The sequence below is a fragment of the Epinephelus fuscoguttatus genome, linkage group LG24 (genome assembly GCF_011397635.1).
Source record: "Epinephelus fuscoguttatus linkage group LG24, E.fuscoguttatus.final_Chr_v1".
Taxonomy (NCBI): domain Eukaryota; kingdom Metazoa; phylum Chordata; class Actinopteri; order Perciformes; family Serranidae; genus Epinephelus; species Epinephelus fuscoguttatus.
In genome coordinates, this window is record NC_064775.1 from 17518413 (window position 1) to 17661997 (window position 143585).

Sequence of the window (143585 nt, forward strand, 5' to 3'; positions counted from 1 at the left end):
TCTTACTTGCAGTCATGGAAACATTTTTATGTGTGACTCTTCCCTGAGAGGTCTGTAAACACTAAAACGACTTTCCTCTCCCCTTAAAAAGTAACTACTAAATCCAGCAGTGTGCTTTGGAAGCACGTTGGCTGTCATTCAAACGACCTCAGCAGACATTTGAATGTAGTTCCCAGAATATTTTTTTGTTTAAGTGATCTCTAAAGAAGCAACCTGCCTTGTTCTTAAGCACAAAAAACTAAAACAATATTAAAATGTTGACTTGGAGGGCCTGGAAATACTAAATGGCCACTGTGCAGCGACAGAGACAAGGTCTTATTCAGTCGCCTTCAGGAGCATCGTCTCCTATCCGGCAGATCTGGAGGCATGCCAGCACCCGCCCTGTGAAATCAGCATCGCAGCGCACGGAGTTGACAAGTGCGCCTCCCCCTCCAAACGTTGTTTGACATACCCATCGTTGTAGGCTTTGCCTCTGGCTGTTTCTTTTTTAAAAGGCAAGCTCAAAGCCACAGATTATACATTTTGCTCACAAGCCGTGCGGGTAAAATAACCTACAGAGACAGCGGCAGCGGGAATCAGGCTCTTTCTTTCTGATTTGGAGACGAACAGCTTGCGCGTAAACGGCACCGGGCATCACTGAAGGGAGAGATACGTGGTGTCTGGATATTTTCTTTTTTTAATTTATTGGTGACAAGGTTGAAGGAGATTGCAGGGGGAGCAGAGTGACTCTTTGTGGATTGCGAGCATCGGATGACATTTGGGAGTTGAGCGCGCAAAGCACCTGTGGATGCAACACCCCCCACTGATGTTTGGACTCAAATCTTTTGCCAAGAAAGGATTCACCACGAGATTTAGTTGATAATCGTTGCGGTTTCGATCAAACAGCCTGCAGTTTAGACAAGAAGCGCGCCATGCTGCTGAGCGTTTCCTTCCTGGTGGTTCCCCTGCTGAGCATAACTGGCTGCGGCTCCTCGTACGTGCCGTGCCAGCCGTGCGATCAGAAGGCCCTGTCCATGTGTCCGCCGGTGCCGGTGGGCTGTCAGCTGGTGAAGGAGCCCGGCTGCGGCTGCTGCCTAACGTGCGCGCTCGAAGAAGGCCAGCCGTGCGGCGTGTACACCGGGCCGTGCACGCGCGGGCTCCGCTGCCTGCCCAAGAACGGCGAGGAGAAGCCGCTGCACGCGCTTCTGCACGGCCGGGGGGTGTGCAGGAACGAGAAGTTGTACAAACTGCTGCATCCGTCAAAAGGTAGGCCTGTGGAGAGATGACTGATTGAAACCACAGCGGCTGTAATTGCTTAAACAGGTCACTGGAACATTAATTAAGTGAATTAATTCGGCCATTAATTGATGACTGCTTTTGTATTCATTATAGTGAGTGTATACCTTCTCTTATCTTCTTCCTCCTCATTATATTCCATCATAGGAATTTAAAGTCATATTAAAGCACTAAATTTGCAGTGTTTTTATAATTATAACACTATTATAATCTTCCTGTCAGCACTGATGGTGTTATTGCATTTGCATTGCAGGAATTAGACTTCAACCATAAAGGGCTCTGGTGCAAATAAATAGCAAACAGCTGGATAGAGATGTTACTCCTCCCTTGTTAATGCAGGAATTTTAATGAAGACCTCAAGTAACACATTCACAGGGAGTCAGCCAGTGATGCAGTGGTAAATTTTTTAAAAAGATGATCACCACTCCAAAACACACTCATTCACACCCTGTCATAAAACTTAACTCCAACATGTATGAGTCTGTATTTTCTAAATGTGAATGATAAAAAAAAAGAGGTCAGGTGCCCTCCTGTGTCTCTCTGGGAGCCGGCGAGGCTGATGGGAGTCAACTCACCCTCCTTAAGACGGGCTGACACCTGTCATTACCAAGGCACACGACTCAAAGGCCCCCGTTGTGCCTTGACCCTGTGAACTCTGTCAACAATTGGTGCTGAGCGTCGATCAACCTGTCATCTCGCTTTGAAAAGTCCTCGTGGGGCCTGCGAGCCGTAAATCAGTAGGTTTCGTGTGAGTGGCCCGTCACCTCTGGGCCCCCAGGCGACATAAAACAAGGGAGAAGATTACAGGTGGTGCTCTGCGAGGCTCCCTTTTGGCTCCTTTGAATGGCAGTTCAGGGACAGTCACTGTGCTGTGTCTGCTGGGGAGCGCTTTGTGGGGAAATGTTGGCTCGTGGCCCTCGCTGTCTTCAAGGTGTGAAATCATATTTTTTCCCTCTACAGTTTCTTTTTGTCTTTTAGCCTTTCTTTTGTCAGTCCCCCTGCACACCTCTCTGCGTCCACCACCTGTGCCTTTTCCCACACCTAACCCACTTTTTGTCTCCGTCTCTCTATTCTCTCTCACCACACTGCCTCTTCTCCTCTTTCCCTGCCTGGCTACTATCCCTCTTCATCTTTTCCACCCTATTCTTCTTCCTCTCCCCCCCAACCATCCCCCAGCTTCACCCTTTCCATTCTGCGTGATGCTTTACTTTCCTGCAGATTGGAGTTTTAGTATAGAAGCACTCTGGAAACATAAATAATCTCGCTGGCTGTGTTAAACCTCAGCGGGCCAAGCTAAGGAACTGCAGTTTTTCTGGCTCAGAGTGAAGTCCATTAAGGGAAGGGAGAAGATAAGAGAGGGGGAAGCTCTGAAACACTGCCATGCAAATGTATCAGTGTCACATTGAAATGAGCCTTATCAAAGATAAGCTTGTTCCCCAGCCATGACATTTACAGTCAGGTTTTTATTGTTTTGCTGTTAGTGAATTTGCACTTCAGAATCTTTGGCTGCACTCACTCGATCAGAGTCAGATCATTCAGAGCAGAAATATAATCAAAAAAAGAAAAACTCCAATCTTCTATTCATCTCCCCTTCCCTTTTCCTCCCTTTCCCACACTATCCTCTGCTCCCTCCCACCACTCTTTGTTAGTCCCACCCTGGTCTCTTCATCTGTCTCCCCACTCCTCCTCTCCCCCCCTCTCCAACTCTCTCTCTCTGTCTCGGCGCTGCAGGCAGGCCCAGGCTGTGCAGTGATTCAGCAGAATGCAGGCTGAGCGTGGGTTACTGATCCCCCATCTGTCTGCCCGTCAGCCAGCTTCTCCATTAACTCCACATCTCCTGCTGGGCACTCTCTCAACACATAAATTAAACAAAATCCATATGCACACTGATAAATACACACCTCTTACACAGATTACGTTTATACACACTTGAGGTGATCTACAGAATGAGCCAAAGGTGCATGCATATGTACTATACATTCATAAAAAGCTTCTTTAACACAAGCTTGAATACATGCTTTAATGCACCACTAAGGGTGCATTTTGCACATTTAACATGTGGCAAAGCATGAAAAGCAATAACACAAGCTGTCATTCAAACCTGAAGCTAAAAACATGAGTATTTAGTTGCCTTTTTGTCATGTCTGCAATTGCATGAAACATAAAACTCAAGTCATGCCTCCGCAACATTATCTGGATAGATTTCACACCGACTTTCCAGATGAAGCATGGATGAAAACTCCTTGTCAAGAGCAAAGCCAGAAAGGAAAGACGCGAGGAAGGAGTTTTCTGTCACTAATATCTGCAAGGATCCGGCTGTCCGGGATCACCACGTCTCACAAGTCAAACACGAGGACAAGGGAGTGGAAGAAAGACGAAATGAAAGACGTGATCAGTCAGCACAGGTCAGATTAGACAAACTCGAGGATTAGCAAGTGAGGACTTGATTGGGTTTACGCTGGCTGCTGATCTGCCTCAGCTTTCTCTGGAGGAAGAAAAAAACTGTGTCAGCAGGAAACTGGAGGATAGGGAATCTCTCTTGCTTTTTCCAAGAACCTGTCATTATGTGGATGGATGACATCATCATGATCGCCATCATCATCACTGGGGGTGGAGGGGTTTTAAGCATCATTTGCAACGTGGCGGTGACCTTGTTTCACTGCCCGGTTAGCTTAGTAGCTTAGCGATCACGTCAGTGCAGAAACGGAGGGGTTTATATGCAGAATTGTGCAATCTGCCAAACTGAAACGGAAACAAGTGCGTGACACAGCAGTGGAAATGGGCCAGCTGTGGCTTAGGACACATACAAGGCTAATGCGTGTTTTAAACTATAAATGAAGAGAAATATCAGTTTAAAGTGCTTTTGGGAAAGAAAGCCACAGCCACTCATTCTGGCCTCGACACAGCCGCTGTGGTCGTATGAATAGAGGGTGGGATGAGGCATGGGAGAGGGGCGAGCACTGAGGTTTGTACGACTCCCCAAAATGTAGCAAAAGAGCTGTATTTTTGAACAGATGAAAGATACATGTACATGAGGGTTTCTGTGGGGGTTGGGACCCAAAATGGGCTGCGGCTGTTTCTGGTGGCTTGCCACATGACAAGTGTAATAGCATGTTTTCATGGGCCTGGGTGCCAGGGTGAGACTAAATATCTCATTTAGGTCACCGGCTATAAAAGTTTTAAAACCCCTGGTCTACATATACCCCAAACTGGCAACCTAACTTGCCATAAATGTAGGCTATGTTGTTCCGTATGTCAACACTTCCAATCTGAATCTGGCCAGTAGCCACTGACTGTGCTAAATAAGTGTTTAGCTGGTGCAGTGAAATCATCACGTCGTGTTGTGACGTTACCAAATTGGACGCTTCTGTCCTGCGCTCTCCTGAGTTTACTTTTTAATTTTAGCCATCACCAGGTGGGAGCCATCACAGTGCTCTTGATTTTGACCCCTCTTCAAACATTCTCCAGGGAGCAGCAGAAAAATGCTTTGAAGCCCTGTTTTGCACAGGGTTAATATTACACCTGTGGACATTAAGTTGTTTGTAATAATTGGTATCGTGGGTTATTTTAATCTTGTCTGTAATTTGTGAAGTTCCGGTGTAAATTACCGACCATAGACAGTTCTCCTCTGATAACAGTAATCCTGTGTGAATCACACTTACTGCAGCAGGAATTCAGGCGCACATTCTTGCTGTTGTAGCTGTGTTTGTATTTTGATCTCATGCTTATATTCATTTATTTTCTCATTTAAAAATGTCATCTCATTGAAACAACAGCAGAAGTGAAATGGAGAGTTTTAAATGTCTTTTTAGGGGAAGCTTTGAATATTTTGGGTAGAAATGTCTTACGCTCGTGGACTGGGAGTGAGACTTAAAGTGTAACATCAGTATTTTTTCAACCTGGATCATATTTTCCCATGTTTTTGTGTCTAAGTGACTAATGGGTACAACAATTTTCAAAGTTCAAAGTTTTGAACTTGAGGGCTGCAGCTGGCAGCAGCAAAAAGGGCTGCAATCTAACCACTCAGTGCACCCTGAATGTACATCCACTAAAGTGCTTGTTTTTGCACTGCCAGGCTCAGATTCATGTTCAAAGTGTCTGGAAACTTTGTGGAAAGAATCCCTACAGAGATAGACCTTTTAATTGAAGAATAAAATCCTTTTTGTTTCATCAGAAACAGCACCGAAATTGCCACTGCAAACCCCCCAAACTCCATTTAAAAAAATGGTAATATTATTATTGTAAAATACACTTCATTTAAAGTCAGCAGACACAAAATAAAACTCACAAAAACATCTTTGTTTGTCTTTCCACTGTTCCAACAATCACTAACTCTGTTTTGCTTCAAATAAACTCTTAATTCACACAGTTAGATGTGAAAACACGCTGGCTCTATACACGCTAAAATCACTATTAATTTAAATGGGGTCTGGTGTGTTTGGCAATAGCGATGTTGGAGCTGTTTCTGGTTAAACAAAGGGGATCTTACTCTCCAACAAAACGGTTTATCTCTGTAAGGATCCTTTGAATAATGCTCTCAGACACTAGAATAACAATCTGAGGCTGTCACTTACAAAAACAACCACTATTAGGGGACATACATTGATGGTGCACGAATGCCCAGAGAGGTTACTTTGCCCAAAACTGGACCAATTTCAAAAAGTGTTCTTCCCATTAGTCACTTTGACACAAAAAATGGGAAGAAAAGGTCCAGGTTTAAAAACACCAAAGTCATTGCATGCAAGCTATATGATGGCCCTCAGTTTGAAACTTATCTACTGGTTGTTGGTGCTAATGTGCCAAGAAATTTAGCAAAGCACCTGAAAAAGGCAGAGAAGACGAAAACTGCTGATGGTTGCAAACGATGCAGTGTTCAACATTAGAGTTCTGAGCATTGCAAATGTTTTATGAGGAAGAAATGCATTCATCACTTTTATTAGGCCTCAAGGATACACACAGTTTATCTTGATGAGAATGTAAATATCACTCAGTGTTTACAAGAAAACCCCACAGGGCACCTTTAATGAACCTCAAACATTCATGATATTAATGAGTGACCTCATCCATCTTTGCCTCCCTATTAGATGGAGAATCTCATGATGACGCCATGCTACCAGTCCCAGAGTCCATGCTACCCCAAACCAAGGTTCCCTTATATGGAAGAGACCACATCAGCAGTCGGAAGGCACAGGCCATGAAACAGGCCAAGGACCGCAAGAAGCAGCTGGCCAGGTTGGGACCTGCCAGCAACCTGGACTTCTCCCCGCTCAGCCTGGATAAACTGGAGCCTGAATTCGTAAGTGAAGTAGAGATTAAACCAGAGTGAAAAACTGACTCAGCTCAGAGGAAAGTAAACATTAAGAAACCAGTTCTGACAAATCAGCCAAGATGCCCTGCAGGGCTGCTTTCACACCAGACCTCATGGTGTGAACAGAGTGAATGCCAAATTACTTAAGCAATGGAGGTATTTCCCAACTCCTTACTTTTTTATTTCTAGGGCACAACTTTCAGGGCATTTTGAACTATCATTTTTAACTCTAATGCACACAACGTGACCATGCAAACACTCACACCTCTGTCCGTGTGTGTGTAGGGCCCCTGCAGGAGAAGACTGGATAATCTCATTCAGAGCATGAAGGACACCTCTAGGGTCTTGGCTCTGTCACTGTACATCCCCAACTGTGACAAGAAGGGCTTCTTCAAGCGCAAACAGGTATGAATACAGCTTTTTATTGACACAAACCTATTCACTGTCCAAGGAAGTATTAAACACAAGCATCTCAACCCTGTTTGTAACTCTATAATTGCAGTGTAAGCCATCTCGTGGTCGGAGGAGGGGGATCTGCTGGTGCGTGGACCGGTTTGGCATGAAAATCCCTGGCATCAACTACGCCGGCGGAGACCTGCAGTGCAAAGATCTCGACAGCAGTAGCAACAGCAACGAATGAGAGCAAACTGGTGGTACTCGCTGAGCCCCCAAAACCTGCCAATCAAGCTAGCACACTTACTGACTGCCAATCAGGAAAATACGGCACAAATGCTTATATATATGGTCAGGTGTGATGGACTGTTTAATTTTTTTCTTTCAGAGAGGAACCGAACTGAAAAGCTTGCTTGGGTGGAAATCTTCACATGTAGGTCTTTGGCTCCCCTGCTGACGGTGTACTATGTTTGAGGTTAGCTAACACCTCACCTCTTTATATCCGTAGATAATAGAGGATTATATATATTTGTATGATATTGATAATATGTTGTGTATTGAGTGTATTGCTAAATTTACTCCACGAAATTCTGAGACAAGACATATTTTAAATGTGGCTACAAATCAACTTTTTTCCTAATTGTTGTCATAGTGGTGATCAAGGAGAAACCATTGAAGAGTAAGTCAGTACTACTCTAAATTAGCAATGTTTTACTAACTGTTAATCATGTGAATGACAGTCTGATGTGAGAGGCATTTTTTAGATATCAAATAATGACTTCTGCCATTCAGTACTGCCCACAACCCACTGTCACTGAACACTTTCAGACTTTTTGGCTACTCTGCCAAGCCAGAAAATGGGGGAAGGGTTTTGAAGGATTCCTGTAGGAGGCTGGGTATATTATATAGTCATCAGATGGGAAAACCATCTGAAGACACACAGAATCAGCTGACAGTCATTCCATATGCCATAGCCATGTCAGCATGATAGCTGTCATTGTTTGTTCAGCATAGAGTCAAGAAAATTCTGTTTTCACTAATTGGATCTGTTACAGCTAACAGAAGCCTACACTTAAAAGAACAGTTTGGCATTATGGGAAACTTTAATGAGAAGATTGACACCACACTCATATTTGTCTGTTAGAATGAAGCTAAAGCCAGCAGCTAGTAAGCTTAGCTTAGCACAAAGACTGGAAACAGCTAGCGTGGCTCTGTCCAAATGTGACAAAACCCATCTACTAGCACCTCTATAACCCCCTTACAACTTGCAGTGAAATGCGTTTCCGTGATCGGATTGCATTTAGGTAGTGCTTGACCACATCAAAAAAGTAAGGGTGTAAATGCGCCCAGAATGCATTGAGAGTAGATTGTGATGTGATCAGCCAAATCACAGGAGGTGGTCAGGGATGCATTGTGATCATTTGAACACAAGTGTAAGCTTAAATGCAATTGCGTTTTTAATTTACAAACAGCAATGTGGACGCAAATACCAGATCTCCAGGAAGTGCACCAGACTTTGAAGCCAATTTTCATAGTGGCCAAACGGTGACATTACATCCATGGCCCAAAAAGCCTTTTCTCATTGACTTACATGGCTAAAGAGACATCTGGAAATCAGCTGATGAATTATTTTGAGCATCACAACCCCTGCAAAATGACTTGTCTCACTCCATTTAGTTTGATAACATTTGGAAAGTACGCTTGCTTTTTCGGCCCAATAATGCAGAGGCAATCCCGATCATCCAGGTATCAGATGGCAGGTGAACATTTTTGGCTTCATGCACCATGAAGGAACTTTCATAGGAATGAACGGGGCACCACCCTCCACAGTGTATCCAGTTCACTTTGTATATATTCATGGGGAATACTTAATTGCGCACAAAACCAGCAAGCTAGCAGCTATTAGCTTGTTAGGTAACCAAGCTATTCGCGAAAAGCAGCAAGAAAGGCTAGAAATTTTCAAGACACTAGTTGATGGAGTCAAGACAAGACCAAGTGAGTTTAATTAGGTCCGGAACTTGACATCTCATATCGCAACCAAGCCATTTACATGTATGAAGCAAGGGCTAAGCAAATGGAGGACAACGGCTCCAACTGATCCTGGACACGGTGGCGATTAGATCTCAAAGGACACATATTTACGTTTGTAACCTGACCAAAGAGAAAATGAAAACAAATTCAAAACAAGAAAATTAGTTTAAAAAAAAAAAGAAGTTAAAAACAAACATACAAACAAACAAGGAAATGACCTGAAAAAGTACTTAAAAATTACAATAATTATGTCTCTATAATAATTTTCTAAATTTAGTTGTTGGGGGTTTTTTTGCAATTTGTGGGACATTTCTTACCAAGTTGCATTTTTCCTCATCATTGCCTTTTTCCTATGTTCTGAAATAAATAGCACCAACTTGCTCCATGTTCAAACGTTTAAATACTTGAAAAAGTGTCTAAGAGCAGCACAAGAAAAGTGATGTCTCTCCAGGTTTCAAAGGGTTAATACCAGGTGTACATGTTATCAGGTAGAATCATAGCTAGATGCAGTCTGGATACAAGCTGCGTTTCAGTGCGAGGTGTAAAGGGGGTCTCAAGCTCCATAATTTACATGTTATATGTTGTTAGTTTAATCCATATAAAAACTTTTAAGTAGAGGTTGTGCGCTGAACTCTTTCTTGGCTGGGACCAATGACTCCCTGGAGTATCCAAGAAACCAAGACATAGAAACTTATGGTCAAAACTCAAGAGAAATTCATAAAAATTCAACTTTAAATTTTAGGAATATCAAAAGAGAAATCAACAATAGTGAGTTTTTAAATCATGTAAATGTGTTTGCCAATTAGAGGTGATTATTTTCTACATCTCAATTTAAGTCAAAATCACAATGTGATGCCGTACGCAGCTCTTGGAAACAAACTGTATTGTACTGTAAAACCTAGAACTCGGTCTCCTTTTTAAAGGCCTTTTTCAAGTCCAGACAACTGCGTCCACTGTTTGTAAATGTATGTACAGTGTGTGTGTGCATGCTCCTGTGTGTCTATGTGTGTGTGTACTGTACTGTACGTGCCATGTCCTTATAGTTCTCAACTACACTACAACTCTGTTTTTAAATTCTCACGAGCCCAGCCTACCCAAGCTACTGTCCGACAAATGTGGTGCCGTGCATTTCCCTTTGGCACACAAATTGTATGCAAAGGCCCTGTGCTGTTTATGTTTCCACGTGTAGGGTCTTCACTGCCACCACCCAGGCAAATCTGTCGGCTTGCTCTCAGGGTTTATTGGGTCCTGCATCCTGCGAAGAGCAAGGCCGCTGAGTTTGCATGTAAATTCAAGTGCCTTCTGCCCCATGCCACTTTGAATTTTCATTTGCATGTGGACCCATAGTGTTGTTGAATGAGGGACACTCTGGCACAAAGGAGGGAAACAATTTCAGGTGTGGATGCGGTCTGAAAGATTTATTGTCAGATTTTGTTTTTCAGTTGGCTGCTGACAAATATTATCATGATCTCTCAGTCAAGTGAACATATGTTCTATAGCTCAAATTTGCTTAAGATCCATTTTTTTGTTGTTATAATCGAGCATTCATTTCATGACTCTTATAATCTCAGACATTCCTAATGCCTAATCACTATAGTGATATTAGGAGATCATTGACAGGGGCTCATCAGCCAATTTGATTCTAGCACACATGTAAACACAACACAGTGACACTTTCTCAGAATCTCTGTTGAAAAAAAACATTAATGTGAACATTATGGTTAAATATTTATCAGGCGTGTAATTGATGTACTCTTTTTTTTTTGTAATGACAAATCATTATTTAAATAAAGTTCATGTACTCACTAAACAGCATATCTGCACTTGTGTCTTAAATGTGTGAACTCTGCCAAGATTGTGAATTGTTGAGTCAGCAGATGTGTTTTTGTGACTGCTATCTCTGTGACCTTTACACTGTTGGACTCTCGTGACACAGGTTGTTTCCATCTGCGGTCAAGGGCGAAACTGCCTGCTGTGACACAAGTCACTCGAGTGTGGCTAAAGGTGAAGCATGTTTTTGAAAGGTTAAACTTGCAGAGGGCAGCGCCACATTTTGTGCAAAATATGATTAACTTTGGCACACAGAATGTGGATTGCCAATATACTTTGTGCAGACATTCATCGTCCACAGATGATGAATCTGACTGACTTTAGTGAGCCCCTGACTTTTCCTCTAGCGCTATCATAAAGCTGACATTTGTTTTTGATGGAAATTTCTCATTAACTAGTGGGTGGATTGTCATGAAATTCATGTCCAGGATAAATTGTACTACATTTGGTGATCCAATGAAATTTCATCAGGTGACATCATAAATTCAAGTTAAAACGTATCCAGTATTTGCTTCACAACCAAATACCTGATATATCATCAGCCTCATCTGTACTTTGTGGTTTGTTCCAGTTGAGTAGGATCATGTTAGTACACTAAACAATGATTGCAACTCTTGTAGACATTCCCCATTAAGCATCAGTATGTTAGCTTTGTCATTAGCTTTAGCATTTAGCTCTAAAAATAGCTGCACCTGAGCCATTAGCATGACCATGACCAGGGATATTGTATTTGCTTATGGGCTACTTTTGCAAAATGACAGAAGGCCAGTGGCCGGTTAATAAACAAACAGTTTGCATTTCTCACTCATTTTCAAAGAGGCAAATCCAGTCACAGCAGCCTGTGTGCACAGAGGTGTTTCTAGGATCTGAGGACATTTGGGGTATAGCAGGGAACTCTGTTGGGGCGTCCAGGGTTTCCTTCACTGTCAGTTTTTTTAATAGAAAAGCTAAATTTTGATGCTTCTAGTAGCACTTTAGCAACTCATTTACATTCAAAGTACAAAAAAAATCCCAGTGTGAATTCATTTATTTTCATTATAAATGCGAAAATGGTCGGCGAGCCACCCGGCACCCTATCATGGGCTAGATTTAGTTTACTATCACTGCTGCAGACTCTTTGTCTTGAGATATATCATGGACTGGATGGTGTAAAAAATCAACATGGCAACACTTGAGGAGTTACATTGTTATCTCGGAGATCACGGCAGAAAAAGCAACAGCAGCGCCATCTTAGACGGACTGTAAGGCCCCTAAATCAAGCACATCGTGACAATGGCGAGTATATTTCTCACAGTACCCTTATGGATCACGTGCTTTTCGATGTTGCAGATGCATAGCTATGATTTCTGAGGACGTACACAACTGACGCTACAACAGAGTTGCAGGATATACAAGGCTGCCATCTTGCACACAAGTTAAAAGAAAGTTCCGATTCAAGTCTTGTTTGGGTAAAATCAAAAGAGTTCATAATGGCAAAGTATATTTATTGTGTGACGGCCCCTCCCTTTACTCTGGAGGTGTGTGGGCTTGCTGGTTGCTGGTTGATCTGCTTTGTCTTTCAGGAGGGACTGTCATCAGCTGATGCGCTGCACCTGGGGCCGGTGAAGCGGTTATATTCTGATACCAGCTGGCTTTCTGGGGTCCGTTTCACAAAGCAGGTTCAACAAACTCTGAGTCTAATCCTGAACTCTAAGTTGATCTACTCTGAGATAGGAAACTCTGAGTTTCCGGTTCCAGAACAGCTGATTTGAATCAGTTTAATCAACTCGGAGTAGTTTCACCTGGAGTTAAGCGCGTGCACCACGACTATAAAAAGCCAGCATCAATGGAGCCCCGATTCGACGAGTCACCATGGCAACGGGGAAGAGGAGGGCTGCGTTTTTCACCCCACTAGAATTAGAAATCTTAATGCGCTCATACGGCGAGTTTGCACATGTTTTCAAAAAGAAGTGCAACACCGCTGCAGCTGCAAAAGAGAGGGAGACGGCGTGGGAGAACATTGCTGCTCAGGTCAATGATTAAGTTTAAATGTAGTCCTTTGCAATCACAGTAATATTACAGGGAAAACTGCCTGAATGGTAGCCTATTAATTTATTTCATTTAGGTGCAATCCCGCGGGGGAGAAGCGCACTTGGCAGCAGTTTAGGATGAAATATAAAAACATTGTTCAAACAGGTAAGACCTCGGCATAATCTCATGGGGGTACCTCATTTTGATCATGTTTTACATTGTAAAGTAAATATTAAGTGGCTGTTTGACTGTGCAGTTGTTTTATCCCCAACATAATGCTGTTTTCACACACATAAATGTCTTCTCATCTGTATCATGTTCTGTTAAATAATTAAGCCTGTTTAAACTAACACAGACTTCTACTCAGCCAACAGAAAGAAGGCAGATGCCCGTAAAACCCACAGTTGCTTTACTCAAGTGCTCAGCGTCTCCGACATTGTACAAAAAACTTCCATTTGCAAAGAAACGCAGCGCAACACACAATATCTGCTGGGATGTGAGAGCATGACTATGATTGGTAATGTTGCAAATGTAATGACGGATTAGGTTGTGTATGTAGATGATGGACTGTGATGTGAAACGGTACAGCTCAAAAAGATAATTGTCTGGAAATGCTAGAACATGTATGCGCGGTCTGATAACCATCTCCCGACGAATATTTAACTATCTGCGCAGTAATGCTGCACCTTCATCCACGGGATCGTTATCAAAAGGACATGCCATGTTAGTGAAAAAAGTCGCCACCTACTGTGCCTAATGGACTTCTAATATACTGACTCTGATTTTTTTTTTTAAATGACAGACGGCAGAACTAGGCAACGCCAAAACTCGCCTGCTGACTGAATGAATGAGGAAATCAAATGGAGTGTGCGGCTCTGAAAGAGGGCGGAGACAGAGAGAAACTCGAGGTTCATTGACAAAAACCTGGTCCCGACCAGGTTAGGTTCATAGAGTCTGTTACTACGGTAACTGACCGAGAGCTTAAGTTACCTCTCTCTCTGAAACAGGCTAGAGTTACCCCTCTTTCTCTGGTTTGAGTTACCTCCCTTTTTGAAACGGAAAACTCAGAGTTTCCCTCATTTCAGGGTTAACAGACTCTGAGTTTTCACTAAACCTGCTTTGTGAAACGGACCCCAGGTCTCTCACTCGATCCACGCCGTACAGGAGGGCACCGTGGTGCGGCCGTGCCTTTTCTGTTGCTTTTGTTTTGGCACGCTCTCACACACACACACACACACACACACACACACACACACATGCATCCACACATGCCTACACTACTGATTACTGACACTGATTCTCACGTATTTCTTAAGTTTATGTTAATAAACACATTGATTAGTTTGAACCTCGTCTTCCCTCCCGTTTTTTGTTGCAGCCTAAGAGCCGGGTTGTAACAATTGTGTTTATGATTGTTGGGTTAATACTTGGTTTTTCTTGATACTTAATTTAATGCATGTGTCTCCTGTTTAGATGCAATGTGTCTGGTTGTTTGCATGATATGTGGTGTTCTCTGGTGGTGGTCAACACATGATCACCCTGCTGCTGATTGGATTCAGTGCAGCTGCAGCCCTGCATCAAGCACCAAATTCAAACTCCCTCTCCAAATTAAAACTCAGGCAGGCACAAGCTGAATTTATTACCATTTTAATAGCATTATCTGTTAATGAGGCGAACAGTAGTCTGCAAGCTAGGACACAAAAACACACCTAAAAACACCAAACATGTTGAAGGCTTTTCATTTTTCAACACATACAGTACAAAACACTGATAACAGAGCAAATCTGAGCAAAGTCACAATTAGTAAAGCAAAGTCACTGACACTCCAGCTGACTACTGAACATCTACAAGGGCAAGGGAGTCTTGTCCTAACATCTCCTAAAAACCTAAAAACAACCACAACAATCTGCAGTTACATCCTACGCAGCAAGCTGGATTCTATCATTTAATCCTTTTTGGTGGTTACGATTTCAAATGTCACTGTCATGAAATGAACTAGAGACACATACACACAGAAAGATAATATATAGCTTACTCAGATGTTCTTTGTTCCCAAGTACTTTACAGTTTTTTTTTCTCTCGCTTCATGCCACATTATATCTGGGCCATGTCAGGAAGCTCCAGCTCCAGCTCTCTGAGGTACTGACTGCAGTTGGGGTCACCCCTCACAGTGGGGGCTGATGGGATGGGTCGGCCAGTGTGAGGGTTGACGCACCAGCACTCGCCCCTCTGACCGTGGAGAGACATCTTGCACTGAAACAAAAAATGATCCGTTTATTTCTGCATGTTTTGACGTCAGTTTAGATCATTGTGACGACCCTGACTATGCATATAATGTGTTGTTTGTGCAAAAATATGCAGGAAAAGTGTTTTTTGTGGAAGATAAAATGATATTAATTCACTTTAGCCTCACAAATGTCGAATAACTTAGCACTTAAAGGGGTAAACTACGACTTAATACAACATATTTTTGTTTAAAATGGAGTTTATGATGCTTTACACACCTTTTCTCCTCTAAACACTTGCATATTATCAGGTGGCTACACCCTCTCCGCTTACCACCCTCTTTCCCCATTTGCCTGGAGTCACCTGTTTGAGATTATACTGCCCCCTCTTGTCGCAGTTGGGGATGTGCAGGGCGTACAGGTCTTCCAAGGGACCTCGGTTATCTCTGAAGGGCATCTTAGATATCCTCTCCAGGATCTGGTCCAGCTCCTGCTGACACTGAGTCTTGAAAACAGCAAAAACAACAACACACGTCACGTTAACACGCCCGTATCGAGGCAGTCGGGTGTGTGAGCGTCACCAGGTTTCTGTGACAGATGGGTTTAATATGTTTAGCCTGCGGCAGAAAATGTTCTGTACAGATTATTCTGTTTATTCTAACTTTTGTGAACAGAAAAAAAGGTTGAAAAAATAGGAATCTGATCTTTTTTACAACTTTTTTGTTTATATATTTAAAAAACACAGAAAATTGTTTCAAAAAATGTTCAAAAGTTGAGTAAAATCCAGGCACGCAGCAGAAAAATACCCATCAACACCAAGATGTGCTTGCAAGGTAATCAGCACATTTTTGACATGCTACATAAAACTCATATAAAAGGTGCACATGCAGATTCACACACACACACACACACACACACACACACACACACACACACACACAAAGTGAAGGGGCTTTCTGTAATGAGCAAATGAATCATGTTTCCTTGCCAGTAATGAATAACAACCCTTGCCAGTGACCTCAGATTTACCTCACAATTCCATGGAGCCAAATGTCTTGTTGAGACAGTTATAAGCTTCTGGTAGAGCAATAACCTTTACATGATTTTTATGGCGGCTGGAAAATACCATGATGCCGGTTAGAAATGCCCGGGGTTCACCAGCTCCGGGACACAGAGCGGCTCAGGTGTGTTTCAGGTCAGTTAATATCTGCCTTTTGATTAAAGGGCAGTGGTTGGTGGGAGTGTGGAACAAAATAACTGCAGGTAAAAAGCTTTTAATTTGTGCTATGACCCCCCTTAAATTATTATTTGTTTTTTACCGTATTTCCCTCTAAGGCTTTGAAATGATTCAAAGTGCACTCATCAACAGGTTCAAGCATCAACTGCACTTTAAATGATCTTAAATATGGCAATAAAACACTTTGATTGCATCTGAACAGCTGCTGCACCAGAGGGAGGCGGCACTGCACTCCTTTTTCTTCCCTCACTGGTCTGAGGTGTTTTTCTGCTCCCGCCAGGATTAAAGCAGCTTGCACTACTTAGACGTTCTTATCTGCAGTCGTTTGTTAGTTGCTGACTGACATGATTATGCCATGCATTGCGGAAAACACACCTGCAAATTGCTTTGTTCATTAAAATATCTTGTGTGTAGTGCATCTTTCTAAAATTACCATGATATAGTTTGGACAGAAATATAATTTTGGTGTAATGTCAGACACAATAATCAAATTTAAGGTTATCCATAAACTTATACAAAATCAAGGTTACACAAACTATACCCTGAGGTATCTCCTAACTGTAATAAATGTAACACATATGAGCAAGGAACACCAAACACTTAATTTCCTGTGTTCTGGTTAATTTTTATGCACCAATCTGTGCCTTTTCTGCATCAGTTTATGGTGTAAATGTCTTTAATTTTGTCAAAATAAAAGTCCTCTGCTACTTTCTGCTACTTCACTGGGGGAGACAAATGCATATGTTCTAAATACTAAAGGCAACATGTCACCTGTGTCCCTCCTGAAATGTACACCTATGAATATCAGGGGACTTTGTTCCATTCTCTATGGTCATGCCCAAAATTCAGCCATTTTGGAAGAATATTTTGAATGTTTATCAGTGAAAATGGCTACACTTGACATGACTCAATGGGTTACACTATTGTATGACGTAATATCTGTGGAACACTCTATTGCCCGGTCAGATAGGGCCATGGTAAATAATATCGAAGCTCTGGCTAAGGCAGTGGAGAAGGTCAGGCAAATTTACCTATATGAATCAGGTTGATCATTTTTCTGTGGTTTACTATGCTGACTGTGGTAATTTGTGCATATACGTAATGTTATACCTTTTTGTGCTTCACATGGATATGTATGGATTTTGTTGTTTTTTAGTTTTTGTAGTAAATATTTTTTTTGTCTTGCTTATCCCTGCATGTATTTATTTATTTTTTTCCTTCTCCTGTCACCATCAAAGGTCATCCATAGCCAGCTTGAGGGGATGGTGAGACAATAGGTCCATTTTTAAAACATAAAACATATGGACACACATGGATGAGATGCAGCTATGTATGTATGAGTTATTATTAATATTTTGCAAAGAAACTGCATAAAAATTTGATCACAAAAGAAAAGAGGAAAGAGGAGAGACGTCTGTGCCCACCTTTGTGTGTGGCTTTGGGAACTGAGCAGTATTTTGTACTTGAAAGAGTTGAAATATTATTTAAATCAAAAGCAGATCTCATTTGTGAAAGTTTGGCATCAAATTTAAACCTTTATGTACAGTGAGCTTAATTGCAAACTTGTCATTTATTTTACCTATTTATCTGTCTATTGATGATCTTTTTGATTGGCTGTGCTCCATGTGCCTTGGCCAACAGTTCTAACTGTTCTACGTGGAAATCAGCGTCCCCCACTGCACAGGTAGCTGATAGTTTTCCTTTTTCACCTTGTGGTTTGTCCTCTTTACTGCTCCATGCAATTTAAGGTCCGTCTGACATCATTAGAATTGAGTCAGTATTGTTATTACAAAGGCACTGTCAGTCTTATTCATGAATAAATGGGTAATTTCTCACAAAAATTTCATGGGTGCAACATAAATGTTAAAATAACAATAATATTTTTTTGTATATTATTCCAAGATGTGTAGTTAGAGCCAACTGTGTCTTTACACTCAGGAGAGAGATCTCAGCTTCACAGTGAGGTAAAATAAATAAATAAAAATAAAAATCAATAAAGAAGAAGTGCCACATATGTGGGTTTTTTTTTGGGGGGGCGGGATATTTAATAGCTATTAGGAGGAATACATTTTTGAAGTTGTCCTATCATCAGACAACACGAAGCAAAAATGGACATTATTATACTTTATTGATCCCTGGGGGGATTTTGGGACATGTTACAATTGCTCTTATATATAAGTGCAGAGAAGTTGTGAGAAAATAGAAAATAAGAAGTATGGAAAAATATGAAAATATGTGCATTATTATACAATAAAAGAAATAAGAAATATGTACATCACACTACAAAATGTGCTAAATAAAAAAGTAATAGTAAAAGAGGAAAAAAAAAGAGGAAAAAAATCACTGATGTTAGACTGACACTTGGTCTGGGTGTGTCCTTACAAATGATTTAACTCAATTTTCTTACAATTTTCTTGTTGCGGTGCAACAGGATGTGATTCTGTACCACATATTCATACGTGGTATATTGTCTATATTGTGGAATTGAAAAACAACGCTTCTCATAAATTTGATTCCTAAGTTTGAATTTAATAATTTCCATGGCCTTGCAGCATATTATGAGAGCTCTATCCAGAGCTTTGACACTCCGATATGTCTCACCTGTTTGGGTCGTGCAGGTTTCACCTCTTCCACTTTGTTGGTCTTCATCTTGGTCTTCATCTCCTGCCTGTGCTGGCGCACAGCGCTCTCTTTGGGTCCCAGCCAGGTGGTCTCTTTGCTGGGCTTTCGGATGGCCGGGATCTCGCTCACACCCTGCTCAGGCAGCGGCTCCACGGCCTCACCTGCAGTTGGGGGGGGGGTCCACAGAAACAAAAAACAGCTGCCTCACATGAAACACTCAAAACAGCAAAGCTAGAAATCTTTCAAAATGGAAGCTTTAAGGTTGCTGACAGAAAATAACTCCAAGTGTTATAGGATTCTGTATCTGCAACTTCACTCTCCTCCAAATCACATTACCTTGCAAGGCAACTGGATTTGCAAAAATTAGATCACATGAGAATCCAGCTCTGATTTGCTACAGAGCGACTGCCCAGGCCCAAGGAAGTGTGCTAAATGTCAATTTAACATACTGGCCAAACTGTGTAACTACAACATACAGGTCTGTCACGTCGCCATTGGGTCCAAGAAGATTTTTTTCCATAGATTTTCAAACAGTGTGGCAACCACACATTAGCCTATTATTGCAATATTCAAGTGGGCCTACACAAAAAGTTATGAATGAATTTTTGATTGACTGTGTCAGTATATTGTGTGCACCCAGTCTAGCTAAAAAAATGTCATTTAATTCAGTTTCAATTGAATAACCTTCACTGATCACGTGACGGAATTATAAGTGTGGGACATGTCAAAAGCCCTGATTGGCAGCCAGTGTGATGGATGATAACATTCAGAAGGAGAAAGCTGTGAGTGGGACAATGGATCACTTTATTGTATGGAGCAAATTACACTGAGCAGCTTTCATAGGAAAGAACAGGGCCCTGGCTCCAACTCTGTATTCAGTTCTCTTTGTACACCCATGAGTCTGCCCCCAGTAGCTTCCACGGCCAAAACAGTATCGCGAAAACCTCTATCGGTGGACACATTTGTACCATGGTATGTACCATCATATCATCCAACCCTAACAAATCTAAATGTAAGGATGAGATGGAGTTTACACTGACCTTACAAGGTCATTACCAAGTATTGGTTATTACCTGTAACTGACAGACCATCTATTTCTTTTAATATATATTTTAGTTACTGCCTTGCAACAGAGAAGAAAATAAATTGGGCAGGAAAGGACACTTTGATGGACATATTGGCTTCTAAACGCATTTAACCTGCAACTTCTTAGGACGCTCTCTCAGTGCACTAAGCCACTCTGTTGCCCTCCTGCTGTCATTCTGGTAATGGATTGGGCTTTTTAGAGGCTGGAAGTGGAGTGAAATAAGCTTCGTACTGCACACATCATTTGTCAGAGCGACAAAGTAAGTGGCTTGCTCTGCTAGAAAAGGCTCTTTGGAATTCGCAGAGGTGACACTGACCCTGAACTCTCCTTTACTTGGGGAGTAGTGACGCATGAGAGGGTTTGGAAGGGAGGGAAGATATAAATTATAATTTTCTAAGTTTTCCAACATCCTCCCCACTGTGCTCGATGATCAGTCCTAATTAAATTCAGGAGGCAAACGGTCAACTTACGGAAGGTTGTTAGTTGATGCAGCTCACCTGCACCCTCCAGGATATAAAAGCTAGTCCATTAACTCAACTCTCTCTTCAGCTGTAAGTCACTCTGCATTTCTCCCTTTTCATTTAGGCACAATTCAAGACCTCTACAGCAAATATCTCACATCCAGGCTTTGCTTTCATTGCTGACGCTGCTAATTTCCACTCCCTATTGTTTATTTGCTTTGGTTTCACATTTTGTACGAGTACATTTCTTGTGTTTGTGACAATTTTCCTCATTGTCACAACTGACATTTTCTCTAAAGATAATGTTAGGGGGGGAAAATAAGCTCCCAAGTGTCCAAACTACTGTTAAAGTGCTCTGAAAAGCATCAGCACAATCAATGAGTCACTACAATCCTTTCCTTTCTCATAGAGCGAGGCAACCACATGCAGCTCTGTTAACAAGCTTGTGGGCTGAGAAAAGTTGGCCACTGTTGAACTTTAGTCACAGTCAGGTTTCCATGGTTGCTTTTTTCCCTTACTGGTGTGATTTAATTTCATGAGCAGATGTTAAAAGGGGTGATAAATGAACATCAGATATTTACACTTTTCTAAAACTTGTATTTGGAAGACTACATGAGGAAGTCAGCTTAAATTTAAGGTCCTACAGATCTAGAGGCCTGCTCCTAATCGGGCTAGGTCAGAATTATTTTCATCTATTATCTAAGTGGATCAAACCGGACTCAAGCAATCACCTCTGATCACCTGGTGCATAATAATCATCACAGACAGTCTGTTTTTTGGGGACAAGCAAAGTGTGTATTGTGAAGTGCAGGGGGAAATGATCAAAATGGTTCAAAATGGTTGGTCTGTGAACCTGACTGCTAAATCTTTGAGCACAATAAAATGATATCGTAATGTGAAATTCAGCATTTGACAGCCCAAAATGTTGCATAGATGAAATTAAAGAATTTCACATAGCCAATGGTGACATACTAGACCTGTCCCTGCCTCATTGGCTGCTGGCTCTTTGACCATATACGCTCTCTGTACCCATACATACTGTTTTTGTTCCTTGCTTTTAAAGCTTTTCCCCCCAAATTTTTAATATTTATTTACTCGTTTGCACTTTAATGTCTTTAAAATGCAATTTTAATGTCTCATATTTGATATATTCAATGCTCCTGTAAAGCATTTTGAATTGCCATACTCTTTAAACTGTCTGATAGCATTATATTTATACGACTGTATATACTGCAAAAATCAGATTACGCCTCAAGCTGTCAATTCTTTATATATTTAGCATTTATTGTTCTTTCATCTGACTTGTTGATTTGATTTGTTGTCATGTTAAAACCATTTTATGCTACTGATATATACATAATTTAATAGCATAACAATGCAAGTACACCCTTTAAAGAGCAATGAATTTTTAATTTTTTAGAATGTTTAGACATTGGAGTTGGAATGTGGAAAAAATATATTAAAATCTCATGATTAAAAAAATATAAATAAGTCATAAAAAGTGTATATGTGAGTGTCTGTATGAGTGTGAGACTGAGAGCAGATGAGAGAGCAGAAGCAGTACAATCCTGAAATGATGGCAAAAAGTGTCTCAGCCTAGGTTTTTTTCTGTTCATTTTGCTTAGGCACTGTTAAAAAATGCTTGCATGCTTAATGCTAATGCTAAAACGTTGGTGGACTTCTTATATTAAGTAAGTAAGTCAGTTTGAAAAATGTATTTATACAGCGCTTCATAGACATATGTCATAAAGTGCTTCACAAGGGCAATATACAACAAGAAAGCAATCACAAAGACAAAGTGACTCCGTGAGGGGCCATATCAGGCAATACATGGAAATGACCTTGACAAGTTAATACAGACCTAAATACTGTTAATACTGCTCATACTGTATATACTATATATGAATGTATGTGACCATATTTTCCCCTTACTGGTTATCCTGTATTCTATATTTATTCAATGTATTGCAGTTCATTCTGTTCTTCATGTTAGTCCGCACTTAACTACTTTTTGCACTTCTGGTTAGATGCTAAACTGCATTTTGTTCAGCCTTACAAGACTTTGAAGCAATTTCCAATGTCAGAGTAAAATCATGAGCGTTTTAGCTCAATTGTACATCCCCCTGATCTCAATCGTTTGGTGTAAGGTGGTCATAAAACTCCATGTGAGCTGTTTTACGTCAGTCTTTTTCCTCATCTTGATTTTCCGATTAAATCAAACATATTTAATATTACTGTAATTTTTCAGTCTTGGCTCATTTAAGTACAGACGTTCAATGACGTAAACACTGTCAACAACCAATAGCTGCGCTCTCTCCAGCACCAAACAGGAAGCAGCAAACTGGGTGGACAGTAAACATTGAGGGGACTCAGAGGAGGCAGAAGAATGTGTACAAGTCTGGGTTCTCTTGTTCTGTGGAACAGTAGGAGAAACTAGTGGAGTTGGGTTTAAATTGGCGTGTATCTGATCCACCTCCACTAAAAGCTGAGGCGACAAAATCCAAAATGTAAAGTTTGTACGCATATACAGTTTATCTCTGTGGATTATATTGATGCCGAATTGACAATATTACTGTTGACATATGATGCCTTTTATCTTGTGTTTCTGAAGTTATGTGTTTTTGCAGACATGAATTGTAATTATGTCGTATTTCTTCAAGGATGTTTGGCGTAGTACTTTCCACCAGGAGTAGGATGGGAAATAATCTCAAAAGGAACTAGTTATAGCAATCCTTTGCATATTCATATGTGTGTGACTAAAAACTAAGCAACCTTGCTCACTGTCCTGACTAATAAAACAATAAGGACAATACAAATGCCGTCACTGCACAACAGCAGCAAAAAGAAGTTGAGCTGTCTGTGGATTAATCCGGTGACTCCCTCCTCCAGGCGGTTGTCATACAGTTTGACCATCTCCTCTCTCCTTGGAGTCTTGTTAAACATCAACCTAAAAAAAAAAAGCCCCCAAAAAAAAGCCCCTCTCTTCAAACAGATGGAGCAAACAATGTGAGAGGCCATCAGGTCCAACCCAACATGTTGTTTCTGACAACAGAGCATACTTAGGGGTTGAGGGTTGACACCAGGGAGGGAGTGGAAAGGAGTGTCATTCCAAACCAGCTGATTTTTGACAAAAATGTATGCAACACGATCACATGTTCGCTCTTTAGGTAGTGAGAATGGATTTCAAATGGTGAGCAGAGTGCTTGTTTTGCAGGAAAGTGTGTATTTCATCTATGCAGGGCTTCACTTGACACCTGAAGGAAAGAAGGGAAATAAGCACAGACAGTAGAGAAGGTCAAATAGTGGGCCAGTAAGTGGATAGTTCACAGTTATGCAAGGGCCGAGCTAACATGCAGACTTGTGGAAAGGCGTTTGCAAGACAGAGAGTGTGTGTTACTGGTGGTGGACTAGAAAGGCATTCTCTGCACTCTGCAAGAGGTAAATTTGACATCCGGTTGTAGAATATGATTACAAAAGGCCTAAGAGAGAACGGGAGAAAGGAAATTCCAAACGAAGCAATAACAAGGTGCTGGCGCCTTTTGCCATCAGATAGATCTGGTGTTGTTGGACTTGAGTTCCCCTTATGACGCTCCGCCGTGCTCTCTCTGGCTTTTCTTTGAAGACTGAGTTTCTTTCCAAAAAGGGGCAAAAGTCAAATGAAATCAGGTGTGTGCTCGCATGTGCGTGCACACACAAGTGGCGCAGATAAACACACGACACAGAAAATATTGGCGGCTGGGGTGCCTTTTGTTTTGCTGTCTTACATAATCCCCACAGTATCCAAGTGCAATACCATCACTCCCTCTCTTCTGAGGAAACCTGAGATGTTCGCTCAAATATACAGTCTGGGCGCGCATAGACACACACATGAACACACAATTTATAGCGAAAACAGCGATCTCCCTCTCGAAATGTACACACACACAAACACAGAGGGTCAGGACCCCACTTTCAGGGGGCGCTAGGCCTCTGCAGTCCAAGCCGTTCCACAGCGGTGGGCTTGGGATCAGCAGTATCAACAGAGCAGCAGGCCTACTGTCCAGTCTACTGCTTGAGTTAATCCTCACACAATGGCCCGAGAGGCTTCCTTTCTATATCTGATCCATGTCGAATTCCCAGATGGCACGTAGGCCAGAAGTGTCATGTCTGATTGTCCAGATTCTGGTCAACTGAGCAAATGGCAGACTTGGCCGGGTGGTGGAGAATGGAAAGGTTGAAAAAGGAAAGATCCAAGCACACCAGCGTTCTCGCTCCATCCTATTTCCTTAGATACAAAATAGACCCTTGTTTCATTGTCAGACAAACACATGGATGTGATGTCTTTCTTATGTTGTGCCATGGAACTCACTGAAGTAAGTGGACGTCAATGGAACCAAGGAGCAGCTTCTCTCAAAGTAGAAAAATCGACTTCAATCACTGTAACTTCCACTGCACATCAAGCATTTTGGTAACCCTTAAATTAACTCCACAGTTTGAAATAATATTGAAGCTTTCACACATTGCAAAACAAAAAATAATGTGTAATTGACTTTCATTTAGACTTTAAAAAAATAAACTCTGTTGTTTCAACTGGTGTTGTGAATGGCTATTTGCATTGTTGCTATGCAAGACAAAAAAAGATTTGCAATGCGTTGCACAACATAGTTTGTATTTAAAATTTAAATGAAAGTCAATGGCTGTTGACAGTGTGGTAATTCTGCAACTAATTAGTTTATGTTTTAGTAAGAACAACTTTTTTTTGCAGGAACTGAATTGGAAAATTGATATAATGTTACACTTTCACTGGCCAAAAATGTTATATTTCTTCTTGTTTGTCCATCTAAAGTTGAACTGCTACTTGATTTCATAGACATCCAGTCATTTAAGATCTAAGCTAAGATCACCGATCATTATACCTATGCATGATTGGCCAGATTCTGGTCGACTGAGCAAATGGCAGACTTGGCCCGATGGTGGAGAATGGAAAGGTTGAAAAAGGAAAGATCCAAGCACACCAGTGTTCTCACTCCACCCTATTTCCATAGACACCAAATAGAACCTTGTATTATTGGCAAACACAAGGATGCGTCTTTCTTAAATCTCGCCATGCAACTCACCAAAATGAGTGGGCATCAATGGAATCAAGGAGCAGCTTCTCTCAAAGTAGAAAAACTGGCTTCAAACACTGAAACTTTCACACCACGTCAGGCATTTTGGTGACCTGGCTGTAAATGTAATTAATTTCATAGTTTTAAATAATTTCACAGTTTTAATGCATTGCAACACACAAATGAATGTGTCACTGACTTTCATTTGGACTTCATAACAAACTGACTTATTTCAGGTGGCGTTGTGATTGGGTAGTTGCAAAAAGATTTGCACACACACTGTGTTTGAAATTTAAATGAGAGTCAATGGCTGTTGAGGTATGTCCTGTGTGGTAATTTTGTTACTTATTAGCTTATGTTCTAGTTTGAACAACTTTTATTTCAGAAAGTGAACTGGAAAATTGATAGAATTTCATACTTTTGTTTTCCAAAGGTGTTTTGTGTGTAGGCAATCTTTGCAGAAGTTTAACAAGTTTGTATGCCTGCCTTATGTTGTGCTGCTATTTGTTTCCACTGGCATCCAATAACTTTGCTCAGATAACCTAAGATCACCTTTCATTATACCTGTGTACAAAGGTATTTAAACTGCAGCGACATCAGGAAAGCACCAATCTAATTCAGGTTAAGTAGGAATATTATTCACCCAACCTGAACTGTCCCTTTAAATGTCGGAATGTGAAAATCCACAAAAAAAGTTTTCTCTCTCAATATGGCTTTTAAAACAGCTCTGAGGTGTGAAATAGGTCATGTGCCACTTAAGAAGTTGATGAGGGGCACTCAGAAGAGTAGCTGTAGTCCATCATCCATTACAAGGCCTATTGGGACTGTTTTCCTAGAAACACAAACTCAGCAAAGTGCAGATATGTTTACCTTCCAGGCTTTCTGGCCCGCAACAGTCATCTAAAAGCAGGCTTTGGACAGGCTCTGGCACGTACGTGCACACCTCGGCATCCAAGGCCAGGCATCTCACTCTCTCCCAGCACCGCCGGGCGAGCTCTGGGGTGATTGTATGGGACTTAAACTAGGACATGAACAGAGGCAAGCTGGAACACATCAACCTTGTGGGGCATCACACGCAGCTACCACTGACAGTCATTCTCCACCACTTTGGGAAAGATAGGAAGGATGGGATTGGACAGAGAGCACGAAACCTCTTGGGGTTATCTGACAGGGAACACTAAGGTATAAAGGATTGTTTTATCTGTCAACAAAAGTTAAATTAAGGTTGCACAGTTTTTACTAGGAGACAACAATAACAAAAGCAACCTGAGCAGGCATTGAGGTATTAGGTAGGAAGGGATTTGCAGTAACTTTTTAACTTCGCCAACTAATTAATCCTTCACTAATACAAGGATAAAAAAATAAAATCCTATTTCCATTTATTCACTAGCAGGGGCAGAGCTGTGGTTTGATGCTGAGAGTCAAGCCTCCACTGTTTTTGCAAAAGCCCTGAATTTATGCTATTCCCTAAAGAAATATAAATGTTTTTCTGTTGGCCTAGTTACTTGGCATTGTTGGGGATTCTTGTTTTGCAATTAGAGCAGGCCTGATTATTAAGGCTTTATGATACAAATGTAGCAGATTTGTCAGGTAAACATTCATTCTGTGAACTCTGCTCCAGCATTAGATAACAAAAATGGGTTTCATGATTGCTTACTGGGGCTGCCTCCTTATAGTAAACCAAACGTTAGTCGACTAGAAAGGCCATTAGTCAGCAAGATTTCATTGGTCGCTTAGTCACAGAAAACAAAACAAAAAGAACAAACAAATGTGGAACTCTATTACAAGCTGTGCCTTGTCAAAATAAATCAAAATCTATATGACTGAACCATGTGAGAATTTAATATGAAAGGACAGACACGGAAAGTGGCCATGCTCAGCAGTCAGACAGGATTCATGTTACAAGTCAATGACAGCTGACAGATATCTTTCCCTTCTTCTGTAAATACTCAGTCTGATAAATAAAAAGTTGATCATTTTGGTGCAGGGCTACCCAGAGCTTTATAAATCCAAATGTCAGCACTCACAAATATCATATATATTAGTCTTTTAATAACGCACAGCAGTATCACAAACGCGTTTCAGCACTTGGCTTTCCTCAGCGTTAATGCACAAAGTGGGTATAGCCCACATATCTAACAGACAGGACCTTGCTGAATCACTCCAGCTGGCATGAATCAGTCAATCAACCAATCGGATCCAGAGATCCACAGAGCAAGATGTAAAGACAAAACAAAGAGTGGCCAATAGGTATGAGCCTACAATCCAATTAAATTAAAATTAAAATAATCAGATGACTATCCTTAGTACGTCAAAAACTATCTTAACAGTGACTGATCAAAAAAACTTGAACAGATCAAGTATAAATACATATGTAAACATCCAGATAAATAATGACATGAAAAAAGTGTAATCACTCTAAAGGTAAATCCTATATAATGGCTATATCAGTCAAACAAGCAATAATCACAATACAATGATCAAACAATACTAATAAACAATTAAATAAGTATCCTTAAATTACAAGACCAAAAAGGACAGAAAAAGATAAAAAAAAAAAAGACGAGTCACCTATCCACAACACCGAATGGGTTCCATGTTGAACATATTAAATCATGCCAGATGACAAACATGTGCACATGCTGATACCCAGCTATAGAATAATACAGGAAACAAACATCTTTCTTTCAAAGTCCAGTGTCATGTAAGACAGTAGCCAGACTAGTATCTAATCTACCTCATCGAGACATAATGAGTAATAGGTCTAAAGTACAAAAAATATAAAAAATATACAAAAATGTAAATGGATCACCTGAGCTACCCAGAGCTTTACATCTGTCCCACGGACGATAGGCCTACACACTTATAAACAGCGTCTGTACTTATAAACAGCGTCTGGAAGAAGAACAGTTCTGCACTCAGGATTTCAGGTAAATAGGCTATACGGTTCTTGTTAAGGTTTCTTGTTTCCAAGAGGTTCAAGACGTGGCGGGTGTACAGCCCCTAATTTCCAGGACTGGTACCTGAGATTATTACACAGGCTAGTTGATAACATGTCAGACAGGAAATCCAAAGTGTGGGATCATTTTGAGAAGGTGAAGGACGAACCCAAGATGATATGTAAACTCATCTTCATTGGTCGACTCCAAACATGACATATCATCTGAAACATGGAAGTAGCTACATGCCCATTAGCCACTTAGCACAATCATTACTGCTTTGCCGACAGCGTCATTAACAGGCGGCTCGCTCAGTGTGTGACGTGCACTTGTAGATAGAAGTGTAGGCCTATATTAATGAAGGTTCATTAGAATAGTTTGGTATTTCTCTGTAATGTAGCACAGTGTTAACAATGTTACTGATACGATTCTTTCTCACACCTTGAACTCAAACTCAAACTCAACCAGTTAGTAGCCAGTACTTCAGCCAGTTCAAGACCAAGTACCAGGAAAGGTGGTTATTTTATTTTAGAAATGGCTGCATTTTCTCCCAGGATAGTGTCACAAAAGTGGTTGATATTCAAGACATAGTTGCATTTTCTGCCAGGAAAATTGGTTGTTTTTTATCAAGACATCGATACATTTTGTGCAGGGATAGTGCCAGGGGAAATTGTAATTTCTTTAAGACATGGCTGCATTTTCTGTATGTTTTCAACACAAATAAATACTATTCTTTACTGCACCATCATGGAGCCGTAAAATATCCAATGAAACAGCTACTAGTTGGGTAACAATGAAATTTTGTGCTCACATTAAAGGATATATTCTATTGACTTGGGGGATCCCCAAACCTTTTCTTTCACACAACCATGACATGTTTGCTTTAAGTGAGATATCTCAACAGCTATTGAATTGGTTGCTATGACATTTGGTAGAGCCATTCATGTTGCCCACAGGATGAATCCTAATAACTCTGAGGATGCCTTGAGTTTAACTCCAGCTCCAAGAGCAAGCATGGAGAAACCTCAAACCCTCACCACCACTGTGAGGGTGAGGACAAACGAAAAACTTATAAGTTCCTACTACTGATGGAAGTAGGAAGTTTCCCCCTTTAAAACAAGTTCAGAAGATGTCCCTCTCCCCTAAAATGCCCTGTGCCCCCTTCCCCTCCAGTGTCAGTAGCATTTCAGACAGTGTTTGTATTGTCTTAAATCACCCTTGACCCAAAAGAGGGTGGGAAGTTATTCTGGATCTCAATAGGCACGAGGAGATTCTTGGCACGGGTACACGTGAAGTTGACGCCTGGGGGGGAGATGGCACAAATGCCCCTGTTTTTGAAGAAGCCTGAGGGGGGGGGATTATCTCGGAGCTATTTCAGTCCTGCGGGCTCCGTCTGAATGCCCCCGCAGGTACACAGGAATGCCCCTTGTTAGCTAACAATGTTTTCTCAGCGACCAGATGGCACAGGAGTTTTCTTTCCACCTCATTTTTCCTCCTCATAACAACTTTTATAACAGTATTGATACAAAGATTTCTCATTGTCAGCATGTAAAACTGACTCTGGATAGGTTTGGGGCAAAATTGCCACTCAAACAAAGAGTTATTTTGAGAATTAATAACCAATATCTCTTAATAAAAAATGAAGAGCATCACTTTTTTGAATTTCACAACCAACTATGAGCCTTGCTTGGGCTTTGTTCATCAACTTGTTCCTTATCGAGGTCACATATGGTATGATCCCAGTCATAACAACTAAATGCCCAGCCAGTCTGATTAAAGGAACCTTTATTTGGGTCCAGGTTTCTGTGGGAACAGAATATCAAGTGATACTGTGCATAAACAGAGACGGTAGTGGGAAAGTTGTGGGTGTTAGTTTGGAATAGGGAGAGATTTCTGCTCAAAATTAATGAAACGTGGAATCTTTTTGTTATTGGTAAAAGTCTGAAATAAAAATATACTTTTTAAATCTTAAAATGACCCATTTTAATCAGATCTTGGGTTCATGAGGGAGTATCACATTTAATCCTCCTTTTTTCACCACATCAGAGAGAAGTCTTGATTATTTCAATCCATCCCAGGATACTCATGAAAGCCTAAAGTCCCGGTCCACTTAAAATGTGTTTTTCTTCTGTTTATGCCCCCTAAAATGTCCAACCTTGACTCTACTGATTTTTACCTATGCAAAGTGTGTCTGTAGAGAGGTCTTTTCATAGTCCTTGACTGAAGGAGGCTATGTCTGCACACTTCCCTAAAATCTGAGATTCAAAAGTACACCAAGCAAGCTGCATTTGGTACATCACGAACGCTGGAAACACATATTGACTGAAGAACAGACTACGACAAAGAAACCGTCAGTGCATAGCAGACTTTTCAGTACAGAGGGCAAGAGTTTGTTGTATATGCATGGTGAGAGTTTTTACAGCAAACATGGCAGAGTGCGGTATTTGGACGTAAACAGCACCATGGAGCTTCCTTCCACTGCCTACCAAAAACCCCCACCACAGCAGATATTACTGTATGTTTTATAACCATTAACACTGTGTCAGCCACGCTAGTTACAAACAACATGATGTTAGCTACACCATTTTGATACATCTGCTAATAAATGATTTTGATGCACAACAGACTCCTCATCTGAGTCTGAGTCTAACTGATGGCGTGTTCCATTTGCACTGGGAAGCCAGATATTTTGAGTTCCCAGTCAGAAATTTCAACCATAATACCCCCTCAAGTGAGGCTTTCAACTCTGAATGTCAGAGGACCTCACCAACACCAACTTCCAAATCCAACATGGCTGCTTCGTGTAGTAATAAACTCTTTATAACCACTTTTGTCTTGTTTGTGTCTCATTAAAATAGCCACGCAGTTGTGTCCAACTTCTATCTGTGGACATGTTGCCCATAGAGCAAGTGCACTATAGACTTCCACTGGCCAAGCCGGCTACTTCCAGTTTATGATTTAAACATGCAGCTCCTCTAGACCAGTGGTTCCTACCTGGTCCAGCTACAAGGCCTAGATTTCTCCTTAGTCATTAGTTCAAGGCCCACACAGTCGAATATATTCAGCATCATACTTGCATTTGCCCATGCCATCAAGCTAGTTTGCTGTCTCCGTTAAGTAGCTTTCTATTATTCACTCACTCTACAACAGGAAACGGCACCTCAAAGTAAAAGCTTGTGTCGGAAATTCACTGTACTTCAAAAATAAAGTGTTTTTTACAAACCTGACTGGAGTCACTTACGGTCCTTTCCAAATGGACCTGCAACCCACTTCTGGACCGCGACCTACCAGTTGGGAACCACTGTTCTAGACTCCAAATGTTATTGGACTGAATGGATTAAATCCTGATAGTGAAACGAGTCATTTTGTGGGGGCTGTCATGTTAAAAATAAAACGTATCCACTGATTTACAGACATCTCTTTCCCAATGTAAGTCTATGGGGAAAGTCTTTTTGAGCCCAATGGCATCACGTGATGAATATGGGAGTTGAACCACACTGTAGCGCAACGCTGAAAGTGGAAAGCAAAAACCTATCCAAACAAAGGAGTAATCTTGCATTCATGTCGTGTTTGAAAAATAACTTCCCTTCTGGGAAAATTCCCATGAACTCTCCCTCAAGTCTGAGCAACAACTCAGAAAGTTGGCAAAAAAATTGGTGCATGTGTTGCCAAGTTGACGTCATATATGTGGAAACATGGTGGATGAAAATAAATGTTTGGTTTATGGTAGTAAACTTTTTATTAATTCACATATTGCATGACAATTTTTTGTCCAAATGTAATTTGTAAGATGTTATTTGGTTGTAAGCATGAGTTGCTTTGCACAGAGAGTTAACTAGAAAAGTTATTTATTAGCATTTGTCAGGAAAAGCAATATTATAGTTTTAGAGGAGGTGCTGGTGCGGCAAATAGTCTGGGATAAAATCACTTTGTAATATAAAGCTTCCAACTTTTATTAACATTTTTAAATGCTCTGAGGAATAAAATACAACACGTCTTCTTTGTAGCATCCATGTTGTTTCCACATTACGACTTAAAGCTCACTGCAAACACAGAAGAACCATCTCCCAACTTGGGATATAAAACCATCAGAGGCGCACGTGAATGCAACAAAAGACTAGAAGTGCTTCCAGTTCCTTTTCACAGGCTTTGTAACTTTTTATGTGGAAAAACTATTAAAAATAAAATATGAATGATAGCAGACTTTTTTCTACATACTTTAAAACGTGTCTGGAGGAAGACTTTAAGATACTGAGTTGCTTGTTCACAAAAAAACACTTGAACAAAGACATGCCATGACAGTGTGCAAACGTCTGATAGAGATATTGAAACCAAGACAAGAGGGCTCAGTGGAAAAGATGTCAACATGTTTCTCTGCCTTTTAGTTTGATGTTTTAACACATCTGGATGACTTTGGTAGAAAGCTTAACGATAAAAAAAATTACCAGTAATCATCCATTTTAAGATACGGACATTATTTGAGGAACTTTTGGGACAGAATTACGCCCAAAGTTTACTTCAGATCTCTTTTTTTCAGGTCATATGAATGCAAGCATGTGTATTTTCTCAGATTCTCAGCCTGCAGTGCAACACATGCAGGCAATACTCATGCAGCACACAACAAACACACACATCAGAGATGCTGAAGGCCCAAAGGGGGGAAATCAGAGCGCACAGGGTTTGGTTTTGGTCTTATTCAACTTAACCAAGTGCAATTTCATATTTTCATGTTTTCAATTCAGATGTTTGGGTGGATCCACACGTCTTCGGGTGCCATGCATAATTTTAAGTCTGCAACATCACGGGCTATTGTCCTAATTAGGAAAGCAACCCTACTTTTAATACAATATTCACTAAAACCTATTTTATAAAAGTCAGTTTCCTTGCACTTTCAAATACCTTTGATCCAGCAAATTTGAATGTGAGTCTATCATAAGGGAATTTTCAGTGTGGCCAAAGTCTAATAAACTTTCTGCTGAGCTATACAAGACGTCACCGCATTTTGAAATTGTTCTATGCACACTGGGGAGTTCATTTCCAAGAGATTTATGAAGCAATATCTGTTCTTTTTATTACTGAATTACTTATATGCTGTAATCAGTTGCTTTGATAATTTACAACAGGGAACAGAAATCGCCTGTGGCCTAGACCAGAGGAGGAAATAAGCCAGTGCCAGAACATTTCATCCAATCAGTTTCATTAAAAACAAACAGAAATCTAAATTAAATCATTGCTCTACTTTTTTTTAGGCGTCACCACCGATTTCTTTCATATTTGGTATTGTGGTTTTTTAGGTATTTAAACAAGAAAAAGACTGATTTCCCCCAAAAGGAACCCCTCTCTTACATTCCCTTTTTAACTTGCGTGATAATGCTAGGGTCGAAAGAATACTGGCTCTGATCTTTGACCTCTTCAGTTGTTTGCTGTGCTGATCCAGGAGTTTACAAGGATTGCACTGCTGCTGTCACTGCAAGTTGCGATGGATAAGAACTTCAGATCAATTTCTAAAATGCTGTCTTTGCCAATGTCACGTCTCATAAGATGTTGTCAAAAGGAGCAAGGAGCAGGACGTTTTTTGAAGTCTTAGTGGTACATTTTTTTGTAAGTCACAAGTCTCTGCACTAAAGTCCTGAGTCAGATCCCAAATCTTAAATTTGAGTTTTGAGTCCTAAGTAATTCATGATGCACTCTTCACCAAATGTAATGCCATTTTTAACAACAAAGTAAAAATTAGTGATGAGCGAGTACACCATTTTCTGTATCTGTTCAATTAACTTAATTATCTGTATCATATCCAAATGGGCGCAGTTTAAATCAAATTGGGTGGGGCTTAAACAAGGAGTGGGTGGGACCTAACCGGAAGTTATTATATTAAAAAGTCAGATCCTGAACACAGTGACCCAATGAGGATTGTCCTTCACCACATTGTTATATGGATGTTGACACATCTTACTCAGGTGATACTCGTGCTTGTAAAAAATACATTACCTGTACCGGATACTCATATTTGACTCAACCCTTGTAATTATGGGTAGGTGGAAAAAATCGATACAGCATCATATCGTGATTTTTTTGTATGGCGTCATATCATCGTATCGTCACACAGTGCCAAGTATTGATTTTTTTATTATATAAATTCTTAATGTGACAAATACAAATTAAACTTAGCCTACTAAAATGTATTAAACATAGCCCACTAGAATAATATAATCAATTGCTTTTCCAGTCCACCAGATACATTTTGCTACTGCAAAAAAAGGCTATAGTGACATGAGCAGACTGAAAACTTATTTCAGTCAAAAAGACATAATGTACAGTTGAAAAAAGGCAATAAAACACAGTATATTACAATATATTTTAGTGCAATACTCAGCATATCGCATCATATTTAAAATGAAAAAGTCATGTATCGTGACTTAAGTATCGTCATAATATCGCATCATTGATCCTCTAATATTAATGTTTTACATTTACAAATGTAATGTTGTTAAATTTGTATTAATTTGTGGCTGTTAAGCTATGTTAATATTAGCCTCGACTTACCGTTTTTTGTGCAACTTCAAATGTTGTACAAAGTTGGAAGTTGTTGCGTCTCTGTATGTAATTTAATGTTTGATTTGCTATATCTCAGTGCAATCTACAGGGCAGTTAGTTGCCGGCTATGCTCATCTGCTTCAGTGACGGTACTTTATCTTTATTTTATTTTCATTGTTGTAAGTATTTTCTTAAAATTGCCTTATTTTATTTGCTTGAATCCTGCATTGTTTTAAACCCGGGATCAACCATGTTAAGTCTTCTAACTTTTTTTTAAAAGCGCTTTATGAATGAAGTTTATTAATATTATTATTATTGATTCAGAAGGTAGCGTATTCAGTGTCCTATGACCTCCACCACCTGCCCCCATTTATTACAAACACGAACTAGAGCTAGAAATAACACAAATAAACAACTTGGCTAACAAACAGAAATAAAAAATAAACAATAAAAGATTTCAGTGTGTGCAAATTTGCATTTCATTTTCTTTGTATTGTTTAACTGATCCATGGATGGCTTTTGCCTTTTCATTTTCTCTTACTCTACATCTTTACATACACTCTTTTACTTTCAATTTTTTTGAATGACAAAAAAAGCCCTAGGTAGTGCCCTAGGCAGTCGCCTAAGTCGCCCACTTCTAAATTAATCTTTGAGCAAGGTGTCAAGTATTTTCAAGTCAAAAGGCTCAAGTCCAAGTGAAGTTGACAAGTCACTGGTGTTAAATTGGTGTCAAGTCGAGTCTAAAGTCATCAAATCTGTGACTTGACTCTGACTCAAAACAAACTCATGTGACTCGAGTTCACACCTCGGCTGATTTGATCTGCTTGTTCATGCCTGCCTAACTCAAATTAAACTTCATCACATCATCTTAATAACATCATCCTGTTACCATGTGTTGTGTTCAATGTCAGAGTTTAGGATGTGCTATCTATGTCTGTGTCTTTTAATTGGAATACTAGAAAAACAGGATGCCAGGATGTTGAGTCTCACAAACATCCAAATAAAGCAGCTGCAATATTTCATCCTTTGATTCTCTGCCCAGGGTGTCAAATTGGCTCAAGAGTCACTGCTCCCCCTGCTCAACACTCAAAACACAGCCACTTAATTACTGTATTATAATCAGCCCATTTTTTTTACGGTCATTTACAGATTAATTCCTGGAACAAAGGAGGTGCAGTGGATCGTAGCCAGAGCGTTCAAGTTTGCTTCCAACAGCCCCCGTGAGCTGATTTCTATCAGAGCTTTCATTACTTCCTCTTTTTAGCTGTGTATCTGAGAAGAATTTATGACAGGAAATCAAGTCTGTGTAGTCTCAAACTGGGCCAAAGGAAAAGCAGGAGACTGACAGCGAGCGTGTGTAATACCAACAGTAAGTTTACGATGTTATATATAACGTAAATCAAAAGGCATAAATAGAGGGGATATGCAGGCTATGGTGACGTTAGACAGTGGTATGGCTGCAATTCTGCTTAGAAATACTGTATGAATTAAATTTCAGCTGGACACAAGAAGAAGAAAGTCTTGTGCTTCCTCTTGATAAAAAAAATATTTCCCTTTCATCTTTTAACCTTGAGAAAGCTGCACACCTCGCTTAGACCACTAACTGAAGCACTGTCTTTATCAGAAATGACTGTTCCATCTGCAACAAGGCTTTTATCCAGAACAACTCAGCCATATTTAGCCAATTTCTCAGCTTTCACAGGTTTTTGGACGCATCTAACGAAATCTCAGACCTTTCAACCTGCAAAGGAAGCACAGCCTGACCCAAACCTGAGGAGGAAAAACCAGTCACATCTCACAAATTGCCTCTTTGCAAGCAAGTCTTTACACGATGTGTCCACGCATTTTCTTCTCCTGTTTTGCTCTTATGTAACTCCACAATTCACGCCTGTTTTATTGCTTGTCTGTTATTGTTTGAAGAGGGCTGCAAAAATAAACTTCGCTGCGTCAGGTTACATGAATGCGGAGTGAAGTCACTACGATGGCTATGGTTATTAAATCCCAGAATGTGTCCTGAAGTATTTTTTGACCTTTTGTCAGTAACAGAGAACAGGGTTACTCTGAACGCAGTCTCCGATAGTTTCCAGGAGTTGAGTGCCAAAACAAACACATCAGTCTGGAGGTAAACTCTGACAAAGCACGGATTTGGAAATGAGTAGAAATCACAGCGCGGCTGGCTCCACTGGACGCTCATTGACTGTGCGTGTTTGCAGGTCCAAAATCAGCCAATTAATGAGGCTGTTGACTTTTCGTCTTCACCGTGACCTGTCCTTATTTAATCACAACCCCACATGAGCCCTGCTGGCTCCAGGCCGCACTCATTGTGATCCCCTCCTCCCCCCTCCTGCACATACATCCAGCTCATTTTCCAGGTAGACACCCCAGTTAATGCAGTCCCTGTCAACAGCAGTTTATAGCTATTCCTGGTCAAAACCCAAAGTCCACTTTTCCAATCAATGCAGCTTTCCTCCTGCTGTCTCTCTCTGTTTCTTTCTCTCCACTCCCCTCTGGAAATGTCAACATCAATACTATGATGTTTTCTGCGTCCATCCCATTCCGAGTACAACTTCTGGGAATATTTGCAGGACCTTGTTCTCTGGTGCAGTGTTTTAAAGGCTGTTTTTTTAGATGGGGGGATATTGGGAAAGAGTGGAGGGCCAGCTGTTGGGAGCATAGCTGAGGTTAACTTGGGCAGAGCGACTGTTCCTTTTGTTTCTCTCTCCCCATGCACACCAGGATGATTCACAGCACTATAAACATGTCTATGCAACACAGGGTTTAACGTGAGTATTACAATACCTCGTGCAACAAGCGTAAAATAGGTCATTAATGCAGTGGAAGTTAAAAAATAGCACATATGAAATGCATGGTAACTTTCAGATTATAGGTCAGTCCTGTTTATGCAATAGATTTTAAAAGGATGCATTGCAGACATCAAAGCAAAACTATGTAAAATATGATACAAATATCTAATGGATATCATCCACTGGTGCAAAATGCTCACCAGAACTTCCTATTTTGCACAGATTTGGGCTCAGGCTTCATGACAATGCAACATTTCTACACTATTCCTCAGGCTGCAGTCTAGACAGTGTCATTAAAAATTGATAGAAGAAAACCAGGTTTCCAGTAAACTGACTGACCGCTGGTTTGCTCCCGGTGCTCCTCGCTGTAAGTGGTCGTCTCGGTGTCCACTTTGCGCCGGCACTGCCCCTGGCCCTGCACCAGTTGCTCCAGAGGAAGCTCCGAGTCGGGCGTCGGGTAGCATCGCAGACCGGTGGAGCACCTCGGGGTGTACACGCCGCACATCTCGCCCTCTTGCCGGGCACACACGGGGCAGCACCCGCAGCCAGGCTCGCGCACTATCTCCGCGCAAGTCTCGGTGAGCCTTGGGCACAGCGCCTGGCGCTCCGCGGTGCAGCCGGGGCAGCGGAACACCATCTCGGCCAAGGAGGCACCGGCGAGAGAGGCGGAGAGGATCAGCAAGCTGCAGCCCGCGTACGACAGCATTGTTAAAGGCATGAGTTTTTGGGTCATTATCATGGGGGCGATGGAAGGCAATTCCAAGTGAAAAAAAAGGGGAAGAAATGTGCATGCGAACAGGTGAAGCCGGGGGCTGGGAGGTCTGCTGGGTCCTACAAATTCCCAGGTTTGCTCTTGGGGCCACATGTGGGTGTTAATATGGGAAGAGAGAGGATTTAGTCCAAATGTCATGTTTTAGCTCTGCTAAAATGTTGGCAGTAAATTACACTGACTTGTGCTCCTTTCCTTATTTTATCCTCAGATTAACTGACATGGCTCAGAATGGGAATAAAGGTCCTAAAAAGTGAAGTGAATTTGTTAATTGAATGCATTTTAGGCTCTAGGAATACAGCAGCCTGACTGAACGAAATTACAAGCCCCTCAAGTCAGACCAGCTGTTAGTGGTTTTTGATTTTATGCCATATTTTTGATCACAGAGAAATTTTATTGCACCATAAAACATCTTCCTTTGCCAAAGACATAATTGCAAATGTTTAAAAAAACAGTGTATGCTTTTGTGACATAACATACTCAAACACACAATCTCACATATGTTTATAGGCCTAAAGTGTCATCATCATCACCATCATCATCATCATCATCATCTTTTAGGGTGAAGTCAGGTAATGTGGGACAAAATAAGGTTTTACATCTTGGACTCTTCACATTAGCAGCCAATCACTAAACATGTTGTTGCATTGTTAGTACAAGTGTGCTTCACATGACACAACCAGTTTGACTGGTCATGTTGATTTCCTGTTTTTGGCATTTATCTTGACTTATAACTTACTTACACTCAAAATATTTCCCATAATACACCTTAGTTTTATGGGAAATGGTTTGGAGTAGGTGCTTAATGCATTCAGGTAAAATGGGACATTTTTTCTGAAGTGTAACCAGCATGTTTTAGGCTACCAGATGCCATAAAATCATGACCTATCCATGTCCATGTTAGCCACAAGCACACACATGTATGTCCACTGTAGGCAATATGGCACCAAGGAAACAGGCGGCAAAAGAGCAGCGAAGGCATGACAGAAAAGTTGGACCATCTTTTTTAGTGAATAGTTAGTTACATTTATGATTTGATAACTGAACTATTAATGGATTCAACCATTTAAAAATAAGTAAACGCAATTGTCCCTTTTTTCTCACTGTCCCACTTTACCTGAATGTGTACCGCAAATGTTATTACAAAAAACAGCGTGTGCTTGTGTTATATAACATATACTCAAACACACACAAGCTCACATATGGTTTATAGGCCTAATGTGTCATCATTATCATCATCATCATCGTCTTATAGGGTGAAGTTAGGTTATGTGGGACATCAGCTAAAATTGGACAAATAAGAGCAGAGCAAACAGTCGAAAAGAATGACTTATCTCAGAACTCGGAAGGGAAGCCATGCATCTTTTTGGAAGTAAGCATAGTGATTGACTTAAACTCAAAATATTTTCACAACACACTTAAGGGAAAGGGTTTCAAGTAAGTACTTAGCGCATTCAAGTAAAATGGGACAGAAAAATTAAGTTAAAATGGGCCATTTTTCAAAAGTGAAACCAAGATGTTGCAACACCAACATCATGATTTGTGCTATTTTGTGCCACCGTGTAATATTACAGACATTTTAAAAGTATTTTTTTCACTTAAAAGATAATTATGGTGATGCAACGCGTCCATGTCAGCCACGATGGTCCAGAATTAGCCATCACTGTTGCACACATGTCCATTATAGACAGTATGGCACCAAGGAAACGAGTGAGGTCGGGGTTCTTGATGTGTCAAGTATTTTACATGGCAACATATTTTCTTTATAGAAATATAGCAGAGATACATAACAAGTTCCAAAGTAACACCAAGGATAGTCGAATTTTCAGTGGCTGTCCCTCTCCTGCTCCTCTCTATCTGACCTCTGACCTCTTTATGGTGATATCAACGGGAAAAGACACCTCCTCGAGACATTATAAATAAAACTGTTTTTGCTGAACAGAATTTCTAGAAACAGAGGCTGATGTGAAACTTGAGCTTGTGCTCCAGTATCAAAAACACGGCGGTAAATTATAGCTCCCCTGGCTGGAAGACTCTGCATTGCTATACATACTGTGGCGTGTTTGTTTCAATCAGCACCCCCAACTCCCAGAATGCATGAATAAATAAACAAACAAACAAAAGGACTATGTGCGGAGCATTCCTTACATGGAAAGACCTCCCCGCCGTGGCAGACATGTCCATTGACACTCAATTAAAACTTGCCAGCTGCTACCGACTTATATGCCTGTGTACAGTAATGCTACTGTGCACGTTTCCAGCAATGTTTCCTATCGATCGGTGAGGCCAAGCCTTGAGGTGTCATGCTCACCCACCAAACAAACTCCTATTAACCCTGTCCAGTGCGGTAGACTAATCGCTGTTTATCCAAGGGCCCAGAAATAGAAGTGGCGTGTGTAACCTTACTCCGCAGATATAAATGCAGATTATTTTGTCTTGTGGGTGCCCCCTGATTTAATGCTATTTGGCCCCATTCACGATCGGCATCCTAACTCACCATGGGGGCATGGGGAGGGAGAAAGGGCACATTTGAAGCTGTCTTGTATCTCAGGGGTGTGAGTCAGGAGGATGCCCAGAGGGCTGTTTGCACATAGAACCTCATATGTCATTTTATGAAACCATGGGTGGAAAAGCAGCAGGATGGCCACTAGCTAATAGGCCTAACAGGCCGCAGTATCTGCCCATGTGTGCAAAGTAATCCCCACCAAGGTCAGTTACTTAAATTCCTCCCCATGGAGCTGTAAAGCAAACACAAACTCTGGATAAACTCCACATTGCTAGAGGAAGGTATGGGATCACTGATGGGCTGAGGACACATACAGTGCATGTGCCTCAGCAAGTATACAGAGGGAGGTTTGTATGCCAGAGGTCATCGTCATTAGAGTACAGTCAGTCCCCAAAACTCTGCCTGGCCTTTTGACCATATCACAACACTTTTCCTTATATACAGCTTTGTTGTCAAGCATTCATGATCTGTTGAAACTGCAGTTATGGATGCTTCGTATGATGAGTCCAGTTGTTGACAAATACATTAAGCTTTGGGAGGAGACACAGCAGCTGAACAGGGTAAAAGTTTAGCTAATATATCACCATGGAACCCAAGTTGATTACATTAAGACAATTCATTTTTATATTATAAGTTTTCTGAAATTTTATGTTTAATATCAGGGTTCCCACGGTTATGGATCTGGAATTTCACAATCACATTTTCTTTTGACTTAGAAGAAGATGTTATGGAAGTAAATTCTCAAATTTGCCCAGTGCATGAAAAATTTTGTTTTCACATCCGTAAATCTGTTTACAGCTAGAGTTGTTTTGATACCAATACTAGAATCAAAAAAGCCTCCGATACTGCCTAAAATGCTGGTTCACCTATTGCACTGATCCAATACCACGTAAATTATTCTTAAACTCTGAAGTAGTTTGACACCTGAATGAAACAGCTCCTTTCCTGGAAATCAGTTCTCTAGTCTAGTAGCCATGCAGCCACTGGCTACTACTGTTTGGTATGTATTTGGTACTGTATCAGAACTTGTATCTGAAAGGGAAAAAAGATATTATTACATTCAGTGTCATTGCATTTCATTTCATTTATTTGACTCATGGTGTATAGAAGGCGCTATATAAATAAAGTTTGATTGATTGATTGATTGATTGATTGATGACGATATCACATGGTGATGGAGTACAAACATTACGTACATAACAAAACAATGGCACACGGCGTGGCTAAAGTACAACCAATGTTACCTAAACAAAGGAAGGACATTCTTCAAAAAAGCACCTAGTTTATAAATGACATCACAGAGGTTATAGAGCCGGTCAGATCATAACACATCTGTTTACAAATGAAGCTCTTGCAAAAGTTCAGTCACATGATCACAAATAATTTCCCTTTAGCGCTGAAGACTTTTGTTGAATCTCATCAGCACAAATCATCTGTTAATCAATACACTTACATTTCATCTTAATTTCATTATTCTGTCTCTCCTGATTGAACTGAAGTAGGTAATAAATCATCTATTAGTGGATCATATGCTGCAATACTAAAAAGGGTGGCTAAAATAAAGTGTTATGTCAAATATTGTCAGATATGATGCATATGATGCAACTTTTCTAACACTAAATGACACCCAAATTTAGCTGCAAACTTTCATTAATTCCACTTTGTGCTTTGATATTCTGTCCTTGAAAAATAACCTCTCAGAACAGGCCACATATTTGAACCCCAATCAGTGACACAAGCAGTGACATAAACCACTAACTACGCAATCACTGTTTGTAACGCTACACTTCATCCAGCCTAATTTTGGAAGATGGCAGCAGCCTGTTAAAAAGAAAGAAAAGCTGCCAACACTGTAGTGTCCTTTCATCCTATTTTACCTTGTGTTATAAAGCTTAAGCCAATAATTTCACAATTGTCTCTAAATCCAAAATGCATATTCCTAAAGCAAGAAAATGTAGAATGACTGTAATTTTGGTTCTACACTGGTTTCTTATCAACTGAATCAGGTCCCTAAAGGCATCCCCAGGTTCATTTTTCAGGCTTTGATAATGAATGAGTGCACTGTTTAGTGTTTGGCTTTGATTATACTTAATTAAGCCCCCCTTTGCTTGGACTACTGATTAGATAAGTAGAGGCAGTGAGCACAGGGGTTGGAAAAGTAATTCATCATCTGATTAGCGGGCCTGCATAAAATGAAGTCACACTTACAGCAACAGCTGGATTATGTGTTTATTCCAAGCTAAAATGTTTTAACTCATGATATGTAACATTTTTTATTTGAATGCCACACTGCAGGAGTTCATACGGATAAGAAAACTAGCTCTCATGCGTGCACAGTTAACCAACCAGTGCAATGTGCAACATCTCACTGAATGGAAATGTTTACCAAATTACAGGACATAAATCCTTACATGGAAATGTTCACATCACAAGTCCCAAATGGAAAAATGCTTATGCGTGTGTTTTTTTGTGCGTGTGTGTGTGTGTGTGTGTGTGTGTGTGTGTGTGTGTGTGCCCGAGTATGAGTGTGTTTGTTTGCTGCCTAGCAACAAGTGATGCATGTGCAAATTAGGAAAGTTCTTGCTTTATTTGCCCATGCAAATGTTTGTGAAGTATCTGTTATGGAGCCACAGCGTTACGTATTCCCCAGTGAAACACAAATAAAGACCTGCTGAAAAGTGCTTTCCTAATGTGTCGAGTTAATGCGTGGGTTTACAGTCCAGAAGTTGAGGTTATATGCTGATGTCAGCATTACACTATTCACTGACATTACTGTTTTTCCGGCTACAAAGTTCATGCCTTCTAGGAATAGGCATTTTAGGTCGCAGTGTCTCTCTACTATTTCCATGAAAACAGGAAATGACATTTTGCAAACGGGCTTGTTTTAATCTGCTGTATTTCTACTTTCTTCAGCCATAACACACACACTCGTCGGCAAACCAGCTACCCAGCTCTGTTTTTTATTGGTGCCATGACTCGGATATGGTTTGACCAGGTTGGTAAATTTGACAGCTGGTATTTATTAAAAATCTCAGCCACCACGAAGCCTGTGCTTGGGTCTTAAAAGCTGGGAGGCACAAAAGATCTGGTATTCGCCTCTGTTGAGTCTTCAGGCTGCCTAAAAGAACAAAACACTGTTATGTTAACCACTCATGCATGGTGCAGCTGCTCGCTTTTATAATATGGGAATGGTTGGATGGATTCAGTGTCTTTGCTGGTGGTAGTGAGGACTCAGTCTGACGTTTTCATTTACGCTCATGTTGTCATGTGTGTTTACATTGTGAAATGTGGGATCCTTGCTAGAGTGCACCACCCAGTGGCCACCTGCAGGAACTAGTCAAAAGCAGCACCATCAACCTAAAAGACAAAGCTGCACAGAAATGTACTGATTTAGTGTGATTTTCAAGTTTCAAGTTATTTATTATTAATTGCATGGATGGATTATGAGACAATGGGCCCCTGGGCACAGATATGCAAAAGGCCCTACCACTTCTCTCATAGGAGCAGGACACACAGACTTTGTGGTTGTTTTGTGTGTCTGCAAGGCATTTTGTGTCTTTTTTTTTGGTCATTTTGTGTACTCTTGTTGTTTTTGCCTTTCTGTAGTCATTTTGTGTCTCTTGTTAAGTCATTATGTGTGTCTTTTGGTCATTTTGTGTCGTTTTGAAGTCATTCTGTGTCTCCTTGTGGTTGTTTTGCCCATTTTTGCACTTATTTTGTGTCTCTTTGCAGTTCTTTTGTATATATTTGTGGTCATTTTGTGTCTCCTTGTGGTTGTTTTTGTCTTTCTGTTGTCATTTTATGTCTCTTTTCAAGTCATTTTGTGTCTCTGAGGTAATTTTGTCAATGATTGGGGTTATTTTGTGTGTCTTTTGGTCATTTTGTGTCTCCTTGTGGTTGTTTTACACATTTTTGTAGTTATTTCACGAGCAAGGAACACGCAACCAATCAGATGCGTTTTAGAAGATTTATTGGACAATAATGAATTGGATGGATGGATGGATGGATGGATGGATGGATTATTGAGTGCGGTGTGGGGAGATTTGGAGGTCCGTAGTGGCGCCCGGGCATCGATGAACCCCCAAAAACTCCATTTAATGAAGTAGTGCTTGTGCGGCTCTGAGATCGCTAAGGTTTGAACGAATGTAACGGTGGTAGGTTAGCGAGGTCCAGCGACCCATGATTTGGATTAGGTGTTCTGGTATGCCATTGCGGGAAGCTGAAGTGGCAGCGCCTATGCGGAATGAATGGCCTGAGTAGCAAGTGGGAGATATGTCGGATTGTATAAGTATTTGGCGGAGATGATAGTGGAACCAGAAACGGGTGGCGACTTGGCCAGATTCGGAGAGAAAGAGAGGGTCAAAAAGTGACGCGCTGTTGGATTTCCTGTAGTTTAGATAGTTTGAGAGAGTACAGAACAGGTCCAGAGGGGATAGATTTTTGAAATAGAAAATTGGTGTAGCATGACCTGATTGATTAGTTTTTGATTTCTTGAGGTAGAATACCATGATGTCATTGGAGTATTGAGATAAGTCTGAGATGCAAACATGGCGGAAAGGAATGAAGTTTGATGTGGACGCGGTGAATTCTGAACATCTAAGGAAGCCGAAGAATGCTAGTGTGAATATTGCCTCGAGGGTAAGAGCGACGTGGGGAGTATTGTAACCGGAGCGAAGATTACTAATACAGATGAGAAGTAGGTCGGTGGTAAGTGGAAGGCGATGAGGGGTTTTTGCTGGTTCTTGTCGGAGAAGGCCTTTGAAAAGAGATGTTACTTGAGGCTGGGCTAGGGTAGCCGGTGAGTAGTTTGGAGAAAAAGCTGATGCCACTGAGGTATGATTTGATTGTGTGAGTTCTAATGTTTAGAACTGAATGAGCATGGTTAATAAAGCAGACCACGGTAGTTAGGTCGAATGATGGAAATGAAATGTTATGTTTATCATGGAAGTTGTGGAAATGATTCCAAGCGGTCCAGTATGATGACAAGGTTGAGGATGTTAAGCTATTTATTATGTAAATTTGAGAATCGATGATCAGGGGTACTAGGGATGAGTTTACAGATTGAAGGTCAGTGCAGAATATGGAGGAACTGGAGTTGGGAGAGTGTCGGCGTGTGGAGCTAAGCTTCTGAATTTCTGAAAAAGAAACCGAGAGAGAGAGTCAGCGATGGCGTTAGTTTTACCGGGAACGTGGGCTGCGCGAAGTATGTATTGGTGGGTGACGGAGTGCCAGGTGAGACGACGCATGAATGGCATGATGGAAGGAGTGTTAGAGCGACCTTTGTTAATGATGTTGACTACTGCAAGGTTATCAGAGTATATGAGGATTGTCCCCAGAGAATTGCTGCGACTACTATGGGGGTAGATTTCGAAGAGTGCAGAAGAAGCTACTTGGCATTGGTTTGCGAGTTCTGGGGGCCACTCTGCGGCGAACCATCTCCCATTGTAGAAACCCCCAAAACCGGCAGAAGGAGCTGCATCGGTGTACAGCTGGATGTCGAGGGAGTTGGTCAGGTGGTCTTCGTAAAAGAAGGAGACACCATTCCAGTTTGCGAGAAGGTGGAGCCACAAACTAAGCTCAGCACGGCAAGAATGGTTCAGGGAAATGGCGGAGAGAAGCGATGGGACGGAAGAAGCGATGGACAACAAGTGGGAGGTGAATGCGCGACCTTAAGGAATGATGCGCAAAGCGAAGTTGAGGTGGCCGAGGAGGGAGAGTAGCTGACGCTTAGTGCAAGAAGGGGCCTGGAGAAAGTTTGAGATGATGAGGCATATACGATTGAGCTTCTTGGCGGGAAGAGATGCTTGAAACAGGTTTGTATCGAGTATGATTCCCAGAAAATCAAGGGAGGTGGACGGACCCTCAGTTTATTCTTTTGACCGAGGAACGCCAAGGTCAGAAAACACTGAGGATAAAGTGGCCAGACCTGATGCAGGTGGTGAAGAGGGAGGGGTGATGAGGAGAAAATCATCCAGAAGATGGACGAGGAATGGGATGCAGTGGTTGTTGGACAGTATCCAGCAGAGGGCTTCGGACAAGGTGTCGAACAGCTTTGGACTGCTTTTGCAACCAAAAGTAAGTCGCACTGCAAAGTAATAGCTACCTCGCCAGCAAACGCCAAAGAACCGCCAGAAGTCAGGGTGAATGGAGAGTACCTTGAACTCGCTGACGATGTCAGGTTTTGAGAGCCATGATCCTTTGCCAGCAAGTTTGATGAGGGATATGGCGTGGTTAATGGAGGCATAATGAAGGGAATAGTCCTCGCTAGGAATGAGACTGTTGACGCTGGGAACATGGCTACCGTGCGGTGCCGAGAGATCAATAATGATTCTCTTCTTTCCTGAATATTTTCTGGTGGCGATGCCGAGCGGGCTTATTCAGAAAGTAGGAAAAGGGGGTTGAGCAAAAGGGCCAATCATGAAGCCTTGTTCGACTTCAGCAGCGAGTAATCGGTCGATGGATTCAGGATCATTAATGGCTGACTGTAGGTTTTTGCAAGTAAAGGAGACAGACAGCTCCACTGCAATGCCGGGGTGGAAGCCCTTCGTGAAGCCGGTGGTGAGGAACTCTACAAAAGTGCTGAAACATTTACTGGCGTAGAGGGGTGCTTACCTATCTTCTGGGATGTAGGGTTATGTGGGCATGCGGGTCGGGCATGGCCACCGCCGCAGAAAGAGCAGGCATGGGGGTAACGACACTGGGACATCTGGCAGCCGTTGTCGTTAAAGTTGTTGCAGATGGTACAGCCACCTTGGTGCAAGATGGGCTGTCCTCTTTTATCCACTCCGCTGGGGTTGAGGGAAAAATTAGAGACAGAAGGAGCAGGTTTGGGAATAAGTGTGACCGGAGGAGCGATGGGTGCCACGGGGGAGGGAGCAGGAGTCCTATAGGCAATACGTGGTTGAGTGAACTTGGCGGGGACCGAGCAGGAAGATGCTGGATGGGAAGGTGCACCGCACAAGGGACAAGGTTGGGCGAGACGGGCAGCGAAGATGCGACAATAAGTCTCTGTGTCAAGGGTGCCCCAGTAAGTGCTCTCGTTAAACTGGTTTAGGTGAGCTGCGGCTTTAGAAGCGAAATGAATGTGGTATTGGTAGAAGCCAGAACCACCAAAACCGAGTGCCAAGTTGAGGATAATGGACAAGTAGTCATCCAGTTCCTGGCGGCAGGCAGGAAACTGGGAGCAAAGTACGTCCCTATAGAGTGAAAAAGCATAAGCAAATCCTGTGGGATTGAGAACCCTAGAACGAGAGGACGTCTGTTTTTTATAATGGGGGCACCTATCTGTGTCGTCGAGGTCTCTGGCGACAGGAGGTTGGTGGAGGGAAGGAAGGAGTAGAATAGCTAGATCAATGTAATTACCGTCTAGTATCTGCTTGCGGATGTTGGTGGGAACGGGAGAAGGGCGGGAAACAAAAAAAGTGGGGTGACACGCTGCCGGATTAGCTGTGGATAAAGTGAAGTTAGCATTAACTATGGACGGTTGAGAAAGTGGTAGGGTGGAGCGTACTTGTAAGTCGGTGCTGGGGACGACGGATGGTGGAAGATGCTGCGAATAGAAGTGAGCAGCCTGGGAACCTGGCAGCCCGGTGCCATTAGCTCTGGCCAAAGCGGATGGCCATTGTGCTGAGGAACAGGCTACGGGGGGCACAGGCATCCCGGTGCCTGATACCCCATAACGAGTGGGATTGAAACGGGATTAGGAGGAATAGAAGAAATAGCAGGCGTCCCAGTGCCACGTGAAACTGCAGCAGAGATAAGGTGAGCTGGGAAAAAGAGGTTACTGGAAAGGCAGGCAACCCAGTGCCAGAAGCTGTTGCAGAAAAAGACGGCTGAACAGAGTGAGAGGGAGGTACCGGGAGACCTGGCATCCCGGTGCCAGGCTCCCCTAGCCCGGCTGTTTGGGGAACATGGAGGAGATAATTGCAGGCAGCTGCATCATGCACCCCAGGAAACACAGACTGAGGGTTTGGCTGTGAATTAGGCCTGGAGGTAGCAGGTAATCTGTCACCATGCGTGTGGAAAGAAGAGGTTAGAGGTGGACTTTTATTTTGGCAGGTGGAGGCCCTCTTCCGGTTCCGGTGGGCCGTCTGGGTACGGCTGGTTGCGGATTGCGTGGTGACGTCATGCGGAAGTGTGCCGGAGTGGTCAGCGTGGCTATGATAACAAACAGACATGAGTTTGTGGAAAAGTTTAGCCTTATTGTCAGAGCGTTGAAATTGTACTCGCCTATCCTTCAGTGCCTTTTGGAGTGAGGCTACTGTCCAGTCCGAGATCCTGGAGGATAGTTGGCTGGTGGGGGATTTCAGCAGAGTGAGGTGGCGTTGCGGCCGGCTGCGAGTGGAGATGCCGGTGACCTGATGACTGCGGCCAGCTGTCATCCTCGCACGTGATGGGGAAGAATGGCCGCGGCACCCGCTGGAAAAAACCCTCGAAGCAGGCCTACCTCGACCTCTTTTGGCTGGTGGGGGTGGTGTACCGGGAGGTGTGGAGGAGTCTTCAGAGGAGTTATAATTTTGCAGATCCAGGAGGGAGGAACCAGGTAGTGATGTTACGCTCGAGCCAGTTTGCTCGACACAGTGTCGATCTATTGAAGCGCAAGTGTTCCGAGGCAGTGTTTCGATCCCTGCTTCGGCACGCCCACGTAGGCCACGTAGTCACGTGACTACCGGGAGTGAGGCCTCCTTACAGGCAGTCCCAATGGTCTTTCACTTAGATACAGTTCTGACACACAGCCAGCAGATGTCACTCTTCTAACTGTATGAAATGCTTCGAAGCAGTGTGTCATTCTTGAAGCAGTTGTGTCAAAGTGGTTCAAATTCAATGCTTCATGAAGCTTCGATTTCACCATCACTAGAACCAGGTGGAATGTGGATCGTGGACGACATGGTGCGTGCTGAGGTCCCCTTCCTCCGCTGCTGAGCTCGGAGCACAGGAGAAGGGGTCTCGGGCACAGAGATCGCTGGAGATGTCATGGCTTTTTCGGATGGTCTTTGTGGTGATGGACCTCTGTGTTGGTGGTGTTGAATGCCTCTCAAGATGTCGTCGTCAGGAGATAAGGATAAGAAATCCATGATCTCGGTAAGTTAAGGTTTTTTTTGTTTTGTTTTGTTTTGTTGTTGTTTTTTTTTTGTTTCTTCTCTGTAGTTGCTTCACTGATTCAAACGCACGAATGCAGGAGCAAGAGACTGAGGAAAGGGTTAGTTCCGCTTATATAGTAGGCTAGAAGGCTGTGATTGGTGTGTGTTCCCGCTCCTGAAACTGCGCTTTAACAAGCTTCGATTTGTGTATCTTTGCTGTTCCTTTGTATCTCTTTGAGGTCATTTTGTGTCTCCTTGTGGTGTTTTCTGTGTTTCTGTAGTTGTTTTGTGTCTCTTTTCTAGTCATTTTATGTCCGATTGAGGTTATTTTGTCTGTCTTTTGGTCAGTTTGTGTCGCTTGGAAGTAATTTGTGTCCCATTGTGGTTGTTTTGAGTTTCTGTGAAGTATTTTGGGTCCTTTTTTTTTTGTCTTATTGTGTCTCCTTGTGGTTGTTTTTGTCTTTATGTAGTCGTTTTGTGTCTGAATTCAAGACATTTTGTGTCTCTGAGGTAATCTTGTGTGTGACTGAGGTCACTCTGTGTCTCCTTGTGGTTGTTTTACACATTTTAGTAGCTATTTTGTGTCTCTTTGCAGTTCCTTTGTATCTCTTTGTGTTCATTTTGTTTCTCCTTGTGGTTGTTTTTACCTGCCTGTAGTCAATTTGTGTGTGAGTTAATTTTGTGTGTTTGAGGTCATTTTGTATCACTTTGTAGTCATTTTATGTCTCCTTGTGGATGTTTTTGTCTTTCTGTAATTGCTGTGTGTCTCTTCAAGTCATGTTGTGTCTCTGAGGTAATTTTGTGTCTGAATAAGGTCATTTTGTGTGTCTTTTGGTCACTTTGTGTTGCTCTGAAGTCACCAAACAAGATATAACATGCTGGTGAATACAAGATGAAATAAAGTAATATAAATTTGCTAAATAATGCTAAAGGCTGAGATATTATGTGATTATAGCCATACATTGTCTAACGTGACAGCATTTGTCAATCAGTTTTGATGAGTAAGGAGGAGAGAAAAACACTGATTAAAGGGCATTCTCTGAGTTTACATAAGCTAGTTTCTCCTCCTTGTGTCTCTTAAGCAGTGGGAGATAAAGCTTTAACTATATGCAACATTTAAATAAATTAAAAACTGCAATTTCATATTTTATTTGACAGTTCAGCTGAGGGAGAGGAGAGGCTGCGACTTATTCTGAGTGACAATTCTTTTGGTCTATCGGGGCCACCATAGAGGCTTCAGGCAAGCTGTCATGTGACAAAAAAATGTCAACATCACCGTGCACTGTGCAACGAAACCAACGAATTTACCCCGGAAAATTTGGGTTTTTTTCATGTACAAAAATGAACACGTTTTAATACTGCTCTGTGGAAGTAAAACTGTATGCTAGGTATCCATTTTGGGGCTGTCACTGCACAGGTACGTCGCTTTTAGCTTCGCTACCAGGAAATTGGTTAGCTAGTTTACATTAGCTGAGCTATCGTTAGCTGCAGTGAGGGCAGAGTTCTGTTGCTAATGTTAGCTATGACTTCAGTGACACTTACACGAATAAAGGTGACACGCTAAAATTGTTATATACTATAGAGGGAATATGTTTCTTTTCTGTCGATATATTCTCGTGCTAATAGTAACGTTATGTCTTGTTTGAAACGTTTTAGGATGGCTGCACCTCACAGTGGCCAGTCCTCCCTTGTACACAGCTTGGCCACACTGCTCCGAAATGATGGTATGTTACAGTCAGATACAGTTCACTCTCACTTTTCCTTAAGTGTAGTTAAATACTAATTTATTTTGGGGACTAAAGGGTTGTGCAAAGTGTGCCAATTCAGCCAAAACAACAGCAGGGTGCTGTGTGTCAGTGGTTGTATTCACTCAGACTTAAGACAACGTGAACTACAGACTATCCAGATTTCCTTTGTGGGAAAGCCTGATATGGGAAAGAGTCTTTCTTTGTACTTCTGAAAATCTGATGTTGCTGTGCTTTGGTCCTGCTTTGATCATGCTCAGACATATCTGATCAGATATGGATTTATGTGATACTGTATGTATAATTGGAAGGTGAATGAAATGATTCCTGAGTGGGTTTGATTTTGATGCCCACCTCATTCAGTTGAACACTAAGTGACACTATTGCTGAGTGCACTTGTTTGCCAAACTTTTGAAGACTAACTTGAATTTATTTGTTCTATCAAAATTGCACAGGGATAGTTTTTACAAAGGTAAATTTGCACAGGGTACACTCAGTATATATTTAGTAGTGACTGTTGCCTCTGTGTCAACTCAAAGTTTTGCTTGTGCATGGTTATGGTGTTATTTTCCCAAGTTTTTGTGTCTAAGTGACAAATGGGAACAACAGTTTCCGAAATTGTACTGACAAAGTGTGCTGCGACCAACAGCAGTGAAACAGGCTGCAGTTTAACCACTCGGGGCATGTTTGCACCATCGATTTATGTCCTCTTAAGTGTTTGTTTTTGCCACTGATGGGCTCAGATCGTTATTGTAAGTGTCTGACAACATTATGGAAGGTTCCCTACAGAGATAGACCTTTTTGCTTAAGGGTAAGATCCTTTTTTTTCAACAAGAAACACTCTGAAATCACCGACACAAATTTTAACAAAGTCCATTTAAATACACAGTAATTTTATCATGTATAGAATCAGTGTATTTTCACATCTAACCGGGTGAATTGAGGGTTTATTTCAACCAAACCAGAGTTGTCAATTGTCAGAACAGTGGAAAGACAAACCAAGACATTTTTTGTAAGTTTTATTTTGTTTCTGTCGACTTTGAACGAAGTGTGTTTTACAAAGAAAAGATTGCTGTTGTTTTTTTTTTAAATGGAGTCTGGTGGAATTGTCATTTTGCAATTTCAGGGCTGTTTCTGGTTAAACAAAAAGGATCTTACTCTGAAACAAAAAGGCCTATATCTGGAGGGATCCTTTCAATAATGTTGTCAGACATTAGAATAACAATCTGAGCCTTTCAGTGGCAAAAACAAACACTCTTAGTGGACGTACATTGACGGTGCAAATTTGCACTGAATTAGTCATTTAGACACAAAAACTTGGGGGGAAAGGGTCCAGGTTGAAGATTGTTGATGGAATTGTGCAGTACACGACACTTAGCTTGATCTTGTCATTTATCTTAACACTTCGTATATTTAGCTGTGGATTAAAATTGTATTCTTAAGAGTTAAATGCCTTGTCTCTCCCAACCTCCAGGCGACTTGGTGCTGGGCGGCACCAGCACTCTGACCTTGCCTGCGGCCAGCTTGCAGCAGCTCACCAGACTGTTTGAACAGCACTTGCTGTCCAGGAGCCAGCAGCATGGCTTCCTTGCGCTGCCCTCCCACCCTGCTGACACTGATTCTCTGCTACAGCTGCAGTTCCTGTTTGACATCCTGCAGAAGACCATCTCCCTTAAGGTGAGCAAGGGTGCCTAAAATTGGGTCTGGTGTTTTCCATGTGTTTTCCAAGTGTGTTTGTCAGCAGGTGTGAATAGTGGTGACAGTTGCTTACTCCCTGGCCTGGAGTTCTTAATTATGACATGTTGTGTGTCTTGATTTGTCAACGCAGCTCATCAACCCACCAGGGGCAAGACTTCAGTCTGTGGTGAAAATCTTCCCGTTCAAGTCTTTAAAGTGTTTGGAGGTAACTGCAATCCTTCATTGCTTCTTCAGTCTCTTTTATTCCATCCTTGCTTCTTCCTCTATTTCCACCACTTCAACCTTTCCATCTATCTGTCCTAAAAACAGGAACATTATATGCTTTTTTTGGTGTCTCTCTTCCTCACCAGCTGAAGCGAGTGCCTCCACACTGTCTCGAGGGACTCCGCGGAGTTTACTCCCAGTTGGAGGTCTTTACATGCTCAAAGAGCCTCAGCTCCCTGGAGGTACTGTCACTGAGTGCATTTAGGCCATGTCTTCCCTTAAAGAGTCAAATGCAGCGTTGTGTATGTCTGTTTTTTAGGAGCTGCTTTCCCTGTGTGGAGGTGACCTGAGCTCTGCACTGCCTTGGCTTGAACTGCACACCCTCAACTTTAGCTACAACTCCATTGTTTGCCTTGACCAGTCACTAGTGAGGAAAACACACACAGATGCATCATTACTGATTCACTGGTTGATGTTATCATCACCTGACTTCAATCGTCCCTTCTCTTTCTTTCACAGAGTTTACTGAACATCCTGAAGTCTTTAGATTTAAGCCATAACAAGATTCAGGAGTGTGCTGAGTTTCTCAAGGTGTCTGTTTTTTTTCATTATAATTCATCTCAATTAAAAAAATATTTCCCTGCCGGTGACAACACCTTGTTCTGCCTCTGGCTATGTCTCATTTCCTCATTGCTTCCTCTCAGCCCTTGAGTGAACTGGCACACTTGAACCTGGGCTACAATTGCCTGCAGAGGGCGCCAACGCTGGGCCTGAGTGCCAGAGCCAAACTCCTCACACTCATCCTCAGGAACAACGAGCTGGAGACCATTAACGGTAAAGTCAACTGATAAAGATATCCACACATATTCTCATATTGTTCTTTGAACACAGGGGATCAGTCCCTGGTTGTAGTCGGCCAATAAAATCACAGAGCTCAGGGAGGAGTGAGCCACGGAACTTAAAAACTTGAAAAACAGGAAGCTGATCACTGTGCAGTGAGTCCCACCTCCAACTGTTTTGGGAGTCCTTCTGTTTGTCTTGGATGTTGTTTATCATCACACAGTGAAGCATTAGATAACCTTACACCTGCCTGTTTGTTATGTCTTTTGGATGAGAGGGGAGAATAGTATGAGAATCAAGTTAGGTTTGTTTTATGTAGATGTATTTATGCTCTTGTTATGCTGTCTTATTCAACAGGTGTGGAGCAGTTGTCCTCACTCCAGCACTTAGACCTGGCCTACAACCTCCTGTTGGAGCACTCCCAGCTGGCTCCTCTCTCCCTGCTGCACTGCCTCAACACAGTAAGGAAACACATGCACACAGATGCAGAAGTATATATTTTGTGGACACATTTATTCTCATAACATATTTTTGCTTCACAAATTGTTTATGAGACTCTTTAAAAAGTTACATCTTCTTTTAGCTTAGCCTGGAGGGCAACCCGCTGTACTTCCAGAAGACCCACCGCACCTGCACCGTCCGACATCTCTCCCCAAAGGCTGCAAACCTCAGAGTGAGTCATGATTCTAGCTAGACATGTGAGCCATGAAACACTGAAAAACAATTCTAAAAGTGTCCTGCATGGACATTGGTCTCAGACATCAAGGCAGCAGCGTAGTATATAATATACAGTACAATGCAGCAGCTGAAGACAGAAGCGGATCACATAATGTTCTGGTCCAAAAGCATAAAATAGAAATGGAAAAAGTTTTGGGAAGATGTTCAAGTTCCGAGGTAGCCTGTGATGTTCAAACATACTGTTCCCATTATAGCAGCTGTTGGCTCATCTTTGTATCAACAAAGACATTATATTGTGTGTCTTGATTTATCTGAAAGCACAGCTTCTCTAAACATACAGAACTGCTCCAAAACAGCTTCCTGTCTGTCGACCACTGTGAACTCCAAGGTGTTTCTTTCTTACATAACTACACTTTTGTGTATGTGTGTGTTTGTGTCTTTTCAGCTTAAACTTGATGGTTCCCCACTGTCCTCATATGAATTATCAGTAAGTTTCTGTTGTTTTTTTCATATATATATATATTTTTTTTTTTTACCAATACGATCTGACTAGCGATCGGAGCCGATAAATTAACTAAAGACAAAAGCCAGGTGTCAGTGGATTTCTGTCCAGTGGGAATAGTCTAATATTAGACCACTCTTGTCTGCAGGTTCTGCCAAAACCAGGCCAGCTGATCGCCCAGGTACAGACTGCACCTCCTGTTGCCATGCCACCAGAACGGGGTAACCAGGAAGGGTCCAGTGGTGCAGGGGAGCTCAGTGACAGCATGTCAGTTGAAGTGGGAGTCTCACGCATTCGGAGGAGGAAGGTAAGAGAGCTGCTCTGTGATGTGAAATATGTCCTATATGTAAAAGCTACATTTTAAAAGGATTTGAACTCACAAAACGGTTTTCTTTACAGATCTATCTCGACAGGTGAATACTGACAAACTGAATGCTGTGGCACATTTTTCTGATCTCAAACCATTTTGTGTTTCAGAGTAAGGTGAAAGTGCGGAGGGCCAGCATATCCGAGCCCAGTGATACAGATTACGAGCCCAGGCAACTTTCCTCCTCACAGAGTGGGTTTTAAAAGCATCTCTGTCCCATGTGATTTTATATTTGTTTAAAAAATCACACCCTTTTGCTCCTGGCTTCCATTGTTTTATCCAAGTTTTCCACTTGTAGTTTTAACTATTGGCTGCATTTATTGTTGGTGACTTAAACTAAAGTGTACTCAGCTGTTAAATAAATATTTAAAAGATAAATGTTAATATTATTTCTCCACTAGGCCTTGTCCTTCCGCACCAGCAGGAGATTGAGCGCATGTCCAGCTTTAGAGATCAGCTGGGTGAGGACTGGCTGAGGTACCAGCACCATCTCGATGAAGCTCCCTCCTCTACTATCACCACCACTGTCAACACTGACCAACCAGCTTCTCACCCTCAACCCCTCCCCAACGGCCTGAACACCACCACACATCCGTCCATTAGCTCTGGGCGTCAGTCATCTCCACCGTCCCTGGAAGTCCCAGAGGTCTTCCCTGAACCGCTGCTCTCATCTGAGCCCAGACTGGAGACGTCTGTGGATGCAGAGTTGGAAACAGAGTCTACCCTGCAGTGGCCCGGTCATAGCTCCACCTTGGAGGAGAACACAGTGGATGGAGTAGTGGCGAGCCAGGGAGCGGTGAGCTTACCTGGACCGAGTCCGGAGTCACAAAGGTCGCTGAGAGGGCAGAGCAGAGACACTAAGGAGGAGGAAATGGAGGACGATCTGGGAGGTAGGGTAGAGAAAAAGCTGTAATATCAGTAGCATGACAACACAAAGAGACAAGCATTACTCATACATGTATCTCTTTTTCTGCTGTTAGTGGACCTGTGTCACCCCCTACTTGTGGGAGTTTTATCTGACCAAGAGGAAGAAGACGGTGAGGGCCAGGAGGAGAGGAGGAAGAGGAGGAGGGAGGTGTTCCTGTGCATCAAACAGGACCTGTTGCTAGAGGTGGACACCCAGCGCGGTCGGGAAAGATGCCGCCTGGAGCTCAGCAGCCTGGCTCGGGTGGAGGCCACAGAGGCTGCCTGGACCCGAGGGGTAAGAGGAGGAAGGAGAGGGTGGAGAAAAAGATCCTGGGGTTTAAAGGAACAGTTCACCGAATGTTGCATATTAAAATGTCGCCAAATAAACTTTGTATATTGTAATATTGATTTCAAGCGTATTTGTCAGCTTTAAGGGCATAAATGTATAAATAAAAATATTTTCTTTTTTTCTTTCAGGAGACAGAAGAGATGCTTCCAGCTGTGGAGCTTCAGTTCGCCTACATCAGCAGGGAGAAACAGAGGAGACGCTACGTCCTGCTTGATGATGACCCACACCAGGCACTGCAGGTTGATTACAAGTACTTGTTTCTATAAGATGGCACACAAAGCTCACACTCTTGCAAAAGACTTAGAAACTAAACCCGGAGATGTTAATCTACACGCCACATATATGATAGGAACAGAATGCAAGACACTTACAGAGAAGCAAAGCACATCCACGAAAATGAGAACAACATCACCTTCTGACTCCTAGGACGTCCTGTACAGGTCTGGTCATGCTCACATGCTGCCTTTAACTCTAACCCGGATACCGTTTGTTTTCAAATATGATGTCACCATTCGGCAGAACACTCTGTACCATGTTTACTATCTTGTGTACGACTTATGTCTTCTTACATTGTGCAATATCAAATCTGTGCCAGATGTAATTTTAACACAGAAAGGCATTTCCAGGATGTCTTCAGATTTGTGGTGAGCAGTCAGGGACTGAGGAGTCATGTTTTATAAACAGACACATAGCTAAAGTGAAAAGTGTAAAACCTCAACAAACACCTTCGACTTTACCAGAAACTCTTAGTCATTATGTCAGTACCAGAAATGATTTAATCCTGAAATTATCCTTCAGCTGGACTGATTTTTGGCCCTTTGAGAAGCTCTGTGGAGCTCCTACAGTTTCTAGCTTTTAGCTGTAAAGTTTTGAACATTTAGATAGCTTACTTTTGTACTTGTTACACCTTTTTTTATTCGTCTGATGAGCCAGGAAGCTGGCTCATCAGACTAGCTTCTAAGTCAGCTATGGCCAACTTCTCACAACTGACAACTGTTTTCTCCACAGGCAGTGGTTGACTTTAAAGGAATACTCCACCCCAAAAAATGACCACTTGTATATCAGTTACTTACCCTTTGTTACATTGAATTTGTAAAGAAAACTTTGTTTTTCTCGCATGCCTCCACAGTGAACGAAGAATCCAAAAACACAGACAATTCTTTGTGAGTTGAAGACGTAGGGGTCCGCCTTTAACATCAGCAAAACTAAATCAAGACATTCATTACAAACTCTCACAAAACCACTGCACTATAATACAAGTGTCATTTATCCATCTGTATGTTCAGTACTTCCCTAATCGACAGCCCTTTACAACAGGATATTGAACAGAAAAAGGCAGACTCCATTGACAGAATCCATAATTTTACAAAATAATACAAACAAACTGATCAAGGCAGTGGCAGATCAGCAGATCCTGTGTTCTGCGAGTTAAAAATACTGTTTTTGTCAATGGAGTCTGGCTTTGCAGAGAGCATCGGTAAGTTTCACTTTTAGTTCAGTTCCTTGTAAGAAAAGGGCGATCTGTTTGGGAAGAACTGAGCATAAGTTATGTGAGAGTTTTTAAACAGGTGTTTTGATGTAGTTTCAATGTTGTTAAAGGTGGACCCTTATGACTTTAGTTCATTAAGAATTTTCTCCATTTTTGGATTCTTCGTTCACTGGGGAGGCATGCAAAAAAAAAAAAAAGTTTTCTCTCTGAATTTAACATAACACAGGCTGAGGAATTAATATCCAACTGGTCATTTGGGGAGGTGAACTATGCCTTTAAAAACAATACTTTTTGCTGACTAGGCTCTGACTGACGTGCTGACTCCTGTGGCAGAGGAAAACCAGCAGCGTGACTTTGAGCTCCGCCCCAGCTGCGTTCGCCTGCAGTGCCTTCGCTGCAGGTCAGAGTTCACGCTTAAGGGAGAGGGCAGTGAAGAGGAGGCAGGAGGGAGAGGGAGGAGGAGAGGGGCTGCACTGCTACCAGAAGGTGTGGAGGAACAGAATGAGGAGGAGCTGACGGAGGTCAATGATGACAGCAAAGGTGAGAGTGATGAAAGAGGAATTTACAGCAACACTTGGACAAATGTTGCTCTGTTTTTGCTTTTAAAAACTTGTGTGTTAATTTCAGATGTATTTATTTGGCAGGATCAGGGCCAACTAATTAACTATTCAACTAATTTACATCTGTAGAGCCCGGCACCCTAAAAAGTAAAGTGACATAACAAAGTGATTATACCCTAAAGAAAACATACCTATGACATTATATTCCATTTCTGCCAACATATCCCCCAAATCCGACACACTGGACCTTTAAACACAGCTCATAGGTGAAAAAACTCCCAAGCAACGTGATGTTTGGCTTTAGTTTATATCTGAAACTGTCAAAGCATCCCACACACATGCCACAGCCTTGACTTTGAAAATCCTTTTTCTGATTCATACTCATACTGAGTCACGCACTGTTTCAGATGAGTCATGCTTAGCCTCACCATCCCAAAAAAATAAAGCACCACACGCATTTAAAATTTTTCCACTTAAATCAGTCCTTTGACTCTCAAACATCAGCTGGGTTTGTGAAAATTGAAGATAAGGGAGAAAAAACACAAAACAAGGTCACACATTACACCTGGACTGCTGTCACAGTCATGCAAAAAAAAAGATTATCGTTTGATGTCAAAACATGACAGCTCCTAAACTATCAGGTTCCCAGTGGTAATGTGCTGCATAGGCCAGGCTGCATATTTCCCAAAACAAACTTTGGGGTTCAGATGAGCCCCAGTGAAGCATCCCAGGAGTTATCTCCTCTCTTTCATTGCCAAGCGGGCCGCTGCGCTCAGTTCCCACCTCTATAGTTAGCAGCAGATAGATAATACCCTTCGCTCCAGCAGCCGCCTCCCAGTGCTACGGCCAAACCTAACATTAAGACCTGCTCCGGCACACACAGGCTGCGCACAGGCTTTGTTTGACAGATGTTTTTGGGATTTTTTGGATCTTTGTTAGTGTTAGTGATTGAGGGAACAGATACCTTTTTTTATTCGCACGTGTCTGACGTTAGGTATTTGTTTGCCTGTGGGTGACGGAAATACATGCCCTGCAGATACAAACAAATGTTTTCTCCTCATATGAAACGTGTTAGGAATGAAGGCACGTGTGTTTTCTGTTCTCTCTCTCACAGTGTAGGTCATTTGTTTGTCAAAATGATCAAACTGTCCTCATTGTTGTCACGCAACCCTCATATATATTCTCACATACACTCACTGGCCACTTTGTAAGGTACACCTTGCTAGTACCGGGTTTGACCCCCTTTTCCTTCACACCTGCCCTTATTCTTTGTGATATCGATTCAACAAGGTACTTTAAACATTCCTCAGAGATTTTTGTCCATATTGACAGCATATTGATAGCATCACTGCAGATTTTTAGCTGCACATCCATGATGCCAATTTCCCGTTCCACCACATCCCAAAGGTACTCTATACTGTGTGATTGAGATCTGGGTCCCCATTTTAGACACTTCCTTAGTCTGGAATCCTATCTTATCTTAGGATAGGAATTGAGCGATTACAGAACCGTCCTACCTTTGGAATTTCCCAAGTTAGGAATCCCAAGTTAAGATGGCATCGATCCTGTCCTAAATTCAAAATAACTCTCCAAAATTTGTCAAGTGTCATTAGTTTGGATTTCTTAAGTTACAATAAGATTGGAGAGGAGAGATGTTACAGGGCACAGCCATGAGTTTAGGAATTGCATATGTAATAGTAAGATGGGCTTTTTTTCTATCTTTTGAACTTATTGAAGATAGGGAAAGCTGTCCCTGGTGACTGAGGGGGGCCGTTTAAATACATAACTTATTGTTATGTTCAAGAAGCCAGTGTAAGATGATTTGAGCTTTGTGATGTGGTGTGTTATTCTGCTGGATGTAGCCATCAGCAGATGGGTACACTGTGGTCATAAAGGAATAAACATGGTCAGCAAGAATAATCAATAATCTGTTGCATTTAAATTATGTTCAGCTGGTTTTAAGGGGCCCAAAGTGTGCCAAGAAAATATCCCCCACACCAGTACACCACCACCACCAGCAGGCTGTACCTTTGATACAAGGCAGGATGGATCCATGCTTTCATGTTGCTTTCACCAAATTCTGACCCTACCTCTTTAATGTTACAGTAGAAACGTTTTTTGAATCTTTGCCAATTGTAGCCTCAGTTTCCTGTTGTTAGCTGACAGGAGTTTCACCCGGTGTGGTCTTCTGCTGCTGTAGCCCATCTGCTTCAAAGTTCGACATTTAGACATGCTCTTCTGCATACTCTGGTTTTAACAAGTGGTTGTTTGAGTAGTGTTGCGATTCTATCAGCTCAAACCAGTCTGGCCATCAACATCACCCAAGGAACTGCTGCTCATGGGATATTTTTTTCTTTTTCAGACCATTCTCTGTAAATTCTAGAGATGACTGTGGATCAGCAGTTTCTGAAATACTTAAACCTGCCCGTCTGGCACCAACAACCATGCCACTTTCAAAGTCACTTAAATCACCTTTCTTCCCCATTCTGATGTGTACCTAATAAAGTGGCCAGTGAGCATGTGTTTTAATTTCACACACAGTATACGTTTTATTTTTCTGTTTCTAAATTTCCTTACCTTAAAGACTGGCAAATGATTTTATGTCATGGATGACAAAACCTTAAACTAGGAGTTGAACAGTCACTAACGTCAACATATATCTTAATGAAAGACATAAAAGGTTTCCACACCTTAACAGGTTTGGTAGTTGTCATATTCCTATTGCTATTGATTAAGGCCATGAGGGGGAGCACCTTCTATTTGTAGCTGATGATGGAGATGTTTCCACCATGACTAATATGTAACTTTTTGGAACTAACATCCTGAATTTATGAATTTTTTTTTTTCAGGTAATATTTGTCCTGAATGTGGTAGTGATCATGTGGTCCAGCTGGCTGGCCAATCCACTCCCTACTGCAGTACGCCCATCAAGCGCTCATCAGGGCCGGAGAGTGAGGACGATCATCTTGATATAAACCAGAGCACTCCAAGTGCCAATAAGGTCTTTTCTAACCAATAAAAAACCTTCTCCTCTGTCTGTTTTCCCTTTTGCTGTAATTTATTCCCAAAATTGCTCAACCAGAATCTCATCATGTCCACTTTTCATCTCTATCACAACAGGATGATTACACAGATGGCAGTATCAGCAGTAGTCCCATCATCGAAACTGCTGCTTCTACACAAGATCCCACCTTCATCACTGCCCAGGGAAGCTCCTTCTTCATCGGGGATGGTCAGGGTGATGATTCGTCCAACCTGTCCTACAACATAGAGTGCCAAAGTAAAGAAGATCTGGCTGGGAGCTACCGATACACCCCGACTGGTGCTACGCCACCTGAAGTCACAGCCCAGCCTGCAGGAAGATCCATTCCGAATGGTGGGTTTTTACTCTCAACACCTTTGTCAGGGTATCTGCAGGTATTTAAAAGTCTTAAAAAGCAATGAATTCAGTTTGCTTAAATAGAGGCAGTAGTCTCACAAAGTCTTAAATATTTAACATTTTTGATGAAACTATTAATCCATCTTCTGCTTCTTCTCTGGGTCAAGGTCTCATGAATTTGATAAATTATATTATTGTTATATTCTGCCAGCATATTGTGAAAACAATGTTATTTAATTATGAACAATTTTAGGCCATGTGGTCCCTACATGTTTTCCATCTTACTTTAATACAGGGTGTCCACAGGTCCTGAAAAAAGGATTAAGATGTCTTAAATTAAGTTTTCTTAATATAATGCCTTAAAAAGTCTTGAAATGTCTCACATTAAGTTTTCTTAATATAAGGCCTTAAAAAGTCTTAAATTGTCTTAAATCAAGTTTTGTCAATATGAGCCCTTAAAAAGTCTTGAAATGTCTTAAATCAAATTTTCTAAATATAAGGCCTTAAAAAGTGTGGAATTGTCTTAAATTAAGCTTTCTTAATGTAAGGCCTTAAAAAGTCTTAAATTGTCTTCCAATAAGTTTTTTTAATATAAGGCCTCAAAAAAGTCTAAAATTGTCTTAAATCAAGTTTTGTCAATATGAGGCCTTAAAAAGTCTTTAAATGTCTTAAAGTAAGTATTCTTAAGATAAGGCCTAAAAAAGTCTTAAATTGTCTTAAATTCAGATTCGATGGGTCTTTAGTATTTTCAGAATTGCAATAATTAATAGCATTTATGACAGTGATGAGGTTTTGTGATATACATATTAAATTGTTGCAGGTTTGATCTTAAATTTCATGTAAGGTGGTATTAAAAAGGTCTAAAAAGTCTTGAATTGAACTTGGTGAGCCCTGCAGGAGCTCTGTTTTTTTAGGACAGCAACTTTTTTTTGGGTTGATATTTTTCAACAAAGTGTTAAGTGCAGTGGCTCCAAACAGAGGCAGCCTCAGGGTCCAAATTTTTCCTTAGACATCAGGTCATGGCCCACTCACAGAAAAATTCAGCATCCATCAGTTCATTTCCATTCATCCTTTCTACCTGTCAGCACATTTAAACACAGCCCCTTCTTACTGTGGGGCAGAGGTGAGGGACTTGAGTCAGACGCAAGTTGCAAATTTGAGGACTTGAGACTTTGACTCGGTATCCATGGCTTGAGACTTGACTTAGACTTGATTCAGATGACTCGAAAAGGGCTTAGCTTTTTGTAAAATTAAATATTTGCATTTTCCTAGGTATTTAGAACATTTTGTTGTTGAAATATGACTGGGGGATTTTTAGTGCAATGCTCACAAACTTGGCAACCTGCTAGGACATGGCAGACCAGTAGAGGCCAATGCACGAGGCAGCTGTCATAGCGGGGGCTAGTCCAAAAATAATAACATTTGGATTCAAGGATTGTGTTGATGAAGTCAGTAAAAAGAGAGCAGCGGTATGTAAGGTCTGTGGTGACACAGCCATTATATTATCCAATCTTATCAGTCACTACATGATTTTCAGCGACATAAAACACAGGAAAGCAGCAAATCCTCACATTTTAAAAGCTGGAACAAATTGCAACAGTTAATGAATCTGCTGAAATGAGCAAATCATATCAGCCATACACTTTTTACATCCAAAATAACATTGTAATGTTGGCAGGACTGTTTATTGGAGGGGAGCCCAAACAGCAGTAAAATATAAATGATATTTTATTACTTGATTTGAATTCTGCAGTTCAATTGGTCACTGAAAAACACATCAACTGTGGCGTGTGGTGTAAACTGTTTATATCAGCTCCACCGCCTTTTCCTAAAGATATATTTAAGTCTTAATTGAAAGTGAGCAGCGATGGGAAGTATTTGGATCTTGCGGATATTGTGCGGCGCAGAAATCCTTGGAGGCACTCTGTATCTGTGTGACAGCATCCGATTTCCCCTCCACATCTGTCTGCCATTTTTAGATGAACCACATGGTAACAGTGCAACAAGACAGATTGGAATCATTACTGGAAGTGATGGGAGAGGAATGAAAGCCTTAGAGAGGGAGGGCTGAGTCGTAATAATAGCTTTCTGTATCTTTTCTTTTTTGGATTACTGTAGTTGCACTGCCAATACCATGTCATCTGTCCTTCTGAAACCACAGTCTCACACTGGAGACGCTGTACTCATCCTAGAATGCTGACTGACACTGAATATAGTATCTTTTTTCAGTTACACAGTGAACCCATTGTTGTGGAGCAGAGGCTCTAATTTTCTCTGAAGAAGTGCTTTGTCTCTAAAGATAAATCAGCGTGTGTGTAGGTCTGTGTGTGTGGTTGTGTGTGTGTGTGTGTGTGTGTGTGTGTGTGTGTCCCTTTGACCTTTACTTTAAAGGACACATCTGAAGGTTCAAAAGCCTTTTTAATCTGATCACTCTTTGCACTTAAAATGAATGACGCTGGGTTTGTTTTGGCCTCAGGTCCGTGCCCTGTCATTTTTGATTAGCTGTAACCATCCATCAGAGTTCGAATAACCTCCATTGCTGTTCACTGGTGGATTTATGGCTCTTAAATGCCTTTCTGCGTGAGGGCTGTTGGCTAATGCTACAGTCTGCTGCAGTAAAAATCTGCCGTAGGTTTCATAAAAGCCAAGAAATATGTTAGTCTTCACGCTGCTGCCAGGAAACTATGGCTTTACTATTAATGCAAGATATCATTTGAGCAAATCAATAAAGTAGGCATCAAAGATTTATTCATTTTGAGTGAGTTTATTTTATGCGTCTGCGCCAGCGACAGCCGTGGCCAGAGGCATAATGTTTTTAGGTTGTCCGTCTTTCCGTCTAATTCTCACGAACACGATATCTCAAGAACGTTGTGAAGGAATTTCCTTAAATTTGGCATAAACATCCACTTGGACTTAACGATGAACTGACTACATTTTGGTGATCATAGGTCAAAGGTCACTGTGTCCTCATCTGTCTTATTCTTGTAACTGCAACATGTCATGAACACCTGAAGGGAATATTTAAATTTGGCACAAACATCCACTTTGACTCAAAGATGAACTAAATAGATTTTGGTGTACAAAGTTCAAAGGCACTTTTTTGCATTCATGTGAAGGCAATATCTCACAACACCTTAAGGGAATTTCTTCAACTATGGCACAAATGTCAACTTTTCAATGATAGGCTGACTAGCATTTGGTAGTCAAAGGTAAAGGTTACTGCTACCTTCTGTGTGTCTCACTCTTGTGAACAGGATATCTCAAGATAGCAGAGCGGGAATTTCCTCCAATTTGGCAAAAACATCGACTGGGACTGAAGGATAAACTGATTTAGAATATGGTAGTTGAAGGTCAAAGGTCAAGGTCACTGTGACCTCACAACCCATATGTTGTTTTTTTTGGCCATAATTCAAGAATTTATGCACTCATGACAGCATTTCATACACACGTCTAATAGCATATAATGATTCAGTGGTAACATTTGATATCCAAAAGGTCAAAGGTCAGCTTCACCGTGACATTATAATGCTTTGCACAAAACACTTTTCTGGCCATTATTCAGTGTCATATCTCAGGAACATAGGGGGAGACATTTGGTCAGATACTGAATTGGTGACACTTATCTTGGGTGCCCACCTTGAAACTGAGCTGATTGTACAGATCTTAGATCTCTGTGTGGTGCTAGTTCTAGGTATAAACTGTATTTTAGCCTTGATGCATTAAGTTTTGTTATGTTTAGTGCTAGAAAAGGCAAACCTTAACAAGAATGGATGTTAGCTTTAACTGCTCTCAAATACCATCTTTGGTTTCTTCATGTTAGACCAACAGTTTTAAGGTTTACCAACTGTCCATGTCTTTCCAGATGATTTGGACCTGCTGTCTGAGGACTACCAGGCGGTGGACCATCGGCTACAGCTTTTCCTGGATGTGGAAGTGTTTGAGGAGGAAGAGGAGCTTCACTCTTTCCTCAAGGTATTAAAGCCCCTGAAAACTTGTTTTTTTAAATCTGAAATACAATAACATAAAATATTCAGGACTACAAAAGCAACAATCAAAGTTAAAGGAATCATTTGGTTGGACATGAACTAGCCATTAGCTGTTAGCAGGTGGAGAAACACATATCAACAGGGAAACAGTCTTTGACCCAACACTGGAACTAAAAACAGAGGTTGCGTTGAGTTACATATGATGCATTCAAGCTCTACTCAGTAAAAATGAGAATGGGGGGAGGTAAATTAAAACGTTTCCATGATTTGTTTAAATGCAGTCTTGTAAAATTTAGTATTTGGGAGGAAAGTTGATGAAATACAGTTGTTTGAGGGAGACATTTGTTGATGTTTTCATACAACACAAAATTGAATGATTGATTATAGATGGAATTATTATTTATTCAATATATAGTTAAAAAGCTTTTGAAGTACCTTTTAAAAGTAGGTTATTTAAAGGTTGTTTTTATTTTATTGTTTCATTTTATTTATCTATTTATTTAGCCTTTATTTGACCAGGTATAGTCCCACTGAAATTCAAAATCTTTTTTTCAAGGCAGAATGACAAAGAAGAACAGAGTAAAAATACAACATCAAAACGTTCAAACAAGCTGCATAAAAATTCACAAATAATTAATAATCGGTAGGACTGAATTTGTGCTCATTCACTGGTAATGTAAGCAAGGACTGATGAAGATTTCTTTGTTTCCCTGGCAAAATTGGGAATAATCAACAACATAAACAAAATAAACAACAACAAAACAAACTGTTTCCCCCTGTTTCCAGTCTTTATACTAAGCTAAGCTAACCAGCTGTTGGCTATGGCTTTATATTTAACAGAAAGACTTGAGAGCCTAAAAGAATCTCCAGATTCTCCCATCTAACTCGAGGCAAGAAAGCAAATAAGTGTATTTTCCAAAATAAAAGTCATTTTTTTAAGTGTAACCCTAATAAGTGCTGTCTGTGTGGGTGTGGTTGGATAAGGTTTGACTGACATTGCTGGTGACATACACTAACAACCGAATTACTGTCATCATATTTTGATTCACATGATGTAAAACTCTGATCTTCTTCCAACCAAGCCCTGCCTTGTTATACAACAAACAGAAACTCAAAAATCTCTCATGCGAAATAACCAAAACTTGTCTCACTTTGATAGAAAATAATGTGTTCATGTAGGACTCTATTGCTCACAATAAGAAGCAGATTTAGAAAACAGGTTTTCAGAGCTTTTAACTCTTCAGTGGATACTGATACTAAGTATTATTACCAGACTCTGCTGCCTAAGCAGAATTTTGCTTGTGACTGATCGCTCAAATTTAGCAGTGTAATGTTTTTATGTTGCTGTGATTGTTTCTTTTGTGATCGCGGTTTTAAACAGTCCTCCAACACATCTCCCCAATGGCCAAAAAGCTTCCAGCTTAATGGGTGGTGACAGCTTTAAGACCTGCAACACTTCAGCTGCGGCTTCATCCAAGTCAGCCAAGATGAGCGCAGTCAGTAAATCTCCCGGGAACCCATTCAACCCACGATCTTCTTCTTCTTCTTCTGTAGCCTCTTTGACAAGCTTTGCGCCCCCCCGCCATCACTCAGCGTTCTCTGAGACCTCTTTTAATATGCATTGCATCCTGGGAGCTCTTCAAATCAGCAGGAGATTGCTTTTCTCTGTCAGACACCTGGATGAGGAGCAAAGAGCGGAACAGGACCAAGCAAACCACAGCTGGAAACAGGAGGTCCTGCTCCATTCATCTTAGTTGTGTTTATTTATTCAGTGACAGGGGTTTGAATTTAAACCTTGACAGAGCTTGTGAAAAACCGGTGTCAGTATTGAATTCATAGCCCTGTGATGCTCATTATTATGCAGGGGACTGTATCAATGAGTATTGTCCTGCTTTATGTGATGTGTCCTTTTTTCTGTGTACCTTCAGATGTCAGCTGTCAAATTTGGGGAGCCAGGCGAAGTTCCATCGTTGTTGGTGGTGTCAAACAAGCAAATCTATATCTTGGAATTGACATCAGAAACCCAGTGAGTAGGGCAACTTTACACAAAGTACATCCTCAGTATGAGAAACTTAATTGCAAGAGTGTGTTCCCCAGAAGGAGAGAAAGAATGATACATAAAGAGAGACAGAGGCAGATATATATGTATATGTATGTGACAATAATAATGTGTGTATGATAACAGTAGAAGTAGGAGGCATCAGGCAGGACCATGGCAGCAGTGTAGCCACAACTCGTGATTCAGATGTAGCCGCGATTCAAGGCAACCTGTGAGACAGTGGAGCACAAAGGCTGCAGAGAACAAGCCATGTTAGAGACGTGCAGTAACAGGACATAAATGTTAGCAAATGAAGAAGCACCAGCTTTTCAGAATCTGAGAGAGGAGGAGAGAGAAGGTACTTCAAAACAAGTTTACAAACTTGAAATGTTTGCGAGTCCATTAAGAATGGACGCATGACCCACTTTACCATGACCCACCAGTTGGGAACCACTAGCCTAGAAAAAAGGCTCTACACCCAGCGACTTCCTATGCAGCCACTTAAAGCAATTCCAGTTGAAAATCGTAACATTTTTCAGAACGGCACTCATGTCGTCATGTTCCAGCAGGAATACAGTCCAAATTCGGGAAGAAGTTAACAACATCTGCAACCAAGATCATATGTTTACCTGACATTAGCATTTACCTACATGAGCAATGTACATGTAGCGGGAAATGACTGTGAAGAGCAGTGCTTCCTCCTATAAAAAATCAACAGCTTCAAAATACAGCGGGACACATTCCAGCAAGAATATGATCTGAAATCAGGGGGACATTAACAACATCAGCATAATAGTTTAAATGTTTCCTTGATATTAGCATGTAGCTACATGTAGCAGTGTAAGCCACATAATGTACACACATGCAGTAGCTTGCCTGGAGCAGATAACCATATAAAGAAATCCATTACAAGCTGACTTCAGCTTGTCTCAAAAGTAGAAAAAACAGCTTAAGTCAGTGAGGTGTTGACAAAACACACTCAGATTTATCAAAAGGGTAATCAAATCCTGCTGGAGTGGACAGTGATTCAAAAGAGGGCGCCGGATTGCAGTGAACAATTATGATACTTAATGCTGGTGCATAGTTCCACACCCTCTCCGTTTAGGATTTGGATTATATTGCATAACCTGCCCAGGTTTCTGGGTCACATCTTGAGAACACATTGACCTTGCAGTGTCCGTGGGACTGTGGAGTCTTTTTCTCCTTCGCCTAGTCCTAGACCCTTTGTTATTTTTTCTCTCTTGTCTGTTGCACAAATGAAAAGCTTTTCTTCTCACATCAAAACAAGATCTGTGCCCCTCAGACAGGAGCGTATTCTGTGTGTGTGTGTTTGCTGTGGCAAAATGACTACAAAGTTCCCTCTCTTTTTCTTGGCACTGTGTAAGAAGCCAAACTATTATTTTGACCTTATATCTTAATCCTTGAAAAATGAGGTGTTGCATAAGTTATTGCCGTGATTATACTGAGTAAACTTTGGCTTTAGCAAACACATCTTAAAGTGTTGTTCTGGCAGTCACACCTCCAAGAGTCAGAGATCAAGTAAACCATTTAATCCGTCTCACTGTGATGGTGCTTTTGCTGCATTTTCTGATGCCTCACATCGTTTCCTCCCAGCAGAGGCCAGCTCTCCGATTGGCTGCAGAAGAAGGACAGCCACCCAATCATGGAGCTCAGCTACCTGGAGGTGGGACTGGGCTCTCAGAGCATCCACATGGAGTTTGGTGACGGGGGAGTGGCCTACACTCTCCTCGTGAGGGACAGTTTACGCTGCAAACGCTTCTTTGGCCTCTTGACAGGTAAAAAGAAACGCTGCCAAATAGAAGCAAAGTGGAAAATGGTTTCTGTTTAATGTATGGAAAAACATATAAAAGGGCGTCTTATTTTAGTCAGAGTGAAAGAAACTCACTGACCCTGTTGTTTTTGTGCTTACTGGTTACACTGGTTTCAGCACTTTCCTCAGGGCGCTCTGAGGGAAGATGCCGCAAAATAAACCATGGACTAATTTAGATTTTAAAAACAGCTTCAGAGCTCTGTTAGATCCCTGAGGCAGGTATTGGAACAGCATGTTCCTCTCACAGGCATTGTGCCACAGAAACCCAACCTACTCCCCTCACAAACTAATACTATACCATATGTGTGCTACGTGACGCAAATCTCTGCCCCCCCTCGGTATTGGGTTCACTCAGACTGAGCACATCCTGCCCAGACCAACATGTCTACAAGGGAGGACCAGCGGCTGAGAGGAAAACCTTTTATTAGACGGGGGCTCCTCAGGCTTGGAATGTCTGGAAAAATATGGAAAATGAATTTGACAAACCACAGCCCTTAAACGTGCACAGAAAACAGGAAAACATCTTGGCACTTACGGAGAAGCTGCTCAGTACACATAATTTGACATTTTGGGAAATTTGTAACAGACAGTGTGACGTATGAAAGTATTTTCCCCTAATTACTGTTTCATATTACCAGTTTCAGGGTACAAGATACCAAACACAGTGAAAAAAACCCACTTCATATTCAGCCAACAGACATGCTGATTAGAAGAGCAGTCCCACTTTTTCCACAACTCTCTGCCTCCAGCTGCTGTCTGATGGTGTTTCCGTCCAGCTTTCACTCATACACAATCAAGCAAGAATATTTTTGGAAGTACATGAAAAGTGTTGTTTCATAAATAATCGTCTAGCATCTCATAAACTTTTTTTTTAAGTTCCAATTCATTCATTTTTTTCTTGATTTAATGGGGTACAACCTTGTCTATTTTGGAAAAGAGATCTGGCCAAGAAGGCAGCATAAAAAACATTGTTACAGCAATAAATACAAACAACTGACAGAGAGTTAGAAAAGATTGTAGGCCATATTTGTAAGAATATGCTGCTTCTTTCTTTACTCGGAGAAATGTTATAAATAGAGCAAGCCACTTAACACATGGGTGTTCATAACTTATCCCAAAGTTACATTTGAACCACCTGCATCAAGTGACATTTAGATGCATTTCCCACTTTTTCCATCACATACTTTTTTCTTTTCTCTCTCACTCTTTCTTGAGCGTACCCTCTGTCCTCTTACTCTCTCTTACTTTTTCTTTCTGTCTACTTCCAGCAGATTGTCCAAGACAGATTAGACAAGTGAAAAAAAAAGAATAATGATTTGCCTCCAGGTGCATCCTAAAAAAGATTTATAAAGAGGAGCTATTACGCACATTTGAGGTTCATATTTCTGTCTTGGATTTCAACTAGAACATTAAACACTTTATTTTCCTCATACTGTCTGTGCTAGAAACACCTGTATGACACGCTACAATTTACGTTTCCACTCAAAAAAGGTCTGCTCTGATCATATCTGGGCCTTCTACATCTCAGCACCATCATTGCAGCCCAAGCACCCAGGATTATTGCCTCACAAATAGCATCTACGCTCAAGCTACTGTAATCCTAAATGAAGACACTGCCTTAGGTGGCCAAACAGTGGAATTACAACTTCAGGGTTTGTCACGTGATGCCATGGGGCCCAAAATACCTTTTCCCATAGACTTACATTGTAAAACAGACGGCAACTTCTGCAAACCAAATGACCACAAAAGTCGTATGTTCATACATCTGAATACGACCCTAAGGAGCTTTTCCTAAATTAGCACACCTACCTGCACATCCATGATGCCAATCTCCCATTCCACCACATCCCAAAGGTGCTCTATGGGATCGAGATCTGGCAGGATCAAGGCAGGATGGACCTGTGCCTTCATGTTGTTCACACCAAATTCTGACCCTACCATCTGAATGTTGCAGCAGAAATCGAGACTCATCAGACCAGGCGATGTTTCTCCAACCTTCTATTTTCCAATTTTGGTGAGCCTGTGTGAATTGTAGCCTCAGTTTCCTGTTGTTAGCTGACAGGAGTGGCACCTGGTGTGGTCTTCTGCTGCTGTAGCCCATCTGCTTCAAGGTTGGACATGTTGGTTCAGAGATGGTCTTCTGCAGACCTTGGTTGTAACCAGTGGTTATTTGAGTTACTGTTGCCTTTCTATCATCTTGAACCAGTCTGGCCATTCTCCTCTGACCTCTGGCATCAACAAGGCATCTTCACCCAGAGAACTGCTGCTCACTGGATAGTTCTCTTTTTCGAACCATCCTCTGTAAACCCTAGAGATGGTTGTGTGTGAGCATCCCAGTAAATTATCAGTTTCTTAAATACTGGCACCAACAACCATGCCACATTCTGAGTCACTTTAATCACCTTTCTGATGCTCAGTTTGAACTTCACCAGGTTGACCATGTCTACATGCCTACATGCGTTGAGTTGCTGCCACGTGATTGGCTATTTCCGTTACCAAGTGGTTGAACAGTGTACTTAATAAAGTGGCTGGTGATTGTATATAAGGAAAAGCATAATAGGTCCCCTTTAAGTGCCAAACACTGGCACGTAAAGTATATGATGTTTATATTTTCTTTGATCCTTGAAGGAAAAGATACTTTTCCTGATGCCAGATTAACCCCAAAACAGCTGTTGCAATATTCTGTCAGAAGACGTACGGAAAAGCTTAACCATAACAAACCCCATCTATCGTCCAAGCTGGCTCCCATCATGTGAACAAAGATGAAAACCACAACTGGAATGACGGAGAAGTTGCTGGCTGGAAGAGAGAGAGAAAGAAAGAGAGGATGTGGTTATAACGGCACAGATTTCTAGAGCTCAGAAACTAAGCAAGTCTGACACAGCTTCATTGAAACAGGAGAGATAACACGAGACCTCTGGAATCTGCAGCCAAAAGAGACAAAAACGAGTCACTGATCTGCCCTTTTTGTCGGCCAGTTGTTTTCTCTCACTTTGGAGGAATTTGTCAGTTTTCATTGTTGGAGTCAAAATGTGTTACAGGAGATTTCACTTGAGGTTTCGGTAGTAGCAAGAAGGAATGTGGTCTGGGATGAAATGCACCTTTTAGCTATGTTTTAAACTGCAAGACAAAACAGTAATCTGTCTCCTTTTCATACTGCCCTGCCTCAGCTGTCCGACTTATCAGGCACTGGTATGGTATTTGATTTCATGTGAAAATCATCAGGGGCATTGTTGTTGGTGGTGAAGGCAGCCAAGGAGTCTGGGACTGAAACAAGAGGAAGCAGAAGTATTGACACAAACCAGTGCACCAACTAAAGTCCATCTGCTGCAACACGCCGGGCCCGTCACCTTTGCTTACTTGTGATCGCGATCTTGGATGGCACCTCGCTAAAACTGTCCATGTTAACACGACATTTAAACTTTTGGTCAGTCTGACGCTCAACTGTTTCTACTCAACATTCAAATATGTTTCGCCAGCAATGTGGGAGACTTTGACTCAAGTCCAATGCAAATTTCCGTGACATTGATAAAGCCATCATCTGTCATTTTTGCCCAAAAAAACTTTCCAAAAAGGCTCTTTGCTGAACATTTTACTTTCAGATGAAATTATCACAAAGTTGATTACAGAAATGAATCTGATTCAAACTGACTAGTGTTTTGCTGACTGTTTAAAGGCATTCGAGACATAACAAAGAACAGGACAAGAATATTATATTTTCATCCAACAACAACATCATTTGATTAACTTTAGAATATTTTACAATCAACAGTTTAAGATTTAACAACCAAATATGATTTTTAGGAAAGAGAAAAGGTTTCTGGTGCAAAAGAGCTTGGTCAAGTAGTGCAAATGTTGTTTTTGGCTATTAGCAGGTACTAATATCTTCCAGTGCATACAGTATGTATAGATTCATTTTCTGTTATACTGACGAATCATGTTCCCATCTAATATAAGACTTAAAGATATAATATGTAATATATCTGCATTGAAATGTCAAAACTAGACCTGTGTTATATATTTTGTTGTGTTGTGTACTTACATTATTACAAATGTCTCCAACAATGTTTAAACCCAGAGAAATCTGGCACTGTATTCAAGGTAACAGTGTGCTTAATTTGGTCATCTGTCAATGGTGTCATAAAACCACTACCCCCAACACAGTAAACACCAGACAATAAATCATTAAAGATCATACAGTAACACAAATAGGGGTGAAATGGAATGGGTTTCATGATAGACCTCAATAAAATTTGATAAAACCATTTGATTACTGTTTTGAAAATCCTGTCCAGCATCAACCAAAATTAGCAACAGTCTCACAGATGCAGCGTGGGTTAGTTTTGCTACTCCCTTTGCCAAGTGGTTGAACCTCATGATTAAATTTGCTACATAAAGGTAGCTGCAGTGGCTGTATGGGTAGTTGACACATTATTATGGATCCCACTGTTTTCTTGGCAAGTCCTGCCCTGCTGCATCGTGATTGGCTGGTACTAACCCTAACCATGACCTCTTTGCCCTAACTGCCGCCAACCATGATGTGTTGTGCCAGCCAATCACAGCAAAGGAGGTTGGGACTTGGAAAGAAAAGCAGTAGGTCGACTCATCTAATGGTAAGTTAATTTTAATCTTGCGTTAGCTAACGTTACCTTGCAGCTGTTTTAGTAGCATTAAATGAGTAACATGAAAGTAACATAAATAAAACTTAAATACTTTTCTCATCCGTGAACATGATTTCTGCCGGAGCCATGTTAGATAGATTTTTATCAGCAATGGTGTTTTTTTTAGTAATGAAGACAACAACCCCCATGATCCCTGGCAACTTCACGATGTCACCAATGTCCGTTTTTTGCAATTGTTTTGACAGAGAGACACCTAGTGGCAAAAATTAAATACTGTGCGTTCAAGGTTATTAAACCCCAGATAATTCATGGTCACGACCCCTTAAATTAATCTTGCAACCCCTAGTAGGAGTCACCAGACCCACAGTAGGCAACCACTGAATATGTGCATAAAGTAAGTCATGTCTGTAGATGTTTTATGTCTTTATGTTGAGTAACATACATGGAAATATTAGTAAAATACAACAAATCCAAAGAAGCTACAGCAGTTACACAATCATGTCTTTTGCCCCTTTACACACTGATGTACGCACTCCTGGGAGTTTGTGATTTTGTAAAACGTGTGACCCATGTGGGAAAATGATATTGACGAGACTTTTCCGCTCCCTTTACTTTCCTCAAAAGAAGGATATCGATAAGGCAGGATTTGTTTCATCATTTTCCTCCACTGTAAACCCAGTGTTGCCCTCTTTCTTCCCCTCTCCTCCTCAGTGTCCCTTTAAATCCTTTTGAAGTCCGTTTATTCAAACTTGACTGCAAAGCCACACTACAGATATCCTGTCTGCCCTGCATTGTTGTCACACTCAATGACACGCTACAATTCGTGAATGCGAGCATGACCCAGCGCATTGTGTTCCCAACATTTTCTCACCCGCGGATTCTATGGGGCTGAAATCTTACACCTGCAACCAGAGACCTTTTGGCTTTCTTATCCGAGTTACAATAGCAGAAGAAGTCTCAGATTGAGTTTGGCTTTTGTGTTCAGTCTTCTTTCCATGAATGTCTGGGTGTGAGATTTTTAGGCTGCTCTACCTTTTCTGTGTCACAGTGTGTTGCACTGATACATGTTCACCCTACACAAATCTGTAGCTGTTATCTTTTATCAAACTATTAACTATGACTGTCAAATCCAAGAAGTCAGTGCTTGCATGCTCTGTTTCCTCCCAAATGTCTGATGTTAGTGAGCAGGGAGATGCTTCAGTTGGAGTTGTCATTGACATCTGGTGTTTGAACAGTTTCACACAGCCATTTACCTTCACAGCTGTTTCAACAAGCTCAGAGCTGAAACATGTCTTTGGTTGGCTGATAAGTTCGCAGGGTTTGAATCCATCCCCCTTCCTTGTGCTCTTTTGTTTTGATTTTTTTTTTTAAACCTTTGGCAGTTAGATATTTCAGTTAACAAGTATGACTTACTTTTTATTTATGCAAAAAAACAAACAAACAAAATAGTAGTGCTTTTCAGGTACAACCAGGGCTGCCCCTGACCAAATTGGGGCCCTAAGCGAAATTTTATTTGGAGGCCCCCATCCCAAATGTATTATAGGTACAAAAATGACTGTACAACAACTTGCCATTTAACTTGACAACCTTTACTGGCAATAACAAATGTACTGTAGATACAGTAGTTTGGCTGTATGAGTCAAATAAAATAAAAAATTCAACCTGAAATAAATAAATAAATAAATCTGAGTCACAAATAGCCATCAGTTACTCATCAAAAGAAAGTAACTTCCACCACCTCAATCCCCCACCCTTGATTAAACACTGAAAATAAAATAAAAGAGGGAGACAGGTTTTTCCTATTTAATCTTATTTTGTTATATTTCTCCCTCTCCCCTCACTGGAGACGTCCGATCTCCCTCAGCCCTCCGCCTCTCCCACCTTAATTAAACACTGAAAACAGAAATAAAATACAGAGACATTCTTTTCTATTTTCATCTTATTTAGCTACATTTTTCCCTCTCCCCTCTCTGGGAGCATCCGACCTCCCGGCCCCGCACATACCCCCGAGGCTTGGGTCTCCCTCTCCGTCGAACCCGCCCGCCCACCCGTCCCAGCACACACTCCTGAGGCTCTTTTGGACGACATGTCGACAACTCTTCACCTGCTGCAGCTCTGCAAGTGCCTGCCAGCGCACGTCTCTTATTGGTCAGATGTCGAGTGCTGTCAATCATTGCAGCGATACATGGGTGGTCAGGTCTCTTCTCTCCTTCCTCGAGCTGATTCTACGCACGCCTCACAGTACCGCATGTGCGCATCCATTGCGCACATGCATCCCCTCGCGCAAAATGTGGCCCCCCATGGAAGATGAGGCCCTACGCACAGCGCATGTTCTGCGTTTAGGGAGGGGCGGCCCTGGGTACAACAATGATAAGAAGGGATACAAATTTCAAAGTACAGACAAAGAAAACAAGGGGACATACAGAGCTTGACATGCAGGGGTGTGGACTTGAGTCACATGACTTGGACTCCGGTCAGACTCAAGTCACAAATGATGACTTTAGACTCAAGTGACAAAAAAAGACATGCAGCTGGACTTGGACTTTAACACCAATGACTTGTGACTTAACTTGGACTTCGGCCTTTTGACTTGAAAATATTTGATAGCTTCTCCAAAACCCCAAAATTAAAAAAGTATGTTTTTTACAAAGTGTGCCACAAATCAATTCATTTTATGACTCAACTCGACACACAATTTTCCAGATGATCCACTTTGTCTGAACCAATCCAACAGCATCTGATCAAGTCGCAGGACAGAACCATGAAAAACTTACAATACGTTGATTAAATCAGTTCAGTTCAATTCAGTAGAACTGCATTTATTCCGAAGGACATTTTTGTGTCACAGAATGCTTCAAATTACAGTAACACTAAGTACAGTAACCACAATTTAACGTTCAACAGCCAGTAACAACCAGTGGGTTCCTCGGGTCAGGATCACTCACTGGGCCCAGTTTTAAAATAATAGAGTATTAAATATCTGGCAAAATATACAAGCTAAGAAGTGCTTTCAAGGACCAAAGCAAAAAAACAGTGTCTAATCGAGTAATAATAGGAATATGATGAGTACAAGAGTTAATAAAAATGAACTAAAATGGTGGAAAAAACAGACTGAACTAATTTTGTTCAACTTAAAGTCCAAACCCAGAGATATGCAATGCAATTTTATTTACTGTTGGATAGTTTCATCTACAGCAGTGCATCATTTTCCATAAGACAATCATAAGTTTGTAGTGTGACTGTCCTGTGAGAACTAAAACGTTTTCATGGTGTCAGAAAACAGCCCTGTCTTCAGAGCTGAAGTACAAGTATCTCAAAATAATAATAATAATATTTGTTGTTATTTCCTCAGGAATAGTGCGAGAGATGGCCCACAAATCAGACAGCAAGCTGAACTCCATCTCCACCACAAGACTCACTGCTCAGCACCATCTCTGGTACGCTCCGCTTCATCCCCATCTCCAGCTGTAGGGAGAAAATGGCAGACATCTTTGACTTTTATTTGTTTACATGTAGAAAAATGTGGTCTGAATAGTGTTGTGCACATATGTATGCGGTCAGGGAGGTGTGAGTTAAGACTGCCTGTTTCTGTCACATCTTTAGTTGATTACAATCACCTTTTTTTAGACTTCATTTTGTAAAACTGCACCGCTAAATTAGCTGGTAAACCACATCTTAATTTGGAACATGTGTTGCGCTACAAATCCTGAGTCATGTGGTGTAGTTTGTTATCACCTCAAGAAGTTTTTCTACACCTTCATTTGTATGTTTCTCTCTGAAACAGGAGATAGTAGCTTTCTCTAGGCTCTCACCAGAGAGGAATGTAGTTATCATATTGAAAATGTTATTTCAGAGGAGGAAATGGCTAATGTTTCTCACGAACAAGTGCAAAATGGGCAAAAAGCATGCTGTGAATAATCAAACATTTCAGTGATACAGACAGAGTGTTTGAAGCAGTTTGGAAAACCTTGAAAACGTGCTTTTCCGACTAGCAGATAAATAAATACAGTCAAATAAATAGCACATTTCCTTCAGTTTGGATGAGGAAATGATAAACGGTGCATTTTCTGTGACGTGCCAAGACTTGTCTTCGTCATAAGGAGCAGATATCCACGTACCAACGCTCACTTATACCTCAAATCTCACAATTTGCCGTTTGTCCTCAGGCAACAGACTCCACAGCTCAATAGTCAACAAATACAGACAAATCAGAGCAGCCCCTTCATGTGTTGCGAGGCAGCTAACCACAGTCTCAGAACACACTCGCAGTGTTTTCACAATCCAAGCTCTGTCAGCCATTATTATGTCAATTATCCCCTTTGCTTCACAGTTACTGTGAAATTCACCCCGTGATGCTCAAGTGCTTCCATCTGAGACAGCACCTGTCAGCCAGAAGCCTCAACAACACTCTGTTATCTTTATAAAAACAGTGTCTGTGCTGTTAGCTACACAGCAGCGAGGTTATGTGTGATGTGCATGGAATAATGTTCATTTCTTGTGCTCTGTTAGGCCTCTGGTGTGTGACGACATCCAGGCAGATGTGGAGGACGGCCAGCTGCAGTTTTTCTACATTCTGGCTTTTGTTCTGCAAGGTGACATTTCTGTTAATTCTGCAAAAACATGCACTGTAGTCTTTATTCTGCGTCTGCTACCGAAATCTCTCTGATATTAGTCAAGGGTTCTGCCCTCATGTGCGTTCCTCCTTTGCGCTGATCCTGACCGAGTTCTGTATATGTTCACGTTATACAAGTAAGATCAGATTTCAAGACTCAACATGTCATGTGTAATGAGGTCTGAAGATGTAAAGATCAGTGCTGTCAGGGGTTTATTACTTTTGAGGCTGTTCCTGTCATCTTTCCTGGTGGTGCTCTGTATGTACACATGCAACTAGATATTTCTCATTTGTATTTATCAGGGAATTTAGCTAACAGTCTGGAGGAAAAAACAAATAAGCAAGATCATAACATTTATTTTAACCAGCTGGAAAACAGCCGAGGGTAAATGCTACAATAAAAGTCTATATAATATTCCTGCGACACCAGAAATATATAAGAGACATGCCTGGGAGTAATGCTAAATGAGACAAACAATAACAAAATACAAACAAGATTATTTACTTCTTAAAACAAATTAGGCTGGACTAATTATTCAGTACTGTACCTCCTGTACATACAGGGATGGAGGAAAGGAAGGAAGGGAAGGAAGAAAAAGAGGTGATAGAAGTAAAGGAGGGATGGAAAGAAAGAAAGAAAGAAAGAAAGAAAGGAGGAGGGGTGAGGAAGAGAAAGAAGGAAAGGGAAGTAATGAAGGAAACAAGGGAGGGAGGGAAAGGGTGAAAGGAAGCAAATGTAAGCGGGAGGTCTGGGAAAGGAAGGGAAGGGAGGGAGGAAATCGAAGAAGAATGTAAAACAGGGATGGAAGGATAGGCAGAACAGGAAGGGAAGGGAAAGCAATAAAGGGAAGGAGTGAAATAAAGGAAGGAGCGTGGGAAGGAAATGAAGAGAGGAAAGTACAAGAGGGATAGAAGGGAAGGAAGGAAAGAAGGGAAGGAAGGAATGCATGAAGGGAGGGAGGGAAAGTAAGCAACAGAATGAAGGAAAGGAGGAATAGAAGGAGAGTAAGAATTTGAAGTAAGAAGGAAAGGAAGGAGGTAAGAAAGTGAAAGAAGGAAAGGAATTAAGGGAAAAAGGCAGAGTGGAAAAGGAAGAAAGTTAGGAGGGCTGGTAAAAAGTTAAGGAAGAAAATGAGGAAGGGACAGGGGAGGGAGGGAAAGTAAGAAAGAATGAAGTAAAGAAGGGATGGAAGGAAGGAAGGAAAAGGAAGTAATGATGGTAGGTAGGAGGTAGGGAAAGGAAGAAAGTGAAAGACAGGATGGGAAAGGGGAAGGATGGAAAGAAGGGAGAGAGGGAGAGAAAGGAAGAAAGTGAGGAAAGTAAAACAGGGATAGAAGGAAAGGAAGGAAGGAAAACAGGAAGCTTGGAAAAGAAAGAAAGTGAAGGAGGGCTGGTAAAAGTGAAGGAAGGAAAAGAGGAAGGGAGGGAGAGAAAGTAAGAGAAGGAAATAAAGAAGGGATGGAAGTAAAGGAGGAAGGGGGAGTAATGAAGGAAAGGTAGGAGGTAAAGTAAGGAAGAAAGTTAAGGAAAGGATGGAGAGAAGGGAGGGAGGTAGACAGGTAAAGGAAGAAAGGGAAGGAGAGGGAAAGGTGAAGAAGTGAAGAAAGTAAAACAGTGATAGAAGGAAAGGAAGGAAGTGAAAACAGGGAGGGGTGGGAAAGGAAGAAAGTAAGAGAGGGATGGCAAAAAGGTAAGGGATGAAAGGAGGAAGGGAAAGTAAGAGAATGAAGTAAAAGAGAAATGGAAGAAAAGTGCGTAGGAAAGGAAGAAACAGAAGGAATAAAGTATCTTCAAGATAAACCAAACTTTGGCAGGAAGAGAAAATATGGAAGAGAAGAATGATGCATTGGAAGAAGCTGACGTGTGGCACCTGTTAAAGATCTCTTCACCTTTGCCCTGTAATGAGTCAGGAATCTGTTGTTGTGACCCAGCTAAATGACTGGAGACTGATAGGTATGCATGTTGTCCGTACATGTGCTCCGCTGCTACAGGATGCCTCACTGTCTGTGCTTCAGAACACATAAAGCCAAGGTAGCTGCAGGCTACACACAGCTGTGCACACCCATGGAATTTCAAGTGCTGTAATTTTGGCATGCCTAGATCTGCCTTTACCTCTGCTGAAGATGGAGCGTTCTGACAATACTGTAATGCTGAAACTCATGTCTGTAGCAGAATGGTAATTTGTAAAGCTTTTAAAGGTTGGGATTCAAGACTGTCAACCAAAGTACAGTACTAAATCAGGCTAAAACCAACACTTGAAGACAACTTTACCTTTTTCTTAGAACTACATAGGGTGGGGAAAGAGGACAACGTTCACTTATCATGTGGCCTTTTTTTGAATATGTTGAAGCTAGATGGCACTTGGCTTATTTTATTCATTTAACCTTTATTTAACCAGGAAGTCCCATTGAGATGGAACATCTCTTTACCAAGAGAGACCTGGGCGAGGTAGCAGCCAGTCAAAACACAGTGAACTGTCTCTTTGAATACTTAAAACTACAATCATGAGGGAAAATTACCTGATGAAAAGGCCATTTAAAGAATGTGACACAGCTCCTATTTTTCTTTCAGAGGACCTTTGGACTCCACTAACAGTCCTGGCAACCCGGGAAACCCTGTACCTGCTCAGAGAGGACCACCAGTGGAGGAAAACCTCAATCGACCTGACAGTGAATGAAAGCAAAGAACCGAGCAGTGGGAGCGTTACCATTTTAGAAACGCTGCCAATCAGCTGTGTGAGCTCAGTCCACCTTTGGCCTTCAGATCAGTGCAGGATGGATATTAAGCTTTACGATGAGGTGAGTGTGCAAGTGCGGTTTGGGGGCTTTCTTAAGGATCAAGAAAAGATTCACAGTCTTTTGACAGTTTGTGCTGAATTTTTACATCCACCTGTTTTCGTGCGCACTAAGCTCAGTCCTGTGTCTGTGAATAAATCCATGTCAGCTGTTATTTGCATCATGATAGAAGAACAAAAACAAGCAGATTAGTCTTGTTGATTGTAGTCTTGTATGCAAACACTCAGCAGTAGCAGCCTGTTGCAGTTTGTTGTGTTGTCAAGTTTCCCTGGGATTAACTGCTTTAATTTCTAAAGTTTGTCTCGCTGTGCTTTTTCTCCCACAGACGGTGAAACAGGAGAAGACGTGGTGTGTGCGCTCGGAGAGCACCGAGCTCCTACAGGGTCTGCTGGCCTGGGTCAGAGCACAGTGGGAGACCATGTTCGGAGTGAAACTGCACACAACCCTGCAAGACAAAGCAGCATGATGGGGGAGGGCATGAAAAAAGTTACAGACTGTGTGTGTGTTTTGTGAGCATGAATCTGTGTGTTGGTATGGGGGATTGTTTAGTGAGCGTGAGCAAGTTTTTCTTTATTTTCTCTCTGCACAGTCTGCACTCAGTCTGGTCTTATTACGCTCGTTGCTTTCATCGTCTTTTCAGCCAAGAACTTGGAAATGATTGCACTCATTCATGTGGCACACGAGCCTGTAAAAGCGCTGGTTGCATAATTCTTTATCCTCCAGATACCATCCTGCTTTGTCTACAGCTGAAATGGAGTGTGCCTTGTTTTGTGTTTTTAACGGTTGCCATGTTTTCATGTTGAAATGCACCTTAATGCATCTCGTTTTGTTCCTCAGTCACTGTAGCATCGGGCTGAGACGGAGCAGATTTGAGGTTTGGGAACTAAGAGGGCATTAGTTTAGCGGTTTGCAAGAAGCTGAGCCTAAAGTATGTCACACACACCCCACACCCCCCCCCCCCCCCCCCCCCATTAAGCTGGACAGAGCCCTTTCTTGCCGTCTTAGGGTGCAGTGTGTTGTAACATCACACGCTCAACACGAGGTTGGGGGTGCTTCTAAAAGGTCATGGTTCAAGATGGTGTCATTGAGGGTAAATGGATACCAGAAGTGCAAATGTGCAGAAATTTGGTGAACTTCTCAGAGATGAACAATAGCAGATCTTTCCTTTAAAACTAGGGAACATAATTTTTTTTATTAATTTGCAACCTTGGTGTATTTTTGTTTACTTTCAGTTGTTTGTTGGGAGAAAACTTCTGCTAAGCTCTGTCATCATTCAGTAAGTGCAGTGGATTTATATTACTGAGTAAATCAACTAAATCCTTATGTTGAAGGGACAGTTCACCCCAAAATCAGAAATACGTATTACCTGTAGTGCTGCTTATCAATCTAGATTGTTTGCTGTGAGTTTCCGAGCATTGGAGATATCAGCCGTAAAGATGTCTGTCTTCTCTCCAGTATAATGGAACTAGATAGCACTCAGCTTGTGGTACTAAAAACACCAAAAAATACATTTAAAAAAACTCAACAGCGACGTCTCTTTCCAGAAATCATGACCCAGTTACTCAAGGTAATCCACAGACCTTGTTGTGAGCAGTTTCATGTAGGAACTATTTTCTTTTTACTAAATTACACCCACCAAGTGTATCACTGTGCAGAAGGAAGCGTGCATCTACTGCTAGCTAACTTAGCACCACCATGCTAGCAAACATCACAGCTCAGCCGAGGAGGACACCATTAATGTTTATATCTCACATTGTGACAAGCACAAGCCTCTCGTCCATGAGTAGGTGCACATTTCCTTCTGCAAGGTGAAACAGGTGGCAGGAGTAGTTTGCTAGAAATAGTTCCTTCATGAAACTGCTCACAACAAGGTCTGTGGATTATCTTGAGTAACTGGGTCATGATTTCTATAAAGAGACATTTGGAGGCCGCAAGTCACTGCCCAAGCGCCGGATTTCGATGACTTCGGAGTGAGACTGGATTGGAGGGCCTGGAGTTGGAGAGGTCAAGCAAACTCAGAACTTTCACCTGGGAGCCCATTTCCCATGTGACACCTAAAGTCAGTCAAGTTATTTTCATAACAACATAGTGTGCTAGTATGTGTAGTATACTACGCTAGTTACGTATGTCACGTGACGTTACATTACATTGGTAACACGTAGTTACAAACCATGATGCTTTTTTCGAAGTTTATCTAGACTGATAAACAGCACACCAGGTGAGAAAAAAATGATCTATTTTTGATTTAGGGAACTGTCCCTTTAATTCAGCTCATCTATCACTTTAAATGCTGTGTGCATTACGTATGTAGCTGCTGCAATGTGATTGTGTACACATTGTCATCATGCACAGATGCAGTAAAGATCAAATGGAGCTCAGCACTGTTAATTTAGTGTAACCACTCTAACGTAACTTATTTCTTTGTTGCCATTTTTTCATGATGGATTAATGCAACAAAAGTCTTTTATTTTTATATAAATATGGAAAAAAGATCTCATGTATGATGTGAATAATTGAATATAAAAGTAATGTGTTCTTTTGTGGCTTTTTTGTGTGGTTTCCTTTTTCCTTTTTCAAGTCAAAATCAGAATCTCACCAGGGCAATGTAGCGTCATTGTAAATGTTCAGTATCAACCAGCAGAAACTTGTGAATGAGATCATTTTAACTTTTATTTTGCGGATTGTTTGATTCCTTCACTGGTGCTAAATAACAGCCGTGGAGCTGCTGTCTTCACCAGCCACTTCTTCTTTATTGGGTCAGTTTAATCACTACAGTATTTCTGGCTCCAGTTAAAAGCAGCAGCAGTGAAGGAATGCCACAAAGCTGCAGAAGTCTGGAATTTTTGATTATTGGATAAAACTTGTGGTGTTTTGGTTGTGCAACGTTCTCTTTGCCACTCAGCACCAAACACCCCCCAAAGCGAAGCTCTCTTACAGTCCAGGCTCAGCTGTGTGAAGGTATGTTAACCAATTTCACAGTGTAAATATTTCTTCAGCCGCTGGTGCTGTACATGTGCTGTGCACATGCTTGTCGGAGACCTGGATCACCTTCAATTGTGCCCACGTGGCTGACAAATCCCCGATCCCCAAACCAGTGAGCAGGAGCAGGTTTACACACAAATGACTGGTGACTGCTCAGCCGCTTCCTCGTGCGGCCTGGTTTTAATGTTCCTCACAAATCTGAGTCAGACAGTAAACAACAGAACATTTGGTGGCTGATTTTCACTTTCCATTTCTTGTCCCTGCAGAAGCAGGTCAAAGGTCAGAGCCCTTTGAGCTGATCTGGATAAACTGTCCTGCTGACAGACACTGCAGCGGGGGTGTTTGTTGCCCCAGAGATTTGAACCCCTAAATCTCCAGAATAAAAGGGGGTTAGGGTTTCTGTTGACACTTTACAGCTCTTTCTATGGGAGCGATACCAGAGGAGCCAAAGGAAATATGGGATATATGCAGAAAAAATCGACAAAGCTTTCATATTAAGAAGTCATGCATTACAGCTGCAGCTCCCCTTGTTTGGATTTTAGGATTTCATCTTGGATATAAGTTAATAATACATACCATTAACTGTTTGCATTGGAATCAAAAACTATTTCTAACTATGGGTGGATTATGACACAGTGGGCCCCTGGGCACAGACACGCAAAAGACCCCAGCACCTCTCCACAGGAAACAGACACATAGACACTGTGGAGGTTTTGCCTCTTTCATTTTTGTTGTTTTGTGTCTATTTGGTCACTTTGTGCCTCCTTGTCGTTGTTTTGTGTGTCTTTGTGGTAGTTTTGTGTCTCTTTGAAGTAAGTTTATGTCCTTTATTTCTTGTTTTGTTTCTCTTTGTAGTCATTTGTGTCTCTTGAAAGCATTTTCTGTCTTTATTGGTCATTTTGTGTCTCCTTGTAGTCTTTTTGTGTCTCTTTATTCTCGTTCTGTGTCCATCCATCCATCCATTTTCATCAGCTTATATGGGGTTGGCTGGAGGGGGCAGTAGGCCGAGCAAAGTGCCCCAGACATCCCTCTCCCCAGCAACGCTTTCCAGCTCCACCTGGATGAGATATGTAATCCCTCCAGCATGTCCTGGGTTTACCCTGGGGCCTCCCACCAGGGGGATGTGCCCGAAACACCTACAACAGGAGGCGCCCAGGAGGATCCTGATCAGATGCCTGAACCACCTTAACTGACTCCTTTCGACGAGAAGGAGCAGCTGCTCTACTCCGAGCTCCCTGCAGATGTCTCTTTGGGGTAATTTGGAGTCTTTTTGGTCATTTTGTTTTTCTATGTAGCCTAATTATTTGTGTCTCTTTGTAGTTGTTTGTGTCTCTTTAAAGTAATTTTGAGTCTTTTTTTGGCATTTTGTGTCTGTAGTTGATTTGTGTCTCTTTGTTGTCATTCTGTATCTCCTTGTGTATGTTTTGTGTTTTGTTTTGAGGTTGATTTATGTCTCTGTGTTTATTTTGTGTCTCCTTGTATTCGGTTTGTGTCCCTCCATAGTTGTTAAGCCCCTTTTTGTAGTTACTTTGTGTTTCTTTGCATCTCTTTCTGGTCTTTCTGTGGCCTTTATTAATCTCTTAACGCTCTGTGTGTGTTAATTTGAGTGACCTTTGCAGGTGAAGGCCAGAGAGCCCCCCTGACACTCTGGGCCTCTGGGTTCATTTAGTAATCCATCCATGCTTTTAACCAGCAGAATGCGCACCACATGCATCACACTTATATGGAGAAGGGTGGGTTTGTTTAATTAGATAAGTCAGCTGATTATTTGGGAACAAAAATGTGCATTGTTCATATAGTAATGAGGTCTCATAATGATATTTAGGTCTGTTTTCTGTGTATGTTGGAAGCTGAGAATTAGAGAAGTTCCTAAAAGAGCTATTTTCCCCCTACAAAGTGGTTTACATGAAAGCAAAGATGGCATGTACATAAAACTGAGTTAATGGTGAAGTATATTATACATCATTAGTTCTATTTTATAGATCTGATATGGCATCTGGGACCATTTTCCTCACTCTCACATGCCCATTATTACACCATGCATTTTAGATTTTTATTATCCTCCTCCATGTATTAATTGTTCATTTTCTGTTGTATTTTCTGTAAATGTTTCAGAGCCTCATCCGTCCTGCCAGGATGCCTTTTGTTTTTGGCCTAAAATATGCTCAAAATTAATGAGCCCAGAAACTCAGCCTTAAAAAATCCATGAGTCATAACAATCGCACGCCATCAATTTATGTCACAAAGTTTTATGTAAGGGGAGGAAATAAGCAATCGGGCTTGGTACTAAAACATGACCGCAACATTTGTATGTTCAGTATGAAAAGGCAGGTTGGCAGAAATCAAAAGGGCTCCATACCAGTGCCCTTGTTCAAGTAATTGATATATTCCCTGCAGGGTGTAGGGTGACAGTGTGAAGCCCAAGACAGACTCACCCACCCATAATGCAATTTTTGCATAAATGACATCATCAGAGTCTTATGTTTTTCAGCCATGAGGCTCTAATTGTCACACATTTCACTCCTCAACCACACTAATTCAGTCACATTTAATATGGCTACCAGGCACCAATATGAAAGAAAGGCTGATTCTCACACGAGTCCATGAGTGAAATTTAAAAATTAAGATGCTTGTAAGATGCCAAGAGATTAATTACTTTGTCTGTGAGGGTAAAAAGGTGCAGGTGAATGAGTTCATGCCTCACTTGGATCAGATCTGAGAAGCAGGGAGGATAGTTATGAGAGGAAGCTGGGTTGCAGCCATGGCGATTTGGCCGGGCGCAGACATCTGGCCTGACTCGACTTCCCACAGCCTCCTCCAAACATTTCGGGTCCTCTGGTAAATCAGGAGCACTACAGCTGCACTGTGCATGACAGCAAGAAATCTGTTGTTTTGTTGAATGCTCGAGTCAACCAAATTCTTGGATGGTGGGCCTCCTCGTCTAAAAGCTGAAGTCACGCAGTGCTCTGTCAGGCCGCTGGGCTGCCAAACTGTGGTCCACAGGGGGATAACACGGGGTCCTCAGCAGAAATGGGGATGATTAGATTATGGTGTTGTTGCACTCAGTGTACTTTTAAGCATTAAAAAAACAAAAATGTAAACAGATAGGTTTCTAACTGCATAAATCTTTTCAGGTGGAGTTCCTCTGGACATGGGAGTGTTTAAAGGGGAAGTCTGCTCATTTGAGACATCAAAATTAGATCATTTTGGAGGGTGTAGTTTGTGAATGCTTTGTCCATCCAATTAATATCAGAGGGCAAATATTAGAAACACATTGCAGTCTCATGAAATACAGTGCAACAGCAAATGTTGATTCAACACCTCTGCAAATCAGAAACTGAACATTATAACTGTCATGAAGCAGTGTCGGACTAGAACAATAGCTTTCATGCTTTTAAGAGATTCTAGCGTTTTGTTTGATGCCATAAAATACATTAGTTAATACTCCACTGCTGGATTTTGAAGTCTAGTTGTGTTGAAAAAGCCGAGCATTGCTTAACAACCTCGAATAAAATACATTAGAAAATATATTAGACAGACTTGTTTGTGCTTTATTTCATTTAGAAGCACGGTTATGTGCTAAAATAAACTACAGGCACTTTTAGAGCCAGTAACGCCTTGCAAGTGACTTTAAAGTTCATTTGCAAATTTGCACATGTGGTCATTTAGGGGCATCGTAGGCAGGGGCAAAATGAGAGTAGAATAGAAAAGCCTGGAATAGAAAGTTTGGCTTTGTTTGCAGTATTTTTCTAATTAATTTGTAATAACTAAATTAAAATTGGCTAAAAACACAAGTTGAGAGACTGAACTTAACATAAAAAGTAGTGGAAGCTCTCTGAGGCTCCTTTCACCCCTTAACTAAAATATTCTAAAGGAGTGTGAGAGAGATATGTTTCAAGAGAGGATGGGTGGAGACCACTTGAGCACAATGTCAAAAATTTGGTGCTACACCCCTACTGTATTCTTTATTATCTAAGATGTTTTTTTGTATTGATTCCTCGTGAGCTCTTGTTCCTGTTTGGGAGCATGATTATGGGCTAAAATAAGGTATAGGCACTGTTTGAGCCAGTGAGTGCGTTTACATGGACAGTTTAATTCCCTTTTCATTCAGAATGAAAGTTCATAAAAGTGATCTTGTAAACACCTAATTCGGAATAAAAATGGCCAATGCGATTGAAAATTCAATCCGATGTAAGGGGCTGGAATATTAGGTTTCTAATTCCAAATGAAAGAATTTCTCGCACTTGTATACACTCATTCCTCTTTAAGTTCATTCTGGTCTTTCTGCGCATGCTCGTTTCCTTGCCCTTCTGGCACGATGACGTATACAGCATACGCACGACTTGTTGCACGAACCAGTTCCATCCATTCACCAAAGCACGGTCTTCTATCTCCCACCTCCCTTCTCCTCCTCAACAGAGGAAGCATTAGCAGAACAAGGTTGTTGTCGTACTGCTGCTTCAAGAATATAAGCAAAACAAGCCCGAAAAAGGCACTGAGAACGACAACGTCAAGCATCTTGTTATCCGGAACGAGGACTAAGGACTACAGTGTTTTCCGGCAAACGTAAACACGTAACATCCACCCTGCCCCCTATCCAATCAGAAACCTTCCCTGCCACAAACCTTGCGCGGACCCGAATACAGGCGATTAAAAGGCGATTAAACTGATCTCCTGTGCAAACCCTCATTCGGAATGAATATTTCCCATGTAGACTACCTGGAAAAACTAATTCCGAATGATTTCATTTTCAAATTGGAATACTGTATACCAGGGACGTTGTAGTCAGGGGGAAATGAGACTGATTAGGACCAAAGTACTCTGTCATGTCTTCCCCCGAAAGAACGGAAATCAGGGATCCAAAAAAGAAAGGAAAGAGAAGAAGAAGGAGAGCAAACTGACTTTGGAAAATCCAAAAAAAAATTAAAAAAGGTGCATGAGAGAGACATGGTTCAAGAGAGGGAGCACAGGGCCCAGAATGTGGTGCTACACCCCTGCTGTATTCTTTATGGCCGTGAATCCCAACTGGTCCAGCCACAGGATCCAGATTTCTCCTTAGTGATTAGTTCAAGGTCCATACAGTTAAATACATTAAGCATCATGTTGTCGAACCAGTTTGTTGTTTCTGTCCAGTCGCTATCCATTATTTACAGTAGTAAATGGTGCTTCAAATTAAAAGCTCTGTGCTGGATATTTACTATAACTTAAAATAAAGTGTGTTTTCTACAAACTTGACACATTAGCTCTTGTTCTTGTTGGTAATAAATACAGTAATATGAAGGGGAAGCACCTGGGGAACCTTGCCAAGGGTGCTTCATGTGCTACTGTGCCTCAGGCTATTTTTTATCTACCATAAAGTTTAGTGTAAACTCCCCGTGGAGGCCTGTGGTTGATAGCATCATCATGTTATAAAAGGTATAATGTGATTCCCATATTCCTTTATCGCGAGGGCAGAACGGTAGTCAGCGTCTTGGATCTCAGGTTTCAGGCAAAAGGGCCTCCTCTTCTTGAATGGGGCCGAGTTACGTGGAGGTGGTGCGGAGGGAGGAGGAGGAGGAGGAGAAGGAGGAGAGCAGGAGCCTGCGGGAATCAGAGATCTTTCTTTTGTCCTCTTGTTCGGGACCCCGACACATGGGGTCAACACGGGCTGTGAATGGGCTCCGACTGAAAAGACTGGCTGACGCGGACGCACGCAGACGCCGATGAGAGCGCGCGCTAATTAGGAAAACCTGGTCGAGCAATTAAGCGCAAGGAGAGAAGCCGCCGCGCAGATTGGAGCGCAGAAGGTGGGTGTTTGGCAGCGAGAGAAGTTTGTTAAGAAAGTTTAGCTTCTTTCTACAAGTTAATTAAACCTCGGCTGAGTCGTTTTGTGCTCCAGCGGCGGTGTTTTACAAGCAGGGGTTAGGTTAAATTTGCAAAGTGGGTTCCACGTAACGAGTTTTGGATCTGCGCGTGCCGGAGAGTGGTGAGTCGCTTTAAAGTCCTATTTTCGTCATTTTTAAGCTTCAAAGAAGAAACATTAACGTGTAACACTTTGTGAAAGTCACTCTTAGTTCGACTCAACACGTTATAGATTCACAAAGTTTGATAAAAGTGCATTCAATGCTACTTTAAAGACCATAGGAGATTTAACAACTGCCACATCGGAATGGCTAAATAAACTCACACCACAGACTTTTAAGCGTCGCAGTGATTTTCCCTTGGTTTTTTTTTTTTTTTTTTTTAAATGAGTAACGCTCCTACTAATGGTGGCTTTAACTTCCAAATCAATCGTGTCTGCATCTCTTTGAAATGATGGCTTCATCTTCTAATTCGCCGGATTTTTGTTTCCCCACTGAAGCTTGGCAGCACTTTGTTTTCCTGCAGGAATGCCACAATTTCCAAAACAATTCAGTCTGACTCAGCAAAGCGTGTTCAGAGCCGTCAACAGTTCTGCTGTGGATCCTTTAAACCTCCTTTCAACTTCTTTTTTCACTGCTTATTTGAAACAGAAAGGGGAATCAGCACTGTGGGTAAACTCTTGCTCCCCTCTGGATGTCTCTTTGCAAAGTCAAACTTGCTTTTTGCATTCGAGAGACAAGCAAGTGATTTACATTTGTAGGTGCTGTATTCTTCTCTGGTTGCTCAGACTGCATGGGGATTTCATGTGCCCTCTGTCTGCTCCCTGAACCCTAAAATCCAGCTCTCTGCTTTTGGTTAGGCAGGAATGTTCGCTCGCCTTCGCTTTGTCCAGATCCTTTGCCCAAAAAACTCTCCAACCCCCTCCATCTCCTCCTGGAGCCGAGTGACTCCTGAAGCAGAAAAGCCATTAAATCAGTTGAGCTGGGTTTAGCCCACATGAGCAAATAAGCTACTGTTTAAAAGCTGTCTTTGGTTAGCTGTTGGGAGGGTGGCATTGCAAAAAAATGTTTGCATTTGTTTGAGCCAGGAAGCCAATTTGTCTGAGTCAAACAGATTGTTGTTTTGTTTTCCTTTGTGTCTTTATTTAAAGAGGAAGATTGGGGGTATTTAACAGTGTGTTAACAAGGGGAGCTGTAAAAGTTTCATCTAAGTACATTTGGTCTGTCTGCTGTGGGAGGAGAGACTCTTTAAACTTTTGCGTCATCCCTGCATCTCTGGAAACCTTTCATGGGCCCTGAGCAGGAGCCCGACTCATCTTGGAGCGGTAACACCTGCTGCACAGACTTTATATCACTGTGAATAACAGCTAAGACTCAAAAGTACACCTTGACCAATTGGTGGCGCACAGCCAGAGTCTGAAATTACAGTAACTTTTTGGCTTTCCTGCCAAGAGTCAGGAGCCTGGAATCATGTAGCAGTCAGGACTAGCAGAAATATACCACCCATGTTTGTGATGTTTCATGTAATTTTGTATTAAGGGGACAGTTCACGCCTAAGATCAAATATCTGTATTTTTAAAAGTTTTTCGAATGAGTTGCAGGGTGTTGGAGATGTCTGCCTTCTCTTAAGTATAATGGAACTAGATGGCACTCAGCTGTGGTACTCAAAGCATGGGGGAAAAAAGTGAAAAACTCAACGGCAATGTCTCTTTCCAGAAATCACGACAAAAAAAAGTACAAGGAATTAGTCAACTCGTCGATTAAATGTTGCTGCCTTTAATCAGCACCAGACATACTAGTCAGGTAAGCTTATTATGAAAATTGTTAGTTTATGTGAGTCAGCTGCTCTTTAAACTCCCATTTAAATGTCAGGGAATTTAGTCATTAGGAGCATCCCTACACACACACTAAAGGATCTGTGGATTATCTTGAGTAACAGGGTCATGATTTCTGGAAAGAGACATTCCTATTGAGTTTCACAAATGTACATTTTGGCACTTTGTGCACCACAAGCTGAGTGCCATCTAGTTCCATTATATTAAAAAGAAGGCAGACATCTTTTCAGTCGGTATCTACAACGCTCATCAACTCAAAACCAAAACCAAAAATATGTGTTTCTTGTTTTTGAGTGAATTGTCTCTTTAAGGGAAACATGCAAATCTGCCTTTTGTTGAAAGCATGATAGAGCTGCAGCAATTAGTAGATGGGTAGATAAAAAAATTATTTTGACTGTCAATTAATCATTTCAGTCATTTATTTCTCAAATGTTAAACATTTACTGGTTCAAGCTTCTTAAATGTGAGAATCAGCTGCTCTTCTGTGCCATTTATGATAATCAATGATAGGGTTGGGGGAAGATACTGATACAGCATAGTCCTGTGATATCTTTGTGTGGCCATATCATATCGTCACAGGGACGCCAAGTATTGTTTTTTATTAGATAAATTATCAATTGCCTTTATAGTCCACTAGACACATTTTGCTGCAATAATAAATAAATTGAAGCGAGATGAACAGACTGAAAGCCTTATCTTATGAGGTAAAACAGCTGTTGATAAAGTTTTCCTATGGGGCAAAATTTGAAGTTCAAAAAAAGGTAATAAATCAAAATGTATCACAGTATGTTTTATTGCAATACTCAGCATATCGCAACACATTTAAAATCTAGGGCTGCAACTAACGATTATTTTCATTGTCAACTAATCTGTCGATTATTTCTTCGATTAGTCGAATCATTTTATCGAAAAATGTGTTAAAATGTTGAAAAAAATGTCGGTCTGTCTCTCAATGATGTCATCTAATGTCTTGTTTCATACTCACGCCAAAGGGTTTTAGTTCACCGTCATTGCAGAATATGTAAAGCTGCCAATATTTGAACATAAGAAGCTGCAATAAGAGTATTTTGGGGCACTTTTATAGTTCTTTTCTATGAAATGACTCAAACCGATTAGTCGACTACTAAAATAGTCACTGATTATTTTAATAGTCCATTAGTCATCGATTAGTCGACTAATCATTGCAGTCCTATTAAAATCACAATAATATTTTATTGTCTTTGGGTTTTGACTGTAGTTAAGACAAAAAAATGTCAATTTGAGGATGTCACTTTGTCAAAAATGCCATCACAACTTTCCAAAACCCAATTTTTCCAGGATTCAGTGATTAATTGTGAGAGTAATTGGCAGATTAACCGATAAAAAGTAATCCTTAGTTGCAGCCCTTGAATGATTGAAGCCAGACTGCAAGAAAAAAGCATGAAAGCACCTAAAACAGAGAAGAAGATGTAAATATGTTAACAGTATTAAAATAATCTGACACTGTGGACATTCGACTGACTTAACTGGAGCTTGTGAAGAGTATTGACTGCATCGGCTCCATGAACCAATTGCATTTCTAACCTCCATGTTGGCAAGGGCAAGTCAAATCCAGTGTAGTGAAGATTTTCCAGCAGCATTCAGGTAACTGAAGTGTGGTGATAAGTTTGTTTAAAGGCTGATAAAAAGGCACAAACTGACCCCTTAGAGGTCAAATTTAAACGTCAGCCTTTGGCGTCTTGTTTTGGCAGTTCAGCATATTTTATGATTACACTGATATTAGTCACATCCATTAGTGGTTAGACTGCTGCGGATTCATGACGGTAATGCCTTACATTTCTCGAAAGATGCTTTTGGTCAGTATTTGGATAAATGCTCCTCAAAGCACAGTTTGAACCGGAGATGGCTGAATACCAGATCACAAAGAGTTTTGATGGAGTAAACCAAACCCACTGGTAACTGGGGCGCATGATGTTTAAAGGGACAGTTTGCCTTATTGGATGTCAGAGGGGCTTTTAAATTTGACTTTTTAGCTGTGATAAACTATGCTAGTTTATGTTTCAAAGTGCCTTTTGCATGTAGTGTGTTGTATACCTCTGCTGAAGCACCTAGGCCATGTAGGTGGGGTTTGTAATTGTATGGTGGGGTAAATCAGGTGTCACCTCGCAGCTGTGCTTGTTCTAGTCTCAGACTTAATGTCAGGGTCACAAAGTTGTCTGTTTCCTCAAGCAATTAACCATTCCTATGTCCAAGAATCAACACTTGGACGTAGGCATGATGATATGATGTCCCTGTAGTGGGTGAATCTCACCTCCCCCACCTCCTTTTTATAATAATAAAATAATAATAATAATAATTATAATAAAAGTGGGATTTAATTCTGTATTTAATGAAGGGAGCTGCTTTTTTTAACTTAGATCTGAGAAGTGTTTCAAGGCCTGTAATTTTCCCTTTCTGGATCTAGCCAAGACAGGCCAACTTCTAACATGTGTTCATAGCTTTGGTGCAGCTGATGAGCCTTTTTAAACACAAGGGTTTTGTTTTTGGTAAAATATTTGTTCTGGTCAGGCTGGGGCAAGTCAGCCTCACCATTTCTAAGGTGCCAACTCAGCAAAGGGATTCTGCAAAGGAATGGATGAGTAACCTGGCGAGGGAGGGCCTGCATCATGCACTAATCTCAGGAGACATGCCTAGAGATGCTTGTAATGGCTAAAGCCTTGTCCTGTTCCAATGAGTCATGAAATGCTGGTTATTTTCTTTGCTACACCCCGTTTTCTTAAAGTAGAAATGTTGAAGGTAGGTTCAGTGAGTCCTGAAGACTTTCGGTCCTGATCTCGTTTAGCTCTATTTATGTTCACGGCTGCAACTAATGGTTATTTTCAGTTGAGTGGTCATTTTTGGAAGCATCCGTTTTCAGTCGTTGCACCTAAAATAATGTGACAATTAGCTACTTTTTTAAAGATGCAAGTTGCAATAACATTAGCCACAATAACTCGATAAAGAGACTACAAAATGGCTAAGCTATTACCTTTTAGTTTTCAGGTGATTTGCCAAGCTCATTGTAGATTTGTGCTATTCCAGTTTCCTTTGGCATATCTGGCACTTTTTGGAGGTCATCTTTGTAAATGTTGACACTATTCCAGATGGTTGACTTTTGACATCCTGCGAGCGCACATGTAAGCCTGTCACGTGTGGTCAAACTGTCAGATTCACAAAACAAGGCCTGTGTCACGAAGTTTAAATGTCAAATATGGATTTGGATATCAGGTTTTGGTTTTTTTTTATAGCAATGTTGGGAGCTTTGAAGTATTTTGGCCTTCCCTGATATTCAGTTTACCGTCATTCAGGAGTAAAGAAACTAGAAAATATTCACATTAGACTTTCTGTCTTTTAAAAAAATTACTCAAACCAGTTAAGCGACTATTGCAGCTCTAGTTGTGTTGGTGTTATTCAGATTGGTGTAGAAATAAAGTAAATTTGGTATTTATATCAGTTAAAATATTTTCCTGTGGCCTGTTTGGCCAAATATCTAGTTGGATCTGTTCCTTAACCAAACTGATATTGGATGCCTTTTCAAAGTACAAGCTTTATTTAATGTCTAATATTTGATTTCAGTGCTTAATAGACAACCTTTTAAGCTTGTTTTGGAAAAAGAAACCTAATAATCTCATCTTGAAAAGTTGCCAAACAACCATAAAAAGTCTAAAGTTGTCTGAATTTTGTTCCCAGTTAGTTGGAGTGGGGGAAAGAAAAAGATACAGCATAGTGTCACGATAGTTTGCATTGCAATACTGTAGTGATACAGAATTTGGGGACATGACTCACAGTTGAAAAGAGGTAATACATCGCCCCAGCATATCCCAAAATGTTTAAAGTTGCCATACTATCACACCGTGGCTTGCATATCTTGATAACATCTTATTGTGGGGTGTCCGGTGATTACCACCCCTACCAATTCCCTTCCAAAAATAGGTAAATCCAAATTTCCTTTAAATGCTGATTCATCCGCTTTAAAGGTAAAATCACTTCCAACGGTTACTGAACTGAAAAAGGACCAGCTCTGTTCTCCTCTCTGTCTCGGCTATGTTAAGGTATCAAACTGTGGTTTTTAAGTATTTAAAGGGATAACTCCTGGCATTGTGGCAAGGAATAAATTCCTAACCCCATGCACTGCTTTAGTATCATAATTCCTGTAGTCCAAAGCCGCAGCAGGTCTCCTCACGGCTAGCTGCAACTTGCCAGCCGACACTTGTTTGATGTTTGATTAAGCAGCTCGAGCTTAGCACGTCAGGGAGCTGTAAGAATGTGGGTTTACCAAACTGCTACCCGAACAAGTGCGCTCTGACCAGCAAGTCTGATTCACACTGTGTTGTGCAGTTTCCGCATGGATACCTGCATGTCTAAGAGATCTGTGTTTGATTAAAACAAAGCATGTGGCTGGGTTTATTTCTCAGCCCTGTGGTAACCCTAAATACATGAATGCAGTATTTGCACTTTAATTCTTTCATCATTGTGTGAATGGTAGTTGTTTGATGCATGTGTACACTTCCTATGAATGCAGTGAGAAGTATTTGAGTAATGCCTTGAGGTTTCAAACGCTAAGGCGCTTTTTTTCATTGTTGAATCATCAGCCGATTACTTTATCTATTAATCATTTGGTCTTGTTTTTCCCCACTAACAGTCCAAAAGAGAAGTGTATTCAATTTAACGTCACATGAAGACAGCAAATATTTACATGTGAGAGGCTGAAAATGGTGAATTTTGCGCATTTTGCTTTAAAAATGATTGAAATGATCAATCAGAAATGTGTCAAAGAAGTTGCCAAAAGTTTTCTGTTGATAGACGAATATATGAATCAACGAACTGCTTAGGCTCGAATCTCAAACTTCTGTTGTTTGAACTGACAAAATATTGCGTACAAGTTGCTTCTCTTAGTTCATTGTAGTTTGGAAAGTGGAAGTAAAAGAAAATTTTGTTTGTGCAAAAGACCATATGTTCACAGTGCAATGACAGGTCACTGTTTTTTCATCCAGAGCTCATTTAGCTCCCCGGTCACCTTGGCAACATGAGTTGGAGCTTCCTAACTCGTCTGCTGGATGAGATCTCCAACCACTCCACCTTCGTGGGGAAGATCTGGCTGACGGTGCTCATCATCTTCCGCATCGTGCTGACAGCCGTGGGCGGTGAAACTATCTACTATGATGAACAGAGTAAATTTGTGTGCAACACGCAACAGCCCGGGTGTGAGAACGTGTGCTACGACGCGTTTGCTCCGCTCTCACACGTCCGATTCTGGATCTTTCAGGTGAGCTGCACATCATGTTCAAAATTAATGTTTAAATGCTATCTAGTCAAGAATATTATGTGTCTGAATGGTTTATTTTAGCAGAATATGTCTGATGTGCTTTGTACAGGTCATTTTAATCACCACCCCCACCATCATGTACCTGGGCTTCGCTATGCACAAGATTGCACGCATGGATGACAACGAGTATCGTCCCGTCCGGAACCAGAAGAAGAGGATGCCCATTGTCAGCCGTGGGGCAGTTCGAGACTACGAGGAGGCAGAGGACAACGGAGAGGAAGACCCCATGATTGCTGAAGAGATTGAACAAGAGAAACCAGACAAGGCAGATAAAAGTAAGGGGGTGCAGTTTCAGTATTCTGTCTGATGGGTTTAGCCCCTCTTGATGCTGCATTCTAACCAGTGTCTCTCTATTTTCAAGGCTCAGAGAAAAAGCATGACGGTCGTCGGAGGATCCTGCGTGACGGCCTGATGAAAGTCTATGTGTGCCAGCTGCTGTGGCGCTCTGGCTTCGAGGTCGCCTTCCTGTTTGGCCAGTATGTCCTCTACGGCTTTGAGGTGATACCCTCCTATGTCTGCACTCGCTCGCCGTGCCCGCACACTGTGGACTGCTTTGTGTCCCGCCCCACGGAGAAAACCATTTTCCTGCTGGTGATGTACGTTGTGTCCTTCCTCTGCCTGCTTCTCACCATCTTCGAAATCATCCATCTGGGGATCGGTGGCATCCGCGACACCTTCCGCAGACGAGCCACGCTCGCCTCACGAGCTCCCCTTCCATCCTCATCACGTGCCATGCCTACAGCTCCACCGGGATACCATGCCACCATGAAGAAGGAGAAACTGAAAGGAGAGCTGAGGGACTCGCCGATGGGTGACTCTGGGCGGGAGAGTTTCGGAGATGAGGGGCCGTCGTCCAAGGAGCTGGAGAGGTTGAGGAGGCACCTGAAGCTGGCCCAGCAGCACCTGGACCTGGCCTACCAGGCAGATGAAGGAAGCCCTTCACGAAGCAGCAGCCCCGAGGTCAACACGGCTGCACAGACGGCCGCCGAGCAGAACCGCCTCAACTTTGCACAGGAAAAGCAGGGGGAGGCAAGCGAGAAAGGTAATGAAGACACTGCTAAAATGTCCTTAATTTAGTCATTTGATCCAAAGTAAAGCCAACCATTGAATAGTTGTTCTCCTAAAGGTTCAGTGTTTAAGATTTAGGGGGATTTAGTGGTGTCTAGCAGTGACGATTGCAGATTGCAACCAGCTGAAACTTGGAATTCCATCAGTGTTCACTGTTCAGGAGGTTTTTACTGTGAGCCGAATTATCCACAGAGGTCTCTTCATAACAAACTGACCAGGTGATTAAAACTGATTAAAAACAATGAGTAAAGCAGTTGCACGTTGCAAATCAGTGTTTCTCCTATGCCATTTGGCACATCGCAGACATGCCGCTAGCCCAGCACCTGCTAATAATGTGGACTCACCTTTTTTCTCTGAAAACTGAAGACCCAGACATCCAGGGGTCTCATTTATAAAAGAATCGTAGGATCCATACTAAATATGTACGTACGTACGTACAAAAGCCAAACATGGTGTGCGCCATAAAATATTTGACAATTTCTACAAGCAGGCCTCTACCTCACCATCTGCATCGCCAGTTTCCCGTCTCCAAAATGTTTGTAAGCATGGGTCAAGTTTCTCCTATCTATTCTTTTTATAGATCACAACTTTTGCGTGGGAAGTGGCGTACACCTCCTTAAGGCCTTGTTTTGTGCATATGCAATGTTTGTAAATGAGACCCAAGGTGATTTTCAACTGGTGAAGACACTGAATAAAGCAGTTTCATTTTTAAAAAAACGACGGCAGCTGATGCAAAAATGCAAATGGACCTTTAACTGGTTAAAATTTTAAGGTTTATATATGGAAGTATTATACAGAAACAAATTAGACAATTAACAGACTCAAAACTCAATCATTTTATCCGAAGAAAAGCAAACATTCACAAGTTCAGACCTTTAAAAAATAAAGATTTATGGCTGAAAATGAGAAATCATTGCAGCTCCAAGCCGTGTGGATGCAAAACATCCAGAAGAAAAGTGTTGCCAACCTTTTACAAATACTTCCTCTATTTTCAGAAGCAAGAATCCTCTAGCTGCAGATCATTTTCTGTCGACCAAGTAATTCTTTTAGTTGTGTTGTGAACATGTCACAATAGCTACCTCAGGATTTCTTTGTGTCAGATAAGGCCTGACCTTAAGTCAGCAAAACATGATGTTACCCATGAAAGAACCTTTTTAAAAATCCAGGTTTAAAGTGAACACCCATGCTGAATATTCCTGTCTCTTCTTCTCCTAGGAGTACATGCCTGAGCGTGCTTCCTGCCTCAAACGTCTGTTCTTCCATTCCTACTGGCCTTTAAACACATGGGGGAAGCACATATGGGAGAGCAGTCAGACCACTGAGGGAGACCAAAGCGTGTATGTGTGTGTGTGCTTGTGTGTGGATGAAAGAGACATGCCTTTCAGTATTAGGGGTCAGTCCGAAAGAAAAGAAAAATGCTGACCGAACTGTGTTGCGACAAATGGTTCATCTCCACGACTCTAAACTTGAAAGCCTGCCACATCTCGAGTTTCTGCTTGCTGACCTACGTCCAAACCTTGACTATGCCTTCGGCTAAAACCATGTCTACACCCTGTTCTTTCGCCCACTCTGTGTTTTTGTGGCTGTGCAGTAATCCTCGTCCATTTCAGACCTTGTAAGGATTATCGAAAGCTTTAAACTCCTCTGGCCAAGTGTACTTTTGTCGTCTTCCTCACAAAAGAGAGGCTCTCTGTTTATAAAATGTCGCCAAATGTTAATGTCTCACTTTGTCGAGGCTTGTTGGCTTCGGAGAGAATCTCAAACAACACAGCCTTTGGTTATGTAATTTTTGGAGCGTGTGTCGCAGTGTTTCTTTGCAATGAGGGCGGCTTAACCTGCGCTAGATGAGTCATGTTTAATTTAAACAGATTTGATGTTAGGGATTATCGGTGTTTATTAGCCACAAGTCACACCATTTCAGAAATAATTGACAGAATTTTGAAGCCTGTATATTTACTCCAATCGGCCAAAATGTTTACCTGGGAAATGCTTGAATTCTTTATTGACAGGAAATGTTCCAAGGAATTTCCAAGAATCATTTTTGTGTACAATCAGTTCATTGAAAATACTGTTTATTTTACCAGTAGAATATTTACTTTGCAAGTTTGGCATCACATATGCCACTTATTTCACACCACTGCTGAAAAGTAGGCACTTGATGTTAAGTAATCTTTCTTCCCTAAATTATGTACGGTAAGTTGATTCATCACACTGTTCGTCATCGCTGAAATTTAAAGAATAATTTGACATTTTGTGGGGTTTTTTGCAAACCAGCTGGAAACATCTGTCTTCTGAGCTACTGTCAACAATGAAATTCCATCCTTGTCTTTTGAAATTTACATTCTTCTTTGGTGAGACATATTTTCCATCCTTGACATGCACCACTACCCCTCCGTTGTGCCGAACCACGGACGCTTTCATGTGTCCTGGAAAAAACACAACCCAGCTGAAGAAAGGATGACAGTTGGCTGCCGACGCACAGCTCGGTGCCATGTAAACACATAATCTTTAATTCATCACAAGGACTTTGATCAATAGCTTTCAGTGTTCATACAGACTTCATACTCTTTCACTGCCTGTCAGTTGGTTTTATGATCTTTGGCTGAAATGATCAAACTACAGATTGCCAAAGAGCTGTTTGATGCTGTATTTTTGTAAACATCTCACTTCCAGTTTTGCTACTTATTGCAAGGTACGACATTCCATTTTGAATATGGTATTTCTTCAATGGTTTATACTTTTTTTTTTTTTCTTTTGCAAGTTTTGTAGTTTTTGTAACTGTAGAGATTATTTTGTCTTCAGAGTAAATAAATATATTTGAACAGTTTGTTTTGGTCTTTGGACTCTGTGGTGAAGTTGCTGCATAGAACTTTGTGTGAATGGGACAAAAGAATCAGGAGCTTAGACATTAGATCTGTTTGATATTTACACAACACTGAGTTAAATGTGTCAATCAATGATTTAGTATACATACAGTTTAAAACAAGTCAAGCTGCATGTGAAGGTATTGCAGTGTAAAAGTAGGCTTACACTGCCCTCTAAAGGTTTGAATCACAACACTGAAAAGCAACACAATGCTGGCCTTACGTTATCTTTACTTACAGACTGTAGCTAAATCAAAGTCAGAAACAAGAAACTTTGATAAGAGTATGTGTTTAGTAAGGTAGATGGCATTTAACTATGTTACAGTATGAAAAGGGATGTGTAACAAATGTTATCAAATTGGACATTCCAGTACATTGTTTTTAAATTGGTTAGGAGACCAGTCATTCTTTAAAGGATCTATTAATTTCTCAGATCCAAGAAAGAGGCTGTGACTGTCGCACATATGGGATCCAGTTTGACCATTACTTTGTAAATCTATTCATTTGGTATATGAATTGGTGCACTTCCATTGAAAGCTGCAAGAACTATACCATTCCTCCCTTGAAATCTCAAAATTACCCTCATTTTCCCACTTATTTTTATGGTGCTCTGTGGGATGGGATTTCTTTGACATAAAACCCTTACATAGTCTGGATATAAAACCTTCTGATGTCTAATTCTGACATGTAGGGTCCTGTAACTCATTTTATCACTGGCTCATCCAGGTGATAGATGGCATTTAAAAGCAGCTCACCCCAAAATCAAAACTGCATATTTTTCTTCTTTTGTAGCTTTTTGTAAGCAGATTCATTTTCTTTCCACAGAAGTAGACCTGCCAACTGTATCACTGCGCAAAAGGGAGCATGCATCATACTTGTGACAGCAAGAGATGTCAGCATTAATGGCATGTGTAAGCTTAGCCAGCTCAGTGGTGTTAGGTGAGCTAGCAGTAGATTAACGTTTCCTTCTACGGGGTGATACAGTTGGCGGACGTTTTTTGGTAGAAAGAAAATAGTTCCTACATCAAACTGCTCACAACAAGGTCTGTGGATTATCTTGAGTAACCGGGTCATGATTTCTGGAAAGAGACATTGCTGCTGAATTTCAAATGTCATTTTTGGCACTTTGAGCACCACAAGCTGAGTGCCATGTTGTTCTATTATATTGGAGAGAAGGCAGACATCTCTACAGCTGATATCTCCAACACTGGGCAACTCACACCAAAACAATCTATTCTAATAATAAATAGCACTACAGGTAAGAGGAAGAATATGCGTTTTTGATTTGGGGGTGAACTGTCCCTGAGGTCGACGATCACGCTGGCGTGATTAACGTGACTAGTTTAGGACGTCACTGCGAGAAAACTAAACCACATAGAACGCTACCGTCAACTTTCTGGAAAGTGCGGACTTGAAACTCCATGACAGGTTTTTGTTTTATGTTGACAGACCAAATAAAAACGGAGATAATGATAGTTTAAAGTTGAAATAAAAATAATGTTTATGCATGCGCAAAGTGTGAACAGTGTGTTGGAGCAGGCGTTGCATTTATTTGAATATTTTCGTCGTTTTTTGGCATATACAAAACAAATAAAATCAACTTTATTTATATGGCATTTTTTCATACGACAGTAACACAAAGTGCCTCACAGAGGTTAAAAAAGCCACCTCTGGGGGCCGTCCACACTGAGAGGGCCCATGGACCACGGCTGCAGGGAGCGCCGCTGTAGAGACCACCCCAACCCAGGCAGACAGGAGGCTCCACACCGAGGTGCGGTGCCCAACAGCCACCCAGGTCAGAGCTGTCCATGGGACGGCACCCCCATCAGTAGACCAGGAACAACTCTCAGTGTGGTAGGCCCCCATGAGGAAACACTGGAGCTAAAAATGGACTACAACGGTAGAATAGGATAAAAGGTATAAAATGGACCAAATAAACAAAAAGCTATTTAGCTCATAAAATTACGTTAATAGCTAGGTAAGAAAGATCTAAAACAGAGACATAAAATGCATCAAAACTAAAACCTATAACTAAAATAACAAAAGATAAAGATTAAATGAGATAAGAACGTAAAAAGAGGAAGGGTAAGAGCATTTTTTTAAAAACAAAAAACAAAGATAAATCGGTTAAAAGCCTGATAAAAGGAATTTAAAATAGATAAATAAAGAGATCGGTTAAAAGCCTGATTAAAAAGATGAGTCTTGAGCCTCTTTTTAAAAACATCAACAGTCTCTGCAGCCCCGAGGTTCTCCAGCAGGCTGTTCCACAATCGGGGGCCATAATAACTAAATGCCGCCTCCCCGTGTGTTTTAGTCCTAACTTGTGGTATGGTTAAAAGGCCTGTGCCAGAGGACCTCAGGGTCCGTGAGGGTTGATATGGTAAAAGCAAGTCAGATAAATAAGAAGGCCCAAGACCGTTAATACATTTAAAAACTAATAAAAGAACCTTAAAATTGATCCTGAAGCACACGGGGAGCCAATGCAGCAATTTTAAAACTGATGTAATGTGCTCCCGCCCTCTGGTCCTCATCAGCACTCGTGCAGCTGAATTCTGTAATAATTGTAGATTTGAGATACTCTTTTTGGGAAGACCAGAGAGCAGGGTATTACAATAATCAGGAGATAAAAGCATGCATCAGCACCTCCGTGCTGGCCTGAGAGAGAAATGGGTGAATTCTGGCTATATTCTTAAGGTGGTAGAAACCTACCTTTGTTATGTTTTTAATATGTGGAATAAAACAGAGCTCAGAGTCAAAAATCACACCCAGATTTTTTACAGATTGTGTTGGTTTAAAATCCTGTAGTTCTGGTAAAAGTTTCTCTCTCTGGCCTTCGGGACCAATGACTAAAACCTCTGTCTAAAATAATGTTAAAAAAGGGCATCAATTGGCCCTGCGTCATCAGGAGACACGGCGATGTACAGTTGCGTATCATCAGCATAACTATGAAAGCTGATGCCATGCCTCCTGATGACATCCCCCAGGGGAAGCATGTAGAGATTAAAAAGAGTTGGACCTAAAATTGACCCCTGGGGGACCCCACACTTTATCTCATGGGTTCCTGAGGAACATGTATCCATACTTACAAAGAAGTGTCGATCAGTAAGGTAAGAGACGAACCAGTTAAAAACAGTACCAGAGAGGCCTACCAGGTGCCTCAGTCTGTTTCATAAAATGTGATGGTCTACTGTATCGAAGGCGGCGGTTAGATCCAGTAAAACCAAGACTGTGAGTTTATGGTTATCTAAATTGCACCTGATGTCGTTTAGAATCTTTAAAAGGGCTGTCTCGGTACTGTGGTTCATCCTAAAACCAGACTGATACTTCTCTAAAGTATTTAAAAAATAATTTACTTTGGTAAAAAACAGTTTTTCTAAAATTTTGCTTAAAAATGGTAAGTTGGATACAGGCCAACAATTATTAAAAATGTTGGGGTCTAAATTGCTCTTCTTCAGAAGGGGCTTCACCACCGCCGTTTTCAAGGAGGTTGGGAAAACACTCGTCTGAAGAGAGCAATTCACCATGTAAAGTAGCTGTTACTCAAGGAATCCATAAAACGTTTTAAAAAACGGTGTGGGAATCGGGGCTAAAAGGCAGGTTGTGTCCTCGCATCAACTAGGGCAAAACTCTCCAGTGTTTCCTCAGGTAAAAGCAATGATCCAGGTGTGTCAACAGTTAAAATCTGTTGAGAGAAAAGCAGGGGCGGCTGGCCAATAGAGGGTGATAGGGCGCCGCCCCTACTCGAGCCACAATAGAAAAGAAAGATGATAATAAATGTATGATTATCGTCATCATTATTGTCATATATACACACAATATATTAATTATTCTGATAATTTTCACTTGAAACAGCTCGTCCTGCCTCTGAATATCCAATCAGATGCAGTGTGAAGTCACGTTCCGGCCCTCTGGGGTGATATCAGCCTGGCTGGAAATCGCCCCGACTCATTCTCATAGACTTTCATGTAAAATGCTTTTTTTTCTAAATGCAGGCACTCCAATGCAATCTCTATGGGTTCCGGGAGGGCTTGCCCGAACGTGTTTTCGTCATAAGTAAACCACCAAGTATCATTCATGTGCTCCTCGGATGGTCCGATTTCCCATGTCGGGAAGTCGTTCTTACTTTATTGTGTGCTCATGAGTGTTTAGGTGGTAATGTGGAGACATCATGGACATTACAAAGATGATGTGTTGTATTTTATCATTCAAAATGTTTAAAAAACACGTCAACCGTTTCCACTGAAATATTGCTTTACGGTCGGAAACTCATTTTTCCGATTATTCCGACATCACATGAGGCAGTGCCACTGCGCAGCGGTCACATCCAAGATCAACATGGCTAACGTTTCCAGTTGATCCAAGAGGGTTTTTAACCATATAGGTTAAAAAGAAACGACACATAGTGCGCCCAAATTCACACCTGTTCGTTCCTCTCCATGGATTTTCTCCGCGACCGTTGGCGAGAAGACACGCATATCACGTGAAACAGCGGAACTGCAGCTTTGTCTGACACTTGTCAGTAGTCCAATGTTTTCACAGCGAAAAAAATGATAAAGTTACACTAAAATTATGTAGGTATAACAGAGCTTTCATACAGCTTTGCACACACATTACTCTTGTATGGATTACTCGCGAATGCAGGGTGGCACAGAAATGCCACGCATATCACATTAAAGCGCAGGAGCAGAGCTTTCATGTGATACCACACACATCATTGTGCTGTCATTCCATCACGCTATAAATACAGATCAATTGTCTACAAAATAAAAACCTGACGAATTTCTTTACAATCCATTATACAGATCTTGTTATCAGTCACTTCATATAGGCTAGTGAGGAATATCGTATCTTACCACGTTTTAGGCTTGCGTGTGTTTCTCCCTGTCTATCCACATTTGTAATCCGGCTTTCAAGATGCAAATATCTCCATATTGTCCAGTTGACACTCCATCAAACTTTGTATGACAAAACCAGCCACTTCACCTTTGCGCACCCAGACAACTGCAGCCTAATTATGCATGCTGACAGGGCCGTAGTCACAATATACATTGAGGGGGACAATTGAAATTTACCCATTGAACGGGTCACCTCAGCCATCATCACAACAATTGCCCCCCCTGAGAAATTTGGCAGGAGCCGCCACTGGAGAAAAGACTAGATCTGATGTCATTGATTTTACGTCTGAAGTGGTCTGCAAAGTCCTCACAAAGGGCATTGGTTGTTGTCTTAGGCGATTTGATTTGAGATGTTGACGTAATATTTTGTAGTGGACTGTTAGTTTTGATTTTCTGATTATTACGACACGAATCAAAATGTCTGAATCTGCTGACTCTGCTCTACAGGCTGCACATTCTAGGGACGTGGGGGCGGGGCCAACTGAGCAGTGTGGCGGAAGTGAAGCGCGGGAGAGTGAGGCGGATGAGAGAGGCAGGAGATAGAAGATTGAGAGATATATTGAGAGAGATTTTGGAAGATTTGGAGTTGTATTAGTATTCGTATTTAGAGTTTATTAGTGAGGAGTAGAGGATGTTGAGGACGTTGAACGTAAGACAAGCCGTGGACTTGTTCTTCGAACTGGAGGAGCAGCAGGGCGAAATCTGCATTTCACCGTCAGAGTGGGAGAGTGAATTTGAGGATGAAGTTGAGGATCCGTCCTTTGTGATTGACGACAAGAGGTGAGTCAAACTTCTTATGAAAATGTATTGTTTTTGTGTTTTTCTTATTACTCTCTTTGTAAATGTGTGATGTGAGATTTTGTCACACACACACACAACTCGCGGTAAAATATTAATATTTTCCCGCGGTAAAATAATAATATTTTCCTGCGATAAAATATTTTCCAGGGCCTCCACAAGAATTATGTTATTTTATTGTTTTTGTGTATTTTTATAAATTGTGCAAATTGAACTGAACTCAACTTTTTACATTGTGTTATTGTCATGTACATATACAGAGATGATGAGCAGCCTGGGACATCTACAGCCCCAGCAACGAGCAGAGGCAGGGGGCGTCAGTGTGGGAGGGAGAATAGATGCCGATCTAGATCTCCATGTGGTCATCCCAGCCACACCACAGCCCTGAGGCCTGGAGAACAGAAAGTGAACCTTATAGTGCTCCAGGAGTCAGTAGGTTCATGCCCCACAGACCACCAGGAGCCCAGGTGGACATGCACCCGCCATACACACTGAAAGAGCTGTTTCAGCTGTTCTTCTCCACTGCCACCGTGAAGACACTCTGCAAGAACACCAACAAATATGCAGCAATACAGCAGGAAATGGGGAAGAAATACAGCTGGGCTGACGTCGAGGTTGAGGAGCTGTATAAATTCTTTGGCCTTCTCATGTACATGGCATTGGTGTCACTGCCAAGTCTCCAGGACTACTGGAAACAAAACCACATCCTGTCTGTGCCGTTTCCAGCCATGGTCATGACAAGAGACCGATTCAGGTCCCTGAGGTGGAACATCCACCCCAGCAATCCAGAGGAGAATGTGATAAATGACAGAAAGAAGGGAACACCTGACTTTGACAAGCTCTTCAGGACAAAACCCCTCATGGATGAGATCCGCACTGCGTGCCAGGCTCATTACCACCCAAGGAAGGAATTGGCTGTCGACGAGCGAATGGTGGCAACCAAGGCAAAAACTGGCCTGACCAGTACATGAAGGACAAGCCAACAAAATGGGGGATCAAGCTCTTTGTGTTGGGTGAGTCAAGCAGTGGCTACACTGTCAGTTTCAAAGTGTACAGTGGGAAGTCTAGCTCTGCCAGTGTGCATGGACTGTCATATGCTGCTGTGATGGACCTCATTCAGCCGTCATATCTTGGGACGGGATACCATATTTATATGGACAACTTCTACACCAGTCCCAAGCTGGTCCTTGACTTGGCCAGCATGAAGTATGGTGCTTGCGGTACCAACAGGGACAACAGGAAAGGGTGTCTCTGTGGAAGAGGAAATGCCCTCACCCCAAAGTCTGAGAGAGGTGCTGTGAGGTGGATCAGGGAGGGCCCCCTGCTGTTTGTGAAGTGGATGGACACACGGGAGGTGTCTGTGTGCTCCACAATCCATCCAGCATTTTCTGGTGAGGTGGTCCAGAGGAGAGCAAAGGATGAAGATGGACACTGGGCAGTGAAGGAGATTCCGTGGCCTACAACAAGTGCATGGGTGGGGTTGATCTTTCCGACCAGCTGATCGAGTATTACTCCACCCACTGCAAAACTGCTCGCTGGTACTGGACGCTCTTTTTGCACTTTGTGGACATTGCAGCAACAAATGCATAGATCATGCATTGTGAGATGAGCAGCAAACAACAGGTGCAGCCCATGACTCACAAGAACTTTCTTACCCAGCTGGTGTCCGAGCTGTGTGGAGTGGACAAGACGGGGATTCCAAACAACAGGAGCAATCAACATGTTCCTGTTGCCATCGCCACTGCCACTGATGCCAGCCAGAAAGCCACTCAAGGCCGCAGGGCATGCCAACGCTGCCACCAGGTGGACAAAAAGAGGAACCTAACGCCATGGCGATGCAAGTCCTGTGATGTGCCCCTCTGTGTCATTGATTTTATCTTAATTTGACATTTATATGTTACTTTTGCACTATTTAGGAACCTCTCACAGTCTGTGAATGAAAGGCCTGTTATATAGTTCTCTGTCTAATTGTGTACATAAACTATTTTGAAGAGAGGCATGGCCAAAATGACAAAAAAAAAAAAAAACGCCTATGGCTTCACCTGGTTTTTGTTGTAAATAGTTGTATATAGCTTAATTTTATCTCAGTTATACTTTTGTATGTACATATTTACAACTTGTGTTTACAATTTCTACCTTTAAATTTTTTCATTGAGCATGTTTGAATTTTGTATAGTAAAGAAATTAATTTATTTTTCAAATCCGGTTTTGTGTTTTTGAGTGTTTTTGGGTCTAGTATGTTAATATAGTATGTCAGAGTGGAAACATAATTTTCTGGTCATATAGCTAAGGTTGTGCTGAAAAAAAAGAAATTAAACATTGGCATGACAAACATTTTTTTTTTTATGTGGTATATGAAGGCAAAAATTAAAAGTATACAAAAACGGCCAAAATAGCCCAAGACCCTTAAGGGTTAAGGGTCTGTTCAACCAAATTACAACATATCTGGTATCTGCATGTAAACTCCATTTCAAACACAATCAGGGTGAATAATGTGTCATCTATGCGTGTAAACATTACTTTTGAATAACAGAATGGCAAAATGTCAGTTTTGGGCAGTTTTCATAGGGACTATGTCTTTGGTAGCAGCAGCTAAGAAAACTTTAATATCCATTACATTACATGAAATTCTGGTAGCTGTGTAAAACAGTAAAGAGCAGGTAAACTGCACGAGAGAAATCTAAAAACCTCAGCACATAAATTCAGAAATGTCTGCTTGGCTAACAAGAAATGTCCCTCTGTAATTTGGGTGGCTGTCCCTTTAAATTTTCAGATACAAGTACACTCTTCAGGTATGATATTAGGCAAGGTCTCATACTTAAAGGAGTACCCGCTGTCAGATGTTGTGGTGATTCTTAGCGACCTCATAGTCCCTGGGACCGGAGCGCAGCACTGTGTGATCCCCAGCATGGCAGAGGGTCTGTCCGAGGCCGAGCAGTTCCCATGACAGTAGTAGAAAGTCAGCACCTTTGGATGGACAATCCAGTTGTCCCAGCCCAGCTCCTCAAAGCTAATTTCAGTCTCTGCTCTGTGGCAGTCGCTGTGCTGAGGTCTCTCCTGTGAGGGCCGCTGGAGCAGGTCGATCGCTGAAGGAGACCAGGGGATTGGTAGGGGTGCATGGCGGGGTGAGCGGACAGGACCACGAGGCTGAGCATGGACGTGGAGAAAGGGTGTCTTGGCTGGTTCATTGGTGTGGCACTGACAGGCTGGACAGCGAACCTGAAGCAGGAACGGGCCCTCAGCCACAGAGGCCAGCAGGTTTTGATCCACGTGGAAGGTGGCCCATCCGTCTGAGCTCATCTCCGATGGAGCCTCTGCTGCCTGGAGGAGCTCCTGCGCTGAGGTGTGAATGAACAGCTGGGCAGAAGAGTTGGCTGTGGCTCCTTCGTCTGCGTAGAACCAGAAGTGGGCAGATGTGACCAGGGTGTCCTGGTTGTTCATGGAGGGCTGGAAGTAATATGTGAAGTGACTGTTGGTGGTTTCTCCGGGAGCTGAGTCAGATCTGGCACAGGATGAGTCTGCCAAAGTGAAATAAGAGAGCAGTTAGTAAAGTTCATTGCTTTTTTATTGGGCAATTTGGGGCTTCCTCAGAGTCCTGCTGATGTACAGCTCTACTGCGGGAGGCTGTGACATCACTGTAGGGAGTGGTTACAGGCGCAACAAAGCTCTTGTGACCACATTTTCAGCCTGGTGTTCAGTTACTCTGTACAGCTGCTGTAATCACATAAATCATCTACACAGTCTTAAAGTAAAGGCCCATTCTATTAATTGTACTGCAAGGCAAGGGCTGACTATGAGATAATGGGCCCCTAGGCACAGATGTGCAGACGGCCCCACCACCCATAGAGGCAAGACGCACAGACTTTGCGGTGGTTTTGCCCCTTTTATGTTGTTGTTTTGTGTCTCTTTGTAGTCATTTAAAGCCTCTGTGGTTGTGTTATGTCTTTCATAGTCATTTTGTGTCTCTTTGTGGTTGTTTTACATCTTTTTTGCTTATTTTGTGTCTCTTTGAGGTAATTTTGTGACATTTTTGGTCATTGTGAGTCTCTTTGTAGTCATTTTGTGTCCCATGATTATTCTTTATATTTTTTGGTGATTTTTTTAGCCCTATTCGGATGGGATTAGTTTAACATGGAAGGATTTTAGTCCTGTCCGAACGCGCCATGTCTGTAATCATTACGGAAAACGACTTTTACCTTCTGTAAAATGGTCCGGAGAAAATACCTTGGGTAATATTAATCCCGTGTGAACGCGATCCTCTGTAAAAATATATGTAAATATTTCGTCACATCCTGTTTACAACCTTTTTTGGGGGGAGACCAATCAAAACGGTCGAGAAGAAAGCACTTTTCAGTGCCACAAGACTTCTCTCATCTTGTGTTAAGTCAGCCTAATATAAATCCATATTGCTAATCGTTGTGTACACACAACGTAAATGTGACACATACAGGAAGCAACGTAGCACGCACAAGCCGAAAGGGAGGTGACGCCAGGGCGCAAACGGAGTTACCACTCCCATCTCTGGTAGAATTACGGAGATTTCTTGTCCCGTGCAAATCAGACGTTTATATTACACACATCCTGTGGTAAACTGACATTAGTCCACGTCCCTATGTAAAAATAATCCCGTCCGAATAGTACTTATGTGTCACTTTGTAGACATTTTAGGTCACTGTGAGGCAATTTTGAGACTTTTTGGTCCATTTCTGTCTCTTTGTGGTAATTTAATGTCTCTTTGCCATTGTTTTGTGTCTTTCTTGGTCGTTTTGTGTCTCTTGTAGCCATTTTAAGTCTCTTTGTGGTTGTTTTGTTTCTTTTGGTCATTTTGTGTCTGTTTGTAGTTATTTTGTGTCTCTTCATTGTGTGTCTCTTTGTCATTGTTTCGAGTCTTTTTCAGCCATAATATGTCACTTTGTAGCCGTTTTATGTCTCTGTGGTTGTTTTGTTTTTAGTTATTTTGTGTCTCTCTTCGCTGCTTTGTGTCTTTTTATAGTCATATTATGTCTCTTTGAGGTGTCACTATAGTAATTTTGTGTGTCTTTGTGGTTGTTTGAAGCGTTTTTTGGTGGTTTTATATATCTTTTTGTCATTTTGTCTCTTTGCCATTGTTCTTTTTTGTCCCTTTCTGTCTCTTTGTGGTGAGTTTTTGTCTCTATGCCGTGGTTTTGTGTATTTTTTGGTCGTTTTGTGTGTCTTTCATTTTGTGTATTTTTGTTGTTTTGTGTCCGGCCTTCTTGCTTTGTGTCTCTTTGTAGTCATTTTGTGTCTACTTGTGGTTGTTTTGTGTGTTTCTGCAGCTGCTTTAAGTCTCTTCAAGGTAAATTTGAGTCCTTTTTTTTGGTCTTTTAAGTGTTTTTTTTTTTTAGTATTTTTGTCTAATCTTTGTCTAATCTTCATGTTGTGTGTTTGTGGTCATTTTGTGTCTCTTTTCCAATGTTTTGTGTCTTTTTTTTGGTCATTATAAGCCTCTTTGTAGTCATTTTGTGGCTATTTGTGGTAAATGTGTGTCTTTTTTGGTCTTTTTGTGTCTCTTTCATTTTGCGGCTTTTTTGGTCATAATATTTATCTTTGTCATTTTGTGTCGCTAGTTGTTTTTTTGTGTGTCTTTTTTGGTTGTTTTGTATTTCTTTGATTTTGTGTCTTACTGTGTTCTTGTGTGCATATGTTCATTTTGTCTTTTTGGTCACTTTGTGGCTGTTTTGTCCATTTTTGTAGTCACTTTGTGCAGTTCCTTTGCATTTTTTGTGGTCTTTTTATGTCTCTTTGTTGTCTTTTGAGTCTCTACCTTAAGTATTAATTGAGTGATAGTTTGCAGGCAGGGGCCAGGGGAGCCCTGACACTTTGGGCCATTGGGTCCGTTCCTTGTAGGCGCATTCAATAAACCATCCATGCTCCAAGGACACCTGCTTACGCACAAATTTATTTGCAAAGGCTCCATATCATAAACTAATACAAAGTGCAGATAACTGAGTATGTTTCTTTCACATCTTCAGCGTGGATATCGTGAGTTTACTGCAATATAGATGGCAGTTAAGCCCAGGCAGTGTACTTTTAAACAAGAAACACAAATATTGAATTAAAACCTTTTTGGAAGCACTCTGCTGCACTTTCAGTTTAGTCTTATGCTCAAGCACCCTATTAAACCTGAAGACTAAGTATTTCAAATTTACTGTCACATGATCGGGGCAGTTTTGTAATGCAGTTGCAAGAAAATATGATAAAACTGCGCTATGCTTGAATGGAATTGTACATTATATTATTTTTGCTCACTGAGTCTGTATAATTTCAGTCCTTAAAATATCAGATTTTCCACCAGAAAGCAAAATAATTCCTTCTATAGGACAAAAACACACTGGATTGAAGGATCCAAAATAAAGGTATACTGTTTTGGAGTGAAAGTGTGCACATTTAAGAGTTTTTGAGTTGTTATTCGGGTAGGAAAAAAAAGAAAATTAAAAAAAAAAAAAGCCTCTCACCAGAACTGGGGAAGAGAATAATTTGAGATGTTTCCTGGGTCAGACTGGTTTCAGGGTTAACCCACGCTGTCCTGCTTGTCCTGGGGACCCTCCGAGGTGTGCGCCTGGCTTCTGGATGTGCCATGTTCCCATCAGGTCCCTGCACTGTGGTTAGAGGCTCCTCCAGCTCGAGGCCCTCCAGCACTCGCTCTCTGAACCAGGACAACACCGCTTCCCGGGAGAGCTCCTCTCCCCTGCAGGCTTGTGTCAGAATATGGATCCACAGAGGGCCCAGGATGAAGACGGCACAAGACACCATGACTGTACTGAATGACAACCGCTTGACACTGTCGGGCTTTGTTTGGCTCTGCAGCTATCTGGGTCTCAGTGAAGTCTGCAAGCAAATGCATTTTGTTGCCAACACATAAATGGAAGATAGCAAAGAATGGCCTTGGCTGTTTCACACAGAATCAAGGGACTGTCTTTGCACTTTCTTCTTTTGTGTCTGCAGTTGCTTTCTGTTGGCACAGTCGACTTAAAGCTTGAAAAAAATATATTTCACACCAATACAAAAACATCTTTATATGTTTTTAGCTGTGAGTAGCCCTCTCAAGATATATTGTGTGAGTGTTTATTATGCACTCTTTGACTCCATCATAGCGGCCGTATCTAACACACACCTGTTTTCCCACCAAACAAAAAGTCTTTGTCTACTGTAAGGAAAACCTGTGTGTGCCGTCTTTATCTGACTGGCCTTGAATCCTTGTATCTGTCTCAGAGAAATATTTTTTAATAATGCATGTTTCTGCACAAGGACAATGTATCAGCTATGTCAGACCAACCAGTTGTCTTCAGAGTAATGTCCACTTACTCACTTTCTCCAGAGTTTAAAACTGTGTTTAATTGTTTTTATCAGAAGATGGAGTTTGCACAGTTGTCATGGAGAAAAAATGACTCGTAAACTGAGCATCTTCTGATGAAGATAATACAGCCTGTTAAAGGATAACTTCGGTATTTTTAAACCTGGGCCCTATTTCCCCATGTGTATGTGTGCGTATGATACTGTAGGTACAACTCGTTTTAAAATTGGTTCAGTATTGAGGGAGGCGGATGCAGCCTGCAGCCGCAAGGTAGATATGGGGGCAAATGCGTCCCGTATAAGTTTGCGCATTAAAAGTGCTTTTTTTCGCCACTGACCGGTTCAGATCGCCAGTGCTATCTCTGTAAATAGCATACTAAGCGTTTCGAACATTGTTTATATAACATTACCTCCACTGTGTCTGTAGCTCTCTCTACTCGTGGGACAGCCGTATTCTTGAGGAAGAGGTGTTTCGGGATTGGATGTCTTCTCTTCTTCGGCTGGCAGTAGTCACCTTGGGAGTCTGTGGATATTCTCATTTATCCAGGTCAATTCCATTCTGGCAACAATTAAATCGTAGGCAACTGGACTTTGATTTTGTCTAGAAGACGTTTCGCCTCTTATCCAAGCGGCTTCATCAGTTCTCAACACATCAGTCTGACTAGTCCTCACTAGTCTGACAAACAGTGGAGTAAGACTCAGGTTTTTAACTAGTGAACTAGTGTGACTCACCTGACCCAAACAATGGTCCAGTGAAAGTCCACTAATGAAGTATTGTCTTATGAGGGTGGTGGGTGTACACCTCCACAGAGGTTAAAAACCTGAGTCTTACTCCACTGTTTGTCAGAGTAGTGAGGACTAGTCAGACCGATGCGTTGAGAACTAATGAAGCCGCTTGGATAAGAGGCGAAACGTCTTCTAGACAAAATCAAAGTCCAGTTGCCTACGATTTAATTGTTGCCAGAATCACCTTGGGAGAAGTGACCACTGCAGATCCGGTGGTCTGCAAGGCGCAGTGTCTGGAGAGGAGTGTTAGCATCCATTTGTAGCACAACTAGCAACAACTTCAGCATCTCGCCATCTGACAAAGGCAGCCTTTGAAAGCTGTACGGGGTGTTGCGTGACATCCTGTTCTTGCAATTCAGATAAGCACAAATACGAACCATTGTTTTCAATCGATGCAGTAAAACTCTCAGCTGTACTCCGGGACAACCAGCGCCACTCTGAGCGGTGCTCTGCATGGCTCCTCTGTTTTCTTCCGGCAACAAGCAAAGCTCTCGCGAGATGATGTCTCACACAGCCGGGAGGAGGTGAAGGGTCAGGTAAACAATTAGTATGCTATTTACAGAGATAGCACTGGCAATCTGAACTGGTCAGTGGCGAAAAAAGCACTTTTAATGCGCAAACTTATACGGGACGCATTTGCCCCCATATCTACCTCGCGGCTGCCGGTTGCATCCGCCTCCCTCAATACTGAACCAATTTTAAAATGAGTTGTACCTATGAATCACACACACACATACACATGGGGAAATAGGGCCCAGGTTGAAAAATACCGAAGTTATCCTTTAACCTTCAAAGGCTGGTTTACATGGTCCACCATCATGATATTGTCTGGCTTGAGATCCGTGTGCACGAATCCAAGGCTTCCCAGGAGTTGTAGAGTCGTGGCCATCTGAAAGTCATGAATGAATCATGCAATAAGGTCAATCACTGTATACAGGTCAGTTTTTATTTCTGAACACGGGCTTTGCCAGGCAGAGCCCTGTAAGATCTGCACTGAGTATCATTTCAGAGCAAATTAGTTATTTACAGTTGGTGGAACAGAAATAGGCTGACCGTTAATCTTGGACATGTTGCTTTAGCCTCAGTTTTTAGCACTACATGTACGTAGCTGCCAAGTACATATTTCAGATACCTTTTACAGGATTCTCATTTTAAAACTGATCGGCTTGAAACATTAAAAGGTCAGCCGGAAAACTCACTGTCACTGTTATCATTGTAAGCTGTATCTTGTGGGAATGGGAAATTTGACAGGTAGAGTAACAGTGACAGGGCTTGGTGAATTGTATTTTAACGTGTCCATCTCCTGTATGCAGTACATACCTGGCGTAGGATGGGGCGGATCTCTTTCACAGAGAAACAGTTGCGAGGTCTCTTATACAAGAAATTCCACAAACTTATGTCCAGCATTTCAAACTCAAGACAAATTTGCTCTCTGTCAGTAAAAGTGCCATAGTATCTGACAAAGTTGTATCTGTCTGAGTGGAAAGCTCTCAGTTGTTTGAGGATGGCAGCCTGGGGAACATGGCAGATGTTAGATTTAACACAATTGATTTAAAGTACATTTGAAGCATTGCACTGTACAAATGAAACCTTTAATACCTACCTCGTTCAATGCCTCAAATTTATAGGTGTTGTTCATGATCTTCACAGCCACTGGCTGACTTGGTGCACTTGGCGACTTTTCCAAAGACCCCCTGCCCCAAAAATGACCAGATCAAGTAATTGGAGGAGGGGGAGGAGAGGACGCCAAGGATGACTCATCATCTGAAGATGAGGAGGAGGATGTGGTGTCCTCTTCAGATGTTGTAGCATACTGAACTACGTCCCGGTAACTTGTAGACTAGAGGAGAAGGAAAGAGTGATGGAAACTTCATATCATCACATTTTGTCCCAAAACAGGACACCAGCAATAGTAGTATAAAGACTTTACATGCAGAGATGATATTTATCATGCTCTCCTTTTGTTTTAGTGCAGAGTAAATCAGAGAGATAAAGATTTAAAAACCCATTTCCTAAATTCTACTATATTGAGAAGAATTACCCCCACTGATTTCAAATAAAGATAACTGATCACATCTGTCTGAAAAGCAACCGTGATGCCACATGCCATTTATTTTTTATAGGCTCCAGCCCCCCACGACCCTCGAGAAGATAAGTGGTTACAAAAATGGATGGATGGATGGATGGATGGATGGATGGATAATATGATCACTAAATATCTCCACAGGTTTTGGATAAATATTAAGTTGGTTCAGCTTGATCAAGCCTATCAATGTCAAAGCAAATCATGTTGGTTATACTAAATTAATTGAATTTGTCAGATTATTAAATACTCATAGGATTGACTCGAAAATGCCAGAGTTGGAACTACTTCAAAAGATGCATGCAAATTGTTGCCTTAATTTTTAAAAGTTAAACCGGTGGATCCTTGTTTACAGTGTATAAAAACACTATCACAACTTGTACTTGTGTGTGTATTTTACAATTTCCTGACACCATGATTTTGGTTTTGCTTAAATTTAATGATAATTTGTTCAGAGTGATTATAAATAGCCTTAGCCTCTCAGCTGGGCTATTTTAACCCCTGTATGACGTGTGACAACAAACTGCGTGTAACGTTACAAAAAACCTAATTGACGCAGACCCGTCCGTTTCTGTATACTGAAACCATTTTCCTCAGTGGAAACAAAGGTTTTATATACTCTTATTTCACAGATAAGAAACTATAAATTGTGAAGACAGGAAAGCCTCCACTAAAATAGCATTTTAAGTCAACTGTGTGTGATTTATCCTTCAGGGATTTATCCAGGTTTCATATGAGAAGAGGAAATCTCCGCTCATCACTAGGCTAATTTATACAATGTAAAATGCCATAGGCTGGCGCTAGCATGTTATATTTGTTTGGAAAACGTGTTTAATACAGGACAGTTGTTTTGTCAGTGAATTTTGTGAGTTGTAATGGAGCAAAACCGTGTGCCATTACCTTTGTTTAATGTTGCTGTTGTCCCTGGTTTTATATGAGAGAAGGGAAAGAGCGCTAGTTGCTAGGCTAATCTATACAATGTAAAATGCCATAGGCTTGTGCTAATAACGTTAGCATGTTGTATTTGTGGGGAAAATGTGTCCAGATAAAGACAAGTGTTTGTCTGTGAATGCTGCAAGTTATAGTGAAGCAGATTTGTGCACTTGTGTTTGAAACTGTTGCTATTAAGCCATGTTTAATGTGTGTTTTGGGTGTGTTTTGAATCAACTAAATTTTACAGCACTTCACAGAAACCTCTGCCACCAACAAGTGTTTTGGAGGTGTAACTGCAGAGTGACACAGACACACCACCGCACAAGTATAAGTGCTCACAATGGTGTGGGCAACATGCGTAGGGTCGACACACAACCATAAATCCACTTAAAGAAAAGACACTTGGCATGGTTGCACTGTAATGGTAGATTCAGGACCGACAAAACCTAGGTTAGCTAACTATCCGTTAGCTATGTAGCTAACATAAGCCCTGAGGGTTGAGAAGATAATAGTTTAGTTGTACAAAATGAGGGTACAAATATTTGCACCAAGGTGGGTATCATAGACATATATACATAGATGCTGCATCGACTGCCTGAGCGTGTCCTCGTCGGCCGCCATCTTGAATGGGTTTCGCTTCGCCTCCACAGTGCATTCACTTCTATTGAGGAAGGAGCTGTATGCACAAGTAAAATAGAATAACTCACTGAATTTTCAACTGATTTTCACGCGGTATGGTTTGTTACAAACGGCACACATGTAGTTACGATACAGGATGCGTTTGTACATTAAAAATGCGGGATTTCATGCTTTAATACTTTCTGCAGATAGCAACAGCATGTTATTTAGGTCACAACACAGTTATTTTATTCACCTCAACCCCAGAGTGGGATATATATATATATATGTATATATATATACATACACAGTATTTATAAACTGTATTATTATTATTATTATTATTATTATACACATATGATTACTGTCACACATGTATACTGCCAGATATTCAACATATTGTACCACAGTAGCCAGAACTATAACTATAATATTATTACTTTAATTAATGTTGTTGTATGCTACTGTCATTGCCGTCTGTCCTGCATCTTTCTCTCTCTCTCTCTCTCTCTCTGTCTCTCTTTCTGTCTCATTGTGTCATATGGATTACTGTTAATTCATTATGCTGATCTGTTCTGTACGACATCTATTGCACGTCTGTCCGTCCTGGAAGAGGGATCCCTCCTCAGTTGCTCTTCCTGAGGTTTCTACCGTTTTTTTTCCCCGTTAAATAGGATTTTTTGGGGAGTTTTTCCTTATCCGCTGTGAGGGTCCAAAGGACAGAGGGATGTCATATGCTGTAAAGCCCTGTGAGGCAAATTGTGATTTGTGATATTGGGCTTTATAAATAAAATTGATTGAATTGATTGATATACAGTACAGGCCAAAAGTTTGGACACACCTTCTCATTCAATGCGTTTTCTTTATTTTCATGACTATTTACATTGTAGATTCTCACTGAAGGCATCAAAACTATGAATGAACACATGTGGAGTTATGTACTTAACAAAAAAAGGTGAAATAACTGAAAACATGTTTTATATTCTAGTTTCTTCAAAATAGCCACCCTTTGCTCTGATTACTGCTTTGCACACTCTTGGCATTCTCTCGATGAGCTTCAAGAGGTAGTCACCTGAAATGGTTTCCACTTCACAGGTGTGCCTTATCAGGGTTAATTAGTGGAATTTCTTGCTTTATCAATGAGGTTGGGACCATCAGTTGTGTTGTGCAGAAGTCAGGTTAATACACAGCCGACAGCCCTATTGGACAACTGTTAAAATTCATATTATGGCAAGAACCAATCAGCTAACTAAAGAAAAACGAGTGGCCATCATTACTTTAGAGGAAATGAAGGTCAGTCAGTCCGGAAAATTGCAAAAACTTTAAATGTGTCCCCAAGTGGAGTCGCAAAAACCATCAAGCGCTATAACGAAACTGGCACACATGAGGACCGACCCAGGAAAGGAAGACCAAGAGTCACCTCTGCTTCTGAGGATAAGTTCATCCGAGTCACCAGCCTCAGAAATCGCAAGTTAACAGCAGCTCAGATCAGAGACCAGATGAATGCCACACAGAGTTCTAGCAGCAGACCCATCTCTAGAACAACTGTTAAGAGGAGACTGTGCGAATCAGGCCTTCATGGTCAAATAGCTGCTAGGAAACCACTGCTAAGGAGAGGCAACAAGCAGAAGAGATTTGCTTGGGCCAAGAAACACAAGGAATGGACATTAGACCAGTGGAAATCTGTGCTTTGGTCTGATGAGTCCAAATTTGAGATCTTTGGTTCCAACTGCCGTGTCTTTGTGAGACGCAGAAAAGGTGAACGGATGGATTCCACATGCCTGGTTCCCACTGTGACGCATGGAGGAGGAGGTGTGATGGTGTGGGGGTGTTTTGCTGGTGACACTGTTGGGGATTTATTCAAAATTGAAGGCACACTGAACCAGCATGGCTACCACAGCATCCTGCAGCGACATGCCATCCCATCCGGTTTGCGTTTAGTTGGACGATCATTTATTTTTCAACAGGACAATGACCCCAAACACACCTCCAGGCGGTGTAAGGGCTATTTGACCAAGAAGGAGAGTGATGGAGTGCTGCGGCAGATGACCTGGCCTCCACAGTCACCGGACCTGAACCCAGTCGAGATGGTTTGGGGTGAGCTGGACCGCAGAGTGAAGGCAAAGGGGCCAACAAGTGCCAAACACCTCTGGGAACTCCTTCAAGACTGTTGGAAAACCATTTCAGGTGACAACCTCTTGAAGCTCATCGAGAGAATGCCAAGAGTGTGCAAAGCAGTAATCAGAGCAAAGGGTGGCTATTTTGAAGAAACTAGAATATAAAACATGTTTTCAGTTATTTCACCTTTTTTTTGTTAAGTACATAACTCCACATGTGTTCATTCATAGTTTTGATGCCTTCAGTGAGAATCTACAATATAAATAGTCATGAAAATAAAGAAAACGCATTGAATGAGATGGTGTGTCCAAACTTTTGGCCTGTACTGTACACACACACACACACACACACACACACACACACACACACACACATATATATATATATATAGGCTATACTGTACTGTATAAACACAATATACACAATACAAAACATAGTATAGCATATTAATAAATGTATTAATATATTTTAACAAAGAAAAAGCTTGATTGTTGATTGAGTTTATTTCTTACACACACTCTCTTTTATACCCACAGCCATCAGACTTAATAATTCTTTGTTGAATAGATGATCTTACAGACTTCTTTGAAATTTTCTTTTCGGGGATTAATAAAGTTCTTCTTATTCTTATTACACTGACTGCTGTGATCCCTCAAAAGTAGTAAAAAACATTTTCAGTATTTACATAAACACTGAAATTAATTTTGGTATTGGTATTATAACTATGAAAATGGGACTGTGGTCAAGATAATTTGAAAAAAGATACAAAAGGATAAGCAGCAGGGGATATTTGCAGCACAGCAGGTGGAAAAGTGAATATGTGCACAAAGGTGTGCTATACATAATATGCTATACTGTGTTTCTATTGTGTATATTGTGTTTATACAGTATATAAATACTGTATTTACAGTATTTATATATATACAAAAGTATCCTGTATCATAACTACATGTGTGCCGTTTGTAACAAACCAAACCGTGTGAAAATCAGTTGAAAATTCAATGAGTTATTCTATTTTACTTGTGCATACAGCTCCTTCCTCAATCGAAGTGAATGCACTGTGGAGGCGAAGCGAGACCCATCCAAGATGGCGGCCGATGAGGACGTCGGCTCTGATAGGCAGCGGCAGTCAATGCGGAGTCTATGTATATATGTCTATGGGTGTGTATAAACAGCACACATCATTAATAATCCAGGGTATGAACAGTATCCACTTCTAATTGTACAGGGGTGTAAATAGCATACATTGCTATTTACATTACAGTACAGTACATGTCTTTGCAGGGAAACTTATTTTCACTGGAACAAACAAATTTAATCAACTTACCATGTTGTCCCTTCTTGTATCTTTGATACAATGAGAAATTGTTGCAGTTGATAAGTTGAAGTCAGTCCCTCTTGTTGATGTGCAACAGTTGAAATGGTGGACTGGCTATTTGTAGGCTTAGTCAGTTCCATGAGGAACTCCATTCTAGAGTCCTCTTTGCTGAAACATTCCAACATTCGTGACACATCAGATTCTGTGACCTTCAGCTATGTTCCCAATGTCAATGTTTCATCATACCTTTATTGCTCACTTTATTTTGCTAGCTGTCACTGAATGTTACCACAGTATTTAAATTTTGATGACTTTCCAGATGCGAGACTTTATATCCACGAAGCATCCCGTACTGGTTTAGCTGCTGCCAGACGGAAATAGCAACTTCAAGCAGCAGATCTATGGGGTGCCGTTTGTAAAGTGTCTCACGATGAAAATAACATCAACATTTTGTCACATTTAGCTTCAAACAATGTTTAAAAAAGTATTGTGATTTTTTTAACGTCACCTTTTACCACATTTACAGCAATATTTGTTAACTTAGAAATATATTAAATAGTTAAATCTAAATATTAAATGTGGCACCTAAATGTTAAATGTTAAATCTAAATATTAAATCTAAATCTAAATGCTAAATCTAAATCTAAATCTAAATGTTAAATCTAAATATTAAATCTAAATCTAAATGCTAAATCTAAATCTAAATATTAAATCTAAATCTAAATCTAAATGTTAAATCTAAATGCTAAATATAAATATAAATATAAATGTTAAATCTAAATATTAAATCTAAATCTAAATCTAAATCTAAATGTTAAATCTAAATGTTTTGGGTGAAACTAAATATTTAGCTAATATGCAAATTCACACTGCCGGTCACCGGAAGTACCAAAATAAAAGCTCGAGATGGTCAGACTGTTTATAGAATCAAATAACGAATTAAAACCAACTTATCGGGGGAAATGGACACTTGAACATACATTAGCGTGATAATAACTACCTAACATAACAAGAAACGTGTTTGGAGAAATTTTATTTGACGTGTACTTTGAGTTGTTAGTGTCCGTCAGTTCTTAGCCCCGTTAGCGATGTCTGTAATGACTCATTAACTCTTAAACGGTCCGTGAAAAAAATATTTTTTTCCAGCGGATGTCTTAGTTACAACATGATTGAGCTAGCAAAGCAGTTTTGTGTTGCGATGTGTGGTATTTATTCAGTTTTGGGAAATCACGATGTCTAGAAAGCACCAGTGGCCGCAGCAGCAGCAAAGCTATCAGGACGTCATCTGTGAAATGTCTCCCATTGTCGGATACGACATTAAACTACTCCAGTTAGCTCAATCATGTTGTAACTAAGACATCCGCTGGAAAAAATATTTTCTTAACGGACCGTTTAGAGTTAGTGAGTCATTACAGACACGCTAACTAACAGCTAACAGTTAGCCCGCTAATCTCTGATAACCATGTTATTAGTTTCAGACCGTGATAGTAATGTTTGTTCAGTCATAGTGTTTATAGGCTTTACAAACACCAGATTAGTCTAAACGGTGATACAGTGACGTGAAAAACGTGAGATGTGCATATATATATGTTGCTAAACTCCGCTGGTTTTCTACCCGGAAGTATTTGTAAACAACAAGGTGATTCCCTCAGAAGGGACACTAACAGCTCAAAGTACACATCAAATAAAATTTCTCCAAACACATTTCTTGTTATTTTAGGTAGTTATTATCACACTAATGTATGTTCAAGTGTCCATTCCCCTGATAAGTTGGTTTTAATTCGTTATTTGATTCTATAAACAGTCTGACCATCTCGAGCTTTTATTTTGGTACTTCCGGTGACCGGCAATGTGAATTTGCATATTAGCTAAATATTTAGTTTCACCCAAAACATTTAGATTTAACATTTAGATTTAGATTTAGATTTAATATTTAGATTTAGATTTAGATTTAGCATTTAGATTTAGATTTAATATTTAGATTTAACATTTAACATTTAGGTGCCACATTTAATATTTAGATTTAACTATTTAATATATTTCTAAGTTAACAAATATTGCTGTAAATGTGGTAAAAGGTGACGTTAAAAAAAATCACAATACTTTTTTAAACATTGTTTGAAGCTAAATGTGGCAAAATGTTGATGTTATTTTCAGCGTGAGACACTTTACAAACGGCACCCCATACAGATCGAGTGCTTTCTGTCTCAACAACAACAACCATTTACTGGTCCATCTACGTCCCAAACCTCACCTATGGTCATGAGCTCTGGGTAATGACTGAAAGAACGAGGTCGCAGACAAGCAACCAAATTGAGTTTTCTCTGTGGGGTGGCTGGGCTCCAGAGGGAGCTTGAAGTAAAGCCGCTGCTCTTTCACTTTGAAAGGGGTCAGTTGAGGAGGTACAGGCATCTGATCAGGATGCCTCCTGCTGGACATGTTTCGGTTACATCGCACTGGTAGGAGGCCCTGGGGCAGACCCAGAACATGCTGGAGGGATTACATATGTCATCTGGCCTGGGAACACCTTGGGGTCCCCTAGGAGGAGCTGAAGAGCATTGCTGGGGAGAGGGACGTCTGAGATGCTTTCCTTGGCCTGCTGCTCCCGTGACCTGGTCCCCGATAAGCGGATGAAAATGGATGAATGGAAATGTATATTCTCAAATGTGGTAGAATATGTAGCTGTCACAGTCCCTGTCTCTCATTTCCCTCCTGTCACTCTGCTGCAGTGATTTTCCACTCTCCCTCCCTCTGCTCCACTCTACCTGCCAGCCACGCCCACCTTATCAGCCCAACTCTGCTCACCTGCCTACACAGCTGCAGCTCATCATAATTAGCCCTGCATATAAGCCTCTCCAGCACTCTTACTCGTTGCCAGATTGTTCTTCAGCGTCATGCGAGACTTTCCAGCATTTATCTCCTGTCTGATCTCCTGGTGCCGACTCCGCCTGTTCCCGACCTGCTCTCCTCGTCTGCCTCCCGGTAAACTCACCTGCCTTCTGTCCCTGACCTCATGTTCTGCCTCAGCTTTTCTAGTATCTGACTGTTCGGCTGGTAACGACTCCTCCGCCTGGCCTCGTCTATCCTCCTGCCTGCTCCCCATCGGTGCCTCTGCCTTCGGACTGCTCATCTGGCTACAACCTCCCCGTCTGCCTCCGACCACTCCTCTGCTCTCTCCCCGTCTGCACCTCCGCACGTGCAGCCGGCTCTTCGGGCCACGGAGCTTCCTCGTCGTCATCAGCTGAAGTAAGCTACTTCTCTTCCCCTCACACCAAAAGAGAACTGAACTGTTTGGAGCCGGGGGCTAAGGAGCTTCCCCTCGGTTCCACGGCCGACTCCGGCCGCGTTTCTTCCCCTCGTCTGAGCCCCAGAGACTGTGTGGGCTTTCAGCCCGAAGAACGAACTTTATTCTGTGTTTATTCTATCTGCTCCGTACCTGTTTGCTGTGGTGAAAATAAAGGTCATTACCAACTGTTCCTGAGCGCCTGTGTACTGCATTTGGGTCCATACCACACCCGTTTCAGTAGCGGCTGTTTGTTTTGATGACATGATTAGCTGTAGACGTTTTGCTCTTTAAGGACATTATGCTTGAACCCAACTTTTCATTCCTTTCAGCTGTTTAGTTAATTTCATCTATTGACAGTAGGCTATTACAGTTTAGCTTCCAGCTTTTCTAGCTCTGTATTTCAGGTCTTAGCCTCTTTAGGTAAAGCAGCTCAGCTTCAGCTCTGCCAAATGTATCCTGTCTTCAATCTGTAGTTAATCCAATAACAGGAAATAGTCTGCCACCCCCCCCCCCCCCCCCAGTAAAACAAACTGTTCACATTATAGTTTTGTATGTTCACTTTGGACAGAGCCAGGAAAGCTGTTTCCCCTGCATCCAGTCTTTATGCCAAGCTAAACTAACTGCCTACTCTTGTCGTCCTGGGTTTTTTTTATATTCTGTTATCCTATGGATTTTGTTCTGGATGTTTCATGTTCGTTCATATTTAATCTAGTTTTTATTTTGTAGATTCTCTCCTGTGTCGTGTCTGCTTTTACTTCCTGTCTGTTTTCCCGCCTGTTTTCTGTCACACCTGTCTCGTTAGTCCCTCCCTATTCCCAGAGTCTTCCCCTCACACCTGTTCTGTATTGTTTGCTCCACCCTTGTTAGCCAGTCTCCCTCCTTTTGTCCTTGTCCTCCTAATACAGCTGTGTCTCGTTCTTGTGATTAGTTTTCTGTGTATATACCTGTTTCCTTTTGTTCGTCAGTTTGTCTGTGTTCCTCCTGGGTGTGTTCATCCTGCTTTTTTTTTTTTTTTTTTTTTTTTTTTTTTTCTGCTTTCATTCGGAATTTGAGTTGCCTGCCTGTACTGGATGATTTCAATCAGCTACGTTTAAAAGCTTGCTTTTTGTAAAGACTCAAACCGCCTGTTAATCTACATTTGGGTCCTCCTCTGAACTGACTCGTGCCACTAACTCCTGGACCTGGAGAGACTTCTGCTGGACAAACGATCCGCTTTTTCATCACATCGAATCAGAAGTGGAAACAAATTGGCACCCAGCTATGTTGCTGGAGGTAATGCAGAGAAATCATGGTTGCACATATGCCCATATTTTCTGGTCTTGTCCTTCTGTTCAGACTTTCTGGAAGGAACTATTAACAATCATTTCAAAAACTCTGGGCTTTAATATCAGTACAACATTCACATCCTTTTGTCTCTGACACACCCCTGATGGACTCAGTAAAGGTTATATCTATTGATCTACTAAAGATCCTGCTGGCAGCAAGTAAAAAGGCCATTACTAAAATACAACTTCAGAGAATTGGGACGAAAACATTGGAGAAAATGGTGTTTATTTAGCTAATGAGACTGGTGTCACATGATAATATGTACCATATATGAAACCTTACTTAGATTAAGAAAATTTGTCATGTCTTTTATGGTGTTCTTTTAGAGCTGATGCCTTAACTTCTGCTATCTATCTATAAGTATCTGTTCAATACTTTTGTAATTTAACATTGTTGAATATAGTGACAAAAATATCCTGTATGACCAATGTACTTGTACATACTCGGATATCGGTGGGTGGACCTCAGAACTGCATCTCTGCTTTTCACAGAAGATGTGGTTTTGTTGGCTTCATCACACCGTAACCTCCAGCATGCACTGGGGCGGTTTGTAGCTATGACGGCCCCTGCTTGGCTGCGTGGGTTGTTTCAACGGGTTGACATCCCAGTAGATCAGCAGTTTGTGAAATACTCAGACCAGCCTGTCTGACACCAACAACCATGCCACGTTCAAAGTCACTGAAATCACCTTTCTTCCCCATTCTGATGCTCAGTTTGAACTTCAGGTCATCTTGACCATGTCTGCATGCCTAAATACATTGAGTTGCTGCCACATGGTTGGTTTTATTTATCAATTTATCATTTATATAAATCTTTGTGCAAAAAGAGTAATTACAACAGTGCATAAGTAATGGAGATATGTTTTGACAATTTCAGGAGTCAAGTCTGTTCATTCTAACAGACAATGGCGGTTTTAGGCAGGGGCCAGCAGGGGCCAGTGCCCCCGTAACTCCGAGTCCGGCCCCCCCTGTGGCCCCCCCGCCGAGGAGTCGGAGGGGGAACGCGGAACTACATCGTCTCAACAGGTTGCCGGTCGGACCACTTAAAGAGGCGCACCCAGTGAATCATGCAGAATACACCACACAAGAAGGAAAAGGGCCTGAGTTTTCTAGTGTTTAGTGTTTCCCATACATTGACTAATTTGCCCTGCCACAGTCTCCAAAAATTGGCCAGATATAAATGCCTCCGGTAAATGAACGTCACCCTGTAGCGCACCGGCTGGAGCTCCTACTGGGAATTCTTCGGCTCCCCCCTCCCTCCCCCTCACCCTCCCCGGCCTCACCACAGACGTCGCTCTCCTAGCGCTAATGTGAGCCTAAGTTGATAGAGCAGACCGCATTTCTAAGCGGAATATTGAGGAATATTGACATCCACTTCGTGAGCATTCTTGAAAACACCCAGAACACATCAGTAGGGAATTGTGTGGCTGTATTTAAGACAACTCTGAGCCTGCACAGCAACATACAGCACCATTGAGGTAAGCTCTGAAAACTTTTTCCTTTTCATTTGACTCATGCCTGTCACATCATGTTTATGCAGTGATGTGATACACGATCCGGAGTTTTCATGGGTCTTTTATTTTGAAAATCGACTGGATACTCTCGTTTTTTCTGCGCCTGACTTCCTGTTTGACTCATTTGGTCTGTGCAAATTGACGCGCCGTCAGAAATAGACCCGGCGCGTAATTTTAGCGGAGCGGAGCGCCGAGCCGCTTCTGGGCCGCGGCTGGTGGAGCAGCTTCTTGAATGGCTGCTATTAGCTCCAGCACCCGCGCCTCGGCCGGATCGCGCACGCCACGGATCCAGTGGGTTGCTATAAATGGGCCTGTCCCAGAGACATTCAACTACCAGAGGGCTTTTGAAATGCTCTGATTCAGGGTGCTGTACTTGCAAATCGAGAGGGAGGGAGGAAAGCAGTAATTTGTGCCTGTATGTGTGTAATTTATTTGAATCTCACCTTTTGTTTTCCTTTCGTTTTGCGTATTTCGTATTGTTTTGCGTATCTGGAACTGTACTTGTGAGTGTGAGAATTTTAAAAGAATATTTTGTCTGCACATGATTTTAAATATTAAAATAGCCCTCCGGAGGCAGATCAGTACGTCAGTCATTTTTCTTTTCATTACTGAAATGTTTAACCACTAATACTTAGCCGTATTTTAAGTGTAACCCTTCACCATAACATACAACTAGTGTTTTTATCAGTAAAAATGGAACATTTTTCACACATAAAAAGCACAAAGATGTTGAAATCTAGGCATATTCTGCCATTATAACTTTGCTCTCAGAATTCACCAGATTGATGCCTTTAAATCAAATACAAAATTTTCTCCCGGGGGAGCATGCCCCCGGACCCCCTTACACATATATATATCTTATTGTTCAGACTTAGATATTTGACCGTACTTGTATGTGCCCGTATCAAAAGGACTGGCCCTAACTTGCCCCCCCCCCCCCCCCATTGAAACTGGCCTAGAACCGCCACTGCTAACAGATTTTTGGTTTACTGAAGTCACACACGTCACAAACGTAAGAAAGGGACATAAAGGCATCGTGACTGAGAGTATCTGAATGTAAATTTGCCCCAGGAGCATCTTCTTTCTACATAAGTGATGCTTTTGGAACAGCTCACTAACATCAACTCCAATAACTGAGGACTATGAGCTACATGAGTTATGAACTAACATTTTAAACTTCTTACAATTTGTTACAGCTACGTCCCACACAGGGGCAGAAAGTGTCACAGACCATGGGGTGAGTGTATTCAAACTTCAACTGATGTGATTTAACCGATAGTCTAATTGTTAGACCTGAGAATGAAATCAGGTGTTATCCTGCCATTTACCAGAAGAGGGCGGTGAAATACTACATCACTGAATGTGTGTGTTCCATGACAGCTGCATGTTTTTGGCCAAAAAGACAGCCAAATATAAAATATTTTGCCTCTGACAGGTAATGAAAGGGGAAAAGGCATGATATTGAATTGTCTTCACAGAGAATGCACAGATTTATACACTGGGGAAACAAAACAAACACTCCACAAGCGTATGGCACAGCACAGGAGAGCCAGCTCCTCAGGCCAAGACTCAGCTCTCTGCTTACATCTAAAGGAAAAGGGACACTCTTTTGAGGACAGCAATGTGCACATGTTGGCCAGGGAAGAAAAATGGTCTGAAAGAGGAGTAAAAGAAGCCATCTACGTCTAACTTTAACAACCATGGTTAAACAGAGAGGGTGGCCTACGACACCATTTATCACCCACCTACAATGCAGTCTTGAGATCCCTTCCCAGACGACCTCACACCCATTCACCCCTGGTCTCACCTGACCCTAATGACTCACATGGTGGCCAGGTGGGTCAACGACTCACGTTGTGACCTTAATGACTCTGAAACTAAGAGCTCACGTGTAACCCATACGACTCTGCAAGGGTTCGCACACACACAGGGTGTAAAGCCAGGTAAACAGGTCGATTGGTAACAAATTAGGACAGTGTGAGGTTCACCACGGTGTGGAAAACTGCAAGCAATTTAGGATTTCACCATCTACAATCTATAATATCATCAAAGGATTCAGACAATCCGGAGAAACCTCTGCACATAAGGATCAGGGCTAAAAACCAACATTAAATGCCTGTGACCTTTGACCTCTCAGGCTGCACTGCATTAAAAACCAACATGATTACACAAAGGGTATTACTGCATGGGCTCAGGAACACTTTGGAAAAACAGTGTCAGTAAACACAGTTCATTGCTGCATCTACAAATGCAAGTTAAGACCCTGCCTTGCAAAGTGAAAGCCATGTATCAACAACATCCAGACACAACATACTGTCTGTCCCTGCCTCAGGCACACCCCTATCACCAACTCTGCTGGCCTGCTGAAAAAACACACAATACCAAATGTATTTAGTTGTCATTGAGGTTACCATCCAACCATCCCTGCCCATGTTAGCCAGTGTTTAGCTGTGGCTGCATGGTGGTTTAAAATGAGCAAAGATAAAATGCCCCACATTTTACCCTAGCCCTGTAAGGCCCACTGTTGTAAAATTACAACATCACTTTTAGCTGTCCCAAAAACAAACCTGCAAATGTTTTTTTAAAGACCATATTTACATAGTCATTAGGCCCTATTGTTTAGCCTTGCAATGCCATTGGATGGTAAATAGGTCTGGCCATCAGGCCATGAACTCATACAACTTGCGAGCTCTCCTGAATGCACATCTCCCTGTGTCACTGAACTGGATATATCAACACTGAAGTAAGTAAAATCCCGGATATATATCTTTTATTGTGATAATTAAAATGTCTAGAACAGGTAAATACTAAATTATTGTTGAATGCATGCATCAAACTAGGTTTTCAGCTTGTCATGTCTTTGTTGTAATTTTACAATGCTGGGTGAGGATAGTAGTCAAAATAGCATTTTCACCTTGCACATTACATGGGGGCATTGCACTTCTCAAATGTTCACATATGGTAAAATACTTACTTATTACTACTAGAGTAACAAATTGAGCAAATGATTGGCATATACCTGAAGATGGGTCTGATGCAAATGTCTGGAGTCTGTATGTACTGGGAGACAGACACGCGGTACCCCCCGTTTCGGATATAATATCACGCAACAGATTCCAATCACTGTTAACATCATTGCATTTTGTCAACAACCTCACAGTGTCAGAGACAGAGAAGAAAGACAAACTCTGGAAACTCAGACCATGGCTTGATTCATTCAGAGAGAAATGCCTGCTGGTGGTACCTGAAGAGCACAACTCTGTTGATGAGATGATGATTCCATTCAAGGGTAAATTCAGCGGCATTAAACAGTATATGAGAGGCAAAGCCCACCCATGGGGCTTCGAATTGCAGGTGAGAACTGGGGTCTCTGGCATCCCCTGTGACTTTGATGTGTACCAAGGCAGCATGGATTAAAGAAAAGCCAGATCTGAACTTGGAATGTCGGGTGATGTTGTAATGAAGCTTGCCTCCACGCTTCCAGAAGGTCAGAATTACAAAATCTATGCTGGCAACTACTTCACCCGTGTCCCATTAGTAGTTCAGCTCCTTGATCGTAGAATTCATTATGTGGGAACAGCCAGGCAAGTGCGCTTACCCAACTGTGTGTTTGAAGATGAGAAGAGCTTGAAGAAAAAGCGGAGAGGAAACTTTGACGTCAGAGTGGAGGCAAATCACAGCATCTGTGCTGTGAGATGATACGACAACAGGGCAGTCACCCTTGTGTCATCCTTTGCTGGCCCAGATAGGTGATCCAGCCTACCCCATGCAGAGCCGGCTCATGAAGCTGTTTGCGGACACTGGCAGTTTAACCCCTGAACAACACAGCTACAACTACAGATTAAGCAGTGCACGGTCGGTTGTGGAAGTGGGTTTTGGGAGATGACTGCAAGCTTGACCTGAGTAAGAAAATGGCACTGACCTGCTATGTCCTTCATAACATTTTGAGGAACATGGTGACAATTTCACAAAGGAGCACCAGGACAGACAGGTCAACATTCAGCCTCCTCTTCAGGCATTACCACAGCATGGCAACCAAGAAGGGGCTGACATTAGAGCTGCTTTAATGACATACTTAAACAGAGGGAACGATTGAACGTGCCATTCAAATGTTTTAGTTTAGCTCTGGTTGTGTATGATGTACATGTTTTGGCTGCTTCTCTCCATTGTTTTTGCTGTTTTGCTGCTGCTTACCTGACTACTTGTGTTTGCTGGACTACTTCATGCCACCAATATTGTTTCATCCTTCAGTTCAATAAATTCATAGAAATGATTATGGCTGTCATGGTCTCATTTCTTTATAAACACAGTGAATGAAGACATCAATGAAAAGCATCTTCATAAATGGATAACCTGTTGAGTTCTTGACTTGTTTTTACTAGCTTTACTTGAACTTATTACACAGTTAAATTGTACATCAGTAAGTGAAACATACAGAAGCAGACATGTCTCTTTAGAAAACAAAAATTTATTTAAATACAAAAAACAAGCTAAAGATAAAAGTGAAGTGTGCATTGAATGTGCAAAACTAAAACTACCTATGTAACAGAACTGCTCATTTCTGGGCTTGGGCCTCCATCACAGACACCATGCTCCCCATCAGTTCAAGAAGCGCACTAGTGCCAGTCTCCAGCTTCTGCAGCAGAGCATCATTCAGGTCCTTGCTATGCTGCAAGAACCTCTCGTCTGCCCTCTCCAGGTATTCCAGCAGCTCTGTGTTGCTGTCTCTCTTCCTCTTCCCTATGTACAAGTCATAAATAGATAAACACAGGTTCAGCGGTACAATGTAACAAACATGTCAGCTCAACAATCAGTACTAGTCGTACGACACAGTATACAGACCTCACACCATATGGAAATGAGGATGTGGGTATAAACGTAACAGAGACAACAGAAATGTAACTACACGTCGCATTTGTGTAAGCTGAAACCATTTCCCTCAGTGGAAACGAAGCTTTTATTTACTTTTATTTCCCAGATAAGAAACTAGAAATTGTGAAGACAGTAAAGCCTCCACTAAAATAGCTTGTTAAGTCTTGTGTGTGATTTATCCTTCGGGATTTATCCTGGCTTCATTCGAGCACAAGAAATCTACGCTTGTTGCTAGGCTAATTTATACAATGTAAAATGCCATAAGCAGGGGCGCCACCAGGAATTTTGGGCCCCATGAAAAAAAAAAATCACATTGAGCCCCCCTGCGCAGCTGTTGTCACCACATCTCTGGGACCTAACTGACCCATTAAAAGCTTTACATAATTCTAACTTCAAAGGCTTGCAACTGTCTTGCTTTTTGTGGGTCAATACTGCCAGTACAATATTTACTACTAGTGAGTTGTACATGCAACAGACCGTACAACAACTTGCCATTTAACTTGACAACTGTTATTGGCAATAACAAATGTACAGTAGATACAGTAGTTTGGCTGTATGAGTCAAATAAAATAAAAAAATTCAACCTGAAATAAATAAATAAATATTAAATAAAAATAACTTCAAACTGAAATAAATAAATAAACAAATCTGAGTCACAAATAGCCATCAATTACTCATAAAAAGAAAGTAACTTCCACCACCTCAATCCCCCACCCTTGATTAAACACTGAAAATAAAATAAAAGAGGGAGACAGGTTTTTCCTATTTAATCTTATTTTGTTATATTTCTCCCTCTCCCCTCTGGAGGCGTCCGATCTCCCTCAGCCCTCCGCCTCTCCCACCTTAATTAAACACTGAAAACAGAAATAAAATACAGAGACATTCTTTTCTATTTTCATCTTAGCTATATTTCTCACAGTATTGCTGATTGGAGTATGTAGCTGCCCTGATTCAATGGCAGCAGTCATGGGTGGTAGGTGAGCCCATGGCTAAGTAACTTGCTAATGTTAGATAATGTTACCAAGGCTAACCTGTTGATGAGTTAACATTATATCATCACAAACAACAGCTGTGTCCCAATTTAGGGCCCACATAAATTGGGACACAGCTGTTATCTGAAGAAACTGGTAACACTAAACAACTGTATACAAGGCCAAAATGTTTGAAAAGAAACTTATCAGGTTCCATTTGCGGTAGCGTTACGCTTTCGTCCACCATCACCTCCAGCATTGCAGTGGCTGAGTGGTGGTTGGATTTCTCCTTGACCACCCGATGCCACTTCGGTCGAGGTCCTTCTTTTGGTCCCGGTAATCTTTTTTTTAACTTTTTAAGCTTGAAGCTTATCTGGTCGACGGTCCTCTCGTACCCCGCAGCAGCCATCTCATGCTGTATTTGGATAAATACCGGCGTGGTCCGCGAAGCGCCCTTGAGTTTGTTTTGAACCTCTGCCGAAGACCATGAGGGAAGGAGACAGCTTGTTTCGTTGATGGACCACTGTTGCTTCGATGCGTCCATGGCTTCCCTCTTCACTGTTTTTTTTTTTTAAAATGGCGCTTCGCACAGTCTCATTTATTGTTGTCGGTCTCAATAACCCTGCCCCCTTCCCTGTGACGTATGTGGTTCGTTCTTCTAGTCCAGCAAAGAACTGGTGCCGCTCTGGAACCGGTTTCTCTGGCCCAGAGCAAGTTCTTTTGTCTGTCGAAACAGGAAAACTGGTTCCAAATTAAGCACTGGCCCCGAACCAGCACTGGAACTGCTTTGGGGGAAAGAGGCATGAAAGAAGCCATCTACGTCAAACTGGAACGACCATGGTTAAACAGAGGGGGTGGCCTACGACACCACTTATCACCCACCTACAATGCAGTCTTGAGATCCCTTCCCAGACCACTTCACACCTATTCACCCCTGGTCTCACCTGACCCTAACGACTCACATGGTGGCCAAGTGGGTCAACGACTCACATTGTGACCTTAACGACTCTGAAACTAAGAGCTCACATGTGACCCCTACGACTCTGCAAGGGTTGGGTTTGCACCCACACAGGGTTTAAGCCTGCAACTCTGTACCAGCCATTTAACACACAAACAAACAAAAAAAAAATAGTTATTCAGTGCAATTCACAACAATACACATATCCTTTAAGTTCAGTTTTTTGTTGGCTTCTTGTTTTGGCTGAAACCTTACCATTCTAATTGACTGCATGTCTTCCTTTTTTATAGATTTTTTCAACATAATGCAAAAAAGTTGAATCATCACATTTTTACCACAGTCTAACCAAAAAGTGGCCATTAAACAGGAAGTATTTACAGGTTAATAGATGCACCAGATTGTAATGATTGCATTATGTTGGACAGACCAACAGTAATTGTTGTCACCCCTGTGCATTTAAAAAAACGTGCTGTACATCAGCACGTTCTCGGTGGTGCTTAGAATACTCACCAGGACCTTTTTTTGTGACAGTTGTAGTCGATCTGAAGGAAGATTATCAGTGTGACTGCACAAAAACATGTGCGCATGGGGCTTGGACAGTCGACAGCGATCCATTTCGTCACAGCTGAAGGAATATCAGAAAAGGTCAAAATGTTGCCCAGTCAGGAGAATATCTACATATTGACAATTTAAACATTTTATTCATTTATTAATTATTCTTTTTGATTTTGCAATGGAAAATCTCTTTGTAACTAGGGATTTGGACTTTTTTATGTAAAATTTGCTATTTTGGATGAAACGTTAAATAATGGATCATTTTAAAAAAAAGTTTTCACCTTAAAATAAGCAGCAGAACAGAAAAGCTCTTATGTGAACTTGATCCAGCCTAACATGTCCTCATGTATGCAGTGCTCCACCCCATGACCTCGGCAGTCTTATCTCGAGCCGCACAGTCGGCTGAGTGTTCATGCAGTCCTCTCTTAGACTGTGTTATCAGTGTCTGGCTCATCTTCTGACTTACAAACTTGCAATTGTAAGTACAGCAGAGGCTCTGCGTAGATGCATACCCTACACTGTAGCCTGTGCCTTAGCCTGATGTGCACCTCCCAAGAAATGTAATTACATGTTGCGTCAGCACAGGCCTCCTATTTATTTTTATGCTTCTGTGCTTCTGTCTGTCCTGTTCTCGTGAATGCGATATCTTAAGAATTTCTTGAGGGAATGTCTTCAAATTTGGTGCAAATACTCACTTTGACTCAACAATGAACTGTATTAGATTTTGATGGTCAAAGGTCAAGCTCAATGTGACCTCAAATATATGTTTTTGGCCATAACTCAAGAATTCTTTGGCTAATTATGACAAAACATCACACAAATGTCTGATAGGATAAAATGATGAAGTGAATGAAGTCAAAGATCAACTTCACTGTGACATCACAATGTTCTGCACAAAACACTTCTCTGGCCATTACTCAGCGTCATCTCTCAGGAACAGAAGGGGAAACATTTGGTCAGATACTGAATTGATGACATTAATGTCGGGTATTGCTGCTGGGGGGAAGATGTGTGTGAAGCATCCATGTTGTCACAGACATGGATAAAAACTGTAACAGAGACTTGACTTTGACTTAATATTTATGACTTGAGACTAGACTTTGACTTGGACAGATGACTTGAATGGACTTGACTTTTTTAATCTAATATCTGTATTTTATCACGCCAGCTCCGGGCCGTTACACACACACAGTCACCACTGTGAGAGCCGATACATGTGCTGCTAGCTTTATATTCTGAGGCTCTCCACTTATTTGTACAAGGTTTTGATATTGCCACAGTGAAACAACTGTCCCAACATAAGTTCACTATCTGTGAGTGTGTGTGTGTGTATGTGTGCACCATGAGATAGTGTCCACAATGACTTCTTAGATTCTTACTGACAGTACCAGAGTAAATGAGCTTGGTTACATTTCATCACTGGGTGCAGTCTATGTTATATTATCTTTATGAGTTTGTGAGTATGACTTCACTTGTGACTCGCTTGACCTGACCAATGACTTGACTTGCTTGACTTATTGCAAGTACTCGACTTGAGTTGCTTAATTTTCACCACAGTGACTTGAGACTTGCTTGAGACTTGAAAGTTGTGACTTGAGACTTGCACATGTGTGACTTACTCCCACCTGGCCATCAGGCAGAACTGACTTTCACACATACAAAAAAAGAAAAACTAATTGCACTGGTGCAGATTCTCAAAAAAGACAAAAACACAATTATTAGTTGCACTCTTTTAATAATTTATTCCACCACATCTTTGTTGATATGTGTTTGGAAGAAGCCAATGTTAGATGAAACCACTTGTCACTGCTCCTCTCTGGGACGCTGCTGTCAGAAGAAAATCTCCTACAAGTTGCAAGAAAACATCCTCAGGTGTCACATGACACATTAAATGCTTCAGCTGTTTGCAAAACTGTGCACAGGACATGTATTTATTCTTAAACTCACCAGTCACTGACAAACATAATCCACAGTGGTGTACTTGGGAAGACCATCACAGAAAGCAGGTTTTCCCAGGTATCCAGAGTTGGAGGGAAATTTGCAAATTCTATAGCCATCACAGCTGAGGGTAAACCAAAACGAAAAGAAAGAGTTATTGATGTCAGAACGAAAAAATCAAAAATTCATTCCACCTTTAAAATACTAAATCAGCCATTCTGAAATACAAACAGCAAATCCTTTTGTGAATTTGTCCCCAAATCTTTTGTCTTTTGCCCCAGTACACACTCTTTTTTAATGGCTCCAGCTCGGGGACTTGAACAGAAGGTCATTGTTGAAGCCCTGTCCGTGCAGATGTACTCGTCGAAACGTCCAAAAGTGGAACGCAAAATGTTGAGGCGTCCTCTTGCTGAGGGTGACACAGAAATGAAGACAAAATGTGTCACTATAACTTGCAGCATTCACAGACAAAGCAGTTATCTTTTGCTGGACACATCTTCCCCACAAATACAACAAGCTAATATTTTTTAGCACAAACCTGTGGCATTTTATATTGTATAAATTAGACTAGCGGCTAGCAGACTTTTTTTCTCTACTCTACTCATATGAAGCCAGGGACAACAGCAACATTTAACAAAGGTAACGTTACAAATTTCGGCTCCACTACAACTCACAAGGGTTCACTGACAAAACAACTATCTTATACTAAATACGATTTGCAAACAAATATAACATGCTAACGTTATTAGCACAAGCCTATGGCCAGTGGCCCTGTAGGGGAGAAAAGTTCAGACGATTCCAAGGGCCCCTGACTGACAGGGGCCCCAAAAGTAGGTAAAGATTAATATAAAATTATTAAACCATCATCATTAAGATTTTTTTTTTCAAATATGGTAATAAAATTAATGATGTCCTTGTTTTTACTTGTGTGTGGCAGTAAAAGTTAAATAATTCCCACTGACCAAAAAGTAAACATCCATATTGACTGACCACCCCCCTGTATCTGCATGAAATGGGGTTCTGCCTTAGCGCACTGACTGTGATGGTGCGTAGTAGCAGTCAGCGGTTCTGCTAGAATGCTACATTCATCATAATGCTACCTAGTACTAAAAGAAAATCCAGTTTTCAAAAAAAGGAAGGAGAGAGAGGAGAGAGAGGAGAGGCAAAAGAAAGGGCGTCAATATGTGAGCCTGTTTTTCTCCAAGAAAGGTGGGTAGCCTATAGTGTGTGAGTGATAGAAATTAACCTGTTAGCTAGCTTGATGTCCATAGTGAAATAAGCTAGCTACAGACTAGCGTTAGCCTACATTTCACTCCTTTTTAACCTACATTTAATCAGTGTAGGTAAATGTTTAGCAAGATATTCATATTCTCAGGCTCAGCTCAGGCTTGTCCTGTACCAGCCCTTAGTTAGGCTGACTTAGGCCTAGTCTGCCGGAGGACCCCTCTATAATACACCGGGCCCCTTCTCTCCTTCTCTCTCTCTCTCTCTCTCGTATCCTATTACTGCATCTAGCTAACCCGGCCATTCTGGATGTCACTAACTCGGCTTCTTCTCCGGAGCCTTTGTGCTCCACTGTCTCTCAGATTAACTCATATCACAGCGGTGCCTGGACAGCGTGACGTGTGTGGTTGTGCTGCTGCCGTGGTCCCGCCAGATGCCTCCTGCTGCTGCTGCCATCATTAGTCATTAGTCATACTTCTTCTGTTATTATACACATATGATTATTGTCACACATGTATACTGCCAGGTATTAATACATACTTTCAACATATTGTACCGCAGTAACCAGAACTATAACTATAATATTATTACTTCCATTAATGTTGTTGTAAGATACTGTCATTACCTGCATATCTCTCTCTCGCTCTCTCTCTCTCTCTCCCTGTGTCATATGGATTACTGTTAATTTATCATGTTGATCTGTTCTGTACGACATCTGTTGCACGTCTGTCCGTCCTGGAAGAGGGATCCCTCCTCAGTTGCTCTTCCTGAGGTTTCTACCGTTTTTTTCCCCCGTTAAAGGGTTTTTTTTGGGGAGTTTTTCCTTATCCGCTGTGAGGGTCTTAAGGACAGAGGGATGTCGTATGCTGTAAAGCCCTGTGAGGCAAATTGTGATTTGTGATATTGGGCTTTATAAATAAAATTGATTGATTGATTGAATTGATATTAAATCAGTTGTCCCTGCCCCTTTTACCAGACTCAACAACACATGAGTCAGAAGCAGCAGCCCTGTCTCACCATAACTTTACCCCTCCCCGTCCCAGTGAAGAAGGTGAGCAACACTGTGTTGAATGACATGCCAGTTAGCATTATTGCAGGGAGTCTGTGGGAATTTCTCTCTCTCTCTCTCTCTCTTGCTCTTTTATATCATTACAAAAAAGAAAACAAAATATTTTTAATGACAGAAATTCAAACAAATTATTTTTCCATATAATGATTATTATTAAACAAAAACAGCCTTCAGCTGTCTGTACTGGATGCTAGACAGTTGGAAACATTAAGTAGCCTAACTCAACCTGTATTAAAGTGAAAGGGAATATTAAAATAATCCAGTTCGATGCTTTCATTTAGATTGAATTATGGCCGTTAAATGACATCTATAGATACAGACTTTATTATTCCCATGAAGGGCAGTTTATTTGAGCAGCTTGCACACACACACACACACACACACATGACAAAGCAAAATACAAAAACATGTAACTAATGTATGTAATCTAGTGGTGGTGATACAGAACTGAAGGTAATTTGGGTCAATGTTCAGTAGGATTTAGTGTTGTTAATTTATTGGTATTAAAAAAATCTGCTGTTTTCAACTTTTTGAGATGATGATCTTAATTTATTTTGATTAAAAAGTTAATGTATATTTAAGTTTTTTGTTTTTTTTTAAAAAAAAAAGTCTTTCATTAATGTTAAGAGAATTTTCCATTTTGGGATTTTACAATAAAAAATACATTTAGACTGTAAAAGATGGCATTTAGCACATTTTTTATGGCGGCTTTTAATCTTGCATCAAATAGTGAATTTCATACTGTATGCAGACTGTTGCATGTACAACTCACTAGTAGTAAATATTGTACTGGCGGTATTGATCCACAAGAAGCAAGACAGTTGCAAGCCTTCGAAGTTAGAGTTATGTAAAGCTTTTAATGGGTCAGTTAGGTCCCAGAGATGTGGTGACAACAGCTGCGCAGGGGGGCTCAATGTGATTTTTTTTTTTTTCATGGGGCCCAAAATTCCTGGTGGCGCCCCTGCTTATGGCATTTTACATTGTATAAATTAGCCTAGCAACAAGCATAGATTTCTTGCGCTTGAATGAAGCCAGGATAAATCCCGAAGGATAAATCACACACAAGACTTAACAAGCTATTTTAGTGGAGGCTTTACTGTCTTCACAATTTCTAGTTTCTTATCTGGGAAATAAAAGTAAATAAAAACTTCGTTTCCACTGAGGGAAATGGTTTCAGCTTACACAAATGCGACGTGTAGTTACATTTCTGTGAAGGTGCATGCAGGGCCGCCCCTCCCTAAACGCAGAACACGCGCTGTGCGTAGGGCCTCATCTTCCATGGGGGGCCACATTTTGCGCGAGGGGATGCATTTGCGCATATGCGCAATGGATGCGCACATGCGCTACCATGAGGCGCGCGTAGAATCAGCTCGAGGAAGGAGAGAAGAGACCTGACCGCCCATGCGTCACTGCAATGATTGACAGCACTCGACATATTAACAATAAGAGGGGTGCGCTGGCAGGCACTTGCAGAGCTGCAGCAGGTGAAGAGTTGTTGACATTTCGTCCAAAAGAGCCTCAGGAGTATGTGCGGGGACGGCAGGGCAGGCTCCACGGAGGGGGAGACCCGAGCCTCGGGGGTATGTGCGGGGCCGGGAGGTCGGATGCTCCCAGAGAGGGAAGAGGGAGAAATATAGCTAAGATGAAAATAGAAAAGAATGTCTCTGTATTTTATTTCTGTTTTCAGTGTTTAATTAAGGTGAGAGAGGCGGAGGGCTGAGGGAGATCGGACGCCTCCAGAGAGGGGAGAGGGAGAAATATAACAAAATAAGATTAAATAGGAAAAACCTGTCTCCCTCTTTTATTTTATTTTCAGTGTTTAATCAAGGGTGGGGGATTGAGGTGGTGGAAGTTACTTTCTTTTGATGAGTAATTGATGGCTATTTGTGACTCAGATTTGTTTATTTATTTATTTCAGTCTGAAGTTATTGTTATTTAATATTTATTTATTTATTTATTTCAGGTTGAATTTTTTTATTTTATTTGACTCATACAGCCAAACTACTGTATCTACAGTACATTTGTTATTGCCAATAAAGGTTGTCAAGTTAAATGGCAAGTTGTTGTACGGTCATTTTGTACCTATGATACATTTGGGATGGGGGCCTCCAAATAAAATTTCGCTTAGGACCTGAATTTGGTCAGGGGCAGCCGTGGGTGCAAGTCAGACTAGGGCGTAGGCTCTTTGTCGATGCATAGCCTACGCCATAGGTATGGCGTTGATTCACTGTATAAATCCCGCATTAGCTTCAGTTAGTTTCATGATAAACTAATTAA

The 143585-nt window shown here is 41.4% G+C and overlaps 7 protein-coding genes and 1 pseudogene across 11 annotated transcripts in view; 4 read left to right on the plus strand and 4 right to left on the minus strand.

Annotated features, from left to right (window-relative positions):
- Positions 1 to 416: 416 nt before the first annotated feature.
- On the plus strand, positions 417 to 10812 carry igfbp5a (insulin-like growth factor binding protein 5a). Its single transcript, XM_049570375.1, has 4 exons — positions 417 to 1245; positions 6360 to 6571; positions 6869 to 6988; positions 7086 to 10812. The coding sequence occupies exons 1-4, from the start codon at positions 912 to 914 to the stop codon at positions 7221 to 7223; spliced, it is 804 nt and encodes a 267-aa protein (XP_049426332.1). The 5' UTR covers positions 417 to 911; the 3' UTR covers positions 7224 to 10812.
- Positions 10813 to 14478: 3666 nt separating this feature from the next.
- igfbp2a (insulin-like growth factor binding protein 2a) lies at positions 14479 to 38647 on the minus strand. Its single transcript, XM_049570356.1, has 4 exons — positions 38183 to 38647; positions 18911 to 19092; positions 15437 to 15577; positions 14479 to 15100 (listed from the first exon to the last, which is right to left on the minus strand). Exons 1-4 carry the CDS (start codon positions 38580 to 38582, stop codon positions 14942 to 14944), a joined length of 882 nt encoding a protein of 293 aa, XP_049426313.1. The 5' UTR covers positions 38583 to 38647; the 3' UTR covers positions 14479 to 14941.
- A 7525-nt stretch (positions 38648 to 46172) lies between these two features.
- On the minus strand, positions 46173 to 49499 carry LOC125885269 (uncharacterized; annotated as a pseudogene).
- Positions 49500 to 50062: 563 nt separating this feature from the next.
- On the plus strand, positions 50063 to 85343 carry LOC125884961 (serine/threonine kinase 11 interacting protein). 4 transcript variants are annotated; one of them, XM_049570293.1, is made up of 26 exons: positions 50063 to 50199; positions 51855 to 51922; positions 53418 to 53620; positions 53772 to 53846; positions 53992 to 54087; positions 54165 to 54272; positions 54365 to 54436; positions 54550 to 54679; positions 55043 to 55146; positions 55269 to 55358; positions 55809 to 55850; positions 56014 to 56172; positions 56343 to 56424; positions 56634 to 57122; positions 57213 to 57433; positions 57616 to 57726; positions 59279 to 59516; positions 62386 to 62537; positions 62657 to 62912; positions 66778 to 66887; positions 68830 to 68927; positions 70554 to 70735; positions 78745 to 78829; positions 79902 to 79984; positions 82577 to 82803; positions 83126 to 85343. In XM_049570293.1, the coding sequence occupies exons 2-26, from the start codon at positions 51856 to 51858 to the stop codon at positions 83264 to 83266; spliced, it is 3621 nt and encodes a 1206-aa protein (XP_049426250.1). In that variant the 5' UTR covers positions 50063 to 50199; position 51855; the 3' UTR covers positions 83267 to 85343. The 4 variants fall into 4 exon arrangements, with proteins under 4 accessions (XP_049426250.1, XP_049426249.1, XP_049426252.1 ...); XM_049570292.1 differs by lacking the exon at positions 50063 to 50199 and adding an exon at positions 51445 to 51615; XM_049570295.1 differs by lacking the exon at positions 50063 to 50199 and adding an exon at positions 51445 to 51615 and having other exon boundaries at positions 70557 to 70735.
- Positions 85344 to 91338: 5995 nt separating this feature from the next.
- On the plus strand, positions 91339 to 102691 carry LOC125884998 (gap junction gamma-1 protein-like). Of its 2 annotated transcripts, none has more exons than XM_049570350.1 (5): positions 91339 to 91568; positions 98470 to 98741; positions 98851 to 99076; positions 99163 to 99843; positions 101085 to 102691. In XM_049570350.1, the coding sequence occupies exons 2-5, from the start codon at positions 98502 to 98504 to the stop codon at positions 101096 to 101098; spliced, it is 1161 nt and encodes a 386-aa protein (XP_049426307.1). In that variant the 5' UTR covers positions 91339 to 91568; positions 98470 to 98501; the 3' UTR covers positions 101099 to 102691. The 2 variants fall into 2 exon arrangements, with proteins under 2 accessions (XP_049426307.1, XP_049426308.1); XM_049570351.1 differs by lacking the exon at positions 91339 to 91568 and adding an exon at positions 91597 to 91747.
- A 4907-nt stretch (positions 102692 to 107598) lies between these two features.
- Positions 107599 to 110567, plus strand: LOC125885023 (piggyBac transposable element-derived protein 4-like). Its single transcript, XM_049570385.1, has 2 exons — positions 107599 to 108408; positions 108687 to 110567. The coding sequence occupies exon 2, from the start codon at positions 108783 to 108785 to the stop codon at positions 109395 to 109397; it is 615 nt and encodes a 204-aa protein (XP_049426342.1). The 5' UTR covers positions 107599 to 108408; positions 108687 to 108782; the 3' UTR covers positions 109398 to 110567.
- Positions 110568 to 110836: 269 nt separating this feature from the next.
- On the minus strand, positions 110837 to 115288 carry inha (inhibin subunit alpha). The gene is made up of 2 exons (XM_049570359.1): positions 114903 to 115288; positions 110837 to 111944 (listed from the first exon to the last, which is right to left on the minus strand). Exons 1-2 carry the CDS (start codon positions 115198 to 115200, stop codon positions 111196 to 111198), a joined length of 1047 nt encoding a protein of 348 aa, XP_049426316.1. The 5' UTR covers positions 115201 to 115288; the 3' UTR covers positions 110837 to 111195.
- A 23513-nt stretch (positions 115289 to 138801) lies between these two features.
- LOC125885020 (L-rhamnose-binding lectin CSL2-like) overlaps positions 138802 to 143585 on the minus strand; it is a 10296-nt gene continuing 5512 nt past the window's right edge. Inside the window, exons 7-9 of the mRNA XM_049570383.1 lie at positions 139304 to 139424; positions 139025 to 139139; positions 138802 to 138922 (exon numbers count right to left, since the gene is read on the minus strand). Coding sequence (XP_049426340.1) covers positions 139028 to 139139; positions 139304 to 139424 — 233 coding nt within the window. The 3' untranslated portion in view covers positions 138802 to 138922; positions 139025 to 139027. The remainder of the gene's footprint in view (positions 138923 to 139024; positions 139140 to 139303; positions 139425 to 143585) is intronic.

Bases quoted from the DNA above. Each gene is read 5' to 3' on its own strand.
- igfbp5a (XM_049570375.1), top strand. From the start codon at position 912: ATGCTGCTGAGCGTTTCCTTCCTGGTGGTTCCCCTGCTGAGCATAACT. The intron at 6,572-6,868 runs GTAAGTGAAGTA...GTGTGTGTGTAG, and splicing joins ATAAACTGGAGCCTGAATTC to GGCCCCTGCAGGAGAAGACT. The intron at 6,989-7,085 runs GTATGAATACAG...CTATAATTGCAG, and splicing joins GCTTCTTCAAGCGCAAACAG to TGTAAGCCATCTCGTGGTCG.
- igfbp2a (XM_049570356.1), bottom strand. From the start codon at position 38,582: ATGATAATGACCCAAAAACTCATGCCTTTAACAATGCTGTCGTACGCG. The intron at 19,093-38,182 runs GTCAGTCAGTTT...CCCCAACTGCAG, and splicing joins GCACCGGGAGCAAACCAGCG to GTGAGGCCGTGGAGCCGCTG. The intron at 15,101-15,436 runs GTGACTCCAGGC...TTTTTGTTTCAG, and splicing joins GGCAGTATAATCTCAAACAG to TGCAAGATGTCTCTCCACGG.
- LOC125884961 (XM_049570293.1), top strand. From the start codon at position 51,856: ATGGCTGCACCTCACAGTGGCCAGTCCTCCCTTGTACACAGCTTGGCC. The intron at 54,680-55,042 runs GTAAAGTCAACT...CTTATTCAACAG, and splicing joins CGAGCTGGAGACCATTAACG to GTGTGGAGCAGTTGTCCTCA. The intron at 55,147-55,268 runs GTAAGGAAACAC...ATCTTCTTTTAG, and splicing joins TGCTGCACTGCCTCAACACA to CTTAGCCTGGAGGGCAACCC.
- LOC125884998 (XM_049570350.1), top strand. From the start codon at position 98,502: ATGAGTTGGAGCTTCCTAACTCGTCTGCTGGATGAGATCTCCAACCAC. The intron at 98,742-98,850 runs GTGAGCTGCACA...TGCTTTGTACAG, and splicing joins TCCGATTCTGGATCTTTCAG to GTCATTTTAATCACCACCCC. The intron at 99,077-99,162 runs GTAAGGGGGTGC...TCTATTTTCAAG, and splicing joins ACCAGACAAGGCAGATAAAA to GCTCAGAGAAAAAGCATGAC.
- LOC125885023 (XM_049570385.1), top strand. From the start codon at position 108,783: ATGTGGTCATCCCAGCCACACCACAGCCCTGAGGCCTGGAGAACAGAA.
- inha (XM_049570359.1), bottom strand. From the start codon at position 115,200: ATGGTGTCTTGTGCCGTCTTCATCCTGGGCCCTCTGTGGATCCATATT. The intron at 111,945-114,902 runs GTGAGAGGCTTT...TCACTTTGGCAG, and splicing joins TATTCTCTTCCCCAGTTCTG to ACTCATCCTGTGCCAGATCT.